Below are 143,662 nucleotides of genomic sequence, written 5' to 3' on the forward strand. Positions count from 1 at the left end.
AAGAAACTAGGGCTCAGGGAGTGAAGAAATCTACTCAAGATTTTACTTAATAGGAAGTGTCAGAGCCAGAACTCAGAACAGGAAATCTGGCTCTAAGACCCGGACTAGAAATGGCTGGGTGATACCAGGGTGATCCCCTGTGCTGGAGGTGGAGACAGAGTGTGCAGTCTGGTGGGCAGCTGCCTGTGGATTCTGGAGGAAGGTGGTGAATGGTCAGCACCCCAAGAGAACAATTTCTGGACCGAGCAGGCTAAGGGAAATCCTGCGGGGAGGAGTCTAATGAATGGAGGGGTGAGCAATTCTAGTGTTACACCTCAGCAAAAATCCATATGCCAGTGTCGAAGTCTGATTGTCTCAGGCAAGCTCAGGATGAAAACCAGAGACTTTTACCTGGTAGGTGTTGTTCGAACTGTACTCACGAGGCAATGAGAGACAAGCCTGGCAACATATCCAGTTGCCATAGTTTGGCCAGGGCCACACTCGTTTCTGACCCGGAGCCTAGATAGTTCAGTTCAGTTCAGTTCAGTCACTCAGTCGTGGCCGACTCTTTGTGACCCCGTGAATCACAGCACGGCAGGCCTCCCTGTCCATCACCAACTCCTGGAGTTCACCCAAACTCATGTCCATCAAGTCAGTGATGCCATCCAGCCATCTCATCCTCTGTCGTCCCCGTCTCCTCCTGCCCCCAATCCCTCCCAGCATCAAGGTCTTTTCCAATGAGTCAACTCTTTGCATGAGGTGGCCGAAGTATTGGCGTTTCAGCTTTAGCATCATTCCTTCCAAAGAACACCCAGGGCTGATCTCCTTTAGAATGGACTGATTGGATCTCCTTGCAGTCCAAGAGACTCTCAAGAGTCTTCTCCAATGCCACAGTTCAAAAGCATCAATTCTTTGGTGCTCAGCTTTCTTCACAGTCCAACTCTCACATCCATACATGACCACTGGAAAAAACATAGCCTTGACTAGACGGACCTTTGTTGGCAAAGTAATGTCTCTGCTTTTCAATATGCTATCTAGGTTGGTCATAACTTTCCTTCCAAGGAGTAAGCATCTTTTAATTTCATGGCTGCAGTCACCGTCTGCAGTGATTTTGGAGCCCCCCCAAAATAAAGTCTGCCACTGTTTACACTGTTTCCCCATCTATTTCCCATGAAGTGATGGGACCAGATGCCCTGATCTTCGTTTTCTGAATGTTGAGCTTTAAGCCAACTTTCTCACTCTCCTCTTTCACTTTCATCAAGAGGCTTTATAAACAGTCACCTGAAAGATCAGAGCGGGAACCAGAACCTGCGTACTCCTTCCAGCCCTGCTCACAGCCAGCACTGTGTGTTTCCCCTCACTGTTTCCAGCCATATCTTGATCCATTCCCTGCTAGACTAGAACCCTAAAAACCTGCTCAGCCCCTTCCTGCCTCCTTGTTTTTCCAGTGAGCTGAACCCTGTTCCTCAACCAACAGCCATTTGTCAGTAACACTGCTTCATCCTGATTATATCCCCCCTAGATTCAAAATACCAACCATTGATGTTGGTTACTATGGCTACTCAGAGATCTTATTGCTGTACCCTTTGCCTTCAAACTAGACCAGCTGGCTGCTTATTCCAGGCCTGATTAAACCCAATCTTACCTGATAGTTAAGGTGGCTAGATGCATTCCTTGGGCAGGATCTCCTAAATGGTCACTCCTACTTGATTCAGTCCCTACAGCTCTAGCCCAGTCTGAGTCTGCTTACCCACCTCCACAGGCCTGTGGAGGAATCCCTACATCCTTGGGGACCAAGTTGGAAAATGTCATCATAACACAGGCTGCAAAACAGAAGGCAGGTTTGATGGACCAGCCCTACGTGATGGGGGGCAGGCACTGCGCTCCTTAGCATAGGCCACCAGGACAAGGGCTGCTGTGAGCTGCCTGGCTCCACACAAGCAGGGCTGGGAGTCACGGGACCTGTTGTGACCTTGCTCCCTCTTGCATGCCCTCCCACTTCTTGGCATCTGTCCTGGATATTCTGTTATTGAGGGCCTGCCTCCTCTCATCTCTGCCCAGAATTCCCCTAGATATCCACTGGCTTTTCCCATTTTGAAACTGCATTTCTTCGTTATTAATTGTTTTTTTTTTTTGAAAAAAAAGTTATGAAAGTCCTTCCTGCACTGTCCTCTTGACCAGGCTCCTCGCAGGTGGTGCCCTGGTCTTGCAGGTATTGTGCTATTACTCACGCTTTACTCAGGTCAGGCAACACTGAGCCACTTGGGGCAACCCTCACAAAGAATAACATTGGCCCCGCAGTTGCTCAGTTGCTATCAGAAGTGGGGATGAAGAAAGTACTTTTTTTCCCAAAAGTCTGCAACTCTGCCCCTTGAGGCAGGACTGTTAAGCTCAGGAATGGGAGTGAGTTTCAGGAGTCCACAATAGGAGTCACTGTATTTATATAAAACATTGTGAATGTTCATTTTCCTGAAAATGGGATCCACAGCTTTGATGATGAGGCACTACCCTCCACCCACCCTTTCTCCATCCTATCACTATTCTCCCTATATCTGCACCTGTATTCTTCCTCCATCACCGTGGTCTGAGCCATCAGAGCTTCTGCGATTTCTTCCCAGGGGCCTCCTGACCTACGCTTGTGCTCACCCTTTACCAGCAGATTCAAACCAGGGCCAGAATGATCTTTTAAAATGCAGAGCTGATGGGGGCAGCCTGTTGACTTAGAGGGTTCCACCCTTCCACTCCCATTCATCCACTGAAATATTTTGCTTTTGCTTCTTCATTTCTTCCCTTTTGCTCTGCTCTCCATGGGTGTTCTGCTTTTGTCAGCACACTTATGATTCTTGTGATCCTAATTCAAGATGAATATTTGGAGAGATGGTACATAGAGAGATGGGAGGAAAAAGGTGAGGTTGGGGACTTGTCTGGCAGTCCAGTGGTTAAGACTCCACACTTCCAATCAGGGAATGCAGGTTCGATCCATTATCAGGGAACTAAGATCTCACCCACAAGCTGTGTGGTGCAGCCAAAATTTTTTTGAAAGGAGAGGTCATGGGAAAGCCATGGCCCTGCAGGCTTGGGCAGGTTGTATATTGCAGATTGATACGCCATAACAAAAAGCACTAGAGAGAAATGGCCTGTAACCCCTCACCTAGTTCCTACAAAGGTATCATCTTGCACAACTGTGTGTGTGTGTGTGTGTGTGTATGTGTGTGTTTAGTTGCTCAGTTATATCCAACTTTTTGCGACCCCATGGACTGTGCCTTGTCAGGCTCTTCTGTCCATGGAATTTTCCAGGAAAGAACAATAGAGTGGTTTGCGATTTCTTTCTCTGAGGGATCTTCCTGACCCAGGGATTGAACCTGGGTTTCCTGCATTGCAGACTCGGCATATTCTTTACCATCTGAGCTACTAGGGAAGCACAGCTTAGAGCACATAACTTTATTTCTTTTTTTCTCATAGAAGAAAGAAAGAAATTGTTATGGTCTGCAGGACCCATCCTGTGTCACCTGGAACCTGCAGACCTCTTCAGTCTGCGATGTACCACGTCCTCCCCCAGCCTCTCAGCCTCATCCTATAGATCTTCAGTCTCCTCCAGGGCATCATGCCGCTGCTTTGCATACACTGTGCCCCCTCCCTATACCTTCCTCCTCCTTTACCTGCTTTCAGACCTCTGTTCACACACGTCACTTGCTAAGTGAAGTCTTAACCCCATTCCTTTTCAGTCTAAATTATATCCTTCCAGTTTTCCCTCACATAGTTTCTCATACTTTCCTTTCTTACTGATTATCACAGTTTTTCATTTTATGTGTATGTGATTATTGATCAATCTCTTTTTTGCTGCCACTTCTCAGTAAATATTTATTTAAAATGAATGAATGAGTGAATGGGTGAATTCTGAAAAAGGATTTGGATTCTCCTAAAAGTTAGTTGCTTTAAAATATTCTAAAGTAGGTTGTATTCATGATGATGCTTTTGGCTGCAAGTAAAAGAAATAACGATTCAAAATTCCCAAGACAACATGGGCTATTTATTATCTTATATAACTTAGTGTTCCTAGGTAGGGCATCCCCTGAGTTGGCTAATTCAGCAGCTCAGTGATATCATCAAAGACTCAGAGTCTTTCTTTTGTCTCTTCCATCCTCAGCATGTAACTTAGTTCCTCCCATAGTCACAAGGTGATTGCTGTAGTTCTGGGCAACAAATAGAAGTGATCCCCTCTTTCAGTACAAACCACTTTTTATCATCAAGACAACTTTTTTCAGAAGCTTCCTGCCAACTTACTTCCCTACGGATAATTTCTACCTCTAAACCAAGCACTGGCAAAGAGAATAAAATTATCGCTGGCCAAGATTAAAGAGGATTTACTTCTAAGATAGGTATCAGAGACATTAATGGATAGATACATGAATGAAATTCTGATTCTGCTAGCAAGAAAGGGGATGGCATTCACAGACAAACCACTATTGCTACTCATTGGTTGGCAACTTTACAGACTTATTGCCAGATTTTGATCTGAGTACAAAATGTATTATGTGAATATACATCTTGATATATTAATGGGTGTCAGATAAAATTGCTATTGAGCTAATTGTCTTGCTGTAGGGTGGTACAGAGTGTATTTTCCCATGAATAAGAGTCAGAAACATTCAGTGTTACAAAGATATGTATTCTAGAACACATGAAAACCTTTTCTCATGAGTAAATCAAAGTAAACGTCCAGGATATAGGTTTAAAGAGGCACTGAGTGGGTTATTTCACATCTATGTCTTAGGATGTACTCCACAGGCCTGCAAGCCCTTATTTGTTCAGCCTCAAGACCGAAAAAAGAGTCCAGAATCAGTTACAGAGACATCAGTGGTTTAATGGATAGGGAGGAGCTTAGACTTTGGAAGCAAGGTCCTGAAGTGACAGTCCACTGTGTGTGGCAGACAATAGGCAGGGCATGGCAGCAGTCTTCACTGGTGGGGAGAGGAGAGGGGCTGGGAAGAGGGAGAGGGAGGTTACCATTTATACAGACAGTTGATGTTATGAAAACCGACAGAAGAAGATGGCCCTTTGATAAACTATCCTAGTAGAGATGGTTCTGATCTAAAGTTTAGAACAATCACCATCTGGGGCCGAGGGCAAGTATGTTAGCATTCAGTGATTGGGCTCTACGACTAAGAGGAAAGGTCAGTTAGGTAAACAAAGTGTAGGTGAAGCTGGTCAAGCAGGAGATGTACAGTGAGCAAGAGATGGGACACTCTCAGAGCCATTGGGTATCAAAATATATACGGATATAACTTATGCATTAAAACTTTAGCATAGCGACTCTGGCAATGCCCCATGCCTCAGCAGCAACAAACACACAGGGTGTCCAGATATTCGTTTCTAAATGCTGCTCCCCAATAAAAGGAATCAGGGGTCCTTGAAGAAATGACTGATTCTAGGACTCTGTAGAGAATATAAGATGAGCCTACACCATCATATAAATGCCCTAACAACTTGATAATATATTGCTCACTGTTTAGTGTTTAAGACAAGAAAAGAGCTTATTAAAATGCAAATATCATTTGAAAGGAAGTGAATCTTCCCAGGTGGCACTAGTGGTAAAAACCTGCCTGCCAACGCAGGAGACATAAGAGATGAGGGTTAGATCCCTGGGTCCAGAAGATCCCCTGGAGGAGGGCATGGCAACCCACTCCAGTATTCTTGCCTGGAGAATCCCATCAACAAAGAAGCCTGGCAGGCAATATTCCATAGGGTTGCAAAGAGTCGGACACAACTGAAGCAACTTAACATTAGCATGAAGCAAGCGTTACATTTGCTTTATCACTGGCCCAGACAAGGGCCATCCTCTGTTAAGAGGCAAAGAGAAGGTGACTTTTGATGTGTCGGGGTAAGACCCTAAGTTTATTGAGTGTTCCAGGAGATGGGAAGAGGAGGAGCCCCCTTTAGGAAGGCTGTAGGGAGTCTGGGTGAGAATGCTGGGGGTCAGAGGAGGGTGAAGAAAGGGAGAAGCCCCTGAAGGCAGTGGAAATGTGCAAACAAACACCTCACTCACCTGATCATTTCTCCATGGGGTGGTTGTCTCTGCTGGAAACAAAGGAAGGGCCAAGCTAGGAGGAGCTGGGAAGCAGGATCTGAGAAATCTTCAGCTGCATCATGTTGTATTTACTTTCCTTTTGAGGGCCCCCACCCTTGTCCTCATTCTTTCAACCCCCAGAATGTAAATTAGATAGAATACTCTCAAAAAGACCAAATTTATCAAAAGCACTATTTTTCCCATTTCTTGCAAGCAACATGGGATGCCCAGGAGGCAGCACAGAATCAGGAAATCCAAGTTAGAGTAATGATCATCAGAGCTGTTTACTGAGAATTTTTCAGGTGCTCTTTACATGCTTTTCATTTTACCTTTTCAATAGGCCTATGAAACCTCAATAACAATGAATAATGGCAAGTTTGGTGCTATGTTCGGGGGCTTACCTAAGATATTAGGCTAGAAAATAGGGGTGCCTGGATTTCAACAGGGGTCCACCTACTGCAAGCATAGGTTCCTATCCAATTACCCATATGACCCCATGGTTTACCCATGTGACCTTGGGCAAGTCAACTGGGTTCTTGGATCCCAGCTGCCTTGTATATAAGTGAGTTTGAGCAATCTTCTTAAATTTGAATGTTCATATGGCTCAAGTGAGGATCTTGCTCTGATTCAGTAGGTCTGAGATAAGGCCTGAGATTCTGGATCTCTAACAAGCTACTCAGTGATACTGATACCACCAGTCTAAGGACTATGTCTTCAGAAGTAAGGGTTTGAAAGAAAAATAACATATGATGTCACTTATGTGTGGAATCTAAAAAACAGTGAAGCAAATGAACTTATTTACAAAATAGAAATAGACCCTGTTAAATTAAAATTGAGAAAATCTTGTTCAGAATTCAGAAGCAGGAGAGCTGGCCTCTGACCTGCTTCTGACCTGCCTGGACGTTGCCAGGATTCTGCGACTGCCTGCAAGCACAGCAGATCAGGCAGCACTTTACATAAGAAAGAGAGTGGGCCCTATAATTTCTCAAACCCCTGAGGGTCTGGCCAGGACCCCTCTCCCCTAGCCCAGGGCCTAAGAAATTTTGTGACTTACAAGGTGAAACAAACAGCATTGCAAATGTAAAACCAGAGCTGCATTTTTGCATGCAAACTAATGATATCAGTTTGTGGCCTGAGATTATAAGGGGGAGCCCCCCAAACTGCAATTCAAATTCTCACCCATGGAGTGGATGCACCTCCCAGGACACGTTCTTGCTTGGGATTCCAGATTGCTGTTAATGAGGGACTTCCCAGCACTGTTCAGTTCCAGTGGTCAGCCCAGTTTTGTGATGTATATGCTGTCTTATATTCAGGTCAAGAAGCAACAGTTAGAACTGGACATGGAACAACAGAATGGTTCCAAATAGGAAAAGGAGTATGTCAAGGCTGTATATTGTCACCCTGCTTATTTAACTTATATGCAGAGTACATCATGAGAAACACTGGGCTGGAAGAAGCACAAGCTGGAATCAAGATTGCCAGGAGAAATATCAATACCCTCAGATATGTAGATGACACCACCCTTATGGGAGAAAGTGAAGAGGAACTAAAAAGCCTCTTGATGAAAGAGGGGAGTGAAAAAGTTGGCTTAAAGCTTAACACTCAGAAAACTAAGATCATGGCATCTGCTCCCATCACTTCATGGAAAGTAGATGTGGAAACAGTGTCAGACTTTATTTTTGGGGGGCTCCAAAATCACTGCAGATGGTGATTGCAGCCATGAAATTAAAAGATGCTTACTCCATGGAAGGAAAGTTATGACCAACCTAGATAGCATATTCAAAAGCAGAGACATTACTTTGGCAACAAAGGTCCGTCTAGTCAAGGCTATGGTTTTTCCAGTGGTCATGTATGGATGTGAGAGTGGGACTGTGAAGAAGGCTGAGCACTGAAGAATTGATGCTTGTGAACTGTGGTGTTGGAGAAGACTCTTGAGGGTCCCTTGGACTGCAAGGAGATCCAACCAGTCCATTCTAAAGGAGATCAACCCTGGGATTTCTTTGAAAGGACTGATGCTGAAGCTGAAACTCCAATACTTTGGTCACCTCATGCCAAGAGTTGACTCATTGGAAAAGACTCTGATGCTGGGAGGGATTGGGGGCAGGAGGAGAAGGGAACGACAGAGGATTTGATGGTTGGATGGCATCACCGACTCGATGGACATGAGTTTGGGTGATCTCTGGGAGTTGGTGATGGACAAGGACGCCTGGCATGCTGCAATTCATGGGGCTGCAAAGAGTCAGCCACGACTGAGCGACTGAACTGACTGAACTGAGTGATGCTGTTACTTCTCTCTGTTGTTTCTATTTCTTTCCTTTTAATGACTGTATATTGAGATTAAGTCAAATAATCTTCTATAAAAAATTGAAATTGTTTATTTGTGAGTAAAGAGTGGTTTATTTTGTTAATAAATCCTTCAAACCTAAAACTAAAGTAAAACTTTTGGTAAAACAGACCCACAGACACAGAAAACAAACTTATGGTTACCAAAGGATAAAGTGGTGAGGGGAGTTAGAAGTTTGGAACTCACACACACACACACACACACACACACAGGTATATGTAACACACATACTCATATATACGTAAACAACAAGAATCTTCTGTATAGCACAGGGAACTCTACTTAATATTTTGTAATAACCTATAAGGGAAAAGAATCTGAAAAAGAATAGATATAAACATGTATAACTGAATCATTGTGCTGTACATCTGAAACTAACACAACATGGTAAATCAACTATACTTCAATTAAAAATTTTTTTAAAGAAGTAAAGGCTTGGACTACATCAGTGTTTAGATGTATGTGTATAAATGATATATATGACAGGCTTGTTAAAAAAAATTCATATTGATATGGCTGCTGAATGAGTAGATCTCGAGATGGATTCCCAGGTGCAACTTTAATAAGAATCTCAAAGATGCTCTTGCAGCCATCTTTGGATTATACTTTTAAGAAATGCTGGCCTGTTGATCAGTAAGGTTCCTTCTTCACTCTAGATGTCTTTGAAGAAATGTTCAATGCTAGGATGACCCAGGCATCAGCAGCGTGTGCTGATAGATACAGTTAGTCAAAGATCACATTTACAGGGTCCCTTGAGGTTCAGTCATTGGTTCCTAGATCCTTCAGGGTAGAAATGCACAATGCATAGTTTGGAAAGACCACAGAGGCTTCTTTACTCGTCCCTTATGGAATTATTACTTTAAAAATGACAATGGATCTCTATGTCTGGTATGATTCAATAATTGACTTTTTCTTTAATAAGAACCAGTCTTTTCTCAAGGTCTTATAAGGATGGGGCATGGTTATCTGCATTAAATCTAAAATGGTGTGTAAGGAGAGGTGATAAGTGGGGAGCTGAAGAGGATAGAACACAGGGACCTTCTCCACAGCAGATTCTGGAAGCTTGGGACAGCAGGAGCTGCCCTACAGGGAGGCAAGAGGCCGTGCATTTCAGCTCCTGCCCTGTGACTAGCTACAGAGATTATTAAGCAAACTGTGATTAAAAAAAAAAAAATTCTTTTTCACTCAGAAGCAGTTCTTGAGATTTTAAACCCTCATTATTCCCACTCTGCAATCTGAGTCACCCTTGATAATTCAGGGGTCTTCCTGAACATTTGAAGACAGCTTTCTAACCTGGTGAAGTTGGGAACCTAGAAAAAGACGTTCTTTCTGTTTAGAACTGGAAATCTCAGAACACTTGCCTTCACTTTCCCCTTCCCAGACATATGTCCATAGGGACTGGAAAAACAATAATAAATTCTATTATCTATTGATTTCTATGATGTGCCAGGCACTATGGAAGGCACACCAGAAGAGTTGGTATAGGGCAGAATCAACAAAGAACCAAGACAGATCAGTGAAGATCAATTGCGTGACTTCCTCAGTGGCCCAGTAGCCTTTGTTCTCCCAGAGCAAGGTGTCCAGGTTCGATCCCTGCTCAGGGAACTAGATTTCACATGCTGCAATTAAAACCTGGAGCACCCAAATAAATAAACATTAAAAAAAAAAAACAAAAACAATCAATTGTGTGTTTCAGAATTAACAATAATAATGTTGTGGGCTGAATGTTTGTGTTCTCCCAGAAAAAAACAGTACGTGCATGCTAAGTTGCTTCAGTCATGGCTGACTCTTTGCAACCCTTTGGACTATAGCACCAGGCTCCTCTGTCCATGGGATTTCCCAGGCAAGGATACTGGAGTGGGTTGACATTTCCTCCTGCAGGGGATCTTCCTGACCCGGAGATCGAACTCACATCTCTTATGCCTCCTGCATTAGCAGGTGGGTTCTTTACTAAAGTGCCACCCAAGACACCCCAAACAACAGTAATGTTATGAATGAATGCTTGTCCCCTCAAAGTGTATCTGTTGTAGCCCTATTCTGCAGTGTGACAGAATTTAGAAACAGGGTCTTTATGGAAGAAACTAAGAGTAAATGAGGTCATGAGGGTGGGGCTCTGATCCAATAGGTTTAGTTTCCTTATAAGAGGGACATCAGAGTTCTCTTTTTCTCTCTCCCATTCATAGGCACGAAGAAGAGGTCGTGTGAGCACACATTGAGAAGAAGGCACCCAGAACCAAAGGGGGAGAGTCTCATCAGAAACTGACCATGCTGGCACCCTGGTTTGGAATTCCAGTCTCCAGAACTGAGAGAAAATAAATTTCTCTTCCTTAAACCACTCACTCTCTGTATTTTGTTATGGCAGCCCAACCAGAGTAATACAAGTAATCATATCTGTGAAGTTCTTTGGATTTCAAAAAACGCTTACAGCTAAGTATCATATTTCCTCTCACGACAAACCTAAAAAGGCATTGCTATTCTTCTTTCAAACTGAGGCTCAGAGAAATCAAATTACTTGCTCACAAACACAATCAAGAGGAAGCAAAATGGGCCAGTAACCTAGGTCTTCTGGTTCCCAGGGTCTGGTTGTCTAGTTCTACCCCCATGCAAATGGTATAGGGAGCTAGAAGAGAACACAGAAATGAAAACTTAAAGATATGAAAAAAGTTGTGATTGCCTTGAAGTTAGAGCCTAAACCAAAAGCTTATATCCAAGACAGGATGTGGTCATGAGACATAAACAACCCGTACTTAGAGCTGCAAGAGTGCTGAGTGAGGAGATCTCAACACCAGCTAGGCTGAGAAGGGGAAATTGTCAAGCATGAAAATTATTAATTCAGTGGCAGAGAAAGATGGTGAATTAAGTCCAAAATTGATCCCTCCCATTCTGCGGGTCCTTTGCAAAGTGACTTTTCCACTTCTCTTGTTTTATGCTAAATTGTGTCTCTCCAAAATTCATATGTTGAAGCCCCAACCAGTGTGGGTCTAATTTGAAGTTAAGCCTTTCAAGGAAGTAATTAGGATTGTTTTTCAGTTGCTAAGTCACATCTGACTCTTTGCAACCCTACTGCCTGCAGCATACCAGGCCTCCCTGTCCTTCACCATTTCCTGGAGTTTGCTCAAATTCATGTCCATTGAGTCAGTGATGCCATCTAACTATTCCATTCTATGTCATCCCTTTCTCTTCCTGCCCTCAGTCTTTCCCAGCATCAGGGTTTTTTTCCCAATGAATTGGCTCTTTGCATCAGATGGCCAAAGTATTGGAACTTCAGCATCAGTCCTTCCAATGAATATTCAGGCTTGATTTCCTTTAGGATTAACTGGTTTGATCTCCTTGCTGTCCAAGGGACTCTGAGTCTTCTCCAGCTCCACAGTTGAAAAGAATCAATTCTTCACTGCTCAGCATTCTTTATGGTCCAACTCTGACATCTGTACATTACTACTGGAAAAACCATAGCTTTGACTATGCAGACCTTTGTCAACAAAGTGATGTCTCTGCTTTTTAATATGCTATCTAGGTTTATCATAGCTTTTCTTCCAAGGAGCAAGCATCTTTTAATTTCATGGCTGCAGTCACTATTGCGGTGATTTTGGAGCCCAATAAAAAGAAAATCTGCCACTGCTTTCATTTTTTTTCCCATCTATTTGCCATGAAGTGATGGGACCTGTGAGTTTTAAGGCAGATTTTTCACTCTCCTCTTTCACCTTCATCAAGAGGCTCTTTAGTGCCTCTTTTCTTTCTGCCATTAGAGTGCTATTTTCTGCATATCTGTGAGGAAACAAGTGTGAGGCTCTTCTCCAATACAACTAGTGTCCTTATAAAAGGAAACAATAAAGATCTCTCTCTTTCTTTCTCTTCACACACACAAAAAGACTACATGAGGACACAGTGAGAAAGAGCCATTCACAAGACAGGAAGATAGGTCTCACCAGAAACCAACCCTAAGAGTACCTTGATCTTGGATTTCTAAGATCTCTGTGTGAGAATAAATGTCTGTTGTTTAAGTCTGTAATTTATTATTATGGCAGCCCTAGGTGACTATTGTCTCTCTCATCAAGAAGCAGAGCCTACTACTCCTCCTTCTTTGAGATAGTTCTACTTTGAATGTCACAGAAGTGACTGAATGCAACAGAAGTGTATGTATGTGAAAGTCACTCAGTCATGTCTGACTCTTTGCGACCCCATGGACTATACAGTCCATGGCATTCTCCAGGTCAGAATACTTGAGTGGGTAACCTATCACTTCTCCAGAGGATCTTCCCAACCCAGGAATCGAACTGGGGTCTCCTGCATTGCAGGCAGATTCTTTATCAGCTGAGCTACCAGGGAAGCCTTGCAACAGAAGTGACATTGTACTAAATCCAAGGCTAGTCCTTAAGAGGTCTTGCAAGTTCTGGTTTCACCCTCTCAGAGTCTTGCGCTATCATGTAAAGAAGTCTGCATATTGCTGGAAAATCAGCGTAGAAAGAAGCCTTTTAGTTTGAAATATGAAAGGAGGGGAAAGGCCCATAAAGATGAACAAAGTGGAGGAAAGAGAAGACGGAGTTCCAGCCAAGCCTGTTGAGGGTCCATATATGTGAGTGCTGCTGCTGCTGCTGCTAAGTCACTTCAGTAGTGTTCGACTCTGTGTGGTCCCATAGACAGCAGCCCACCAGGCTCCCCTGTCCCTGGGATTCTCCAGGCAAGAACACTGGAGTGGGTTGCCATTTCCTTCTCCAATGCAGGAAAGTGAAAATGAAAGTGAACTCGCTCAGTCGTGTCTGACTCTTTGCGAGCCCATGGACTGCAGCCTACCAGGCTCTTACGTCCATGGGATTTTCCAGGCAAGAGTGCTGGAGTGATGAGAGATGTCAGGAAGATGCTATTAATCCCATCCAGGAAATGGCTGGATATAGGATAAATAAAGGGAAGAGGTGTTGTCAGAATTCATTTCCATCTTCTCGTTTCTGTGACTGAGATGGTAGTCATCCCTTTAAAATCCTTATGGCAGAGGTCCCCAACCTCTTAGATCTAATGCCTGATGATCTGAGATAGAATTGATGTAATAAGAATAGAAATAAAGTGCACAATAAATGTAATGTGCTCGAAGCATTCTGAAACCAGCCCTCTTATCCCCTATCCATGGAAAAAAATGGTATTCCATGAAACTGTTTCCTGTTGCCCAAAAGGTTGGGGACTGCTGCCTTATGGAGTTCAGGAGGAAGAGATGCTTTGGCAAGGAGATAATAAATGGGCTTTAGAGATGTTAGGTGGGAGGCGATGGTGGGATATGAATTAGAAATATCTGCCAGGTATTTGGAGATAATGGGAATAGGAACTTGGACAGGGGTCAAGGCCATCTGTAGATATAGGCTTGGAAATCATCCAGAACTAAGCAAAGTTACATGCATCTAGAATGTCTCTGTTAAGAGTCCTTGGTTACAAGCAACAGAAACCAAATCTAACAAAGAAGAGTCCAGTGAGGACTTCTAATCAGAAGAGTCAGGGACCGAGGTGGTTCTGGAGATCCAGATGGGAAGAACTCATAAACAATCTTAGCAAGCTAGGATGAGTCAGTTCCAACTACTTTCCCCACTCCTTTCAGAATTCAGGGTCCTGGGAAGGGATCCAGTGAGTTTGGTCATATGTCCATCCCTTGGCTAGAAGAAATAAAGACACTATGTCTTCCACTGCCAACAAGGTGATGCATAAAGCAGGAGAGGTAATTCTTCAAAGGCAACCAGATTTGGCAATCAAAGGACAGGGAATAGATGGGGGTGGCCACAAACCAATCAATGGTCCTGCCACTGACAGAATATTTGAAGGAGAGGAGAACAGCTGAGGGCAGACAAGTGTATGGCACCCGCATGTGGAAGGAGGAAGATTTGATGAGCCAAAAATAAAGGCTGGCTGAGGAACTGGAGGAGAGAGAAAAGGCAAAGGAATTTCAAAAATGGACAAAACACCAGAGTTCCATGGTGCCAAGAGAACAAGGGTGATAATGAATGATGGAAAACCACTGGGGTTGGTATTGGAAGTTACTGGTAACTTTTGAGAGAGAAGGGTGGTGAGGGAGACACAGTGACGCAGGTATGAAGAGAGGGCAGAGAGAGTATGAAAGAAGAGACGTGGCATCCCTGTTCAGTGATAAAAGGAAGAAGCGTTAGGCTCTTGTCTTAATGGGTGAGCATCACAATGACCATCAGCGTCCAGGGCTTGCCATTTTCTTTGGTCAAATATAAGTAGCAAGTCATCCTCAACACAGCACCTAGCGATGTCTTTTCTCTGAAGCTCTTGGGGAAAAGTATTGATGACAATGGGAAAGTGTGAATTGTTTCAGAAGTTATAGCAAGAGGAAACTGGATTTATTTGAAAGCCAACGTGAAAGGGAAATAAAAAGACAATTGCCTATCATAAGCTAAAAAAAAGAAATCAGACCAAAGCAATAGCCCCAGAAACTAATTGTCTAAGTGAACTGTTGTAACCAATCTCCTTGCCTCTGGTTAATACCATCTTGTGAAACAGCATTTGCATCTGTGAAGTTGTGTAACAAGTCCACTTGTGATGAAATGTATTTTAAATTAGGGGTTAGATAGGAGAGGAACAACCATTATTATCTTATTATAGAAACATCAGTAGTTCTTCCAGACAAAACACCATCACCCATTGGGAGCTAAGGGTAGTTTTTATTTAAATACAAGGTCATACTGTTTGGGTGTTTGAGGGAACGGTGGGGGTGGGGTGGGGGGGTGGATTTTCATCTTCTTCCAAAGCACTCAAAGCTGGACCTCTTCCAAGAGAGGAAACGAGACTAAATAGATCATTTGTTTTATTCTGTTTGGGCATTTTCTTGCATTTCTCCCAACTGCAGCTTATGGACACAAAGCCAAACTCAGAGACTGGCTCGAGCTGGCTAAACTCCAGGTCACTTGAAAAAAAAATTTTTTTTTTAAGGAATAAACAATTTGAAGCTCTATCAGAGGATTAAGGCAAGCCACACAATTGAAGGACAAAACGAAATCCTGCTATGAATGTGAAGTCGTAGAAAAAGAAGTGGGTAGGAGCGTTAAACGATTTGGACTTTTCAAACAAAACAGAGGTAGAGACAGGAGGGAAATGCTGATTGAAAATGCACACCAGTGAAAAATCCATTTCAGTGAGGGTCAAACACCAGAGGAACTGCTGCTGCTCACGGGCACCAAGTGAGATAGGAACAACACAGCTTCTTTCGGGCAGCCCCTAATGATGGGTATCAACGTGACTGGTCACTTGAGTGACATGGAAAGCTTGAGAGATTGCACCTATGTCCTCTTGCTGGCATTGGGGAGACCGGCCAGCAGCCTCCATGCACATTCTGTAGCAAGCATAGTTGATATTCCCAGCATATCGCACTGGCAGAATGGGCCTTTGTCTTGAATCACTTCCCTCTGGGAGGCACTCATTGGCAGTCTCATCCAATGTCCAAGGAGAGAGAAAGGCCCATTAGTGGCTAGGCATAGTTCAGCATATTAGTTAACACTGCATCCTGTCTGATTTCAGAATTGACAAGTCATGTACAGTATTGCTCAAAACGTTCCTTCGACAGTCCTGGGTAGAGCGGGAAAGTGAATGGTCAGAGACAAGTTCCAAAGATTTCGGACTGTCTTTTATAGATGAAGAATCTGAACCCTCACTATGTTCTAACTGGGAAAATAAAACATTTTTCACCTTAAAAAAAAGTTGATTCCATTAAAACAAGAGACTGACACCTTTAAAATAATATTCATTTCTTTCAAAAATCAGAGTAATTTTACCAAAAATTTGAAATTGAAAGTAATTATCAAAGTGTTTGAGACATGAATCAATCTAGCCATGTTAATATCCTGATTGTGATGTTATACAGTAGTTTCATAAAATGCTACCCTTGGGGCAAACAGGACAAAGCATACAAGGAACCTTTGTTATTTCCTACAACTACAATGCGAACTCACAATTATCTCAATAAAAGTGTCCAGTTTAAAAAACGTGATGGAGGAAGCAGATAAGAATCCACCTGCCAATGCAGGGGACATGGGTTCGATCCCTGGTCCAGGAAGATTCCACATGCCACGGGAGCAACTAAGCCAGTGTGCCACAGATACTGAGCCCACGTGCTGCAACTACTGACGCCCGCGAGCCCTTGAGCCTGTGCTCTACAAGAGAAGTCACCGCAATGAGAAGCCGGCGCATCGAACCTAGAAAGTGGCCCCCACTCGCCACAAGTGGAGAAAGCCCACGCACAGCAACAAAGACCCAGTGCAGCCAAAAATAAATGTTTTCAAAAGTGATAGAGATAGAAATGGATGGGGGGGATCAGGCAGGCTTTCATAAGCTGGCTTCACCTACATCTTGGTTCTCATTTGTTTCTCCTCTAGTCCCCTGGGTGACTCCTATCTGGAAGACATGAATCCCAGTTTCTCAAACACATGAATCCCAGTTTCTCCACCTCTGGGCTTTCTCCTCTATCCTCTTCCACCTCCATTTCATTGTTCCCAGCTCCAGCTCACCCTGCCAGATGAGACCAAGCGATAACCCTGTCCCTGAAGCAATACCTAACCTTGCTAATAGTTACTTGGCACTTGTCCACCCATTAGTCAACAAAGATTTATTGAGCAACTACTTTGATGGAGTACTGGCTTCAGGCACTGAGAACTAGGTGAGTTAGAAACCACATTCAACTGGTTTCTCTTCCCTGCTTTCTGGTAGTATATATTCTAATGAGGAAGGATGGGGGAAAAACTAGCCAAGAAACAGGTGAGAAAAAAATCATGATGAGAGTTATGAAGAATGTAATGGGTTGGAGAAAGGAGGAAGTGGCTTTAGCTCAAGTGACCAGGAAAGGTTTTCTAGAGATGGTGACATTTGAGTTGTGACCCGACGTAAAAGTAGTCATTAGGAAGACTGTAGGGAGGAAAAAAAAAGCATTTCAGGCAGAGGGAACAACAAGGAAAAAGGATCTATATCTTGCATATACCTGAATATAAATACTAGACATGAGAGTAAAGCACTGAAAGGCATTTTCTCTTGGTGGACTGTTTCCTTTTTGTTTTAGGGCCAAACCTCCCACAGATAATTTCCCTATATGAGAGGCTGTGAAAACCCTTCTAAGAGTCCAAGATGCTCTCATCAGTACGTGCAAGCTTAGTTCAAGGACGTGTTTCAGATTTACATTTTTTTTTTTTTTCTCACAGTTGGGGCTGTGGGCCTGGTGATGAGGATTCCGCACTGTTTAAGGGCGACATAAATTATATGTCATTAAAGTTGGGTACCCACGAGCCTAAGTTGACGCAAAGGAGGGCTGAATACGGGAGATCTGGGTAACACAGATGGAAGTGGGACAGTGATTTGTCGCCAGCCTCTGGGGTCTGTGCCTCTCTGCCGCGCACAAGGTCCCATTGGCGGCAGTAACCGGTTGGGAAGGGCCGGATGCCCTGGGCTCTGCGGGTATCTTACGCTGTCACCACAAGCAGGAATTCAGTTTTCTGGATTCCCTCGTCTGCCTATTGCCTAGGGCGACCAGCGGGAGAAGTCGGCTCTGGGGCACCCGGCGATCTGTCCGTCCCCAGCAGCGACCTGGCACCGTTCACCCCATCACCCGGAACGGTAGGCACTCTCCCGGGGCGTCCCACCTCGTCTCTCCCGGAGCGGGCTGGGGGCTGGGGGTGGGGGTGGGGGAACAAGCCCAGACGACTAGCCCGGCGTCCCAGGGACGCACCGCGAGTCCTCGGGTCCCTCCCCACCTCCCACACCCCCTGCCGAGCCCGGCGACCCACGTGCAGCACGGCCCGGGCCGGCGCCGCACCTCGGGGTCGGCGTGTCTCCCGGCGCTGTTCGGGCGCAGCCCCGGGACGGGGACCCGCAGGGAGCCGGGGGCCTCGGCGGGGCGGCGGCGGGAGCGGGGGCGCCCGGGAGTGCGGGCGCAGGGACGCGGCAGCCGCCGGCACACAAAGAAGGCGGCGGGAAGGCGGGGCGGGGCGGGCCGGGGGCGGGGGCGGCAGGAAGGGGCGGGGGCCGCGCGGGCAGCCGATAAAGCCCCCGCCGCTGTGGCCGGCGGCTCGCGCTGTAGGGCTGCCGGGCTGCGCGGCTAGTGTAGGCGCCGCCGCCTCTCTCCTCGCCGCTCTTCCTCCTCAGACTTCCCCCGCCCCGCCAGTACCCGGCTCCGGCTCGGGCCGCGCCGCGCCCCGCGGCCGCCACCTGGGGATCCCGAGCGAGGGGCGGTGAGTACAGGGCTGCGCGCCCGCGGCCGATCCCCGGCGCCCGAGGGGTGGGAGGGGAGCGTCCGGGGCTGGTCCCGGGGCTCCGCGCGCCGCAGGCTCCGTGCCGCGACCTTGCGCCCGGCCGGGAGGCTGCGGGGCGAGCGGGGCCCGAGGGCGCCGGCGTCGGGCGGAGGAACTTTCTCAGTCTCGCCCGACCGGGTTGCCTCGGCCACGGCGGCGTGCGGGCCCGGCCCCGCGGGGAGCCGGGGTGGGACCAGGGCTGGGAGCCGAGGGGCGGCGCGTGCTGTGGCGTCCAGGTGTGCCCGCGACCGGGAGTTCTGGAGCCGCCGTGGCTGCTGCCGGTCCGTCCTAGCGGGCGCCCCTGACCCTGAACTTGGGGTACCCAGGTATCGCGGGCGTCCCCTACCCCGTACTTTACTGGTGCACCTCCTGTTAGGGAGGACTCCTACGGACTCCTACTTGTTACCGCTGCCTGAGCAGGGTGGGGGTAACCGGTGGTTGGGGGGAGAACCTTTAAATTGGTTTCCTGCCTCCGATTTAACCCTGTGGAGCAGATCTTTCCTTTTTTTGTTTTTGTTTTTAATCGCCTGTCGCAATGGGACTTGCAATACTGATTAGTGCCTACAGGTAAGGTCAAAGTACTCAGAAATTCTGGGGGAACTGGGTGTTTAATTTGCCTACAAACTGAGTGTTGAGGGAAGGCTTCTATTACATAAGACAGCACTCCACCTTCAGGTGTCATGGAAGATGCTGTCAAAGGTTTTACTGTTTTAATGAACGAAAAATAATCTTCGCCTATGTCTCTCTTGAGAAATCTCGAATGCTGCTGTGGCTTGCTTTGACTACTTCTCAGGGAGCGTTTTTATATTTATATTCTTCTATTTAGCATCAACATAAAAAGGTGTTTGAAGATTTGACTTCCTCTTTCAAGCCAGGAAGCAGTTTACTTCTCTGAACTGTTCAGGCGCAATCTACGTGATAATTTTATACTTTGGAGATTTTATATCGAAAGTTGAACACTAATAACTGGGAAAAATGTAAGCGTTGCTAATTTGTACATCTAAAGCACACTTCAAAAACTGAAGATACCTTCAATGCTGTCTGCATATCTAAATCAGTAATTATGTGCTGTTTGCAATATTTCAGTGAAAATTTTCTTCAGGCATGCAAATGAAGGTGTTAGCTGAAATCATGTAAGGTTTCTTTCAACTCTGAGGTTTGATTCTTTCTTGAAATGAGGTTCAACAATATTGTACAGTTTAGGGCAATTACTGAAGGTCAGCAAGGTGTCATCTTTCTTTTTTTTTATTCTTTAAAAAATGAATCTATGAAGAAAATTTCATCCCTCGTGAACTTCACTTATTAGTGTAATTTTAAAAGGACAGAAATGAGTCAGTCTTTAAAGGACAGTAATTTTCAGTTCCACATGTCAGTAACTAGATACTAGTCAGAAATTGTTTGAGGTGGCAGAGTTGGAAATGAGGTGGGGACCTAGTAAGGTCCCAGCTACCCGTCTCTGTGGCCATCCTCTGCCAACCAGTCCCTCTCCCACAGCATGGACAACTTTGACCCGTGGGCTTTCTCTCCTCCCCTAGTCCCACAGTTCATGTGGAAGATGCTCCCATGCCTGCTTCTTTGATCATCTCAACTCCAGGGACCTCCACCCACTCTCGCTACTGGGTCCTGTACATCCAGGTCTTGCCCTCACCCAGAGTTGCTCAGCTTCTGAAATCAGCATCTCAGTGTCTCTGCACCACAGGCTCCTTCCTTCTGGGTTGCAGACTGGTCCTCCCATCACAACTCTTCTTGACCATAGGAGATCTCTTCCCTACCCTCCTTCCCCTTTGGCAGGTGACTAATGACCCATTCAAATCCTGAAAGATGATGCTGTGAAAGTGCTGCACTCAATATGCCAGCAAATCTGGAAAACTCAGCAGCGGCCACAGGACTGGAAAAGGTCACTTTTCATTCCAGTCCCAAAGAAGGGCAATGCCAAAGAATGTTCAAACCACCAACCTAGATAGCATATTAAAAAGCAGAGATATTACTTTGCCAACAAAGGTCCATCTAGTCCAGGCTATGGTTTTTCCAGTGGTCATGAATGGATGTGAGAGTTGGACTGTCAAGGAAGCTGAGCACCGAAGAATTGATGCTTTTGAACTGTGGTGTTGGAGAAGACTCTTGAGAGTCCCTTGGACTGCAAGGAGATCCAACCAGTCCATCCTAAAGGAGATCGGTCCTGGGTGTTCATTGGAAGGACTGATGCTGAAGCTGAAACTCCTCATGCGAAGAGCTGACTCATTGGAAAAGACCCTGATGCTGGGAGGGATTGGGGGCAGGAGGAGAAGGGGACGACAGAGGATGAGATGGCTGGAGGGCATCACTGACTCGATGGATGAGTTTGAGTGAACTCCAGGAGTTGGTGATGGACAGGGAGGCCTGATGTGCTGTGATTCACGGGGTCGCAAAGAGTCGGACATGACTGAGCGACTGAACTGAACTGAATGACCCATTCTGCCGGGAAAACAGGAGTCACTGGATTGATGTCTCTCCATGTCCTACCCCATTTCCTTCCCGCAGACTTTTCCACAGTTACCCACATCCAGGAAATCTTAAGCAGCTGTTGTGTCCAGGCACTTTGTTAGGCCCTGATGTATGGTAAACAGCAGGTCCCTGCTCTCCTGGAACAGTCTTTCTTGTGGAAGCAGGCAGACACAAAGCAAACAACCATGCTCTGATAGAGTTGCAATAAGGTAGAATAATAGAAGAAAAATCGGGGGATGGGCAGGGACGTAGAGAAGACCAGAGAGACAGACACTTATATGACAGTGCCTCATGTCTCCCCATGAACTCTTTTTTTAAAAATTAATTTATTTTAATTGGAGGGTAATCACTTTACAATATAGTGTTGGTTTTTGCCATACATGGACATGAATCAGCCACGGGTGTACATGTTATCAGTATTTTTAAAACACCATAACCTCCTTGTCCCTGCATCCCCAACTCAGCTCTAGTGACCACCTGTGTGTCCAAGTCTTCTTAAGTGAGTTAACCCTTCCTCAGGCTCCCCTTTCTTCTCAACTCTCTGCAACCTGGCCAGTCTCTCCAAAGTAGGAGTTGTTGTTCAGTTGCTCAGTTGTGTCCAACTCTTTGCGACCCCATGGACTACAGCACACCAGGCTTCCCTGACCTTCACTATCTCCCAGAGCTTGCTCAAACTCATGTCCATTGAGTCGGTGATGCCATCCAACCATCTCATTCTCTGTCACCCCCTTCTCCTCCTGCCCTCAATCTTTCCCAGCATCAGGGTCTTTTCCACTGAGTCAGCTCTTCTGCATCAGGTGACCAAAGTATTGGAACTTAAGCTTCAGCATCAGTCCTTTCAATGAATATTCAGGGTTGATTTCCTTTAGGATTGATTGGTTTGATCTCCTTGATGTGCAAGGGACTCTTAAGAGTCTTCTCCAACACCACAGCTCAAACTCATCAGTTCTTTGGCACTCAGTCTACTTTATGGTCCAACCATACATGACTACTGGAAAAATCATAGCTTAGACTATATGGACCCTTGTCAGCAAAGTGATGTCTCTGCTTTTCAATATGCTGTCTAGGTTTGTCATAGCTTTTCTTCCAAGGAGCAGTGTCTTTTAATTTCATGGCTGCAGTCACCATCTGCAGTGATTTTTGGAGCCCAACCAAGTAAAGTCTGTCACTGTTTCCATTTTTTCCCTATCTAGACACCACAATTCCTGAAGGATCTGAGGATGTCCTGTAGACCTTTCTGCAGGACTGCGTATGGATCTTTCCTCTTTTTCTCATGGATACTTTTCTTCCTTAGTTGCCATCTCCTCCTGGTTTGCCTTCTGCCTCCCTGGAAACTCCACTACCTCCTGGGGTGTCCTGGGGCTCAGTTCTCATCCATATTGAGCTCTACGAGGAGTGTTAGAGTTCCCATTTCCCCATGGCTTCCACTTTCACCAGTTCAAAGTCCCAGATTGTATCTCCAGCTAGCTCCCTCCAGTCTAGTGGGCTGATCCATGCTCTTGAGGTAGAAAACCCACAATAAGTCCAAAAGCAATTTTAGTTTTTAATCATCCACCCCACACCTGTTTCATCCTTAGCAAAAACCTGTCCCGTTTTATGTGATGGCACCACCATTCACCAGGGTGCTAAAGCAGGGACCTCCCAGTGTCACCAGACTCCTCCAGCAACCACCAGCCCCCCCACCATCCGGACAGTCACCAAGTCCTAGTCCTAGTGCTGGTGCTGTGAAATCCGTTAAACTTCTGCTCCAGTCACTATGGCCCTGTTCTGCTTTGCAGTCCAGAAGTGGCACAGTGATGGCCAGTGTGCCATTTCTAGCTGGCAGACATGTCATTGGCCTGAACACAAGTCTACAGAAATTGAGTTAATCTTTAGAAAGGTTAAGTTATCACTTGGATTTACAGCTACTCTTAAAAACCAGGGGCCCTGGAACAGGAGGCCTGCATTGCCAGGTAGCAGCACGTGGCTGGCATGGAGCTCCCAGGGCCCGGGTAGGCTGGAGACTGCTTGCTTTCCACTCCCCCTGGACCCCCGGTCCCTCCTTACAGCAGCTTCCCAGTGCCCATGGTCTTCTGAGCTGGCAGCCACAGGCTGGGGGATGACCACGGGCAGCCCTGAGTGACTGACTGCCCTGTCTCCTGCCTGGTCTTTCACACCAGTGTTGTACCGCTTTCAAACCATCGTCCACGTTGCTGCTGGCCTACTCAGTGCCTCCCTCTTGGGGACAAAGCCCTATTCTGAAGGAGTAGCTGTGTTGTCATAAGGTAGGTATCTCAGATTGAAGACGTGATCTTTCTGTTCACGTTTAAAGGTGCTGTACCAGAGTTTTTCAAAATACTTTTGAGCCTCTTCAAGGAGAGTTGCTGATACATAATTCTGGTGTTGTCTCACCTGTACTGAGATGCAGTCTCTGCTGTTTATAAACCATTTCCACAGACCTCACCACCCTCCTCCTGCCCCATTACCACGGGAGGAGACAGGGCAGGCTGAATTCCGTGTCCCAAAGCCAGAAGACCTCAGCCCTTGGAACATGGCGGAGCTCATTTCACATGGTGCCCAGAGTCAGGCACTGTGTTCCCAAGATCGCTTAGCTCCCTTTGGGCAGTCCTATCCCAGAAGTCCTCAGCACTCAGCCAGGGAACTTTCCACAGTGCCCTTCTCTCCAGCACCTCCCCAGGCCACTGGCCATTTGTAATGACCTGACAAAGGCCAAGCTTTTCAGTCCCTTCCCACCTCCCTGCGTCATTGTTGTTCAGTCGCTAAGTTGTGTACAACTCTTTGCGACCCCATGGACTACAGCACACCAGGCTTCCCTGACTATCTCCCAGAGCTTGCTCAAATTCGTGTCCATTGAGTCGGTGATGCCGTCCAACCATCTCATCCTCTGTCACCCGCTTCTCCTCCTGCCCTCAATCCTTCCCAGCATCCAGGTCTTTTCCAGAGAGTCAGCTCTTGGCATCAGGTGGCCAAAGTATTGGAGCTTCAGCTTCAGTATCAGTCCTTGCAATGAATATTCAGAGTTGATGTCCTCTAGGATTGACTGGTTTGATCTCCTTGCTCTCCAAGGGACTCTCAAGAGTCTTCTCTAATACCACAACTTTATTTTCTTGCAAAACTGAACTCCCTGCAGATTCTCACACCATGATGCTGCCCTTGCCTCCTGACCTTGGCTCCTACTGGACCTCGGCCTGGAATTCTCTTTCTCCATCTTCTGCATTTGTTGTCTGGCCAACTTCCACTTTTTCAGGACTCATGTCTAGTGTCACCTGTTCCAAAAAGTCTTTCCTGAAGACCAGTAGTATCTGCCAGTCCTCCCTGATGCACATGTGGTGTGTTTACACACACATGTACACTACCCACTGGATGCCTTTCTGATGGTAGTTACTGTGTCATAGCAAAGTGCTCTCTCCACCAGATTCCCAAGTGGTGTGAAGTTGTGCCTGAGTTCTGGTTACATTGACACCAGCAATGGTGTATGACCCAAAGGCATTTAATGGATGTTGAACTAAACCATTTTCATATCTTTCACAAGTTTGTTGCACATTTTATGAAACAGTGCTTGTCTTCTGGGCTTAAAGGGGAGCTTTGCCTCTAGACTTCTACCCCTGGTGCTGGTACTTCTACACTTAATCTATATCCTAACATAAAAAGAATATTTGATCAACCATGTCTTCTAAGACAGAACATTACTGAGAAAAAAGTAGAAGTCTAACACAGAAGGGCTTCTGTGGCTGTGTTCACTTCAGTTATCCCCATTTGAACACTTTTTGGCTTCGTTCCGTCTTCCTTGAAGTCCACTGGCTACACTTTGTATTTCACAATTTGTAGAAGGTAGAATCATTGTTGTTCAGTTTGTGAGTTGTGTCTGACTCTTTGCGATCCCATGGACCATAGCCCACCAGGCTCCTCTATCCATGGGTTTCTCCAGGGAAGAATATTAGAGTGAGTTGCCATTTGCTTCTCCAGGGTATTAGAGTGAGTTGCCATTTGCTTCTCCAGGGGATCTTCCCAGACCAGGGATTGAACCCATGTCTTCTGCATTAGCAAGTGGATTTTTTCCACTGAGCCACCAGGGAAGCCCACAAGGTAGAACACCTTCTAGCTCCTTTTCAATGATGGTGATAGCATGTCTTCTTTCTGACCCATTTTTTGTTGTTGTTACGATTCTTTTTTTCCCCCCCAGTATTTGCCAGGGCAGTTTTTGGGCTAATGTCTTAAGCTAAGTTTAGTGGAAGGAGGCCTGGGTTGGGAGAGGGTCTGCACTGTGCCATAAAGGATTTTTATAGTTGACCATTTGGATCTTAATTTCCTTACCTATACAATAGGTGTGTTGAAATAGTGATCTCAAACATGTCTTATTAAAAAAAAAGAAAAACAGTTTAACTTCTTGGCTTATTTTCCTTTCTGATCCAGCTTTCTCATAAATATCAGGCCTAGATGAAATTTTTTCTTAAATGCAGTTTTATGTTTATCTTCATGAAATTAATTCTTTTCATTTTTTCTTTTCAACCAAACAAATCATTCATTTTGGCTCTTTAGGGCTCAGGAATAGCATTGAGGCCCAACAGGAAGATGTATTTGGTTTGTATTCCTACTTGGAGGCATTTATAAAAATGTGTGATACATTGAGTCCCATATATTGGGATCTTCTTTGTAAACCTCTGTCTCCATTCATAAATGTGTCCGCCTTCTCTTTGCAGAACCATCTTTCCTCATGAGTAGATTGCATGTCTAATCTAAAAATCAATATTGAGTTTAAAAAAATACCCTTAGGTATGGAATGGAGTCAAATGCAATAAACTACATCTTTAGGTTATTTCTTATCTCTAAGTTCACAATTTGTCTAAGAACACTGAAAGACCAGGACAATTTTATTTCTCTTTTGAGAAATGCTACCTTTCACCTAACAGGCCAAGTCAATTTACACAGTAAATGATTCTTCCTTTATTCTGCTGTTAGATTTCCAGGTCTGGATGTCAGCCCAGTCCAGAGAAGTTGGCGTTCCTTCTGTGCCTCTTTTTTGTGCATGGGGATGCCAATGAGCCTCAGCAGTCTTCTATTTGTAATTCCATTCATGCATTTTGACAAACATTTCATCCCCATTTCCTCCCTGAATTCCTTCAAAGGTTGGGGTGGATGCCCTAATTCAAGATGAGACCAGGAACACCCCATGCTCCTGCCTCAGTCTGACCTCAGACTTTGCCCTTTGCCTCAGAAGATAATTGGAAAATTGGAGCCCACTGTGCCTTTTAATTTTTATCAGTTCATTCTTGGGAGAATGATAATATGGAGACATTTTAATGTAAAACAGAAATAAATCCTATGAAAAAACAGAAAGGATTTCTTACAGTGATTGCAAACCTTGGTGAATATACTTTGTTTTGTTTTTGTAATGCCCTCCCCCACCTTACAGCAGTGAGAAGTCCAGTAACCTGGGGAATTTCTATGAGCAAGATAAAAATAGCATCAGTCCTTTGTCCCCGCCCTGTGTCCCACCCCCCGCATACCCTCTGCATTTAGTGTCAACTAATACAGCTTTAGAAAAAAAATAGCTATTTGTTTTCGGCCCCAGTTTTTATGGGCCAAATCTTGAAAGTGAATGTGGGCAGGTGAGAAAGTTTAACGCCGAATACGAACCCTACTGGAAAATGAACAAGGTGACTGAAAATGAAAATAGATGTTTCTTTCTTTCTTTTGAGAAAATTGAGTACAAATAATGGCTGTGTTTGCCTTTTCTACTTAAAAAAAATTTTTTTTTTTTTTTTGTCTTTTTAACCAATGAATCCACTTAGGAGAAAATTATTTTTATTGAGGATTTGGACACTGATTAGATTATATGCACTTTAATTACTGTCTGATCTTTTGGTTACAAGTGCAGAAGTATAATCAAGTGTATTCAAAATAGCTGACTCAAAAACATGGAGAGCCTGAGGGGAGCTACTGGCTTACATTGCTGACCCCGAGCCAGGGCAAGGGTGCTTTGGCCCTGGAGGTGACCGGAACTAGATACACTAGGTACTCACGCCCTTGAGCCTTTTTTCTCTCCCACCCTGTCTTGTCTCTGAATATGACTGCAGGCACCTTCAAGCTGACCTCCCTACAGCCTGAGGATCAAAGAGGAAAGCTGAGCTTCCTGGCTGTCCAGGTCAGAAAAAAAATCCGAGGGAGGCACTCTGATTGGCTCAGGTTGGGTCATGTGCCTTTCCCTGGACCAACAGCTGTGGGCAGGGGAATAAGTGACTGTGATTGGCCAGGTTCTGAGTCACGTGTCCAAAGCCTGCAGTCAGAGGAAGAAGGCTATTGAGAGAGGTGGGCTGGTTAGTATTGGTATGCAGTTGACAGAGGCTCAGCGTCATCTCCTCCAGCCTCATGGCTCCTTGTAGGACTGATACTAACATCATTCCCATTCAGACAGTTGTGCAGAAGCGTGTAGAGCAGCCCAGATATCCGTGGTTACTCATACAGCCTGTGTGTGTCGCCAGAGCCTGAACCCAGGTCTGTAAACGTGTGAGCTCTACACTACGAACCACCGAAGATTTATGACTCATCAATATTTATAACCTCTCAAAAAGAAACCTATGTCAAACTGCGGGCCTCCTTTCAAGAGACTCTCTTCTTTCCTTGCTGTATGATGTCCTTCAATAAGACAACCAAAACAGAAACGGAAAGAGGCTAATACTTTTGTGTTACCTTTGAAGTAATGTTTTCACGCCTTTGGGCCCCTGGGCCCAGTTGTTTCTTAGATGTTTTTTTTTTCCTGAGACTCACACTCTAAAATTAATACTGACTTTTGGATTGAAAAGGTAGAGTGCATATACCCAGAGTCCAAGGGAATAACATATGTTTAAGCTGAGCTAAAGAACAAAGGTGACATTATTTTTAAAGGATGTCTACTCCACAACTGTGTAGAGACTTAGGGTAAAACATTGAGATTTAACTTGTTTTTATGGTTTTCTTTATATTTAACTTTATTTCAGAGTTTGTCATATCTTGTGGTACGCGTTCTCCCCATCCTCCTCTTCCTTTGTATAGTGTAGTAATTAAGAGTGTGGAGGATGTAGAGATGAATGGGCTTTCATCTGTATCTAGATTATATCGAATACAAGCTGGAGGTCAGGAGGCTGTAGCCAATTTGCTAGACTTCTCCAAGCCTCAGTTTCTTCATCTGTGAACTGGGCATGAAGGTGTTTTGTGTGTTTTAGTCACTAAGTTGTGTCCAACTCTTGCAATCCCATGGACTGTAGCCACCAGGCTCCTCTGTCCATGGGATTCTCCAGGCAAGAAGACTGGAGTGGATTGCCATTTCCTTCTCCAGGGGATCTTCCCAACCCAGGAATCAAACCCAAGTCTCCTGCATTGCAGGCAGATGATTCACCAACTGAGCTATGAGGGAAGCCCGGGCATGAAGGTACTCACATCTTAAGTGTTGTGAGGATGCAGTGGAGAGTATGCTTTAGGTGCTGAGCACAGAGTTCTGAATGGAGTTGACTTGCAGGAGATGAGATGGAGGTGGGATTCTATTTGTCACAGTAGTCCATGTGAACGTTTCACTCCTCTGGGACCTGCGTTTTCATTGTGCCTTTGACCTCATGAATGAGTCACTTGCTGTCTGTGTTTGCATGCTTAGTTTCCAGACCCCTTTTCTATAAAACTCTCGTGAGCAGTATTCCCAGTGATCAGCTGGTCATCTGTCTTTCCCACAAGCTTCCAGCTCCTCCAGTATTGGCCACAGAGCAAAGGATAGCTGGTGCATGAAATAAACTCCTTTTTAGTCCACTTTTGAGAAAATGTAAGCAGCAGTGTTACCATTAGGTCTTTCTAGGGATGCATTGCAGGCTAGCCTTGTCAGACTGGGTGCTTTTTTTTTTTCTTTCTTATTGTAGTTATGAAGAATGAATAAATTACACAATAGGAAAAGTAATCTTAGGTAAAAGTAATCTTTAAGATTTAGGTTTCTGCAGATGCAGTATCCAAAGTCTTCCCCTTTTATTCTTGTTTGTCCGACTATGAAAAAGTCATTCTATTGTATCCAGTGATGTCCATATATCCAGAAATAGCTATTTTAAGCACATGGTGAACATATTTAAAACCCATGGTCATCTAATTATGATTTGATTCCTTCAGTATACAAAAGAGTTTTGTGAATGTTGGATTAACCATTGCCAACATTCCTGGATAGGAAATGTATTTTCTACTGCCATTAGTATGATTTAAGAATTTTACTGGCAAATATCCATGTGGAACTTTTTATAGCACCCAGTGTATGCCTGAACCTGAATTGTTGCTCGGACAATGAGTTGGGAAATGCCAAGGAGATTCTGGGTGATGACTTAATTATAGAGTTTTCTTTCTAAAAGTGTGAATTTTCTCTTTGAAGTTACTTTAGTGATAGACTCATATCGTGTCTTGCCAAACCTGTGTTCGTTTCTTAAAGACATGTTAATTAAAATAGCAACTTAGAAGATTGGCCAGAGATGCTGAACTATTCATAGTGAACCTCTTCTTGTGCAGCTAGGTCATTAATCATGACCAGTGCTAGTCATACTAATGTGAATTGATTCAGCAGTTACTGAAAACAGAGTTGTTTCATGCACGTATATCACTTATTAAAGTTTCTTTAAGAAGGATAAGTATATTATATATATATACATTGGCAAAAATGTGCTTCTCTCATACCCTCTAAAATGTGTTCTAGTTATTTGTGTGTGTCTTCTCTGCCCCACTAGGAAATCTTCAGGATTTTGTAGTCTCTTTTATTCCTCTGGTCTCCTTCCACAGTACTTGACACAGAGGAGCCCAAAGATGCTTGAGATGAAGAATGGGTCATCAGGGTGCCAGGTGCTGTGAGACACCTTTTATACATGATCTTATTGAATCTAAACAGACGGAAATTAAGTAAGGTGGAAATTAGTTGTATTTCACAGGTGAGAACATTGAGATTCAAGTGTGTGAAGCACCCTTCTGACATTCCTGCCCATGGGATGTTCACTCCAGGTCTGGGTGTCTCAGTAGAGATTTTTGATTCTGAAACAGTGTTTTCAGGGAACAACTAAGGCTAAACAATGGTGGTCGAACCCACAGACCATGACTGGATGGAGGGTGACTTGGGAAGTCAAATGAACCTAGATTTAAGTGTCTTGTTCTACGCTTAGTAGTTTTATGTCTGCAAAATACTCTCGCATCCTCCATCCCTCCGCCCCACCATCAGTCCTGAGCACCATTTCCAAAGCTAAAGAATGGAGATGATAAAGGGTGCAGCTTCATTGCATAGAGAGATTGAACTGTTCCTGTTTTACAGACAGGGAAATAGGAAGTATTACGAACTAGGTCACTTGACCAGCCCTAGGATGTTCTGTGAATGAGGAACTCGGAGGCTCCCTGAGGGTCAGGAAGCTGGGCAAGAAATGGACTGTGTCCAGGTCTCAGTTTCCTCCCCCTTGAATTGAGTGCTGTGATACCCACTTTCCAGGAGCCTGGGAGGCCCAGCCATGCTGATGCTAAAACCCTTTCCTCAAGAGGAGTTTCCCAAATGGCAGTTGCTACAACTCACGTATGTTTGTATGCGTGTGTCTGTCTGTGTAGAGGTAAGAGTGTGCGCAATGTGAAGCGTTGGCTTACACCTGACAAGCACAATCGTGCACATGGCCCTCTCGGGTAATGTGCCCTTTCTTTTTCTTTCAGGTTACTCTCCACAATATCCATTTTGCCCTAAATTGTGGAGAATTACTATTTACTTATTTGTATCTGTAATAAAAGTTGGCCATTTAGTCTCTCTTGTGCTGTCTATGGCTAAATACATGGAGATGACTTCTCCATGGCAGAGAGATCAGATCTCATAAAAAATATGGCAGTTTTAATGTATGACTTTGCAAAGTGTAAAACGTTACTTGTACGTAACTTTCAGTAAATACTCTAGACTTCAAGACACTGAAGTGTCCCAAATTGCAGCAAGGCCTGCTCTTTTCTGGGTCAAGTATTCCAAACTGGTACCTTGGAGATGCCTAATGAGTCACTAAAAAGCATTGCAGGCATGCTAAGTCAGTCACTTCAGTTGTATCCGACTCTTTGCAACCCTATGGACTATGGCCCTCCAGGCTCCTCTGTCCATGGGTTTCTCCAGGCAAGAATATCGGAGTGGGTTGCCTTGCCGTCTTTCAGGGGATCTTCCCAATCCAGGGATGGAACCCACGTCTCTTACATCTCCTACATTGACATCCGGGTTCTTTACCACCAGCATCATCTGGGAAGCCCCCAAAGGCACTAAAATGGGGGAATTTTGTCTGTGAAAAAGAGTGTCCTAGTTCAAAAACTGTGTGAATGTGAAGTGAAAATTTTTCTGAAATTGTCCCTCAGACAAAGAGAGGTTTGCTCTATATTGGGGTCCTTACAAAATCTTCCATTTTGCAAAGATCTTGATATGTTTATTGGTCAGAGCTTACCAAAAGCACCGGATGGATGAGAATCATAAGAACACAGACAGAAAGCACATAAGCCTGAAATCACCTTTATCAGTACTTAGTATGAGTGCTTAGAGAGATTGCATGATGAAAAGGCATTTTTTTAAAAAGGCAGAGAAATTGAATACAGGCTTAGTCATTATTCCTGAGGTCATGGTTTCACAGTCACCAAATATTGAATGTGTTGTGTTAGTTATGGTCAAGCTAGTTGCTGTAACAAGTAAACCCAAACATGTGCCATGGCGCAGACGTGATGGAACGTTATTCTCCGCTTGCATAGAGCCCCAGGTGGATGTGTTGTTTTCCAGCCTGGTGATTCAGTGATGCAGCCTCTTTCCATCATGTGGTTCCACTTCGTTTAACAGGTGGATTCTGAGGGCGTGATGCTGGTCGGCATCAAACTGGTGGAACCAGAAAGGTCACAGCAGGTTGCATATGGCAGATCTGGATGGGCCAGGCCTGCAGGCAGCATTTCTACTCCCATTTTGTTGACTGTATTTCAGTCTTATGGTCACTCTCACCTATAGCACAAGCTATCACCCTGTCTTCTGAAGAAGAGGAAATGGGTTTGCTGAGAAGGTTAACTACTTTGTCAGGTCAAATTTTATCTAAGCCACAAAGGGTCACTTTAAAATGTAACACAGCCAGTAATATGCTGTGGGGATCACGGATATAGTTTTGTCTGTGAGGGCCACTGTTCTGAAGATCTGTGGGGGGGGTGCTTCTTATGGCTTAGGATAGACTTTTTTCATGAAGTGTCACACACGGATTTGAAAAGTGCACTATCACAGGCAGCTCGGAAGGAAAGTAGATAATGTGCTGAAGGAAATGGTTAGACTCAAAAAGCGATGACAGGCATGGAGATGTCTGGGGAAAACTCTGAATTAAATTGCTTCATGGAAGGTGGAAATGGAAAGGTTATTTCTAGATCATAATATATGTGATTTCACATACAGTCATAAAGTTTATTTAGTCATGTTGACCGGAACTTGCAGGATGGGGGTGCTGGGATGGAGGTGTTGGGATTCTCTGCTGGACAAGGGAACTGTCTTGTTTGGGAGACACCATGTACTCAAGCACAGATGGTACTTAGGACATAAAAAAAACAGAGACTTTCATGCTGGAAGAAGGGGCACCTCTTGCAGCAGTGTGGCGGAGGTTTGGCAGATGTGCTCAGAACACTGTTCAGCATCCAAGAGCAGAAGGTGAGGCGAAGCTGGGGGAAGGGATCAGTGCCACTCCTGAGCTCTGACTTGGGGAGTGAAAGAGGACCCAGAGGGAGTGGACGGGGGGAGGCAAGTGGCAGGACTACCTCTGTCTTCTCTCTGGGACCACCTCTGCCTTCTCTCCGGGAGAAGCCTCTGGAAATGTCCGTCACATGGTGGTGGGCATGTCCATGTCGTCTGAGGCCTCTTTCTTGCCATGTGATGTGAGGCAGATGACTCAGCCTCTCTGCATACCTGTTACTTCAGCTCAAACCCAAAAGGCTCATATGAGATTCAGTAAGACCATGCATTCACAGGGCTGTGTACACAGGAAGAGCTTCATAAATTAGCCCTCCCCTCTCCTGTGCACAGTGACTCACTAGCTCCCCTGTTGGTGAACATAACCGGTCCTGAGAAACTGGAGAGACATTCTCCCCTACAAACTGTGTTGTTGTTCAGTCACTCACTCACGTCTAGTCTGAGACCCCAGGGACTGCAGCACGCCAGGCTTCCCTGTCTTTCACCATCTCCCTGAGTTTGCTCAAACTCATGTCTGTTGAGTCAGTGATGCCGTCCAACCATCTCATCCTCTGTTGTCCCCTTTTCCTCCTGCCTTCAATCTTTCCCAACATCAGGGTCTTTTCTAAAGAGTAGTTCTTCGTATCAGGTGATCAAAGTAATGGAGCTTCAGCTTCAGCATCAGTCCTTCCAATGAATATTCAGGGTTGATCAGTTTGATCGTCTTGCTGTCCAAGGGACTCTCAGGAGTCTTGTCCAGCACCACAGTTTGAAAGCATGAATTCTTTGGCACTCAGCCCTCTTTATGGTCCAACTCTCACATCTATACATGGCTGCTGGAAAAACCGTAGCTTTGACTGTATGGACCTATATGGCAAAGTTATGTCTCTGCTTTTTAATATACTGTCTAGCTTTGCCATAGCTTTTCTTCCAAGGAGCAAGCATCTTTTAATATCATGGCTGGAGTCACCATCCACAGTGAGTTTGGAGCCCCCCAAAAACCTGTGACTTCATGACAAAAAGAAGCCCAGCCTCCTCCTCCATCCCTAATGATCTCTCACTGCAGTATCTTATAGCAGAGGTTAGAGATGGGTGAGGAGAAGTTTCATTAAGTCACTGATTTTTTAGGCGGGGGGTATATCTGGTACTGATTCTCTTTTTTTTTATTTTCTTGGAGTATAATTGATTTACAGTGCTGTATACCTAAAAAACTGAAAACCAACACAGTATTGTAAGTCATTGATTTTTAATTCCAGAAATCCCTGTTCTCCCTCAGCTTTGTGTAAAGGCTTGTCCCATGAGGAAGAGTTCTGTGGGACCAGAGTTGTCAGGTCACCTCTCAGGATGGTGTCTCATGTGTGGATTCTGCAGGATGGGGGCGGGGGCGGGTATCACTGATTTGATGGGAGAGCGGAGTCACAGAGCAGGGATGCGATTTATCCCACACAGGCAGGCCTAGGGCTCAATAGTCTTATTCCACCACCATGTCCAAGTGGACACGGGTTAGAACACCTCCCCTCCCTTGCTCCCCCTCCCCTCGCCAGATTCCTTCAGAAAGCACCAGCAGGGACCTCAGCGAGGAAAACTGAGTCGGACTAAAGGAAGGACCTCAGTATTGGGTGATTGAAGCCAAATTTGGAATTATACTTCCCATCACTTCGGATGGTGTCTAAGCTTTGCATAACTTTGCTGGTTGGATGGTTCTTGCCAGGGTGTGGTAACAGACAACATATAAATATAGAGTGGTGTGTTAGTTGCTCAGTTGTGTCTGACTCTTTGTGACCCTGTGGACTGAAGCCCACCAGGATCCTCTGTCCATGGGATTCTCTAGGCAAGAATACTGGAGTGTGTTGCCATCTCCTTCTCCAGGGGATCTCCCCGAACCAGGGACTGAACTTAGATCTCATCCACTGTAGACGGTTTCTTTACCAACTGAGCCACCAGGGAAGATGGCATAAATATAGATAGAGTGGTCATCTTCTTAAATATTCCGTTGGGATTTTGTTTAAATACTCGTTGCTGCCTCCTGGGGGATTTTCTCTGGGCCTCGTGTGTGCTAAGTCACTTCATTCATGTCTGCCTGTTTGTGACCCAATGGGCTGTAGCCTGGCAGGCTCTGTCCATGGGATGCTGCAGGCAGAAATACTGGAGTGGGTTGCCATGCCTTCTTGCAGGAGATCTTCCCGACCCAGGGATCAAACCAGCATCTCTTGTGTCTCCTGCATTGGCAGGTGGGTACTTTACCACTAGTACCACCTGGGAAGCCCTCTCTGGGCCACAGAGGTCTGAATCCATCAAGTCCAGGAATGTTTGTATTCTTAGAAAACACAGCCCTCTTAAAGCCATTGTTTAAAAAGTCACTTGGAGCATTAAAAACCTCAGGTCATCAATTCCTGGTGTGAAAATTTAGGAGTGTTGGGGCTTCAGGCAAGCAGTATTGACTCAAATGTGCAGAACACTTTAAGACAGCATTTGATTGTACATTTTAAAACAGGGAACGCAAATTGAAATTCCTCCTGGGGGCTTTCACTCATGCATTCTACGTGCAGTATTTTCAATTAGCTACAGAAAAAAGTACATTCAGTGTGGGTCTATTTTTACAGCTGGGAATTGCTCTGAGAACACAATTGGCTATTTCATACATGTGAGATTTATTTAAATGACTCGTGGGAGTATTTGCAGTTTAACCAATAATTGAAAATATTATTGCAGTGTGGCAGGTAAAAGTAGGAAGTCATTTTGAATTCTTCCAAGCTCAATAGCCTTATGTTAGTCTAAGGGGCAGGTGGTCGACAGGGTGAGAGTAGTGTTGAGATTCCATCCTTCCCATTTCATTCCTGGGCTCTGCCACAGCATGGAAAGAAAGAGAACTTGAGGCTGCCTGCGGGAGGGCACTCAGCAAGGACCCAAAGCATTAAGGTGTCCTCTTGGCGCTCTCTCCTGTTTTTACGCACCAGGCACAGCCAGAAGGTTAGATCAAACGTAAGGAGCCTCATCCTTCCCCCAGTTCTTCTCGGACTACCTGCTCCATCCCCCCACCACTGCCATACTTTTCTTCCTGTTTCACTTCAGCCCGTAGCCTAGCGCACTGGTGCAGAAAGCTAGCTTGAGTCTCTCAGGATGGACCCACCAGCCCCTCCGTGCTTGTTCATAAATGTTACAAGAGGCTTGAAATGCATATTCCCGTGGAACTGAAAAGATGTAAATGCCGGTTAGGTAACATTGTATTAAAATGCATTCTTGAACTTCACTGACAGACCAGTTGTTAGGACTCTGAGCTTCTGCTGCAGGGATGTTTGGGTTTGATCCCTGGTCAGGGAACTAAGATCCCCTATGCCACATGGCAAGCCCCCTCAAAAATGCATCCCTTGGATACATGTTTATGTATAGCTGAATCCCTTCACTGTTCACCTGAAACTGTCACAACACTATTAATTGGCTATGAAAGTGAAAAGTTAAAGTCGCTCAGTCGTGTCCAACTCTTTGTGACTCCGTGGACTATACAGTCTATGGAATTCTCCTGGCCAAAACACTGGAGTGGGTAGCTTTACCTTTCTCCAGGGGATCTTCCCAACCCAGGGAACAAACCCAGGTCTCCCACGTTGCAGGTGGATTCTTTACCAGCTGAGCCACAAGGGAAGTCTAAGAATACTGGCGTGGGTAGCCTATCCCTTCTCCAGCAGATCTTCCCGACCCAGGAACCAATCCTGCATTGCAAATGGATTCTTTACCAACTGAGCTATCAGGGATATACCCCAATACAAAATTAAAAGTTTTTTAAAAAATTTAGATATTAGGAAAACATGCATTCTTGCTCCTGCAATTCAATCAAAGCATGGGTTAATTAGGCATTCTGTAGGCAGAATTGAAGTCTTAACCACTAGTATTTAACTTTTCTCAGGATCAACAGTTCTTAGCCAGGGGTGAGCCCCCTTTCTCCCAGGAACGCGTGTCAGTGTCTGCAGACATTTGGTTGTCACAGCCACATCAGTGGTGCTACAGGCATCTGATAGGAGAGGCAAGGGAGACAACTAAACACCCTATAATACACAGAGCATGTCTTGCAACACAGAGCTATCCGACGCAGAACGTCAGTAGTGCCAAAGTTGTGAAGCCCTGGTCTAGAAAGTTTTTGTTTTTGTTTTTAGAAAAAAAGAAATGACTCCCCAAATAGTGGGTTGGTCAAAAGATTCGTTTGGATTTTTCCATAACATCTGATGAAAAAATCTGAATGAACCTTTCGGTGCTTGCAAGATGGTGGCTTCTGTAATCGATGTTAGCTGTGGTTTAGTTGCTAAATTATAGCTAACTCCTCCAAGGGATCTTCCCCATCCAGGGATCTAACTCATGTCTCCTGCATTACAGGGTGGATTCTTTACCTCTTAGCCACCAGGCAAGCCCCAAATCAGTATTATTACATGAGGTGAATTCAGGTGATTACCAAAGGCCTGGCTTCTTCATTGATGGCCTGGTTACCAAGAGAGCACTGTGGTGTCCCATGTGCAGCACTGGATGCTGGGGAAGTGTGGACAGGACAGAAAAAGTACACTCCTCCCCACCCCCGGAAAAAGAGAAGAGGCAACAAGTGTGGTAGTCAGAGCAGGATTATAGAAACCTGAAGCTGGAAAGAGCCTGGCAGGTTTTGCATACTGCCAGGGGGAGAGTGTAGCTGCAGAGGAAGCCAGATCAGACCAGACTAGCCGGATTGGAGGCTGTGGGAGGGTAAGAGCTCAGGGAAGACCTGTTTGATGCAGGTCTTGGTGCCAAGGGTCAAGGTCAGCCTTCCCTATCAGCAAGATCACTGGACAGTGCAGACTCTGGGTTGGATGTGAGAGACTGATGTCCTCTTCCAGGAATGTCAGTGGCTGGGTGAGTACAAAGGAGGTGGAGAACGTAGACCATTCAAGAAGCATCTTAAAGGTAGAAGGATAGAGCTTGCTGATCGTTAAATGAGGTCAGGGAGAGGATGCAGGTTGACTCCCAGACTTTCTGCTTAGACTCTTGGGTGGATGGGGAGCTGCCCTTACTGGGATATAGGTAGTACAGGGAGGAACAGCAAGTTTAGAGGAGGGCTCTTTTTCCTTCCCATCGTAGAATTTCTGTGAAAACGGGTAAGGGGACTTCTCTGTATCTTTTGAAAAGAAACGTTGGGTTTTAGAGTATGGGAAATAGATAGGGAAATAGTAGAAACAGTGTCAGACTTTGTTTTGGGGGCTCCAAAATCACTGCAGATGGTGATTGCAGCCATGAAATTAAAAGATGCTTACTCCTTGGAAGGAAAGTTATGACCAACCTAGATAGCATATTGAAAAGCAGAGGTATTACTTTGCCAGCAAAGGTCCCTCTAGTCAAGGCTATGGTTTTTCCAGTGGTCATGCATGGATGTGAGAGTTGGACTGTCAAGGAAGCTGAGTGCCGAAGAATTGATGCTTTTGAACTGTGGTGTTGGAGAAGACTCTTGAGAGTCCCTTGGACTGCAAGGAGGTCCAACCAGTCCATCCTAAAGGAGATCAGTCCTGAGTGTTCATTGGAAGGACTGATGGTAAAGCTGAAACGCCAATACTTCGGCCATCTCATACAAAGAGTTGACTCATTGGAAAATACCCTGATGCTGGGAGGGATTGGGGGCAGGAGGAGAAGAGGAGGTCAGAGGATGAGATGGCTGGATAGCATCACCGACTCAATGGACATGAGTTTGAGTAAACTCCGGGAGTTGGTGATGGACAGGGAGGCCTGGCGTGCTGCGATTCATGGGGTCGCAGAGTCAGACACAACTGAGCAACTGAACTGAATTGAACTGTGAGCTAAAATCTAACATATTTCTCTTGGGTTGCTTCTTCTCTCCAGTTACCATCATAATAGGCTTTCCAGTGCAGCTCAGAGTGATTTCTAAATGGCTTCCTTGGGCAATCATCGAGCATTTTCTGTAGTAGACTTCCCCTCCACCTAAGTAAATAAAGCAGTAATGAGACTCCGCTCACCATTCACACTTCCGAGACAGGGCTCATCTGGCTTTGCCACGCTGAAACTCTTTTCTGAATTTTATCGGTCTGGTCCTGCCCTATTTCATTTTCAGCTGGTAGGAAACATGTCTCCTTATGCCCGAGCCTGGCAGTCTCAGAAGGAACACCAGGAAGTCACTGGAGACTGACACCCATATCAGGTCACCCAGTGACATCAGATACATTTTTGTAAAAAAAAACAAACAAAACATATCTAGAGCAGCCCTGACACCATCACCAGGGCTTTCGAGGAGGCTTCATGGGGCCCAGCTGCTGCCCTGGGAGGGCAGGGCTGCTCTCAGATCCCTTCCCTAAGGACCTGTGCCCACACGTGAAACCATGATAAAGTCATACAGTAGATCCTTGAAGCCCAGAGAAATGAAGGAAATGGTCCACAGTTTCAAAGAGACCATGAATAAAACAGAAAAGGCAGCTTTAAAAATTCCCTTTGATTTTCAGAGATCGGAATTTGGGGAAGTTTTGCAGTTGAGGAAGAACTGTTAGGATGGGTTGAAGAGTCGCTGTTCGGAGACTGAGGACAGAGACCCAAGGACTCCTTGGTGTTCAGTAACTGTCTGAAGAACCTGAGCTGTGCCGCCCTTTTTTATTCCTCACATCAGCGCATCAGCAGGGACCACTGTTACATGCCCTGTGCAGTAGGCAAGTGAAGTATAGCGCTTGTCAGAAATCAGGCAGTGAATTGGTGGGGGACCCGGTTTGAATTTGAGTGGTTTGTCTCCGGAGCTTACAGTGGCCAAGACAGCTAAGAATTGGTGCACTCTCAAAGAATTATAAAAAAGCAGAATTATTCAGACACATATTTTTTTCATCTTTTTTTTTTTTTTTTAGAATATTGACATTTTTAGTGTGCTTGCAGTATTGGGAAAAGAAAGTAAATAATGAAAAGGTCTGTCTTAAGGTGCATTTGCTGACTAAAATTTTAAAATAATGCTTTTTATTTTTAATTTTTCATTTTAAGATAGTTGCAGATTGATATGCCATAACAAAAAACAGTAGAGGGAAATCGCCTGTAACCCTTCACCTAGTTCCTACAAAGGTATCATCTTGCACAACTATGTGTGTATGTGTGTGTGTGTTTAGTCGCTCAGTTATATCCAACTTCTTGCGACCCGATGGACTGTAGCTTGCCAGGCTCCTCTGTCCATGAAACCTTCCAGGCAAGAATACTGGAGTGTGTTGTCATTTCCCATGCCAGGGGATCTTCCTAACCCAGGGATCAAACCTACGTGTCTTGCGTCTCCTGCATTAGCAGGCAGATTCTTCGCCACTGTACCACCTGGAAAGCCCTTGCCCAACTGTAGTACCCAGCAATATATACTATAACTACGGTACTGCAACTAAGACGTTAGCACTGAATTGTATAATCCTCCACCTTGTTCAGATTTCATCCGGTTTTACATGACTCCTATGCAGTTTTATCATATTGTAGATTCATGTTACTAGATTAGTGTGTCTCATAGTCGAGACACAGAACAGTTTCATTATCAGGACCTCTCATGTCAGCCTCTTAACAGTCACATCCACCCACCTCCCTCTCAGACCACTGATTCCTGGTTACCACTAGTATGTTCTCTATCTCTATAATTTTGTTATTTTAAAACTATTTTATCAATGGAATCATACAGCATATGTGAGTTTTGGGCTTTGGGTCTGTTGTTGTTGTTTTGGCTGTGCCGTGTGATTTGTAGAGGATCTTAGTTTCCCAACCAGGCAATGAACCTGGGCCCCAGCAGTGAAAGCATTGAGTCCTAACCACCGGACTGCCAGAGAATTCCCCAGTGGGTAACCCTTTGAATTGACTTTTTTTCACTCAGCACAATTCCCTTGAGACCCATCCCAGTTGCAATGTGTATCCATGGCTTGTCCCTTCTTTGTGCTGTGTTCCATGTAGGATGTCCCACAGTTTATTTAACCAGTTACTTGTTGAAGGATGTCTTGGTTGTTTCCAGTTTGAAGCTATTACAGATAAAGCTGCTACAACATTGGTGCAGGTTTTTGTGTGATGATGAGTTTCCATTTCTCTTAGATAATGTTTAAGATAGCTGGATCGTATGGTTCAACACGTACAAGAAACTGCCAAACTGTTGCCCCGAATGGCTGTACCCCTTTACCTTCCCACTAGCAATGTGTAAGCGATCTAGATTTTCTGCATCTTCTCCAGCATTTGGTATTAGCACTAGTTTTTACTTTAGCCGTTCTGATAGGTGCGTAGTACCAGCCTGTGGTGGTGGTTTAATTTGTGTTTCCCTAAGAGAGTTCCAGAAAAAGATCTATTTCTGCTTTATTGACTATGCCAAAGCCCTTGACTGTGTGGATCACAATAAACTGTGGAAAATTATGAAAGAAGTGGGAATACCAGACCACCTACCTGACCTGCCTCTTGAGAAACCTATATGCAGCTCAGGAAGCAACAGTTAGAACTGGACATGGAACAACAGACTGGTTCCAAATAGGAAAAGGAGTACGTCAAGGCTGTATATTGTCACCCTGCTTATTTAACTTCTATGCAGAGTACATCATGAGAAACCCTGGGCTGGAAGAAGCACAAGCTGGAATCAAGATTGCCGGGAGAAATATCAATAACCTCAGATAGGCAGATGACACCACCCTTATGGCAGAAAGTGAAGAGGAGCTAAAGAGCCTCTTGATGAAAGTGAAAGAGGAGAGTGAAAAGGTTGGCTTAAAGCTCAACATTCAGAAAACAAAGATCATGGCATCTGGTCCCATCACTTCATGGGAAGTAGACGGGGAAACAGGGGACACAGTGTCAGACTTTATTTTCTGGGGCTCCAAAATCACTGCAGATGGTGACTGCAGCCATGAAGTTAAAAGACACTTGTTCCTTGGAAGAAAAGTTATGACCAACCTAGATAGCATATTGAAAAGCAGAGACATTCCTTTGCCAACAAAGGTCTGTCTAGTCAAGGCTATGGTTTTTCCTGTGGTCATGTATGGATGTAAGAGTTTGACTGTGAAGAAAGCTGAGCGCTGAAGAATTGATGCTTTTGAACTGTGGCATTGGAGAAGACTCTTGAGAGTCCCTTGGACTGCAAGGAGATCCAACTAGTCCATCCTAAAGGAGATCAGTCCTGGGTGTTCATTGGAAGGACTGATGCTGAAGCTGAAACTCCAGTACTTTGGCCACCTCATGCAAAGAGTTGACTCATTGGAAAAGACCCTGATTCTGGGAGGGGTTGGGGGCAGGAGGAGAAGGGGACGACAGAGGATGAGATGGCTGGATGGCATCACCGACTCGATGGACATGAGTTTGAGTAAACTCTGGGAGTTGGTGATGGACAGGGAGGCCTGGCGTGCTGTGATTCATGGGGTCTCAAAGAGTTGGACACAAAGAGTGACTGAACTGAACTGAATGGCTCATGATGTTGAATATCTTTTCATGGGCTTATTTGCCTTTTGTATGTTCTCTTTAAGGAAATATCAGTTTGTTTCTTTGGCCCATTTTCAGATTGAATTGTTTGGTGTGTTGTTTTTTTTTTACTTTTATGTTATGAGAGTTGTTTGTGTGTTCTAGATACCATATTAGACTTTGGTTAGATAGGATGTTTGCGAATATTTTCTCCTAATCTGTAGCTTGTCTTTTCATCATCCTTGCAGAGTCCTTGGTAGAACAAATATTTTTTTAGCTTTTATTTTGTATTGGGACATAGCCAATTAACAATGCTGTGATAGTTTCAGGTGAATACCAGCGGGACTCAGCCATACAGAATCCATGTATCCATTCTCCATCAAACTCCCCTCCCATCCAGGCTGTCACATACAATTGAGCTGAGTTCTCTGTGCTGTACAGTAGGTCCTTGTTGGTTATCCATTTTAAATATAGCAGCGTGTATATGTTCATTGCCAGCTCCCCAAGTATCCCTTCCCCCATCCTTCCCCCTGGCAACCATAAGTTTGTTTAGAGCAAATGTTTTTATTTTTGATGAAAATGAAAAGTGAAAGTGTTAGTTGCTCAGTAGTGTCCTACTCTCTGCTAGGATCCTCTGTCTGTAGAATTCTCCAGCTCCAGGCAAGAATACTGGGATGGGTAGCCATTCCCTGCTCCAGGGGATCTTCCCGACCCAGGGATCAAACCTGGCAAATTGGCAGGCAAGTTCTTTACCAGTGAGACACCAGGTCCAGTTCATCAGGTTTTCATTTTGGGTGTCATACTTTTAATTTCAAATCTAAGACAAGATAGATTCCTGCCTCTTTTAACGTGCAGCCTCTGATCGTGGGTCCCGAAGGCAGGGGTGAGGGGACCGGATGGATATTGGAGTGTGAAGCGTTGTTCTTCCAGCCTCCGTCTAGTTTAGACTCAGGAGTTGTGTGTCATGATGAGTTATTCCTTAAGATTATGGCCCCAGGGTAGACCTGGTCCTACAAGGACTGTAGGATGATGATGGTGTTAAAAAAAAAAAAAAAAAAAATCAAAATCTCTGTTTCCAGAACCATCCACAGTACCTCTTAACACAAAACTTTTTTGCACATGAGATCCTCTGTTGGAGCACTCTCCCCTGCCCCCAGCCCCCTCCCCCTTTGTCCTTTTGAATTTATCCTGCAAGGCTGGCCCTTCCTCAGAGCACCTCCCCAACCCCTGCCTGTCTCTCCTTCTCCTCAGGTGTGTCTCGGCTCCTCTCTTGTCCATTGTACTTGCTGTCAGAGCACTTGCAAAGCAGATATGTCAGTATGAATGTAAACATCCACCCAGGATTCATGATGGTCTCATTGAAATCTGTTTCCCTCTAGACCAAGGTTTCTCAGCCTCTACCCTCTTGACGTTTTGGAGTGGACAGGTCCTTGTGCAGGGCTGTCCTGAGCCTTGGAGGGTGTTGAGCACCAACCCTGGCCTCTGCCCACTAGATGCCCATAGCACCCTACCCGCTACGCCCAGTTATCATGACCAAAGACCTCCAGCTGTTACCAGATGTTCCCTGGGGGACAGACCGTCCCGGTGGAGAACCGTGTCACTAGACTGTTCCAGAGGGCAGGCGCCGAGCCCGTTCTGTCCAGCTTCTCCCCCTAGTCTTCTTCCTGGCACACCAGTGCTTCATAAGTATTTGTGAAATTGATAAATGGATGAATGGTACCTCCTCATTAAACAGTTCTTTATGTGGCATCCTCAGAAAGACCACCTGATTTCAAAAGAACCAAGCAGGTTTCATTGTGAATTTGAGCCTTCGAAATCTAGAGTTCCTCTCTTCTTAGCTGAGTACAGTTTCCTTACCCTCTTCCCCTGCTGCCTGGAGTAAGGATGCAGGAGTCTTCGACTTCCTGCCTGATTAAAGCCCACATCCTCTGTTAACACTGCCAGGGCAGGGGCCCTCAGAGCCTAGACAAAGCACCTCCATCATTCCCAGAGCTGGGAGGCCTCCCACTACCCCTGAATGCTCCTTCCGAGGAGCATCTCTACGGGCAGAACGGGAACCTCCTGCAGGTGGCATTTTGTGGGTAATTTGGCGCAGGGCTTGCCCGGAGATGCAATTCAGCATTCATCTGAGTCTCCTTCCCTTTCTCGCTGGCCTCTGCTCCCTTTACATGAGGAAAGGGAGGAAAATAGAGGTTTGGGCTCAGTTTTGCTTAGCTAAGCATGTAACTGAATATGATTAGTTCAAAAACACGACAAGGAGTAAGCACAGTCAGCCGTAAGTATAAATGTAGGGTATGTGTGAGCGGTTTAGGCTTTTCTCTGTACCTGGCAGTTTTGGTGCCATGAGCCTGAATGATAGAGTGGGCTTTGCTTTGCGTGCGTGCTCAGTCACATCCAACCCTTTGTGACCCCATGGACTGTAGCCTGCCAGGCTCCTCTGTCTATGAAATTTTCCAAGCAAGAATACCGGAGTGGGTTGCCATTTCCTTCTCCAGGGATCAAACCCACGTCTCTTGCATCGGCAGAGGGATTCTTTACCATTGAGCCATTGAAGGGGGTGGGGGGGGTGGAGAAAGAAAGGACTACTGGGTGTGGAGGAGTAGGCAGTGGGGAGGGGCAGGCTGATGGGGGTAATGACTGGTTACTCCTGCTTTATGGGAGGGACATCGGGGTGAGCTGCAGCAGAGAGAGGCTCAAGCTGGTCCTCCCACGGTGCAGGAACAGCCTGGCCTGCAGTTAACGCCGCCCATGCTGCACCTTGCAGGGGGCTCGGGGTGACATGGGCACCACACCCACTCCAGCCGCAGAACTTCACAGGCTTATAGAAGAGCCCGCTTTGATAAGGTGGCTGACAGGCCACAGCTTTCTCTAACGGTAACACAAAGCTTCCCGTCTGGGATTCCCAGAAGGGACGGGCAGGATGCCTTCCTCCCCTGGGTAGAGAAGCCTTGGGTCCAAAGTTCCAGGGAGAATCACTGTGACATTTGTCGCTTTGACAAGAAACAAGTCTGTGATCAGACTGAGGCCTCGATTCTAAGTTAAGGAAAGTCAGTCGTGACACACGGGGGAAGAGTGCACGTGTGTGCTCTTTTGTGCTTTGGAACAGCCTTCTTATCCTTGGCACAACTAACATTTGGGGCTGGATGACTCTTTGCAGCGGGGAGCCGTCTCAGGCAGCGTCCCTGGCCTCAACTGTGAAAAGCCAGTAGCACCCCCTCCCACGTACGGCAAACCCAAACATCTCCGGACGTTGCCAAATGTCCCTTGGGCTTGGGGTGGGGGGTGTCACTCTCCCTCCCAGCTGGAACCATGGCCCTGGAGGAACAAGCATTCTGTTCAGTTCCTGTGCTCTGTAGAGCTGTGGTCACTTGTTTACTCTGAGTATTTGATGATTTAAGCACAGGACAGAGAGGTAGAAAGAAGGCAGTGTTTCTTTACTTTTCCCTCAGCTGACCCTTTAAACTGCATCCCAAGAGTCAGCATGATAGACTGGCTAATTGTGTCAGTTTTCAGACATCACTTCACCTTGTATGATCTGTATGAGCTGGGAGGTTTATTTAATTTTTCTGGGCAGAATGGTGTATGTAACCTCCCAGCCACTTACAACCGACTAAGATTGTGGGTTCCAACTCGCAGTGGCAAGCCTCTGAAAATAACGGGTATATACAGTTAGCATCAAAGCACACAGAAGCTGGAGGAAAAGGGCACAGAGCTGCTAAGAGGTCACCCACGGTGTCCCTCCCTTGGAAATTTAGGTTGCAGTGATCATTGCTGTTGCATTTATCTATTGCAAAGAGTATTGAGGTGATTTTGCTACGAGAAACAACTCCACAGTGAACCTTTTAAGGCTCAAATCTTTTATAATTATTATTGTTACCTTAAGATTGAAGAGCTCTTACTGTTCCAGTAGGTATACACACTTTTAAGAATTTTCATACCAAGAATTGTTTTTCAGAGAGAATTTTATCAATTTACACTTTCAGCACTTACTGTTCACTCTTTTTTTTTTTTTTTTTAAGCAACAAGTCTAGAGAGCATTGATTTCTCACCTATGAATTGAAGACCTGTAGACGACAACAGAGTTATTCGAAAGGGTCAGAAAAGTCATGTTCCTGGTCTAACTGTCAGTATAGACTGAATAAATAGTATCTCAAAACATGATTGTCTTAAAATGTATCAAGACGCTACTATGTATAGATATAAATAATTTGCATTTTAATGGTGTTTATGGATTCATAGTAGTATTTTATTGTGTCTTTTCACCAGTACTAAAAATATAATTCGTCATGAAGCATCTGTAATACTTTTCTTAGGTCTCAAAAATGTGCTGCCTTGTTCTAAAGATTGAGAACCACCAGTCTGTATCATTCTAATCTTTTAGGCTATTGATTAGAAAGTCATCCATATAAACGGTTGTGTCTTGAAGATTTGTCAATAAGGAAGTCTATAGGACTTGACATCACATGTAAAACATTTAATGGCCCAAGTCAGCAGCCTAAAAAAAACATATATCACACAACCATTAAAGGTTTTTTGGAACATACTTACCTGCCTCCTATGCTCAGTTGCTCAGTCTTGTGAAAGTCTTTGTGGCCCCGTGGATGTAGCCTGCCAGGTTCCCCTGTCCATGGGATTTCCCAGGCAAGAATACTGGAGTGGGTTGCCATTTCCTCTTGCAGGAGATCTTTCTGACACAGGGATCAAACCTGCGTCTCCTGCATCAGCAGGTGGATTCTTTACCACTGGCGCCACTCGGGAAGCCCTACCTATCTCCACTCCCACCATATAAAACCTCTTTTTTCTCTTATAAAGAAGTGGGAACACACCAGCACTGTATTGCTCTGTGTAAATAGTCTGGTGATGGTTTAGTCACTCAGTCGTGTCTGACTCTTGCAACCCCATGAACTGTAGCCCCCCAGGCTCCTCTCTCTGTCCATGGGATCCTCCAGGCAAGAATACTGGAGTGAGTTGCTGTCTCCTTTTCCGTAAATAGTCTAAAGAAATTGTACAGATACAGACAGGGCTCTATTAAGATGGAAGTATTGTTTGACCTGTTTTCTGAGCTCAATCCTTGAGACTTTCTTAATAGCTATTGAAATGAAAATCAGAGACTGTTTGAGCATCGAGGGAGACGAGACAACATTTACTGAGCCCCCTCCTCTGAGCCAGGCACTGTGCTCGGTCCTGTCTGCCTTTCTGTTCTGCAGATGGAATTCCCATGACCACCCTTGAAATTCGATTTCTGATACGGTAAACGAGAAAGCTGAAGTTGATAAAGATTGTGACTTGCCTTGGATTTTTCAGGCAAGAGTACTGGAGTAGGTTGCCATTTCCTTCTCCAGGATCTCTTTGTTAGTGGATGGTAAAACTAAGATTTGAACCTTAGATAAAATTCCCCTGACACTTAGAGGAAAAGAAAATAAACGTCCCATTATCTTGTATTTTAAAAGTTGGACAATTCTCAATTTTTAAAAAAAGAACCATAAAAAAAGAGATGGACAACTAACAAAACCCCAATTACCTTCTTTCTCCTAGCCTTTCCCTTTCACCCCAAAAGAGATTTCAGAATGAATGGTGTGTGGATGAAAGGCACTTGGATGTCAGTTAGAGCGTACTTACAATATGTGTCTCTTGGTTGAAGGAACCTTTTAGACGCTGTTGCCATACATTTCCGTAGCTGAGCATTTCTTTTCTGGGTATTTTTAGGTTCCTTTTTGGCAAAAGGAATTAGTGTCACAGATCAAGCATCTGCTTTGAAGTCTTAAAAAATTTAAGAAAAAATCCAAAGAGGTCTCTCTAAGCCTCTCTCTAGTAACCTGAAAGGAGACATTTTAAAACCACCAAGCTGCTGTCACTTTGATCAGCTGGCATTTCCTGTTTGCTCTCTTAAGTCTTAAGAATGCTAACTCATTCAGATAACACTCCATACCTTCCCAAGAAGGATATCAAGATGCCCTTTCCTTTTGCTTGTTTATCTAATTTTCTGTCTTAAGAGAACATGGTAGATATTTGGAAACGAGGACAGACTCTGGTGGACATATGTCAGTAATGTTTGTAGAGGTTTGAGGGACTGGGGTCCCCCTCTCTCCATCATGGGACCAGACTTAACCACAGAGACTTGTGCATTAACACCTACGGTCACTTTACAGACATGGACTTCACCTCCAGAGGGCAACTCTTGAAGTTCTCCAGGCTGCCTCTTGCCAAGTACCCTTGCTAGTTAGGCCACTGCCTGTTGGCAAAGTGTTGGTGAGAAGCATTGGCCTGATGGCTAGGCAGCACAGTCCTACTTCAAGCCTCTTAGAGATCTCAATCTGGCAGCCCAATGCCTTTCCTTCACATTTACTTCTTTGGGAAGCTCTATCAAGAAATCTGTTGGGAGATGTCATGATTCTAATATAATCTGATGTGCTGTTCTTTTTCTCTACCTCCTGTAGCCCCCGCTAGAAGAATTGGTTAATACAGAGGCAAATTAATGAAGGGTCTTAGTTTCCGAGAACCAGGATCCTAGAAGCACTGAAATCAGAAGGATATTAACCATTTCCAGTTTCCTAATACTTGAGAATGTGTCAGCGTTTATCAAGGGGAGGGAGCTGATTGTCATGCCTCCCCTCTCCCCCTGGTAAACTGGGGGACTCTCCTTGTCATGCTGTGGGCCAGTTGTTCATTCTAGGAGCTTGCATTGTTAGGGTCTCACTCAGGATGGGGTTGATCCAGGAGACTTACCACCTCCACGTGAGGGTGATCTGTTTTAATTATCCTAGCCCAACTTTTCATGCCCAGCTCATACCCTCATCTTCTCAGCATCCAGGACTATAAGGGCTGTATAGCCCTGGGAAGCAAACCAGTTCACATGTAAGCAATCTGTCTTCCATAATTTGAATTTTAATATTTGGCTGTAGTCCAGAGAGGGATGTAAATGGATTTTGTATTTTTCCACATTGTTGTTGCCCAGTATCCCCACAGTTAATTTAGGGTTTATTTGATCAAGATACTCAGATTGTGGTCTCTAAATACTGTCTCCCACTAAAAGGAACCAGAGTTCCCTAGAGAAGTATCTGGTTCCAACTGGGACAGGAAGTATGTCAAACAAGCCTAGAACATCTTGCCAAACCAGAAACAAGAAAGCTATTGAGACTGCAGGGTCATATAAAAGGTTCAGGGTCCAGCCTGAAGAGGCTTGTTCTGAGCATCAATAAAAGTAATAGCATCTCAGTCAATCAAAAGCCTTAAAATATGTTGGAAAACATGCGTTTATAATTATACTAAGCAAACAAACAAGGAAACCCCCTCCGGTTAACATTAAGAATTCTGAGTAACCAAGTCATTATTTGGAGAATGATATAAGGAATGGATTATTGCCTTTGCTATACAAACTGAACCTCAAGACAACCAAATAGTTGGTTATGGGAAATTTCTTTTTATAGAAATATTCCAACTAATAAAGAAAGAAAGAATTACAACAGCACCATTTGGCAAGCCATAATAAAACAATGCACTTAGGCAATGATCACGAGTAAGTGCTAACATCACAAAAAAAGACACAGACAGCCTCTGTCTCCTGATTCCAGCCCCTTGTACAAAACCTCTGTGAAATACTCTTTCAAAAAAAGAGATTTAAATCTGATCAGCCTCTGGAGCAGAAGTTGGCAAACTTCCTATGAAGGGCCAGGTAGTAAATGTTTCTTGGCTTTGCGGTCCAACTGGGCAGCTGTCTATTCAACTTGCTGTAGGAGCTCAAATGCAGCCGGAGACAAAGCAACAAAGTGTGGCCAGATCTGACCCAGGAGTTTGCAGACCAATGTTCTAGGTCTAAGTATGGGTTTACAGAAAGTAAGGAAGACAGAGGAGCTTGTTAAACAGCATCACATGAATGCAGTCAGCAAAGTCTAGACTGGGAAATGATGGAACAAACAAATTGGTCTCTTCAAAGAAAGACTTCCCAGGAAAAAGTTATAAAAATAAAGTAACCAGGGAAAGATTTTTAAAAAGACAAGAGACATGTCAACCAGTTGCCAGGTATGGAGCTTATTTAGATCCTGATTTAAATAAACTGCAAAAATGGAAGATAATTGGGGAAATTTGAACACTGATTGGATATTTAACATAAAAATTGTTATTAATTTTTGAGGGGGATAATATGTGTATGTATTCCTTAGGTTTAGAGTGTATATTGAAAATACTTTGAATTATATACTGTCTAGCATTTGCTTCCAAAATACTTGATTTTAAAAGAAAATAAGCCACCAGTTAACAGTTATTTTATCTGGATGATAGGTATTGAGGATTTATTTTTGCATATACTTGAAATCTTTTATGACAGAGAGATTTTTAAAATATATACATTTTACCAAATACATCACTTTAAACATATTTTGGAGAATAAGAAGGGATGGAGCATTTTTTATTAGACACTCCTGTGTCCTCTTAAAACAGATGGGAATCATCTGGCTAAGAGTTGGCACCAGAAGAGTCTTTCCAGTGTTTTCCCCCAAAAACTGTTTATAGACATCTTATTTGTTATTTTAAATAGACTTGGCAGATATCACATTATTTATCATTTGAGCTGACAAGTATATTACTTATCATTTGCTCATGTGTTATATGTAAAAGATGTTTTGTTTTGTTAAAAAAAAAAGAGAGAGAGAGAATTTATAAGATTGAAAATAAGCTTCATCTTTTGTGACCAGCTCTACTGGTCCCCCGTTGTTTAAACTGATGAGCGATTGCAGGAATCTGGCCACAAGGCCTTTCTACAAGGGAGGTAATGTGAGTGACGGCAACTGGCAGGGATGAGGCAGTGCGGTGCAGAGGGAACCAGGAATGCAGAAAAGCAGGCGTCAGCACCAGGGGCGGTTGCTGTGCAGGAGGTCTGCCGTGGGAATAAGGGCCCTGTGTTACCAGATACCTATCAATTTTCCTTTTTCCTGAGAATTCTACATCTAGATTGTATGTGACATCTTCTAACTTTTAGTTGCTTAAAACAGGGGTCCCAGTACTGCCCGATGGCCTTTTAGGAACCAGGCTGCACAGCAGGAGGTGAGCAAAACATCTGTATTTACAGCTGCCCCCCATCACTCGCATCACATCCCAAGCTCCACCTCTGGTCAGAGCAGCCGTGGCAATAGATTCTCACGGGAGTACTAACCCTACTGTGAACTGTGCATGCGAGAGAGCGAGGTCGTGTGTTCCTTGTGCAGGTCACCCTAAAACCATCCCCCCCCCCGACTCCCATCTTCGGTGCATGGAAAAACTGTCTTCCATGAAACTGGTCCCTGGTGCCAGAAAGCTTGGGGACTGCTGGCCTGAAATATTCCTAGAGCACCTTGTATTCCAGACCAAACCCTCACATAGCGGGATTAGACCTCAAATTTAGTTTTCCTCCCCATTGGCAGGGCCCTAAATGAGAGCCTGAGGGCATGGGGGTTGTAAAGTGCTCTGGCCCTGCTTTCTGTGAACTTCCAGTCTAGTTGGGAGGGAAAAAAATACTTGAAAAACAAAATGAGAGGTGTAGATAGAAAATGCTGTGGGAATTCAGAGAAGGGAGGGGCTAGTCCCATCAGAGGCCATGCAAGGAGTTGGGGGAAGCCCTGGTGTGCTAGGTGGAGGGCCAGGGAGAGAAGCAATGCCACAGACCCAGTCACGGGAAACCAGCCCTTGAAGAGAAGAGTTGGGGACTTTCCCGGTGGTCCAGTGGCTAAGGTTCCATGCTCCCAATGCAGGGGCCCCGGGTTCGATGCTAGGTCAGGCAACTAGATCCCACGTGCCACAACTAAGAGTTTGTATGCTGCAACTAAAAAGGATCCCACAATGAAGATCAAATATCACATGTGCCACAGCGAAGACCCAGGGCGGCAAAATAAATATGAGAGATTTCAGGCCAGTGGCCCTCCACGACCCACCAGTGAAGGGTTTTCAGGCCGAGATACTATCCTGCACAATCAGATGAAAATAGTCAGCAAACAGTGGGAAGCGTGGCACTGAAATTTGGCTGAGCATTTGAGCTGCACATTGGAGCCATCGTCTTTCTAGAAGTGATGGTTGCGTCACAGGGCCTGTAAAGCGTGTGTTTCTCTAATGGCTGCCCTTGATAGGTGGTACATTTATATAGGTGGTCAGAGTGCTCTCTGAGTCTGGCATTTGCAACACTGATGGTGGTTTAGTTGCTAAGTTGTGTTCAACTCTTGCGACCCCATAGACTGTGGCCTGCTAGGCTCCTCTGTCCATGGGATTCTCCAGGCAAGAATACTGGAGTAGGTTACCATCTCCTCCAGGGGATCTTCCCGACCTAGGGATCAAACCTGCTTCCCGGATTGCAGGCGGATTCTTTCCTGACTGAGCCACAGGGAAGCCCTGTTTGCAAAGCTGCCAACGCATTATTTACAACACTGTGTGTGCACATGCACGCCGGGCCGCGTTAGTCATGTCCAACTCTTTGCAACCCTACAGACTAGCCCACCAGGCTCCTCTGTCCATGGGATTCTCCAGGCAAGAATACTGTAGTGTGTTGCCATTTCCTTCTCCAGGGGATCTTCATGACCTAGGGATCAAACCCACGTCTCTCGTGTTTCCTGCATCGGCAGGTGGGTTCTTTACCATTAGTGCCATTTGGGAAGCCAAATTTACAACACGAAATCTCACTTAAAGCTCAAAAATATTCCTCACTCTGGAAAGGAAAGATTTGAAGTAAGAGAAACTAGAAGTTCATGGGGAAACAGAAGCCCACATTTGGAAAAATATACCTATAATAATGGGCTTCCCTTGTGGCTCAGCTGGTAAAAAATCTGCCTGCAATGTGGGAGACCTGGGTTCAATCCCTGGGCTGGGAAGATCCCTTGGAGAATGGAAAGGCTACCCACTCCAGTATTCTGGCCTGGAGAATTCCATGGACTATTGCAAAGAGTTGGACATGACTGAGCAACTTTCATTTTCACCTGTAATAATGACTTTATTTATAGGTTTGTGATCTCCCTACAAGAATGGCTTAAAGTGGAGACTTTTCACTACTATGAAAAGATTATTCAAGAAATTGAACCATTTAAATAGATTTAGGATCGTCCATATTGATGCTGTGTAATACATTTGGGTGACATCTTTATTCCTTCTTTTACCTGAATGTTTAAAGTGTAATTTCTCTTAAAAAAATAAAATAGGATGTTATTATGTTCCTCCCATAATGAGAATCTCTTCCTTCTAGAGAGTAAGCATTTCAAAGCCTGATAACTCTACCAGTTATTTCATGTAAAAGACTGTTTGAACATGAATATGTATTCATATCAGGAATGTTATCGGCCGATAGTAATGTTTGGATTAATACTCACTGTCCTGGCTATGGAACTTTGGGAAGAAGTAGAAGCTTAATCTTAGACATTCACACAAGCCAGGTAAGTTTAGACAGCTGAGCATTTAGCCTATGAAACTGAAGCCAAGAAGAAGTTATGCCCAGAACATCAATCACAAACAGCTCTGATTCCAAGTTCTGCACAGCCTCAGACCCTGTCCCAGTGTACTGTTATGAAACTACACACAGACATCTCTCAAAAACTTCCCAATCCAAGGAACCAAGAAAAACACCCCTGGCAGACTTCCCCCACTTTATAATGAAACTGTTCTTTTAGCTAAAATTCACAACCAAGCAAAATTCTGCTAAATAAGGTGGCTATTTATTTGGGAGACAGTCTTTGCTGATTGCAAGACCTTGGAACATAGCTTTTTCTGGTTACTGATCCTTTCTACCCGTTTTACAATCTTCTACATAAATCTATAGTGTTTGGATAAATCAACTTTAAGCTAGCAGAGGCTAAACCAATTTGGTGTCCTTTCTGAGTATGCAGATTCAAATATTTGCTAATCCGGGAGAATTTTGTTGGGAGGTTTGAGGAGTATGGATTATGGCACACTGAAGGCAGCTGCCAGAGTCCACCAAAATGCAAGAGTCAACAGTTCAGATTGATGAAGTTGGTACCAGTCACCGTATTTGTAACAAAGATGGTACCAACTGTTTTATATTTATGCTGGCTTTGTAGTATCTCAAAGGTTAAAGCGGGCATTTATTTCCAGAAAAAAAAAAAAAGAAGAAGAAGGGAGGGAGAGGGGATGGACACAGTGTCTAATGTTTAATTTTTAGATGCATTGAGTAAAGCTTCCATTATTGGAAGGATTGGGGAGCTCTGCATTGTCAACCAGGCCAAAAGAAACTCAGAGGATTGTTGTGGTATTAGAGCCGGTCCAAGGTGCCAAAGTCAGACTAGGCCACTCTGGCCATAGGAAAGCCCTGAGTGGGAGTGTATGTAGGTCACTTACATGTTTTGAATTTAGACAGGCTGTATTTACACTCTCATTCTACAGTTAAGCTCTAAATGTTCTGAATTTTTTGTAACGTGCTTGTTTCCCAATATAAAGAATATTGCACCATCACCTTTGAACAATGCCCTTAGTGGTTCACCTTGGGGCCCTGCATGTTCAGTGGGGAGCAGGTGGGGAAGTAGTGGGTGCCTCTTCCTACTCTAGTGCATTTTACTCTGTTGGAAAATGTTTGAAGCTAAAAGCGAGTGAGGCTCAGGACTAAACAGAATCATTTTCTTAGACTTTCCTGGTGGTCCAGTGGTTAAGAATCCACCTGCCAATGCAGTGGACAGGGGTTCAATCCCTGGTCCAGGAAGATTCCACATGCTGTCGGGCAACTAACCCTGTGCATAACAGCTGCTTAAGCTTGCAAGCCTAGAGCCCATGCTCCACAACCAGAGAAAGCCTGTGTGCAGCCAGAAATACAGAAATAAGATAAATTTTTTAAAAGGAACCTTTTTCTAGTCATGCTCAATAACATTATTTTGCTGCAATGAAAAATAATTAACAAAAATAGAACTTATATAAGGCATCAAGTTTAATCCCACATGCATTTCTTGAACATCTATGGAGTGGGGAGCAGGAAAAGTAAGAGAGGAAGGCAAGAGACCCAGAGCTTCCCACGTGGCTCAGTGGTAAAGAATCCACCCGCCAATGCAGGAGATGTGGATTCAATCCCTGGGTCGGGAGGATCCCCTGGATAAAGAAATGGCAACCCCCTCCAGTATTCTTGCCTGAAAAATGCCATGGACAGAGGAGCCTGGTGGTTGCAGAGAGTCAGACACAACTTAGTGACTAAACAAGAACTAAGGGAACACACATTCCCGTGTTTGCCTGATGCTGTCCTGGTTCCCTTTCCTTCCCTGGAGCACATGGACACGCTTTTCCCCTCCAGGTTAGCTCTGCTAAAAGGCTCCCCTCTGTCTTATTCTCTGAAGACACACCCTCTACCTTCCCCATGCAAATACACATAGTGTCCATGGTATTCTCCAGGCACGAATACTGGAATGGGTTGCCATTTCCTTCCCCAGGGGATCTTCCTTCCCGACCCAGGGATCAAACCCTGGTCTCCTGCACTGCAGGCAGATTCTTTACCATCTGAGCCACCAGGGAAGCATATAACAGGAGGACCAGTTGTTTCCTGGAGAAACTTGTGCCTATCAGGAGCTCAGATCTAGGGAGGAGCCAAGTTAGCCACATCTTGAGTTCTGTGTTGGTTTTACCAGCTGCCGCTTCCAAATTCTTATTTAATGAGAGTATTTGCTTTTCCATAAACACATGTAAATTTCCCACCTCTTACTTGTCACAGCCAAAGAAAGCTCAGCAGTAATCAAGGAAGAAAGCGTATTTCAAAGGAATCACCACAACTGACAATATCTGTAAACAATGCAATTTCCGATTGCTCTGCCCTCTTGCAGGTTTACATTTATTTTCACTTAAATTTAGTTTCATTAAGCATTCTTTAGTTAAGAAAATCATGCTTATGGTAAAAATCGTGTACGTGTAGTTAATAAGATAATCGCAGCAACCTGAGAGATTCACTCCCTGTTTGAAACCCTCCAGTGGTTTCTCACGACCCATAGAATGAAATGCAAGGACCGGATGGGGCTTGACAAGCCCTTCAGAATCCAGCCCCTTTTTCTTCTTCACCCCCTCCCCCTCCCCTCCTCCCCACGTCCCTTATATTGCAGCCACATTGACCTCTGATAACCCATCTCTGCTTCTCCTCTGCCCCTCTGCATGGCGCATCCTTTCCCCCGATCCGCACTTCTTCTGGTTACTCTGGCCTTGGCACATGTGTCCCTCTGCAGAAGTGACTTCCCTGCCCATCCAGGCCCGTGCTGCCCACCTCTACTGCTTCCTTCACTTACATCACCATTCATACTGCTGTGCCCCTGATCCCTCTCTGAAAGGACTCTATTGCCTCCTGGTTTTCTGTCTCCCCTCTGGAATATAAGCTCCAGGAGGGCTGGGCTCATGGCCATTTTCTTTACAGTCTGTGCTCAGCACTTAGACAAGGGCCTGGCACACTGCGGGTGCTCAGTAAATATTGGTATGATGGGATGAAGGGTGGTTACGAAAAAGAAATAATGATTAGAGTCGTGTTTGCCGTGGTCTTGGGAACCAGCAAGTGGAAGTTTCCTTCCTCTAGCTCCCCATCCTCCTCACAAAATATAAAGGAAAACAGTTTCATCTATGCTGTTCTATCTTGACTATAGTAAAGATCTGCGGTTACAGTGAATTCAGTAAATCATAGCCACCTGGGTACAGAGTTGTTTTGTTGTTGTTAAGTCTCTGAGCCGTGTCCGACTCTTTTTGTGACCCCTTGACTGTTGCCTGCCAGGCTCCTCTGTTCATGGGGTTTTCCAGGCAAGAATATTGGAGAAGGTTGCCATTTCCTTCTCCAGGGGATCTTGCCCACCCAGGGATCCAACTTGTGTCTCCTGCATTGGCAGGCGGATTCTTTACCACTGAGCCACCAGGGAAGCCTGAGTACAAAGTAGTTCCTCCGTAAATGTTTGTTCAGTATAGAACATAAATATTTTCTCTGTCTCCTCTTTCAGGTTGTCCTTGCTGGAAGGAACAATGAATTGGCATTTCCCCTTCTTCCTGGTGGCCTCCGTGACGTTGCCCTCTGTGTGCTCCCAGTTCAACCCTCTGTCTCTGGAGGAACTCGGCTCCGACACGGGCATCCAGGTTTTCAATCAGATCGTCAAGTCCCAGCCTCATGACAACATCATCATTTCTCCGCACGGGATCGCGTCTGTCCTGGGGATGCTACAGCTGGGAGCCGACGGCAGGACCAAGAAGCAGCTCACCACGGTGATGAGATACGGCGTGAACGGTGCGTGTGTCTGGGCCTGGCTGTGCAGGTGTCCCGGGCAGTAGGGCCCCTTGCTCAGCCGGGAGGGGTCTCGCTAGTGCCCCCTGCGCCTGAGGACCAGCCTCCTCTAAGGACCAGTGGCAATGCTGGGGCTCCAGAGAGTTGGGCTCTGGGCTTTGCTCTGCAGCTGTGGGGTTACAGGCAGGCACTTGGTCTCTGGATGCTCCTGTTTTCTCATCTCAAACAAAACTTCCCATCTGCCCCACCCCCATGGTGTACAGGGCTCAGAATGCAATGTGGCTGTGAATATGCTTTTAAATCCATAAGCTTGGGGAGGTGGGTGGCTGTGACCATGGAGGGCAGCAGCAGGGAGCCTTGTGCTAGGGAATCCATCTGCGTCTTCACTGGTGGTGGACACATGCGTCTCCATGGGGGGTGAAATTGCCAAGAGCTGCACACACACACGCACACCCCACATGCATGCATGTAAAGCAAGTGCATGGGAGACTGGCCCAGTGGCAGTTTTCTGGTTGTGGATCTGTATCCTGCCATCATGCAAGATACTATCACTGGGAAATTCAAGTGAAAGGTAGAAATATACAGGGGAAAATATATGGTTTTGCAACTTCCTGTGACGCTATCACTATTGCAAAATAAAAAGCTTGATTTCTTTTTCAAGTAAGGCCCAATAGGAATGGTTTCATTTTCTTGAAAGAAAACCCTGTTTGAATTACCTGTAAACTTAGGAGCTTACATCTCCAAGCGTTGTCACTCAGCCTTAGCTCAGGTTTTCTTACCCGAGTCTCCATCCACCATCTCCTCCAGGGCATGGGGTATAAGGGGCAGCGCTGGTCTTTGGCATCAGCGGATACTGTGACCTTGAACAATTCTTTTCTCACGTCTGGTTCTTGGTTGCTTTATTGGGAAGTGAAGGTGCTTTCCCACCCACATTCTTCTGCTCCTACTTGCCATCAGGTTCTAGGAATCTTGACCCTGTTGACAGTCAGAGCAGAGGAGAGAGATGGGGGTTTGGGAGCTTGAGCGCCTCCCTCTGCACCTCAGCTTGATTCTTGTCTAAGCAGCCTCCTCTGGGGCCACCAGCCCCAGAGGCCTACCCACGCCCGCCCTCCCACGCTGGCCCTCACTCTTGTTTACACAGCGTGAAACCTCCTCTTGAGTTTGCAGTTCGTTCACCTGTTGGAAGCACAGGAGGACTAAATGCTTGGAACACACTGTGCTGCCCTTGTTGGAAGCCCACAGAAGTCTTGGTGATTTATAACTTCAGAGCAAACCACCCATAGGGTTCCTGGCCTCTCCCAGGGCCGGCCAGGCCCTGCCAGCCAACACCATTTTAAAAGAGCAACTAGATTCTTGTTTGTTTTCCCGGCAAGCCACATCCATGTCAGGTAGTATTTCTAAAGTTGACATATCGGTCTGTGGGCAACCTCCCCTGACCCAAAGTCGCTCGCTGTCAGTTCACAGGACAGACTCATCCGGGGGAGCCCGGGTGGGCTGTCAGGCCCTGGTTTGGGCTCAGCCTCTGGGAACTCAGGATGGCGGTACGTGGGTTGTGAAGGGAGGTGAAGCAATCCAGGGCAGGGGAGGAGGACCTGCCCTGACCTTTTCTGAGGAGGGGGCCGGGGCCGGTGGAGGAGGCCATGCAGCTGGAAGGAACGAGTGCCAGGATTGGGCCCTGACGGCGGCTGGTCCCTTCATCATACAGGGGGCCTGCCCGCTCCTGCTGGGCCCACCTCTCAGAACCCACGAGGGGTGGGGTCCCCAGAGGCCTTACAAAGGGCCAGATCGTGGGGCTCTCACCTGCCCTCTTCCAGAGTGACCGTCAAGGTGACCCTGCTGGTTGTTTTAGAACAGTGTCATTTTGAAAGGACCCCAAGTGAGTTAGACTGTGAGTCAAGCTCTCTTGTAGGCATGCATTTCATCCTCTATGACTTCTTTCCCTCTTTTCCATGCCCTGAAACCAAATGGAGCGCATACAAGTCGCTTGTGTACAATAAAGCTTAGAGAAAAGTGAAAAGTGAAGTCGCTCAGTCGTGTCCAACTCTTTGTGACCCCCATGGACTGTAGCCTACCAGGCTCTTCCGTCCATGGGATTTTCCAGGCAAGAGTACTGGAGTGGGTTTCCATTTCCTCCTCCAGGAGATCTTCCCAGCCCAGGGATTGAACCCGGGTCTCCCGGATTGTAGGCAGATGCTTTACCGTCTGAGCCACCAGGAAGGCAAAAATAAAGCTTATGTCACCATAAAATGAATCCCCTTTGTGAGCTTGGTATCAAGTAAAAATCACATTGTTCTTGGATGGTGGCGCATGGCAGTTTTTCATACTCTTTCTGATGTTTCTTGATACCTTTTTTTTTTTTTTTAAATGGAGACAAGAAATTGAACTATTAAATTTTTGTCAGGGAAGGAAATAGCGCTTCAGAAGAGAGACAGATTAGGAGAGTCCTTGGGCTGATTCCCCCATGGGCGCATAACTGACCAGGGGGTCCAGTCTCCCTGTTGGCCTGGTGCCAGGAACCTCTGCCAGGAGAGTGAGGTCTACACGGGGGAGGTGCGGAGCAGCCCAGGGAGATGCCTGCTTTCAGGCAAGACGTACAGTTGATCTCGTGTGTCTGTGTGCTCAGTCATGTCTGATACTTTGCGATCCATGGACTGACTGTAGCCCGCCAGACTCCTCTGTCCATGGGATTTCCCAGGCAAGAATACTGGAGTGGCTTGCCATTTCCTTCTCCAGGAGATCTTCCCAACTCAGGGATTGAACTTGCATCTCCTGCATTGGCAGGCAGATTCTTTACCACTGAGCCATCTGGGAAGCCCGCAGTTGATCTTGAGGGGTTGTTAACAGTTACATATCATTTTCCACCCTCCTCTCTTTTCTTAACAGGAGGCCACTGAAAAATCAGATGATTTAGTCTCTTGCTCCTCATACTCATCTTTTTTATTATACTGTTCTTATTTTCCATATTCTAGATGATATTTAAAAAAAAAAGGAAAGCCTTGAATTCTTATGGAAATATCTCTGCATTTTCTCCTTTCTGCTTCAGGAGTCGGTAAGATGTTAAAGAAGATCAACAAGGCCATTGTCTCCAAGAAGAATAAAGACATCGTGACGGTGGCCAATGCCGTCTTTGTGAAGAACGACTCTAAGATGGAAGTGCCCTTTGTCACGAGGAACAAGGACGTGTTCCAGTGTGAAGTCCGGAATGCGAACTTCGAGGACCCGGCCTCCGCCTGTGCGTCCATCAACGCGTGGGTCAGGAATGAGACGCAGGGTGAGTGGCCACGGGTCCCGGGGCGAGTGGGGGTGGCTTTCTGCTTTGTGGACAAAGGCGTGAGTTAGGCTCTGAGACCCTACCTGCGGTCAGTGAGTCCAGCGGCCTCTCCGTGCTGAAAGCCCTGGACCCCACTGACTGCACCGTCCTCTCCCTCTTAGCAGCCCCACGGCTCAGTCTTCTTCCTTCCCTTTTCCTGCTGTGGGCACAGCTCGTCCCCCCCCCCCCCCCCACCCCCGGGACTTGTCTCCCTGTGGCTCAGGGACCAGGGCAGAATACAGCTCCAAGGATTCTCTTTCTTCCTCGATGCATCTCATCTCCAGGTCCCTGCCCCCAGGCTCTTGTCTGTTCTGCAGATTTTTTTTTGCTCATTTCTTCCTGCTTGTATATTTGCATCCCCCTTGCCCAGAATGTGCTTCTCGGCCTGTAAGGTTCAGGATTGAGCCCTCCCAACACCCTCTTGCCTCTCTTTATTGAAGTATAGTTGATGTACAGTATTATATAAGGTACGGGTGTACAGTGTAGCGATTCACGGGTTTTAGAGGTTGCACTCCGTGTACGGTTATTACAGAATATTAGCTATATGCCCGTGCTGCACAATACATCCTTGTAGTGTATTTTCTACATAATAGTTTGGACCTCTCAGCCGCCTGCCCCTGTGTTGCCTCTCTCCTCCCCTTCCTCCCCTCTCGCCTCTGTCATCGCAGGAAGTAGGTGTGTTGGTGGGTTGTGGTTGGCATGTGCTTACACAACCGTGCCCTTCATTAGACAGAGCACGTCCACCATGATGGTCATTTGTGCATGTGTATCCCTTCCCCTGTGAAACTGAAGAAATGTCTAACATCAGTGCTTTTAGCCTGTTCATTGTGAAGTGCAGTTTCAGGGGAAACATTCAGGAGATGGGATAGGTACAGAACAGAGAAAAGTTAAGGCTAGAAACAGAGATTTGGAAACCGTCTTTCACAAAGAGGGGGGTTAAGGTCATGAGAGTGGAAGCAAAAGAGAGTCAAGAAGGAGAATAAGCCCAAAGAGGAACCCCGGTCACACCTCTCAAAGCATGGTTCCAGCCCCAGAATGGCCCAGGGCATGTGTTTAGAATTCTGATCGCTGGACCCCTAGTCTGCTGAGGCGGAGGCTTTGAGGCAGGGGCCTAGCCTTCTTCACTAAAAGTTCTCCCCTAGTCTCCCTCTAAACTTGTCAAGGCAAACATTTGCAAACCACATGAGGGGCTAGAAAAGATGCTCTGGAGGGTGGAGGAAAGCCAGGGTGGTGTTGGTAAACCCATGCCACCCCTTCTTAACAGGACCCTGCATGGTGCAACCTAGGCTCCCTTCCTGAAACCACGAAATGATCAGGAGACCAGCGAGTGGGTGGGGATTAGTGTGATTTCTGAGCCTGTAGGACTGAGAACAGAGGCAGGAAGCTGATGGCACTCAGATGTGGAGTGGCTGTGTGATGTGACATGTCAGATCCCACCTAGTCTTCTCCTCTGCTGTGTCCTGGGAGCAGTAAGTCCCTCAGGATGCCGCCCGACAGTTTCAGACCACTTTGAACACACACTGACTCGATGCATTGCTCATAGCATCTGGGGAAAGGAAAGCAGTAAGGCTAAACAAGTGCTCTTCAATCCTGCAGACCTAACTCCTGCTGTCAAAAAAAAAAAGATTTTCATACTCTTTTGAAGTGAAATGCCTGGCTCCTGTAACCTATGCACACATACATAAATTTTAAAAAATTAATATAATGCCAAAAATACTAGGAAAAACAAAAGTAGTTTATGGATGTAGTTCAAAAGGTAAACCCTTGGGTATAGCCACCCCTGAATATGCAACAGAATCTTAGAATAAGAATTGACATGGGAATTGACATTCACACTGACTGTGAATTGACAGCCACAAAAGCAGACTGCGTCAGGCCCGCTCTGCTGGTGACACAGAAACCACAGGCTGTGTTACCATCACTGATGCAGTTTTTTTCTAAAACCCTGCAAAACTCTTTGTAAATTTCCGACCAAAACAAGTACAGGCTCCTCTTGGTTTGCATGGTCATCACTTTCCCGGCAAATTCAGTGTCCATCAACAGTATGCAAAATATATGGCAGAAACCAACACCCTACTGTAAAGCGGTTATCCTCCAGGTAAAAATCAATTATTCAAAAAAATACTTTGTGTTTACAAGCAAGAAAAGTGAGGTTCTGGGCTCAGATGACCTTGAGCAGGTTTCTCAGCAACATGACTCTGCAGTGGAGTGTTGGAAAGTTATGCAGGAAGCAGGACTGTTCATTGCATGGGACTGTTTTGAACATTACAAGACAGGAAGCATCTCTGGTCACTGTCCACTCAGCCAGAAACACTCCTACAGATTTTCAGACGGCCCCACTCAGAGGCACTTGGCTACATGCGAGGTCTCAGCGAGACACTGGAGGTGAATCAGTCTGCCTGTGGAAGACTACCATGTGGAGATGACCGATCCTGCCCTGCAGAGGGTGGGGGAAACTTTCCAGTGTGCCAGGGATATGGTGACGGCTTGCCTGGGACACCCTCTCTATGGCCTCGGACCCAACCAGGCGGGCCCCCTCCCAGTCTCTCGGCCATCCTGTCTCCAATCACAGACACCCCCTTGCATCCTGCTTCCTGGAATGCTTTCTCTCCCGATAGCCCCTGGCCTGTTCATTTCACACTGTCTCACGAATGGCATAGGCCTTACAAGCAGTAAGTAGTTTGAATATCAGTTCTGCCACCTACTGGCCGTGTAACATCAGCCTGGTTACTTAAACTCCCTGTGCCTCAGCATCCTCCTCTGTAAAATGGGGAGATGATATAATAGCAGAACCGGAACTTTCCCGATGTCCAGTGATTGGGACTTACTGCTTTCCCTGCCAAGGATATGGGTTTGATCCCTGGTGGGGGAACTAAGATCTTTCCAGCCTTACGGTGCAGCCAAAAAAGGAAAAACTGAAGGAAAAAAAAAAAAAAAAAGACAGTGGTACCTATTAGAATTCTTATAATGACATTAAGGCTGTTATGGGAATGTGAATAATGCTCATAAGGCAATTTAACTTTGGAAATGATGTTTGGTGAATGTGAACTATTTTTATAGTTGTGGACTCAAGTAATGCTTCCTCAAGGAGCCCACCCATCCCTGATCTCACTGACCAGATTGGAGCCCCCTCTTACTTGCCTTTACATCCTTAAGTATTCATACTTTCACTGCAGGCTATTTATTACAATTGTATTTCCAAGTCACTTATGTCAGCCTCCACCTCCCTCTAATCTATAGCTTTTTGAGGGGCAGGGTTTATTTTTATTTTGTTTTCTTACCTAAAAGAATTCCTGGCACATGGTAAGCAGGCATCAAAGAATGAATGCATGGATAGGTGGATAGATGATGGATGCATGTTCATGACAATTATTGATGACAGGTCCCTCCTTGCCTCTAAACCATGCATTTTTTTTCTTATTTCTTTGTGCTCCCTTATTATATCTTAGTTCTACCAGTAGCAGTGTTCTTGTTTAGTTGCTAGGTTGTATCTGACCCTTTTGTGACCCCCACGGACTGTAGCCCACTAGGCTCCTCTGTCCCTGGGATTTGCTAGGTGAGAATACTGGAGTGGGTTGCCATTTCCTTCTCCAGGGGAACTTCCTGACCCAGGGATTGAACCTGTGTCTCCTGCATTGGCAGGCGGATTCTGTACCACTGAGCCAGCCTAAACCTAGTGGCAGTAAGAGGCTTTATCTGTCTCAGGACAAAGGGCAGAAGCGGTTGCTTCAGACTCTTGGTGTGCACCGACAGAAGAGTGAACGTAGAGTCTTAGGTGTAATTTTTCAATAATCAATGACGGGGTGCTTGCTCTTGTGCAGCTCACAGTTTCGTTGAGGGAGACAGATGTTACATTTGGCTAGAATAAAGTGCTGCAGTGTAACGATAGTGCTGAGCATTGGGTTTTATGAAAACTCCTGGGAGATGGGAGGAGGGTCAGACAAGAGTTATAAGAAGAGGGGACCATTGAGCTGTATCTCAAAGGTATGTAGGAGTTGTACTGGATGGATAATGGTCCCAGCGAAGGCAACACACAGCTATTTAGAAACCAACTCGCTGGAGCACAGAATTCTCACTTCCTTCCCACAGGATCCAGTGTTCACAGAGGCCCCTTGCACTGAAAGATGGCTATTTATAGCGCTTGTGCTCTCCTTGCAGATCCTGCTATAAGGGGGCGTTGGCGCCCCCTGGTGTAAGTAAAGAGCAGTGATGACACTGACTTACTGAGAACCCTGCGGGTCAAGGTATATCCATCCTGGTGTGCTTCTTTACCATGACTCACACGAACATCTGTTTATTGTCCATCTGAGTCTTCTTGAGCTTCATTTAAAAGGACTTAAAGCTCTCTCTGCTGAATTAGATTGTCTTGCTTCTTCAGAAGCTGTTGGTTTTATTCCCCCCGTTTAATGTATTGTAACAGGCATTTATATTAGGTACTTTTTGGATTAAAAGCTACAGTGAACTCCTTTTTAATAGTTTTGGTATTAGTGATCTCTCTTAAACCTGTACACACTCACAGAGACAGATGTACACACACACACAGGTGCACACACACACCAACACACAGTTGAATCTTTAAAATCCAAGCAAAAGGAACCTAAATGAAAATCCAAAGCTTCAGGCAGAGATAGCACTTGAGGGAGATCTTCATGCATTCACAAGAGCATCCTGAAACCACTCCGGCACAAACAAGCTGGACCATCCCAATGTCTTGCGAAGAGCTCTTCCTTAACAAATAGTTCTTCCGTACAGACAGACCCTGGTTCTTTTTAATCTCTGTAATATGAGCCTAGACGGATCCCTGGCCCATCAATATAGATAACGATTTTAGTCATACCTCTTCTTTAAGTAGCTTTGTAATAACCAGGGATTCCAAACTAATGCTCCACATTCCTAAAATCTTAAGAGAAATTAAGTGTTTAGCTTTGATAACATTGGATGGGCTGAAATGTTCCTTTATTTTTAACTGGGATTAAATCAACCCAAGAGTTAAAATAAATCAGCATGATACCAGTTTATCTTGTACCAACCAAAAGCCCTCAATGGCAGCCATATGTGTCAGTTATTATCAACCACAGAAATGAATTAATGAGTATAGCTTATGCGGATAAGTAAAATGTCTTAAAACAGAGGGCTTGCCTGGGAAATCCCATGGATGGAGGAGCCTGGTAGGCTACAATCCATGGGGTCACAAAGAGTCGGACACGACTGAGCGACTTCACTTTCTTTCACTTTCATAGGGAATTAGTTATAAAATAATTTTTTTCAGTGTTCTTGTCTTGTGCTTTTATCAGACATATTCCTTTGATTATTTTTGATATTATAAGTGGGTTTGTTCTCATTTTATTTTTTAATTGGTCATTGTGAGTATACAGAAACAGATACAGATTTTTAGTATGTTGCTCTTATATCCTACAACTTTAAAAGAATTTCTTGATGAAAAGTTTGGTGACTCTAAATAGAGGGTCTCTGAATTCTTTTCTAGTTCACTGATTTTTAATTTTTTTTCAGCTTTTAATTTTTAGTGAGGAAAACAATTAGAAGGACAAGAGGATATTGTGAAAGGTCTTTTAAAAATCGTTGAATCTTAAAACGTGTTAGATTTTTTCATTCCCCCTGCTCCCTCAGCTGCCTTTGCCCGCTAATGGATGGCCTAAGTATCCTCCATGTCTGTTCTCTGCCTGCACAGGAATGATCGACAATCTGCTGTCCCCAGATCTTCTCAACAGCGCCCTCACCAGACTGGTCCTGGTCAACGCAGTATATTTTAAGGGTTTGTGGCGATCACGGTTTCTGCCTGAGAACACCAAGAAGCGCACGTTTGTGGCAGCTGACGGGAAGTCCTACCAAGTGCCCATGCTGGCCCAGCTCTCTGTGTTCCGCTGCGGTAAGTTCACGCCGGGTGAGGCTGTGTTCTAGAATGTGCCAGCCGTGGAAAGGCCCTCAAGCGCTGTCACTAACTTCAGGAGCAGTCTGCCTTTTTATTTTTTAAAAAGCACAGGGGAGGGGAGGGCAGGATTTTTTTAAAAGCTCATGGTACGTCTTGGCATTATTTACAAAGGTTATGTGCTATGGGCTTTCCTGGTGGCTCAGTGGTAAAGAATCCGCCTGCCACTGCAGGAGACATGGGTTTGATCCCAGGGTCGTGGATATCCCCTGGAGAAGGAAATGGCAACCCCCTCCAGTATTCTTGCCTGGAAATCCCATGGACAGAGGAGCCTGGTGGGCTACAGTCCGTGGGGTCCTGAAAGTGTGGGACACCACTTGGTGACTAAACAGCAACATGTATTAGTATGTAACACATGCACCCCTTTTAGGTTGAAATTTAAAGATAAAAGGGCAATTTAGGACATAAGAAGTATAAATGGACAGTAAACATATGAATGCATTGTCAACTCATCATTAGCAATCTTACATTACCAAATTAAAAATGAAAGTAAAAATTAGATTCCTTTTCCACTGATCAGATTAGCAGAAATTGCAAAGGTTGACAAGGCCAGCCCAGTCATGACTCTGGTGTGGAGGCACATGGGTGAGTGCTGTGGGGGTGGGGTGGGGGGCTGTGGTCTGAATTTTCTAGAAGCTGTGCCCCAACAGTTTCACACCAAGGAATTTATAATCTGAAGATAACCACACACTGGCAAACAAATAGAAACTATACACGTACAGGTAGTGGAACACACAGGACAATTAGATTTATGTAAGTAGAAAGTTATATAATATGTGGTTGATTTCAGAAAACAAGTTACAGAACAGCAGATGCTGTTTCATCTCGTTTATGTAAAATACTTGCTATATATTCATACAGTCATGTCTATCTGAAGAAAAGCTATTTTGTTTCAGATCAGTATTTGTACATTCTAATAAACCAAATTGGAGAGGGCCTCACTGTATATTTCTATTGCTGAAAAATAACGAATAAGTCAGTAACGATTCAAATGCAAGGCTTCTGTAGACGTTCCCATGAAGATGAAAATGTTTGTATTCGTAGGAATTTCTTGAACATATAGGATGTTTCCTGGGAGGGAGTTATATCTCCAGGTGGCTTCTCAATTAAGAACTAATTTATCTAAGAATATGTGTGTGCTTTACAGAAAGTGAGACAAATGCATTCTGATGGTCCACAGTGTGGGGGATCTATTCCCCGCCTTCTCTGATTCATGTTCTCGCTCTTCCCCTCACTTCTGAGCCCCCAGGAGGCCGCATCAGTGGGTTTCCTTGCCCCTGGGTTTCCTGTTGGTTGGCTGATGGGGTGAACCAGCAGGCGGTGGAGTAAAGGGGGAGAGAGGGGTCAGGCATTGGCACCCCAGCGCTCTCCCTGCATCACCAGGGCACCTCATCCCTCCAGGCAAGGTCTCCCGCTGTCAGGACCTGCCCAAGGGCCCTTTGTCTCTGGGCCACCAACCCCTCCCCTTGGCCCTCCCCACCTAGGGCTGGTAGTGGCGCTGAGGTTTGTGGCCCAGGGTACCATCCTATGACTCCTCTGTGTTCTCCCCTTGCTTTATAAATGGTCCCTCCATGAAACTTAATTGCCCCTGTTTGGTGTCCTGCCTGTTAGCTGTTGGACCCTGACTCACCTGTGCTGAATTCAGAGCAGACCATGAAGGTCCCGCTGGTCCCGTTTTCTCCCAAGTCAACACTGCAAGTGGCCCGGGGCCGTCTTTCCTGCTCCACTTTCTGCACTTGGGGTTGGAACCCAAGGCCTTCCATGGACCATGCAGCAGAGTCCAGTAGCATTGTCTGTTCCTAGGCTCCCCTCTTTGGCTGGCAAGGCAGCTTTTCGTGGAAAGAGGGGGCCAGTTTGTCTTGTGAAGAAAGCCCAGTAGTCCATGGTGGCCGCAGGCAGGGCTTTGTTTTCATGACAGTAGACCGCCCAGCGGGTCACCCATTTTCTGCCTGTCTCATCACTGTCTGACCCACATGACCAGCCAGGGTTAGGAGGCAGGCTGTCCTGGCAGCTGGTCACTCACATGGCCTCTGGTGCCTGCTGCCCAGCTTCTTGTGGGCCTCAGCCAAGCTGAGCCATCCTTGATCACTTTGCTGGAACATTGCTGTTCCATTTACCCATTTATCAGCCTTCCTGACTTTTCACCCGAGATCTCAAGGTCTCTGAGAGGATTTACTTAGTAAAACAGTAAGGGAGAGGATGGAAATAAGAGGGGAAAACCCTTCTGACTTAAGTTCCATAAACTGTAAGTACTTTGAGGGCAGAAGTTTTTCCATTAAAAAAAAAGCCTTAAAATTAGTGGAAGTATATTTCACACTCATTGCAAAATCTTCAAACATAACAGTATATAAGGTAGAAAAAAAATATTCCCCGATAATCCCCTTTCCAGTATAAAAACTCCTATTAAGTGCTTGGTGTATCATTTGAGACCTTTTCTGTGGGTATATAAAATGTCTGCAACTTTTTGCATACATGGGATTACACTATAATTTCTATTCGGTAATCTGTTTTATTAGACAATCTCCCTTGGAAAACTTTATGTCACGTCTTTGGATCTGCTTGATCCTTTTATCAGCTACATAGCATTCCGCATATCATAGTATCCTCTGGATGGCCATTTACTTTTCTCCTGTAACAACACTAGAATGAGCATTCTTGTACATGAATCTTTAGATGTTTGTGTTGGAACTGCTGGAGATAATTTCCTTGAGAATTCCCTGGTGGTTCAGTGGTTAGGACGCTGCACTTCCACTGCCAGGGCCCTGGGTGTGATTCCTGGTCAGGGAACTAAGATTCCGCAAACCATGCAGCATGGCCAAATGAATAAATGAATAAAGGTAATTTCCTTGGATAGGAATTGCTGAGTCAACGTTGTTAACAACTTTTTTATTTTTATTGCTATGAATTCAGACCTAAGAGACTCACTTGTTTTGAAAAAGACCACACAAGAATCCAGACATCCATGTATATGAATATGTGAGCGTGTTCTGTGAATACACAGTATGTTTCCAGCTTCCACTCTCCTCTGAGCTTACAGCTCATGCCCGTGTCCGTATTACATGTCCGCTTAGTTGTCTACCAAGTTCTAGTCCCGCAGGTAGACACACTATTGCCCTCACCGTCTGCTTCTCCCCGAAGTGTTCCTTCACCCAACAAATGGTGCCCATACTCAACCCAGTTGCTCAAACCACATCTCCTTCTCCATCAACCCTCCCCAGACTCCCTTTCCGTTGCAGCCTGATTGTAGACTACCATGTACAGTGGATCAACGTGTCCTTCTTTTTCTCAAATATGTATTTCCATTTCTACTTAAGAATCGCCTGAACAGTTCCTTAAGAACCCCGAAATCCACAAAGCTGCTTGTAGTTGAAGTAATTAGAGGGACTTTCATCTACAAGGCTTTCCTGATACTGAATATTTAAAATATTCTCTCTCCTTTTTTACAGGCTGAGAAGGGTTCTTAACACTAAGAACCGTGGTTATCTCCTCCATTATAGGACTTAAAGTAGGAATCAGAGTACTTTACAGGGCTTTCCAGAAAAACCAGACCATCCGCAAAGCACCACCTACAGAAAGTTCTAAATCTTCTCTGTATTTTCAATGTTTGATTCTTTGCCTGTTCGTTAAAAGATTTTGTGGATCGCCATTCATCTAAGAGGGCTTCTCTAGTGGCTCAGCAGTAAAGAATCCACCTGCAATGTAGGGAATACAGGAGATGCGGGTTTGATCCCTGGGTTGGAAAGATGCCCTAGAGAAGGAATTGGCAACCTGCTCCAGTATTCTTGCCTGGAGAATCCCATGGATAGAGGAGCCTGGCAGCCTGTAGTCCTTGGGGTCACAAAGAGTCAGACACAACCGAGCAACTAACATTTTCACTTTCATTCATCTAAGAGAAAAAACTGATTTTTCCCTCTTTCACCCTTTCCCTTCTCTTTAGAATGAATGGGGCTGCTCCATTCACATCTCTATATACTCCAGGAATTCTCCTCACTAGAGAACACTCAGTCTGCTTCCCAGATGATAAAGGATGGAGGGCCTGGGGCAGAAAGAGGTCTGGGATGGCAACAGGATCTCTGCTTTGACACAAAATCCCTAGATGGCGCTTCCTCACCTGGTTCATTCCACCCAGGAGCTATGCCCCTCTGAAGCAGGTGTGGTTTCTCCTGATGGATCGATTCTGACACTCAGGAAGTAAAGTATCTTACAAAGCTGCTCACACCAATAGATGAAGGTTTTTTTCTGTGTGTAGCGACTGTAGGCTGAGCTCCAGGCATGACTTATCTCATTTAATTTTCACAACAGCTCTGTAAGGTGGGTACTATCATCCCATTTTACAGATAGAGAAACTGAGACTTGGAGTTCAGGAACTTGCCCAAGTCCCAGAGCTAGTGTGTTGGAGCCAGGGTTTGAATCCAGGTCCTCTGACTCCAGATAATTGTGTCTTTAACCTGTGCCCTCTGTACAACCATGCTATGAAAGCAGTACTTCCATGATTGGGTGGACGGAGAGGAAAAGTGTTTTTTTACCCTGGTGGCTCAGACGATAAAGAATCTGCCTGCAGTGCAGGAGACCTGGGTTTGATACCTGGGTCAGGAAGATCCAAGAAGGGAATGGCTACCAGGATTATTTCCTGGAGAATTCTGTGGACAAAGGAGCCTGGTGGGCTATAGTCCCTGGGGTTGCAAAGAGTTGGACACGACTGAGCAACTAACACTTTGACTTTCACTTTCCACAAGCAAAGATAAGCGTGGAAGGGGGCTGTGTATGGAGTCATCCTAGCTGACGTTTGTCATCTGCTCCTGTGATGAGAAGTGGGGCTGGGGAGAAATGGAACATCAGGCAGATTTGAGCGACTAGATGCAGATTGATTAGCCGTTATTCACCTTACCGATCAGTTACCGACGTGTCCCCTCGAGGCTGGATTCCCTGGTAGAAGTGGCAGCTCTCGCCCCACCTGGAACACACCCCAGCTCATAACTTCATTTTTCCTGACCCTGATTCTCACCAGAACAGAAAACACTTCTAGAAATGGTTAATGAACACCTCTGGGTCCTTATTTCATGCCACGGAGCCGTCCTTTATTAGCAACTTCCCAGATTTCAGAGTTTCCAAAAATGAGCTCTACCAGCATAGGAACCTAATGTTTTCTTTGAGAATTAAAAAGGTTTATTAGGAAGTGGTTTGTTGTTTTTTTTCTCTTTCCCATCATTTTCAGTTTCTGCTGAGACCATTTTATGATGCAGGGGAAAGACACAGAATCTCATCTCGGATTCTCAGGCAGCCCTGAGACAGAACGTGGGTGAGAGTGAGGTCCACGTGTGTCCTGAGCTGAGACCAGCACCCCAGGTGCCTGGGCAGTTCCACAGGCAGAGGCATATGATGGGAACAGGGGACACCAAGTGACCCACGAATTGCTCGCGTGTTTTTTCCTCAGGGAGAGCCTGCTGTGTCCTCCTGCAGTGTTGTGTATTCTAAGAGCTTCACCATTTTGTCATATTCCTGGTGGCTCATATGGTAAGGAATTTGCCCGCAATGCGGGAGACCCAGGTTCAATCCCTGCATTGGGAAGATCTCCTGGAGAAGGGAATGACTACCCACTCCAGTATTCTTTCCTGGAGAATTCCATGGACTGAGGATCCTGGCAAACTACAGTCTATAGAGTCACAAAGAGTCAGATACAACCGAGCGAGTCACACACACACACACACACAGCTAAAAGTGTTTCTTACATCCCCAGTAGCTCAGTTGATAAAGAATCTGCCTGAAATGCAGGAGACCCTGGTTTGATTCCTGGGTCAGGAAGATCCGCCAGAGAAGGGATAGGCTACCCACTCCAGTATTCTTGGGCTTCCCTTGTGGCTCAGCTGGTAAAGCATCCGCCTGCAATGCGGGAGACCTGGGTTCAATCCCTGGGTTGGGAAGATCTCCTGGAGAAGGGAAAGGCTACCCTCTCTAATGTTCTGGCCTGGAGAATTCCGTGGACTATAGTTCATGGGGTCACAAAGAGTCGGACACGACTGAGCGACTTTCACTTCACTTCACTATGTATCAAAGTTCACAACCTATCCTTTCATCAGGACCTCCCTCCTAACCCCTATCTGGAGAAAGGGCTTACTGAAGTTCCTTGTTTCAGATGCAGTGATTACCAAAGGTCATCCCCAAAGAACAGTCAAGTGAAGATCATGAGAGAAACTCACTTTCTCTTTTCTCTCATTCTTAAGTGTTTTGTCCTTCCTGGTCATTCAGAGGAGGAGGTAGAGGGGGCCAGCGTTCACTGGGCACCCACCATGGCCGGGCCCTGCCGGGAACCTTGTCGTTTAATTGCTAAGTTGTGTCCAACTCTGCGGCCCCATGGACTGTATAGCCTGCCAGGCTCTCCTGTCCATGGGATTTTTCCCAGGCAAGAATACTGGAGTGAGTTGCCATTTCCTCCTCCAGGGGATCTTCCCAAGCCAGAGATCAAACCCACGTCTGCTGCATTGGCAGGTGAGTTCTTTACCACTAAGCCACCAGGGAAACCCTGCCGCGTACCTTGTATATGGCTTCTAAATTCATCCTCACAATGATTTTGTGAGCTACACACTTTTTAACTTTTTATTTTATATTAGAGTATAGCTGATTAACAATGTTGGGATAGTTTCAGGTGGACAGCAAAGGGACTCAACCATACATATACATGTATCCGCTCTCCCCCAAGTCCCCCCTCCAGGCTGCCACTTAACACTGAGCAGAGTTCCCTGTGCTATTAGAGTAGGACCTTGTTGATTATGTTTTTTCACACTTTTTATATTCCTGATCTCTCTGTTCTCCAAACCAGGAGGCACACAGAGGTTAAGGAACCTCACCAGGATCACTGAGGTCTTCTTCTAAAGTTGGAAGTGTTCAAGAAAACATTTCAGAATTCCACATAATCTAGAAATGCTGGTTTTCCATTCACGTAGTTAATTCTTACAGGTCTCCCATTGCATGGCTAATGTAAAGGTTTCTTGGGATGCTCAGGCATGCTGTGTGGAAGGCTCTTTTCCTGGGATGCTCATGGCCCCTCTGGGCCCCCACCGGCGTCCTGGGCTTCTCCCCAACACCCGCCATGACTGCACTTGTGCTCACTCTGATGGGCGATCCTCGGTTGTACTGCTTAGTTGCTAAATGTTTTGAATGTTTCACATGGGATTGTTGTTGTTATGTAGTCACTAAGTTATGTCCAGCTCTTTGTGACCCCATGGACTATAGTCCACCAGGCTTCTACGTCCATAGGATTCTCCAGCCAAGGATACTGGAGTGGGCAGCCATTTCATTCTCCAGAGTCTTCCAGACCCAGGAATTGAACCCAGGAATTGTCTCCTTCATTGGCAGGCAGAATCTTTACCACTGAGCCACTAGGGAAGCCCCTTCACGTGGGATAAAAGGATTCTAAGATCAAATAAATTTGGGAAACCTGAGAATGACTAGAGTTAAACAGTTTTCTTCGGGACCTGTCAGAGCCTTTCTCGGACTGTTGTGTATTATGAATGTGCAAGAAGAATCAAGTATCCAGAGCTTCCTGGGATGTGGAATTCGTTTTGTCTACCAGGTGTCTTGCAGGCTGTGTGTTCTCTAGATGACTTTGTGAGAAGTGCTGGTTTAAATCATTGTTGGGTCTTTATTAGTAAGCACGGGTACCATAAACTATCAGAAAGCCCTCATGGTAGTTACCGGAATGGATGAAGAATGAGTAGGGAGTCTGGGAGTGAAGGAGGAGCACCTTTGGGTTTAGAAATACTGAGTCATTATGGAGCTCTGCTCCACTTCTCAGCCACGTGTCCCTTCTTGACAAATTAGTTAGTGTCTCTAATTGTAGCCTCAGTTCAGTTCAGTCGCTCAGTCGTGTCCGACTCTTTGCGACCCCATGAACCGCAGCACGCCAGGCCTCCCTGTTCATCACCATCTCCTGGAGTTCACCCAGACTCACATCCATCGAGTCCGTGATGCCATCCAGCCATCTCATCCTCGGTCGTCCCCTTCTCCTCCTGCCCCCAATCCCTCCCAGCATCAGAGTCTTTTCCAACGAGTCAACTCTTCCCATGAGGTGGCCAAAGTACTGGAGTTTCAGCTTTAGCATCATTCCTTCCAAAGAAATCCCAGGGTTGATCTCCTTCAGATTGTAGCCTCCCCAGCTATAAACTTCTTCCCTGGTGGCTCAGACAGTAAAGAATCCACCTGTGATGCAGAAGACTTGGGTTAGATCCCTTAGTTGGGAAGACCCCCTGGAGAAGGGAATGGCAGCCCACTCCAGTATTCTTACCTGGAGAACCCCATGGGCAGAGGAGCCTGGCTGGCTACAGTCCATGGGGTTGCAGAGTCGGACATGACTGGGTGACTAAGACCTCACTTTCACAGCTATAAATAGGACTGCTTAAGTCTACTTTGTGGGGTGCTGTGGATTCTAAGTGCGTTGGCATAGTAGATGTGGGCCTGGCACAGAGTGGACTCTGGGAAGCTGCTTACTACACCCCGCTACCCCGACAGCTCCTCTTCACACGCTCCACCAAAAGAACCATACTGAGGCAGCTCACATTCACCCCTTCATCCATCTGATAAAGGTCAACTTCTTACAAAGCACTGTATTCTGCATGCCTTGTGATCTGGTTTAATTCTACTTAGATTTAGTGTGGCCAAGGCATTCTAGACATGTCTAGACTAAAGAATTCTTTACCAGGGAAGGAAGAAATAATTGCCCTTGTCTTTGACTTTCTAAGAAAGCTGTTTTTGGAAGCTTTCATAAAAACAGAAAATGAAGGGGGAAAGCAGTGAGTGCTGTGTAGATGAACGTGCCTGGGCATTTATTTGTCTTCTAGAGATCTTATAATACAAAAAATGAAATCAAAGGTGAAGCAGTTAGGACCAGCCAACCTGACACACTCACCTGAATGTTATCATGATTTTGAAAATGAGCTGTTTCTCATCTTTTAAAAATATACATATGGGGCCTGAATATCAGTTGTCTTCTTACTATTAAAAGCAGAATGGATGCATGAATGGCCATCCTTTGAAAATGAAATGTTTGTTGATGCCTGCTATGTGGTATATGGTGGGGGCTTCCCTGGTGGCTCAGACAGTAAAGAACCTGCCTGCCAGTGCAGGAGACGCAAGAGACGCAGATTTGTGGGTGAGGAAGATCCCCTGGAGACGGAAATGGCAACCCACTCCAGTATCCTTGCCTAGGATAATCCCATGGACAGAGGAGCCTGGTGGGCTACAGTCCATGGCACCCAAAGAGTTGGATGCGACTGGGTGACTAACACACACACTATGTGGTAGGCCCTGAAGATTTGAAAGATTCTAAAGGTGAATAAACATGTTTGGGAAATGGGCATATAAAAAATGGAGAACGATAAAAGTATGTGCCCCAAAGTCAACACAAATAAATAGAAAAGTACCCTGGCCATCAGCAACCGCTCATGCTCCTTCTGGAAGTCACCAAGGGTGCCCTGAACCTGCCTCTGATTTCTTTAGGGTCTACAAGCACCCCCAGTGGCTTATGGTATAACTTCATCGAGCTGCCCTACCACGGCGAAAGCATCAGCATGCTGATCGCGCTGCCAACAGAGAGCTCCGTCCCACTCTCGGCCATTGTCCCTCACATCAGCACCAAGACCATCGACAGCTGGGTGAGCACCATGGTGCCCAAGCGGGTGCAGGTCATCCTGCCCAAGTAAGTAGCCCCTGTCCCTAAAAGAGAAAACCGCGGGAGCCCTTGAGCCCTGGGAGTGACTGTGTCACATACCGCACAACCGAAGGTTGACGCATCATGAAACCCCACTTTATTTTGCAGAAGTTGCATGGTGGGAATACAAAGCTATGCTTTTGTAGAAGTTGGTTTTCAATCCCTGTGCCTCTTCTGTGGCAGGATAATGACGATGGGGAGGGAGAAAAAACAGCCTGGTCACTAAGCCCTCTACCAGACCACAAGCTGCTGTGCCACTACAAGGGTTTTTAGTATATCTCACTGTTCAAAGGGGGCTTCTCTAGTGGCTCAGTGGTCAAGAATTCACCTGCCAGTGCAGGAGATGAGGGTTTGATCTCTGGGTTGGGAAAAGCCCCTGGCGTAGGAAATGGCAACCCACTCCAGTATTCTTGCCTGAGAAATCCCATGGACAGAGGAACCTGGCGGGCTACATCCATGGGGTCGCAAAGAGTTGGATACGATCGAACACACATGCACGCCTACCTTCCAGTTCTGATAGCTTTTAATTCTCCAGTCACTGAGATAAGCAATCAGAGGCATATATTCATAATAAGTATTATAATAATCCTCCCAAGAGTTTTTTGTTGTAAAATAAGCCTTCACATAAGGCAATGCTTGCCATAAATGAATAGGCTGGTGAGGTACATAAATTATAATTGTAAGTAAATTACCACTACAGCCCATCTGTGATGGGTCTGCTCACTTACCCTTGCTGCTCTCCCACAGGATGTGATAATGGTAAACACATCTTCTGTTGACAGATTTAATAACTGACATTTACATATGTATAGCTATAATGCCAGATAGTCCAAGTATCCCACAAATCCATATCATATGCAAAGGAATATCATTCCTAATGTTTACCCCTGATTTAATGGTAAAATGCTTCCAGAATGCAAACACTTAACTATCAGGAATGTATCTCCTCTCTTTGAGCATCCACAATCCCAATGACCATGGTGGTTCCGTGGTTGGATACGGGGGAAGACTGTAGAATACTAAACACTTTTCAGTACCCTGTTACTGAGTCTACTGCTCATCGAGCAATAGACCAATAAAGAGATGAGTTGCTGGGGCTTCCCTGGTGGTCCAATAGCTAAGACTTCCTCCTCCCAATGCAAGGGGCCTGAGTTCAATCCCTGGTCAGGGAACTAGGCCCCACATTCCACAACTAAATATCCCACATCCGCAATGAAGGTCAAAGATCCCAAGTGCCACGGCTAAGACCTGGGGCAGCCAAATGAAAAAATATTCTAAAAGAAAGGGAAGAGAGAGAGGGATGAGTTGCTGGAGCAAGGAATAGCGACTTTATTCAGAGAGCCAGCAGACTGTGAAGATGGTGGACCAGTGTTCCAAAGAACCATCTTGCCTGAGTTAGAATTCAGGCTTCTTTTATACTAAAAGGGGAGGGAATAAAGTTGAACATTTCCTGGTTTCCATCAGTCTCCAGAGAGGATGTGTCAATTTCTTCCTCCCTGCAATCTTTCACAGGTGGGCCTGGCCTATTTCCTATGAGCTAAACAAAAGTGTGTTAGCTTAATGTTGATTACCTGGGAGGCAGGGTTCCCAGAGATGGGCCAGTAGGTATAATTTAAGCTTACAGGCAACATCCCTTTAGCAATTAACTTGTAAGAGAATACAGAGATTCTTTCCTATTGCAACCCTGTATCTCCCCATTCAGCATAAGAGAAAGTACTTCCATAGCTCTTCCTCAGGCTAGAATGAGGAGCCTGTTGCCCACGAGGGTGAGGACCCCCTTACTTGCTGTTACTGTTCCGTTTTGCCATATATATGTTTGAGAGATGGATTGTTCTCTACTCACCTGGTACTTATATCTTGGGGTTAAAATTTAAGATAGGATTGTTCAGAGTATACATTTAAAAAACACGTTTGTAAACGTTCTTTCCCACTGGCATTGATTATATCATTCTGTATCATTTATAATGGTTTTCCCCCTGTTTTCTGCTTTTGTGCTAGGTTCACAGCTGTGGCACAAACAGATTTGAAGGAGCCGCTGAAAGTCCTTGGCATCACTGATATGTTTGATCCATCAAAGGCGAATTTTGCAAAAATAACAAGTATGTTCAATTTAAAACTTGCTCTTAAACTTGAACAGTATGTTATAAACCAAGTTTCTGATTTGTTCAGAAGGAAAAGGTCAACATTAGAAATGTGTTGCTGTAAAACTCTTCAGGGTTTCATTGGATGCCTCACCAAATGATGCTACCAAGCCTTCATCACTTATGTCAGCACAAGTCATCCATCCCTTACCTTTCCCATGTACATTTCATGGGAAACCTACGTGACTGCATGCATTTAAAGAAACATTTCATGTATTGTTTCCATTACCTAAAAATTTAGCTCTTAATTAGATATTAGTCTCTTCTTTTCCCAAATGCACAATTTTCTCCTGTATTTTCAAATTTTCAAGATCAAGAATGTTTGAGCTCTCAAATGGCTTAACTTCCACCAAACAACTGCAGGTGCCAGTATGTGCAAATAGGATTTTGGCATCTCAATCCCATTAATGTGAAATATAAATTCAAAGGAGGCTCATTAATTGCCTTTGCCAAACCATCTAGGACACAGCTGGTATGATATCCCTTCATTTGACAGTTACATATAATTTTTTTCCCTGGAGTCATATCTCAGTGGTTGGTCTTTGTCTTTTTAATTGATAGCATAGCCAGCTCCTTCCACAGACAAGGCTTAAACATTATTTGTGCTCCATTTCGTACTTTTCCCCTTGAGTGATAAGAGAATAGTTCAGTACCAACCTCAGTTGCCTGTTCGTGAACACCTGGGTACCTGTCGTGGGGATTAACGTGACTCCCTTGGTAAAACTGCAGCTCCATGGATGTTCTGAGACTCTCATCCCGTGTTAACCAGACTCTCTTCCCTCATCCAGCTGCATTAGCATCACCTTGTCTGAAACTGACAATCGTGGGTCTGACTCAGACCTACTGAGTCAGCATCTTTGCTTGAACAAGCTCATCCCAGTGCAGCCTGGGAAGTGCTGTTTTACCCTGCACTTTCCCCTTCAGGATTACGCATTGTAGCTTAAATACTAGATACCTGTGACAGGGCGTTCACAGGTGTTCCGAAGGAGGAACAGGTGCCAGAAATTCTCCTGAGACGTTCTGTTTAACCGTGCAGGTGACGAGGGCCCTGGAAACGCGTCTCTCATTCATGATCAGTCACATTAGAGCCGAGCACCAGTGCAGACGATTTAAAAGCAGACAACACAAAAAGCACTTTTCTCCCTTTGCACCAGACCTGTGTCCCATCAGGGTCAACATTAACTTCTGTCTGCATTCTCCTCAAATGCTGACCCCAGTGGGTGTTGCTGGAATGGTGAGGTTTGCTGAGAAGGAAAGGGTGTTCAGTAGAAGGTCCCAGAGGCCTAGCTGCACTTCTGAGCCTGGCTTCTCCTCTTCTGTCCTCCTCCTACTCTGCCCTTAAGTGAGGGACTTTTGTTAGGAAAAGACCGCTCTTACTCTGCCACTAATGAGCCATGTGACCGGGGGACAGTTTCTTAACACTCTGGGCCACAGGTTCCCCGTGTGTAAGTGCTATATTTTTTCTGGATTTGAGATTCTGTAATTGAAAAGTAATATTGTTGGCTTGCTCTTCCAGAAAACTAGATTACCTTTTTAAAGCTCCGCCCCTTTAAAAATTCTTAAGTGATAGGAGTTGAACCGACAGAGGCAATAACACACTTGGGGGTCCCGGACTCCCTGCTGTGGAATGATGTCACAGTTCACTTAGCAGAGACTGAAAGTCACCACAGTGACAGTCACGCTACACCCTTCCATCATGGGGACTGTCAGAAGTCACTTCCTCTGACACTTTTTTGCTTTGATTTTTGGATTTTTTTTTTCAATTTATTTTTAATTGAAGGATAATTGCTTTACAATATTGTCTTGGTTTCTGCCATCCATCAACATGCATCAGCCATAGGTATACATATGTCCCTCCCTCTGGAACCCCCTCCCACCCCGTGCCATCCCTCTAGCTTGTCGTTGTTTGAGCTCCCCGCGCATCATGCAACGAATTCCCACTGGCTATCAGTTTTACATATGGTAATGTATATGTTTCCGTGCTACTCTCTGGATTCGTCCCACCCTCTCCTAACACCTTTTAAGGACTGAAACTTGCCATGGCTTCAGGATTACTTCTCTCACCCAACCCCGTGGCCTGCATATCAAGCAAATGCTGTTTCTGTTTATTTTCTGGAAACAGGGTCAGAAAACCTTCATGTTTCTCACATCTTGCAAAAAGCAAAAATCGAAGTCAGTGAAGATGGAACCAAAGCTTCAGCAGCAACAAGTAAGTAAGCCCTGGGTCTCGGGGCCGGGAGCAAGTACACCCAGTTCCTTCATCGACTCAGCTGCTGTGTCCTGAGCCACATTTCTAGCCAGGCCTTGTGGGCTGACCCTCGGGAGACAGTGGTGAACTGGGGAAAACCCGTGTCCATGAAGCTCAGGGTCTGTTACATTACGGAAAGTACTTCAGTAGAAATTCCTCCAGGACAGGAGTCAGCAGACCTTTTCCGTCAAGAGCTGGATGGGACCTAGTTTATGATTTTGTGGATTGTACAGGCTCCCTTGCCACTTCTCAGCTCCGCCTTTGCAGTGTGAAAGCAGCATAGACTGACTATACAAGCAAATAGGCACGGCTGTGTTCTAATCCAGCTTCCCTGGTGGCTCAGATGGTAAAGCGTCTGCCTACAATGCGGGAGACCCGGGTTTGATTCCTGGGTCGGGAAGATCCCCTGGAGAAGGAAATGGCAATCCTCTCCAGCCCTCTTGCCTGGAAAATCCCACGGACGGAGGAGCCTGATAGGCTACAGTCTATGGGGTCGCCCCTCAGACTTGACCTAAGGATGGTGGTTAACTGACACCCCCCGCCCCCACTCTCAGATGGATCAAGCATATTGTGGCTTCTTATTGGCAGAAAAGCCTCATCTTCATATTGAAACACAAAATACTAGCAACTACTAATAGGAAAATAGCCAATCGAGTCTGTCCAGGACCAAGTGAAGAATTAGCAAGCAACTGTTGAATTCTGGCAGGGTTGCTCCGCAGCCTTCCTCGATAATTAGAACTTTCACATTTGCTTTCTCCTCAATGGCTCATATAATGGAGGAGAAAAACAGAACAGTCTTAGGTTGGTTTTTGTACCCCCTAATTATCCATACAAAATTGGATGAATAGATCTGGACAAACTCTGTGAACTCATAAACTGACTGTCTTAGCTTTACTTGTAACTGGGTCAAATATTTCATTAAAATGTACCACTTGTACTCAAAATAGACCCTTTATTGCCTTTCTGGAATAAACATTTAATTTTTATTTCCTTAAAATAACATTTAAAACAAAGAGCTAGAAAGTGACATCTAAATTTTGCCAAAGTTATTGAGAAGTGTTGCCATTGGTACTGTCAGGACTGCCTATGTAAGTTGCAGGGCCCCATGCTAAATGAAAACATGGAGCCTTTTGTTCAAAACTTACTAAGAATTTCAAGGACTTCCCTGGTGGTCCAGTAGCTAAGACTGTGCTCCCAATGCAGGGGGCCTGGGTTCAACCCCTCATCAGGGATTGATACACACATGCCACAGCTAAAGATCCTGCATGCCACAACTATGACCCAGTACAGTCAAATAAGTAAATAATATTTAACAGAAACAACAGCAACAATTTCAAGTCAGCATCCACAAAGCACTAGACCAAGTATAGGGCCACTGTGAGTGTGGGGTCTTGTGCCTGCCCAGGTCACATGCCCTCGAAGCCAGCCCTGCTGTATTAGTCCGCTAGGACTGCCATGGCAAGCTACCACAGAGCAGGCGGCTTAAGCAAAAGAAATTGACTCCTCATTTCTGGAGGCAGAAGTCCAGTATCAAGGTGTTGTCAGGGTTGGTGTCTCCTGAGGCCTCTCTCCTTGGCTTGCAGACGGCCACCTGGTCCCTGTGTTCCCCCCATGGCCTCTTCTGTGTGTTCACATCCCTGGCCTCTCACTCTCTTCCTATAAGGGCACCAGTCTTGTTAGATTCAAGCCCTACCTTCATGGCCTCATTTAAACTTAAAGCCTTCCTGGGGCTTCCCTCATGGCTCAGTGGTAAAGAATCCGCCTGCTGGTACAGGAGACACAGGTTTGATCCCTGATCCGGGAAGATCCCACATGCCATGGAGCAACTAAGCCTGTGCGCCACAACTACTGAGCCTGTGCCCTGGAGCCCAGGGAGCCAAACCCACTGAAGCCTTTGTGCCCTGGAGCCCGTGCTCCCCCGAAATAGAAGTCATCACAATAAGAACCCTGCGTACCGCAACTAGAGAAAAACCCACACGGCAACGAAGACCCAGCACAGCCAAAATCAAATTTTAAAAATTTGAAAATAAACTTAAAGACTTCCCTAAAGACCCTGTATGCAAATAGAGTCACACTTGGGGCTAGAGATTCAGCAGACAGATTTTGAGGGATACAGTTCAGTCCATATCTCTTGCTGACTCCTGATTTGATTGTAATAACCCTAGGTTGAACAGTTTGTCCAAGCATAGCTATAGCTGTTTCCCTTACAACATCAAGCCTAAGTCATTAAAGCTTCCCAGGGGTTTGAGGAAGAAGACTGGGCCATTGCAGCAAGCATGGGGCAGTTATGCCAGATATCCGCCCTTCTGCAAGGGCTTATCACTGGCTTATTAGATCAAAGCTACCATTGCAAAACAGGGCAGAAGAAACGTGTCTAAGACCATAAGCGTAGACACGTTTGCTTCCAGTGTCCGCACCAGGTGAGCTGAACAGCGGTGTCTGGTAGTAGGCCCCGGATGAGCAGTCTATACTGCCAATGCAAAGAAAGTCTAGATGATGAGCCCAAGAGAGAAGGCACAGACAAAATGGATGAGAAGTGAGCTGGTCCTTGGTACTGAGAAAGGATTTGGATAGGCCAGAAGGACCAGGGGCCAGGCCTTAGCTAGGTAGATTGTATGAATGAAGCACAGTTAATAGTAACAGTGAATATGCGTTGGGTGCTTCTTAAGTGGCATACACTGGTAAAGAACCCACCTGCCTATGCAGCAGGTGCAAGAGACACGGATTCAATCTCTGGGTCTGGAAGATCTCCTGGAGGAGGAAATGGCAACCCACTCCAGTATTCTTGCCTGGGAAATCCCATGCACAGAGGAGCCTGGTGGGCTACAGTCCATGGGGTTGCAAAGAGTCAGACCCAACTGAGTGACTGAGCACATACATACACATTGTTCTGAGAGCTGTCATATGTTTCAGTTCATCCTCGTAAGAGCGCTACCTGGAGTAAGCATGTTTTTTAAAGGAGATGGGCTTGTGTGAACTAAATGAGGCAGATTGGAAAGGGCCTGGCCCATGGTGGCTGTGCTGTCAGTGGTGACCACAGGGCCTGTTGTTTCATGGCCGGCCTCTGGGACAGGAATGATGTCCTGCCTTGAAATACGTGCTGCCTTTGCTGGCCTCATGCTGGGTGTACAATGGGCTTTCCTTTTCTTCCTGCAGCTGCGATTCTGATTGCAAGGTCATCGCCTCCCTGGTTTATAGTAGACAGACCTTTTCTGTTTTTCATCCGACATAATCCTACAGGTGAGTGATTGTCTTCTCCCATTGTTCACTAGCTGTGAGTTAACTCCAGCAGTGCAAACATCTGAAGAGCTCTGCAGTCCTTTGGGGCTTTTGACGTCTGCTGACTTTTTTTTTAAATAAATGCAGTTAGGTAAATTTTTCAGGAAGCTACATGTCTTCAACCTTTGTAAGGGCACCCTGCTGTTATGACCTGAGAATTGTTAGTTCAGTCAGTCTTAGCTCCGTGAGTCATGGGTTCAAAGTTGGCTCTGTCTTTTAGCTTCATCTTTAAAATTAGAATAACAGTAATTCCTACCTCTTAGTACAGTTATGAAGAATAATTAAGACTGTCTTTGTGAAGAGGTTGTCTTCATGTTGGTGCAGAGTAGAAACTAACATATTCTAGCTTTTACTCTGCTTTTGATCAATAACCTAAGCTGCTTCCTATCCTTTTATCTCATTGCATCTTAATCATTATAATTAGTATGCTCCTGAGCCAAACAGTCCAAACGGGAGCCTCTAGCCACACGTGAGACTTAGCTTTTTGACTTTAATTAAAATGAAGGGCTTCCCAGGTGGCTCAGTGGTAAAGAATCCACCTGCCAATGCAGGAGACTTGGGTTCAATCCCTGGGTTGGGAAGATCCCCTGGAGAAGGAAGTGGCAACCCACTCTAGTATTCTTGCCTAGGAAATCCCATGGACAAAGGAGCCTGGCAGGCTACAGTCCATGGGGTTGCAAAAGAGTTGGGCATGACTTAGTGACTAAACAACAACAATTGAAATGTAATTTAAAATTCAGTTTCTTAAACCACATTTCAAAGGCTCAATAGCCACGCGTGACCAGCGCTACCATATTGGACAGTGAAGATGCAGACCACTCCCATCACTGCAAAAAGTTCCATTGGATAGCATTGCTTAAGAGCAGTGGGGTTAAAGACAGCCCAGAAACCTCCCCTTAGATATATCTTCCATCTTGTCTGAAGGACTAGAGTTATGCTTTGTTTCCTTTTAATTCTCTAGGTGCTGTCTTATTCATGGGGCAGATAAACAAACCCTGAAGAGTACACGGAAGGAACCATGCAGAGCAAAAACTACTTTGCTATGAAGAAAAGACTCCTTTCCTACATCTTGCCTAGTTCTGTTAAATATTTTTGTACATGACTTTCTTTTTCAAAACTAGTTCTTAGGTTCAGAGACTCAGTGAGGCAGCATTTCTGTTCTGGGAAGTCTTAAGGGGGGTTAAGGGCAGGATGGTGGAACACTGTACTGAGACATGAATAGAAAGGCTTCAAAATGTCTAAAAGATTCTTTAAACTACTGAGCGGTTACCTAGGTTAACAACCCTCTTGAGTATTTACTATCCAGTTCAGGATTTTTGTTTTGTTTTGTTTTGTTTATATGTGTGGCTTTTCAGAAAAATTTAATCAGTGTGATGGGGGAGGGAGAAAAAGGACATTTTATGGTAGCTTTTACTTTTATATGAAAAAAATATTATTGGTCTTTTAAAAATTTTTTTGGGTCTCATCCAATGTCTTGAAAGTAATCTTGCATTACTTTGGGGGTAGAAATAGTGAAATCTTTAGCCTCTTTGTGTGTTTTTGTTGTTGTTATTTTATATGATGCATGTATCCACTAAAATAAAGTTTAAAAAACTAATGTCTTGCTAGACAAGGTTTGCTCTTGTGCAGTGTGCCTGTCAACTACTGGTCTGTACTCTTTGGATTTGCATTTTTGTATTTTGTACAAAGTAAAAATAAAGTGTTATGAGTAGTAAAAAAAAAAAAAAGAAGAAGAAGAAAAAGCCATTTCTCTGCTATTTGAAAATACAACAAAAGAAACAGCCTTTTAAAAATACCTCAGTCTCTTCTAATAAACCTTTGCACTTAGGCAAACAGCAAAGAAAACCCTGGCCTTCTCATCCCTCACCTAAATCTGGCAGTCACTGTTCCTGCCCCAGCACCTCCCAAAATCTCCCTTCCAGTGCAGGAGAAACAAGAGACCTGGGTTCAGTCCCTGGGTCGAGAAGATCCCCTGGAGGAGGGCATAGCAACCCACTCCAGTATTCTTGACTGAAGAATTCTGTGGATAGAAGAGCCTGGCAGGCTACAGTCCACGGGGTTGCAAAGAGTTGGATGCAACTGAGTGACTTAGCACAGTACACACAGTTCAGTCGCTCAGTCATGTCCCACTCTTCTCGACCCCATGGACTGCAGCACGCCAGGCCTCCCTGTCCATCAACAACTCCCAGAGTTCACCCAAACTCATGTCCATTGAGTCGGTGATGCCATCCAACCATCTCATCCTCTGTCATTCCCTTCTCCCGCCTTCCATCTTTCCCAGCATCAGGGTCTTTTCTAAGGAGTCAGTTCTTTGCATCAGATGGCCAAAGTATTGGAACTTTAGCTTCAGCATCAGTCCTTCCAATGAATATTCAGGACTGATTTCCTTTAGGATTGACTGGTTTAATCTTTCCGTTCAAGGGACTCTCAAGAGTCTTCTCCAACATCACAGTTCAAAAGCATCAATTCAGGGGAACCACTATCACAGAGAAATCCTCTCTCTAATTTTAGATAGGGTTCCTCAGGCCAGGGCTGAGGCTTCCCAGCAAAGGTAGGGAGGGGTTTGGTAGCAAGAGCAGAAATAAATTACCTGGTGAACAGTGGCTGTTTCATTTTTGATGATAGGCTAGAATGCTTGTTTTTCAAAGCAAGTTTTTGTGGATTTTTTTCTTTGTCTTTTGTGTTTTTGGAGAACTCATCACAATTCTAAGTTTACCATTTTTTGTCTTTTATTAATTTTCTAGAGAGTTGGGTACCCTTATCTAAATAAGAATAGTTTGTAAGAACAGTAGTTATCAAAAACTACTTTTTAAAAAACCTATTAGCTCTATTCCTCTCCTTGTACATTAAAACCTCACATTCAACTCTTCACCAGTTTGTCGTTTACAATTATTTGTCAGATGGACTGAGTGTGGCTGTTTGCAACTATTTAAATGTGGATACCTTGATTTTTAGGGCTTCCAGGTGGTTCAGAGGTAAAGAATCCACCTGCCAAGGAGGAGACTTGGGTTTGATCCCTTGGTTTGGGTAGATCCCCTGGAGAAGGAAATGGCAACCTTCCCTAGTATTCTCCATGGGGTCATAAAGAATCAGATGTGACTCAGCAACTGAACAATAACAACCTTGATTATTAACCAAGAGAGAAGGGAGCAAGGGGACAATTATTTTCCTGATTTAAGTGTAAATGCCAAAGAATTATTTTGAATGGTTACCAAAGACCACTTGTATTCTAACAAACGTGCTAGTATAGTTACTAAAGCCTTTTAAAGTAGTTTTACTGGTGTTCAATTTTCTGATCCCATCCAGCTATTTTGAATAGTTTTAAAAAGGTATAATGTTAGTAGTAATTTGAGAATTATACACTTCATTCATTCATTTGTATTCCTGCTGGGTACCAAGTACCAGGCAGTACAAAGATAAATATGACCATTCCCTAAGTGGCTTGATTTTGGAAGGGTAAGAGAATGTTAGCCTAGAAAAGTCTTTAACTATTGCAAGTGTATATATGAAATAATGAAGTAGGACCAAGTGCTCATTAGTCCAGGAAGATATAAAAGTGCTTGCAGTGCTAACACTTGACTCTACACTTCTCATTCCAGAAAGGACCAAAAGAGTTTGTCTTGTCAATGTAGTGGCCCTGTTATGTGACACAGGCAGTCTGCTCCCTAGTAAGTTAGTCCGATTTTACTGGGCATGTTAAATTTGGCAGTATCTGGTCTCGTTTCTGAATGCCTCTTCAAAACATAATGTTTCAAATTTATCATATATAAAACTTGGAAACAACGTATGGAAGGTTCATGATGTCAAGGTTTTCAGGCTGTATGTATCTGAGCATGTGCTTGGTTTTTCACTTGTCTCCAGCTCTGCGACCCTGGGAACTGTAGCCCACCAGGCTCCTCTGTCCATGGGGTTTTCTTCAGGCAAGAATATCAGAATGGGTTGCCATTTTCCTCCTCCAGGGGATCTTCCTGACCCAGGGATCGAATCCATGTTTCCTGCACTGTGGGCACATTCTTTACCCTCTGACCCACGGGAGAAGCCCATATATATCTGTTCAGTTCAGTTCAGTCGCTCAGTCGTGTCCGACTCTGTGACTCCATGAATCGCAGCACGCCAGGCCTCCCTGTCCATCACCAACTCCCGGAGTTCACTCAGACTCATGTCCATCGAGTCAGTGATGCCATCCAGCCATCTCATCCTGGGTCGTCCCCTTCTCCTCCTGCCCCCAATCCCTCCCAGTATCAGAGTCTTTTCCAATGAGTCAACTCTTCGCATGAAGTGGCCAAAGTATTGCACTTTCAGCTTCAGCATCAGTCCTTCCAGAGAACACCCAGGACTGGTCTCCTTTAGGATGGACTGATTGGATCTCCTTGCAGTCCAAGGATCTCTCAAGAGTCTTCTCCAACACCACAGTTCAAAAGCATCAATTCTTCGGCGCTCAGCTTTCTTCACAGTCCAACTCTCACATCCATACATGACCACTGGAAAAACCATACCCTTGACTAGACAGACTTTTGTTGGCAAGATAATATCTATGCTTTTCAATATGCTATCTAGGTTGGTCATAACTTTGCTTCCAAGGGGTAAGCGTCTTTTAGTTTCATGGCTGCCGTCACCATCTGCAGTGATTTTGGAGCCCCCCAAAATAAAGTCTGACAGTGTTTCCACTGTTTCCCCATCTATTTCCCATGAAGTGATGGGACCAGATGCCATGATCTTAGTTTTCTGAATATTGAGCTTTAATATATCTGTATATCCTTTGTTTTTCATTTGATTCTCTCAACTTACTCATCTTTAGCCCTTCCTCCTGTTGACCTAAAACATGTAGAATGCCAGGCATTTCTTCAGCAAAGATGGGTTTATTCAGGATAGGCAGAGAATTACAATTTGGAATATGCAACAATGGTGAGAGGAGTACTATCTACCCCCATGGCAAGAGAAGGAAATGCTTTTATAGAGAACAGGAAGTTGAGAAGCTGTGATAAAAAAGGGTTCATGTCTTCCCACTGGCTGAGTCCTTGCCAGGAAAGAAAATTATTTTTCCTTGTTGGGCTCATGTCTTCACAGGTATGAGAGCTCCCTCTTCTGGTCTCCAGTTTCTATTAATTTTTTTTTTTTTTTTTTAGATTTTATTCTTTATTATTATTTTTACTTTACAATATTGTATTGGTTTTGCCATACATTGACATGAATCCGCCACGGGTGTACATGTGTTCCCCATCCTGAACCCCCCTCCCACCTCCCTCCCCATCCCATCCCTCTGGGTCATCCCAGTGCACCAGCCCCAAGCATCCTGTATCATGCATTGAACCTGGACTGGCGATTTGTTTCACATATGATAATATACGTGTTTCAATGCCATTCTCCCAAATCATCCCACCCTCGCCCTCTCCCACAGAGTCCAAAAGACTGTTCTATACATCTGTGTCTCTTTTGCTGTCTCGCATACAGGGTTATCATTACCATCTTTCTAAATTCCATGTATATGCGTTAGTATACTGTGTTGGTGTTTTTCTTTCTGGCTTACTTCACTCTGTGTAATAGGCTCCAGTTTAACTTTTTTATACTCATCAGTCAATACGCAGTTTTGATCCTGGCTGACCCTTGTGCTTGTGCTTAGTTGCTCAGTCATGTCTGACTGTTGTGACCCCATGGACTATAGGCCCTCCAGGCACCTCTGTCCATGGAGATTCTTCAGGCAAGAATACTGGAGTGGGTTGCCATGCCCTTCTCCAGGGGATCTTCCCAGCCCAGGGAGCTGATGTGTAAACCTTGTTTATAATTCCTGGATTTAGGGGGAAAGTTGATCGAATTATTTTTCTAAAATTCAACTTTTATCTTTGGATACACTTAGTGGGTCTGAAGGCCCTGCCTTCAAAATGATAACATTTATGAAAACTTTGAAGGAAACTGGAATAAATTTAAAATATGGAGATTGTCACAAATATGACAGACCTGAGGTAAAAGATTATATTTGCTGTGCTGCTGTGATTTATAATAAAAAATATATATACAGTATTTGTTCCTCATCCCAGCTTCTGGCACAGAACTCCCCAAACCCTTGGAATGTCTTAAATGAGGAGCACAATAAAGGTGTCTTTTGTTATGTTAATATGTTAAGGTAACTACAGCTCCCAAGGGTGGGGAATACCAACCACGTAATTCGGGGCCCCCATCCTCCAACCTCTGGGGCTAGGGGGCTGGCTAGAGGTTCTATCAGTCTGATGGCCAATGATTTCACCAGTCATGCTTATGAAACCAGGTAGCTCAGTGGTAAAGACTCTGTCTGCCAGTGCAGGAGATGCGAGTTCAATCCCTGGGTCAGGAAGATGCCCTGGAGAAGGAAATGGCAGCCCACTCCAGCATTCTTGCCTGGGAAATCCCCTGGACAGAGGAGCCTGGTGGGCTACAGTCTATGGGGTTGCCAAAAGTCAGACCTGAGTTAGCAACTAAACAGCAGCAGGTTATGACATGAAGTCTCTGTGAAAACCCAAGATGACGGCTTGCAGAGCTCCTGGATTGGTGAACTCAACAGTTGAGATACAGGGAAGGGCACCGTGCTCCTTGAAAACTCCTTGCCCTTGCCCTTCCCTCAGCCCTTGCCCAGTTGGTCTCTTCCATCCAGCTGTCCCCGAGTTATGTCCTCTTATAAGAAACCAGTAATCTAGTAAATGAAATATTCCTCTGCATTCCAGGAGCTGCTCTGGCAAATTTATTGAACCCAAGGAGGGGTCATGGAAACCTCTCATTTATAGCCAGTGGGTCAAAGGCACAGATAACCACCAGGGCTTGCAATTGACATGTCAAGTGGAGCAGTCTTATGAGCCCTTAATCTGTGGAATCTGATGCTCTCTTCAGGTGGGCAGTGTTGGAATTGAGTTGAATTGTAGGACCCGCAGCTGGTGTGCAGAAAACCCCCGCACAAGCTGGAATTAGGTATCAGAATCTTTATTTGCTATGTGGATATCTCAGCAAACAATTCTTATGTGGATTAGATGTCACCTTGAAGTTGGACAGGAGATTGGCTGCGATTTCCCTAAGGTCACAAAATGGTAAACTTACAGAAAAGCGGAGATCAGCAACCAGGAAACTCACTCCTTGGACACTTAAAAGATGGGGATTTCAGTTCACCCGACACACGAGGGGAAAGAGTGGGCACTGCCCCAAGCAAGTTGAAAGCGCTGTCTTGTCGGCCTTTGAGTCTTTGTCCTGAAAAGGAAATGATGACAGATGACCTGAAAAAAATGCCAATCATCAGAGAACTTTACAAAAAGACACAAAGGAGTGGCTTTTGTCCCTGTAGCTCTTTGTTTTTCCGAAAATTAAAAGCTGAAGGACACCTGAGCTCCACACTAAAGGACCTAAAAAACTGAAGGAGGAAGGGTGGAGTTTGCTGGGAACAGGATGAGTAGATGTGACTGGTGGTGACTCCCTGGGAGAGGTGAGGTTTTTTGTAAGCTGATGGCGAACTGCTATATCCTTGATGTCCTGTGATGCAGAAAGACACTGTGTCCTACCAAGAGTCCACTTTGGACGGCCAAAGAGTGGACAATACCACTGGCTAAATTCCATTTCTTTCAAGATTCCTCAAACTGCACCTCTGACACTCACTGAAATCTTGAAGAAAAAAGGAGGCAGTTGTGATTTAAAGGAGGAATTTGCTAAATGAGAAACCACTACTCTACACAATACCAGGTACAACGTTGCTTGCAGATTAAATTACTGTATATGAGGTTGTACCTCTTTCATCTAAAGTTTGTAATCCTGGGTCTTCCCTGGTGGTCCATTGGTTAAGACTTTGTCTTCTAACGCAGGGGGTACATTCCCTGATTAAGGAACTAAGACCCCATATGCCGTGTGGTGAAAAAACCAAAACATAATTATTGTAACAAGTTTAATAAAGACTTTAAAATGGTCCACATTAGAAAAAAAGTTTAATAAAAAAATAACAAAAAACTTTAAATAAAGTTTATAATCTCAGCTGCAGAAGGTAAAGAGAAGACTGGAGGCCTTCGTGCTTGTCCCTCTTAGACAAAAAGCAATACCAGGATCAAAACCTGAGTGGTAGGTTGTCAGGAGCCCCACCTAATGGTGATCGTTGTTGTTAGTCTGAGGGTTGTGCTGTTTTCACTGGATTTGCCTCATTAACTGTATCGTCTGCTGATAAATATCTCTTACTGACATGTTGTCTTGCTGTAGAAACGCTGATACCAATAGTTTATGTAAAGGAAGTGTCATCAGAAAGTCAGGTAGACCTTCCTCATCTGACTAGAAATGTCCTTCTCCAGCTGACAAGGTCCTCATTTCTCTTCTCTCCTGCAAAACTCATTAAAATAAAGTCACAGGTTCACTGTGCAATTTTACCGCACAACAGATAGGTTAAAAAGGTGTTCTATGAATAACCAAATAATGGGTTCCTCCTCAATTGAAGGGGAATAGACTAACGTATTCCATTTTCTCCATCTCAGAAAATTTTCTTGGAGAAGGAAATGGCAACCCACTCCAGTACCATTGCCTGGAAAATCCCATGGACAGAGGAGCCTGGTGGGCTACATGTGGTCCACGGGGTCACAGAGAGTCGGACACGACTGAGCAACTTCACTTCACTTCACTTAGACAATAGGGACCAATCAAGAACCAACACACAACGCTTCGAAAGAAACTGACCAATCAGACGTTCCCCTACCTAGAAATCCTTTTTTCCATGTATACCCCTATATAAGCAATGTAATCCAAGACCCAGGGCTCCTCCCTATAGCCACTGCGTCGGTATCGGTGGGAGCCCCAGCTCGAGCTTGGTAATAAAAACTCTCTTGCTTTTGCATCGGAAAAAAAAAAAAAAAAAGAAAATTTTCTTAAAACCCTTCCTCTTTGGTCGTTAGTGAGAACTAACAGGCAGCCAGGTAATTGAACAACAGCCAATGAAGGCTGAGTGGGGCACACAGCTACCACTACCGCCAAGAAAGCTTGCTTCTTTCAGGAGCCTGTGTGCTTGTGGTTAGGATTTTTGACTGCATGCATTTTTTTCTTGGAAAAATTGTCCTCAGTCTGCAAGATTCAATTCAGTCCAGCAATCAGTCTTGGTATCCCAGAAAGAACTGCGGCTTTCAAATGCTCTGAGAAGCAACAGAAGTTGTGAACCATGGCTCTAGGGTCTAGCGACTATGCTGGAGGGCTTCACCAACAGAGACGACTCAGGGATCTGCTGAAGGGAAGAGAAAAGATGGGCTTAAAGATGCAGAGGTGTGCAGCATGCTGCCTGCTGGGCATCCTCAAGGGGCTGCTGCAGCTGGGGAAAGCTGTGAGCTGGACCCCACCTTCCCCCACCCCCATGAGGATGGCCACATCTGGTTTTATTAAGTATCAAGATGGACAGTGTCCCTTGCCTCTGCAGTGCATTTTCTTCCATTATAAAAAAGAGGAGGAAAGAATAACAAGAAGGGCCCCCCCCAAAAAGGTCTTTTCAACATATTAACTATGACAACCCTTAAATTTTCACTCTTTTCTAGTAAAGATAAAAAGAGCTCCAAACATTGGCTCTTTCATCAGAAGTGAATTGCTCATACATGAAATTCTTAACCTTACATCCCTGAGGGGAGAAAAGGCGAGCTCGCAGAAGAGAGCTGTAAGAGGTCTAGAAAAGTCACTATAATTCTACATAATCAATCTTTCCTGTTTGGGGAGAAAAGACTGTTCCCCCTAATGTTACTTTGCATGCTACTATTACTTTGCCAACAAAGGTCCGTCTAGTCAAGGGTATGGTTTTTCCAGTGGTCATGTATGGATGTGAGAGTTGGATTGTGAAGAAAGCTAAGCGCCAAAGAATTGATGCTTTTGAACTGTGGTGTTGGAGAAGACTCTTGAGAGTCCCTTGGACTGCAAAGAGATCCAACCAGTCCATTCTGAAGGAGATCAGCCCTGGGATTTCTTTGGAAGGAATGATGCTGAAGCTGAAACTCCAGTACTTTGGACACCTCATACGAAGAGTTGACTCATTGGAAAAGACTCTGATGCTAGGAGGGATTGGGGGCAGGAGGAGAAGGGGATGACAGAGGATGATATCTGGATGGCATCACTGACTCGATGGACGTGAGTCTGAGTGAACTTCAGGAGTTGGTGATGGACAGGGAGGCCTGGCGTGCTGTGATTCATGAGGTCGCAGTTGGACGCGACTGAGCGACTGAACTGAATACTTCACTGAGAAGTAGGGTTAGAGCACCATCTTGTGGCCAGAATCCCTAAAATGCTGAACAGTAAAAAGAAAATAGTCTCGTTTGTTTCATTCCTAACTAGGATAATAGTCTGGGGGGAGGTTTTTTTGCTTTTAAAAATTAAAGTGTAGTTGATTTACAATGTTGTGTTAATTTCTGTTGTATAGCAAAGTGACTCAGTTATACATATATATACATTCCTTTAATATTCTTTTCCATTTTGGTTTATCCCAGAATATTGAGTATAGTTCCCAACAGTAGGACCTTGTTTATCGATTCGATGTGTAATATAGAAGTTCCAGTCCATTCCTCTCCCATCCCCACTGGCAACCACAGGTTTGTTCTCTTTATCTATGAATTTGTTTCTGTTTCATAATTACGTTCATTTGTGCCATATTTTGGATTCCACATATACGTGATACCATATGGTATTTTTTTCTGACTTACTTCACTTACTATAATGTATAGTTGCAAGGATAGCTTTTACTAATATTTCACTTCCTTCAAACCACATGATACTTTTGAGGCTAATATGCCCTATTTTATATATGCATATAATATAATATGAACTACAGTAAAAAAGAGTTAAGGCTTAGATAATTGAGTCTACAGACATCAATATTACACTTTTGGATAAGGAACTCTTTTGGGGCTGTGCAAACTGGAGGATGGGAGTGTCAGAATTTCAAAGTAAATGACTTCAGCATCTTTCTTCTCTGGTACCAAGGTTGAGTCAGTGCTTTCATATGCCACCAACTTCCCACGGTTATGATGACTGTCTTCTCAACATGGACTAAACATCAGTCAAAAAGGGGTCCTGGAATGGCCACTGAGTGCTCTTGGGTACAGTCCTTTGGCAACACCCTCACACCCACGTGGTCCCCTTGCCTACACATCAAACTTCTAATACTTACTCTCAAAGAGCAAATTAAGTAGTCGTTCACGTTGGTCGCAAGTTTCAAGTTATTTCACATGGAAGTGCGAGATTGCATAAATTGTCTTCTAGTTCTAGTTCATGGTATTTTAATTGGTGCTTTTTAAAGGTACCGGCTTCTCTGGTGTTTCAGATGGTAAAGAATCTGCCTACAATGAAGGAGACCCAGGTTCAATCCCTGGGTTGGATGATCCCCTGGAGAAGCGATTGGCTACCCACTCCCAGTATTCTTGCCTGGAGAATTCCATAGACAGAGGGGCCTGGCAGGCTACAGTCCATGGGGTCACAGAGTCGGACACGACTGAGCAACTAACACTACATTACAAAGTAGTTTTTATGAACTAGAGAGCTAGACTTGTTCCATGTGTAACCCTAAAGCATTAAAGGATCAGAAGCGTGAAAAACCTAGGTGGGGGGGGAAGATAATTCCCCTCCAAACTTGTAGACTACAGTCCTGCAAACTTCCCTGAGCAGGAGAAATATATCCGTAGAACTTACAGAGAAGGGAAGGATTACTCAGTTTGCAACTGAGTTCTCCAAAGACTTTTGGAAAAAAAATATTTAACTAAAATAAAATTAGAACATTACTCTAGCACATGCTGGATGAGAAGTGGCTGGAAGACACTTACCATCTTTTGCTTCCCAGAAACTTTTTATATAGTATCTCTTTCCTCCTATGTTATCAATGAGATGCTTGATGTGTTTACTTGTGGATGATACGTTTAAGGGTAGCATTTCACTATTGGGTGTGGTCCTCTATCCCTGTGATCAATTACTAGGAGTTGGAGTTACTCTCAAAAGAAAGGTGAAAGAGTTTACACATAACCTAACCAATCCAGCCAACTAGGTAATTCGCAAACTCCCCTTCAAAAGCAGTCTCTGCATTAGCTGTCATAGCTATAAGTCATCTTTTTTTACCTTGTTTAGTTGCCAAGTTGCATCCAACTCTTTGCGACCCCTAAAGTCCACTGGGCTCCTCCATCCCTGGGATTTCCCAGGCAAGAATACTGCAGTGGGTTGCTGTTTCCTTCTCCAGTAAGACCTAGATGATATTAATTCGGCTTTGAAACTGCTTGCTTGAGACTGGTTAGGAGTTTCAAAGATTCTTCATCTTTTCATGGCAAAAAGTGTTACCAGTTTAAACATTTTACCTCTTTTCTATTCTCAACTCCCACTTTTCTTGTTAACTTCTGAGGAGTGACTGTTGGCAGACTGAAACTGAAAATTATTACTGTTGCCAAAAAGTTGAAAAAAAATAAAGGGAATTTGCAGTAGGAGGACTACTGAATTGAACACAAAGGATTAAAGAATCAGAAAGACACACTCTTAACATGTGTCTTCTACTGAATTAAATGTGTTACAATATTTAAGAGCTGTGCTTGGGACATGGTTGCTATGATTATGGAATATTAAATTGATAAATACATACTTTATTTTTCCATTAACGTTTTAATCTGCTTTTGACTCTCATGTTTTATTTTAAAAGCATAAAATGTACACCCCTGCCATTAATTTTATAGAAATTAAATAGCTATGAAATTAACTTGTATACAGAATTTTAAACCGAGGCTTCTCTCACCATGGACCACAGGCTCTAAGAACACAGGCTCGGTAGTCGCCACCTAAGTTATCGTAAATGCCTGATTGTTATAATCAGCACCTTACATTTCTAAAGGTTAAGAGTTATAACTATTTTAGCTAAAACTATACTAGAGAGGCAGGGTTCACTAATCTGGGTATATCAAATTAAGCTACAATGAAATACATGAAGAATAACTTTTTTAAATTGGCATTACAGAAACTTCATGTAAAATATACATTCAAATTATGATACCTCAAAGTCAGAAGGGAATAAAATACACCTAACTGTACAAGTTAAATACAATAATAAGATCAAGAATTTGAGTTAAAATTTCTCAGGAAAATACTAAAAGATCAAAAGATTTTTGACAGAACAAAAATGAATAAAAAGAAAATAAAAGAAGTGACCTGATAAACACTTGTTCAATTTTAGGAACTCAGTATGAGGAACAAGACATATTTCTTTACAATTTAAAAAATGTCCAGCTTGGATCATCTTTTGACATTCGTTCGTCTCGCTGTTTTGCTCATGTTTCAGGCTGCACGTCTCTGGCTGGCTAACTGGCGGTGATGGTCTTTTCTGCTCTCACAGGCTCTTTGGGCCTAGAGTAGTCCCAAGGCTGGCGATTCTCAGTGAACCCGTAGAGTTTCCTAAGTGCCACTCGAGCAGCTTCTTCTTCTGCAACCAGTACTGTCTCCCCAGGGCCTTCTGCAATCAGCTTTTTATCACTAGGAAAAAAACCCCAACAATAGCCTGAAATTACATGGTGCATCATGAAACAAAGCACACAGATCAGTTTCCCCGGTCTAATTTTGGCAGAAATATTCACCAAAACTATCGGAAATATTGTGCCTTTTCTTTTCTTTCTACCAGCAGCGTATGAACTGCTGATGGAGGATGTGTTTAAGGCTTGCCAATCTGATAAGCAAGAGCATCTCATTTTGCTTTGCACTTCAATTAAAACTAAAGATGAAACATCTTACAACACCATCAATTTTCTCCTTTGCAATGTCTTCCACTGCTTGTATACCTACGAAGTCCTACATCATATAAAATTAGAAAAATATTTACCTAAACTTTAAAAGTCATAGTAAATATTCACAGTTTACACTTAACACTTCTATCCACCTGAAATCAACCCGGGGTAGATCGACTGTTACTAAAAAACCTAAAAGTTCTCAGCATGGACTGACTTATTTTGATGGACAACGTTCAGTTTCTTTTCAGTTCTAGGCTCAATTGAAGCTGTTACAAGTGTGGGCTGGGGTTAAATCTCTATTATAAGTCAAATTTTTTAAAAAGAAATATTTAGATTAGCAGGATACTTTATGAGATTTCTATAGTAAAAGGCTGGTTAACAAAAGCTACTATTAGCAGACCACAGATTATCTACTTTCCCCTAAGGATGACCAGCAGGAAAGGAAGTAGTTAGTGACTAGATCACCAAGGGAGTGAGGTTTTCAAAAAATCCTTTAATGCAATTCAAGGTTTATTAAAGAATTGTGAAAAATCAGTTTTTAAGACTTCTGACCAATATTATGAAGATTAAAATTTTACTAACCAGTATAAGCCAACAAAATACACAGGCAAAGCTGTGGTGCTTCCAGATTGCCTAGTGAGTCTAGATTCAGGAACTGAAATATTCCTTTTCTTCAGTTCTTGTACCAGTAGCCCCATGGGATTTATTATCTTCCAAATCTCAAAGAGTTCTTTTCCCGTCATTTGAGTAATTAAGAAGTCCTGCATATAAAAACATAATTTATACATTTAAGTTAGTATAAGGAAAATAAGGACCATAATTCAAAGTTCACTTTTAACAGAAATTTTAAAATTTAATGCGATTAAGAGGTATGAGGTAGTATGTATTGGGTTGACCAAAAAAGTTCATTTGGGTTTTTCCATCAGATGTGATAAAATAACCTAAAGAAACTTTTCGGGCAACTCAATATAAAATAAATAAAGTACCAAGGTATGTTGTACAGCAAAGGGAATATGCTCCTCAAGGTTTCTTCCTGGAATGACCTTCTTGGGGCAAATGTCACTTCTGTAAAACTTCCCTAACCCTGCTGGAATTAGTAGTCGCCTCCCCTGAGCTCCCTCTACACCTTACAATACCTGAGGGCACTGTCCACATTCCACTCTCTCTGCCTATGAGCTGTGAGCAAAGATTGAATCCCATTAAACTCTGGTTCCAGTGCTTGGCACAGTGCCTGGCACACAGGAAACAATAAATATTAGGTGAGCAAATGAATGAAGTAAGACCATTCAAACCAGTCAGTTCCACTATGGAGAGTGGCCGTGCTCACACTATACCACCAACACAGTTCTACTATGGGAGATGTCACAGCTCTTGACTGAGAAGTAAGATATTTGAATTATCTGTCTCTATGAGGGTCTATAATTGGAACTGTCAGCAGAGGCACTAAAATATTGTAAACAAGCATTTCCAAAATGGTCTCATGACTACCCTGTCTAGATTCAGGACTTTGAAATTAGGTATTTTAAACCAGTTTCCCTTACTGTTGGAATCTATGTATTTAGTTTCGACTCTTAAGTTAATCTCATCATTTTGATCAAGAAGGATACTTGCATTAACCAGCACTCAGACTTCATTCAGAGTTAAGGTCTCCCTTCCAACTTCCCAGCCAGGACTTATCTGTCTGTCTGTCTTATGGAAGCAGGTTTTTAACTGACACCTCTGGAGATGGAGCTGAGGGAAATAGAAGGAAAGGAAAGTAGAAGGTGTTTACTTGACTTGATGGCTAAAACCTAGTTTAGTGCTTTCTGAGTCTGCTCACTGTTTAAAACAGACACTAGTGAGCATTTTGTTCCCAGCTGGAGCCTTACAACTATGTACCTTCATGTGGGTGTTGGCTGTCAGCTTCTAGTTTTCTGGATAGGGTTCCTTTCAAAATGACATCCCTGCTGTGAATCCCACCTCAGGTCTTAAGGATTTTTAAACCCCTGACATCAGGTGCAGACTTTGGCCCCATTACTGCAGGTAATTTCTGCCAGACTGTTGCCTTAAGCGGGAGTGTCTGTTGACTGCCAGTTGACTGAATGTCCACTGCCTCATTCAGAGGCCAGGGGACCCTTTGAAGCCCTCTAGGAGAAGGCAGCGGCACCCCACTCCAGTACTCTGGCCTCTACTGTGCAGGCACAGTACTGGTTTTTCCAGTAGTCATGTATGGATGTCAGAGTTGGACTATAAAGAAAGCTGAGCACCAAAGAATTGATGCTTTTGAACTGTGGTGTTGGAAGAGACTCTTGAGAGTCCCTTGGACTGCAAGAAGATCCAACCAGTCCATCCTAAAGGAGATCAGTCCTGGGTGTTCATTGAAAGGAATTTTTTTGTGACTTGAAGTGACTGCCTGGACTATCCATTTGTAAGAAAGACCAAAACTCATGTTTTCATCCAAAAGCAAAGAATAAAATTTCTCCCAATTGACAACTTGTAAAAGGACAGTGGAGTTAAATCATACCAATTACTTAAGTATTTTAATTAGGCAAGCTACTGGCTAACAATGAATTTGGTGTACATAATGAGAGTGTTACTCGCTCAGTTGTGTCTGACTCTTTGCAACCCATGGACTGTATCCCACCAGGCTCCTCTGTCCATGGGATGTTCCAACCAAGAATACTGGAGTGGGTAGCCATGCTGATCCAGGGATTGAACCTGGGTCTCCTGCATTGCAGGGGGATTCTTTACCGTCTGTGCCACCAGCAAAGCCCATAATAGGGACTCAGAAATCCAAGACTGTATCACCTGGAAGAGCAGAACAGCAGCTGGTACTTTAGCAAGGAGCTGCCAAGCCACACTAGGCCCTCCAGCGTTGTCCTTTGGACTCATTCACTCACTAAACACCTGAGCCTCTACTGTGCAGGCACTACCCTTGTCCCTTAGGATGTAAAGCTAAAAACATGGCCTGCAGTCCTGCCATGAGGTAAACACTAAATTTAATATTTAATTCACCTCTAATTATTCAAGAATATTTAAGATACTACCATAAAAATAATTAAGATACTATCATAAAAAGCTTTTTTTAAGAAAAGGCAGAGGAACCAGAGATCAAATTGCCAACACCTGTTGGATCATTGAAAAAGCAAGAGAGTTCCAGAAAAACATCTACTTCTGCTTTATTGACTATGCCAAAGCCTTTGATTGTGTGGATCACAACAAACTCTGGAAAATTCTTAAGGAGATGGGAATACTAGACCACCTGACCTGTCTCCTGAGAAATCTGTATGCAGGTCAGGAAGCAATAATTAGAACTGGACATAGAACAACAGACTAGTTCCAAATAGGAAAAGGAGTATGTCAAGGCTGTATATTGTCACCCTGCTAATTTAATTTACATGCAGAGTACATCATGTGAAATGCTGGGCTGGATGAAGCACAAGCTAGAATCAAGACTGCAGGGAGAAATATCAATAACCTCAGATATGCAGATGACACTACCCTAATGCCAGAAAGCAAAGAGGACTAAAGAGCCTCTTGATGAAAGTGAAAGAGGAGAGTGAAAAAGTTGGCTTAAAGCTCAACATTCAGAAAACGAAGATCATGGCATCTGGTCCCATCACTTCATAGCAAATAGATAGGGAGACAGTGGAAACAGTGACAGACTATTTTGGGGGGCTCCAAAATCACTGCAGATGGTGACTGCACCCATGAAATTAAAAGATGCTTACTCCTTGGAAGAAAAGTTATGACCAGCCTAGACAGAATATTAAAAAGCAGAGACATTACTTTGCCAACAAAGGTCCATCTAGTCAAGGCTATCGTTTTTCCAGTGGTCATGTACGGATGTTAGAGTTGGACTATAAACAAAGCTGAGCACCAAAGAAAGATGCTTTTGAACTGTGGTGTTGGAGAAGACTCTTGAGAGTCCCTTGGACTGCAAGGAGACCCAACCAGTCCATTCTGAAGGAGATCAGTCCTGGGTGCTCATTGGAAGGACTGATGATGAAACGTGATGCGAAGAATTGACTCCTTGGAAAAGACCCTGATGCTGGGAAAGATTGAAGGCGGGAGAAGGGGACGACAGAGGAGGAGATGGCTGGATAGCATCACCATTTCAATGGACGTGAGTTTGAGTAAACTCCAGGAGTTGGTGATGGATAGGGAGGCCTGGCGTGCTGCAGTCCATGGAGTCGCAAAGAGTCGGACACAACTGAGTGACTGAACTGAACTGATAAAACCCTTTAGGTCTTTCTCAGTTTGGATCAGGAGAAAAATTCACATGTAACCTGCCAAAGTCACAGCGCAAAGAAGTAAAGTACAAAAAGAAATTTTTCTTTCTACCTCAAGCATATTGCAGCATGTGCAACTAACAATCACCTACCCTGATGAAGAGTGCAGTCCTCTCGGGTCCGCTGCTCTGTAGCAGGGCTCCAATCACTGCAAAGAAAGTCTGCCGTAACACAGCTGGGGGGACAGGGAAGTCCGCACTCAACGTCAACTGCTCCACTGCCAAATTTCTAGCCACGTGACACACAACTTCCTCACCGGTGAGATAGTCAACCAGACTTTTAACGCCTTCAGTGGGCAAGTCTGGGAACGCGTCCTCAAAAAATTGCGTGAGGCATGTCTGTGAAAAAGATGTCCCTTGCTCAGATAGTTCTTGATTATCTTTGAGGTTCAGAAGAACAGCTTCTTTCTCTATTCCAAGTTTTTGGCGTTTGGCCTCCTCACTTTTAATATAGCAACTATTAACAAATGCAGTTTTGAGAAGATCTAATGAAAAAGTTTCCTGTAACCGAGGGCCAAATGCTTGTATTTCAGCATGGTAATCCCAGTTGGGCTTCTCCGAACTGAAAATGTAAAACACAAGACAGTAAGAGATAATAAAGAGAACAAGATGTTGCTGTGATGCAAACATTTCTCATTGTGATGCCATTTTATTTAATTATATAAAGAAAATTTTAAAAGAGTGAGCTTCATTTTAATTCCAGAATCTGATTTTCTAAAAATTAAAACTTACTTCAGATGATTACTTGTGGTTCTTTGCTGGATTAACTGTCCCTCTGAGTCAACTGCCACATCAAAGCAGTTCACCAACAGAGACTAAGACCTTATCCTCACTTTTAGGTTCTATTGTTATAACCATGGAACTATGCTTTATACTCACACATGAAACACAAATTATAATTTCATATGTTCAAGTCATAAACACTAAGTACATTATATTTATCTTGTATTTTATTGTTTTAAGATTTGGAAGCATTCATTGAAAATTAGCAATAAAATCTAGTATCAATATTGTAAGTAGGTTAAAACTTCACAATCATTCTCAAGAACGACTAAAAGGTCTTTTAAAAACTAAAGACAATAAACCAAAAATAAAACTCTCAAGTAAAAAAGGGCTGCAAAGCATAAAGATCTGGGTTGTAAGTCATTAAGATATATATAATCTATATAATACATAAAGTTTCTAACAACTATAAAAGCCTAAAATGACTAACCTCACTATAACCAAATGTAGATTAAGAAGGAACACTATTTTACTATTGTTTTTAGGAAAAAACTTAATATTCTGTGTTGAAAAAATATAGAACTATGAACATATATATTCTTACCAGGTGTATAAACTAGATCGGCTTTTGGTGGGGGGGGGAAGGGCAATATTAAAATAGCTATCAATTTTCATACTAAATTTCCAAAGGGGCAATAACTTCAAAGCTATTCCGTGTTACATCGGTTTTAACAGCAACAGTAACTCAAACACCCGTCAAATGAGGCCATCAAAGAGTGAGGTGCGTCTAGTTGTACGACCACGACACAGGTCAAAGAAACATTATTTTTAAAAATGCAAAACCTCACGTATAAGGGGATATTTTCTGGAGTTATATAAAGACCTGAGGGTCTTCCTACCAGACTTTCCTCTAGGAGAACAAGATTAATTATGGCAAAAACCTAAAGCCAAGCTGTTTTCCCTTTCCTCTGGACAGTGGACTTGTCATTGTGTACTTTTATCCTTGCCCTATATCGCAATACTGTTTTGTGTTTTCCTCCTTCTTGTCCACACCCAAGGAATTCTGAAGCAGCAATACAAAGCAGGGGCTAAAACACGCAAGCCCGGGTATAGGTTACCCTCCAGCTGGCCTTATTTCTCACAAGTCTCAGTGTACAGGATTCCAAATGGGAGTTCCAAGAGCGTCGGGGGCAGCCATGCGCCCAGCTCCTCAGCAGAAATGCATTCCCTTTGGCTCCACCACGCGTCCACGACCCGTGGGTGTCTCTATCGCACAACTAGGGTCAAGCCAGGAGCAAACGAGCAATGAGCATCCCTACCCGCCACCCGGCCGAAGCCGCAGGGGAGCGCGCCCCGGCTCCAGGACCGCCACCCCTAACCTCTTCCCCCGGTGGCTCCTACCGGCGCACCGGCGGCGGCGGGCACCGGAGCAGGCGCCACCGCTCTAACTCCTTCTGGAACCGGAAAGCGGCGCGGAATCCCTTCTTCACTCCCCGAACCGGCGGAGCGAGAGTGGGGCCGGCCGTTGCCAGGAGGCAATTGGGACCTCGCAGCAGCAGCTTTATCAGGCCGGATGCCATTGCACCGGAGAAAGCAATGGAGGGCGGAAAAAGGAGAGCCGGAGCAGTGTCTCAGTAACACAGTTCCCCCGGAAACCGGGAGAGGCGGGGGCTGCCAGAGCCCGGTGGGTGGCGGCCAGTGGGGGTGTTTTAGTGGGCATGCGCAAACGTTGGTTTTTGGTTTTGTTTTGTTTTTTTTCTTTTTTCCCCTCAGTTCAGTCCAGTAGCTCTGCCTCATCCTCAGTCGTCACCTTCTCCTCCTGCCTTCAATCTTTCCCAGCATCAGGGTCTTTTCCAATGAGTCAGTTCTTTGCATCAGGTGACCAAAGTATTGGAGCTTCAATTTCAGCATCAGTCGTTCCAGTGAATATTCAGGGTTGATTTTTTTGTAAGATTGACTAGTTGAATCTCCTTGCTGTCCAAGGGACTCTCAAGACTTTTTTCCAACACCACAGTTCAAAAGCATCAATTCTTCAACGTCCAGTCTTCTTTCTGGTCCAACTCTCACATCCATACATGACTACTGGAAAAACTATAGCTTTAGCTAGACGGACGTTTGTCGGCAGATTAACGTCTCTGCTTTTTAATATGCTGTCTAGTTGGTCATAGCTTTTCTTCCAAGGAGCAAGCGTCTTTTCATTTAATGGGTGTGTAGTCACTATCCACAGTGATTTTGGAGCCCAAGAAAAAGAAAATCTGCCACTGTTTTCATTTTTTCCCCATTTGTTTGCCATGAAGTGATGGGACAGGATGCCATGATCTGTTTTTTTAATGTTGAGGTTTTTTTCTTTTAATATGGAATGCTTCACGAATTTGTGTATCATCCTTGCGCAGGGGCCATGCTAACCTCTGTATCGTCCCAGTTTTAGCATATGTGCTGACGCGAGCTAGAATGTTGAGTTTTAAGCGGTTTTTTTGCTCTCCTCTTTCAGTTTCATCAAGAGGCTCTTTAGTTCCTCTTCGCTTCCTGGCATTAGGGTGGTGTCATCTGCATATCTGAGGTTATTGATATTTCTTCCTGCAATCTTGATTCTAGCTTGTGCTTCATCCAGCCTGGCATTTTAAATGATGTGCTCTCCGTGTAAGTTGAATAAGCAGGGTGACAATATCCAGCCTTGACGTACTTCTTTCCCAATTTGGAACCAGACCATTGTTCCATGTCCAGTTCTAACTGTTGCTTGTTGACGTGCGTACAGATTTCTCAGGAGGCAAGTCAGGTGGTCTGGTATTCCCATCTCTCTAAGAATTTTCCAAAGTTTTTTGTGATCCACACAGTCAAAGGCTTTAGCGTTATCAGTGAAGCAGAAGTAGATGTTTTTCCAGAATTCTCTTGCTTTTTCGATGATCCAACAGATGTTGGCACTTTGATCTCTGGTAATTTGACTTTTTTTTCCCTACTTGGGCATTAATTACTCTTGGGTGTACAGAGCTTCATGGGCTTTGGGATCCAGAAATTTCTGGAAGAAGTTGCTACATCTTGTCAGTTGCTTTTGTTCCTTCTGTCCTAATTAAAGTAAGACAAGTGTTTAAAGAAAACACTTAAATTCTTAAAAAGAAAATTCTTATCAAGGTGTAGTCTTAAAGAGTTCAAGACCATGAATCTAGCAGCTGTTTATAGACAAATATTTACCTGGCATGTCTCCAGAATACTTCCTTTTAGGAGCCCTAGACTAAGAGATTATTGAATCCAAAATAAACATTTTTATTTAAAAACAATCTAAGTACAAACTGTTTTACAGCAAAAGGGGGAGGAGGGTGGGAAAAATAGGTCAAAATGGGAACAGTGGATTTATGTCATTTTTTTTCTTTATCTTTCACTCTTTAGCAATATCATCATATCGCTTTCTTTGTTGTTCAGTCACTCAGTCGGATCCAACTCTTTGCCCACTTATGGACTGCAGCACATCAGGCTTCCCAGGCCTTCACCATCTCTTGGAGTTTGCTAAAATCATGTCCATCGAGTAGGAAATGCCATCCAACCATCTCATCCTCTGTCGTCCCCTTCTCCTCCTGCCTTCGATCTTTCCCAGCATCAGGGTCTTTTTCAATGAGTCGGTTCTTCACATAAGGTGGCCAAAGTATTGAAGCTTCAGTTTCAGCATCAGTCCTTCCAATGAATATTGCTTTCTTACCAAACTGTTAATTTATTTTTTAAACTTAATATTAAGTCACGAAAGAAGACTGTCTGAATCCTCAAGTTTTGAACTGCCCACAAAACATGTAGATATTGAAAGAGCACGTCTTTCTGTGATCTCTCTACTTATTAATGGCATCCCCCATAGTCACCCAGGGTGGACTGCTATGTCTTCAGTTGTTCCTGTTTCCACAAATACCCTCTTTTGTCCAGGTGGCAAGTCTTTTTTCAGTTTATTTCCATAGGAGCTACCTGATGGCTAGCCTACCCCTCTCCCAGGTTATTTTAGTCAGCCTCTACTGTAATCAGTCTTCTTCCTTCCTTTCTTCCTGGACACATCTCATCTACATTCACCTCCCTGAAAACTGGTTCATAACAATGTACAGGAGTTGGTGACCAAAACCATCCCAAAGCATGCTATGACTTATCTCAAGAATCTCTAGTGTTAGGGTCTGGCAAAGATTCTCCTTGACCAAACTTCAGTCTGGCTTCTCTAAGCCCTCTTCTCAACAAGGCTTCCACCTCAGACTCCAGTCTGCCCCGTTGACAGGCCTGCATCACAGTTTCAGCAATAAAGTTAAATCAGTTTAGAGAGGCTCCCCCAACCTAATGTCTGAAAATCCTTGATATCTTATCAAATTCATAAACCTTACTATCCTCGTTATGTCTGATCACCCTTGCCTGCCTTTTGTAAGAATTTTGTCAGTTTAGTTTAGGCAGAATCGCTTAGTACCCCTAATGTTTCCTCCTAGTACTTTTCTAGCCACTGACCTCTACCTTCTCCTTGGTTTTAAATCCCCACTTCAGTTCAGTTCAGTCTCTCAGTTATATCCAACTCTTTGCGACCCCATGGACTGCAGCAGGGCAGGTTTCCCTGTCCATCACCAATGCCTGGAGCTTGCTCAAAGTCATGTCCATTGCGTCGGTGATGCCATCCAAGTATCTCAGCCTCTGTTCTCTTCTCTTCCTGCCTTCAACGTTTCCCAGCATCAGGGTCTTTTCCAAAGAGTCAGTTCTTCGCATCAGGTGGCCAAAGTATTGGAGCTTCAGCAGCAGTCCTTCCAATGTATATTCAGGACTGATTTCCTTTAGGATTGACTGGTTTGATCTCTTTGCAGTCCAAGGGACCCTCAAGAGTCTTATCCAACACCATAGTTCAAAAATTGCCACTTGTCCATGATGTATTGGAAACAGCCCAGTTCTATGCTGGTGTCTCTTTCCCCTTATCTTTAGGGGAATAGTTCCTAAATAGTTCCTAAATAGAATGTATTAACTACTGTCCAGCTCTCATTTTTCTTTCACAGGTCATACAACTCAGTTCAGATCTCTTAGCTTAACCTATCAAGAAGAATAATCTGAATGGTTCATTCCCGTTTGTAAAAGGGTCATGTATGGATGTGAGAGTTGGACGGTGAAGAAAGCTGAGCGCCGAAGAATTGATGCTTTTGAACTGTGGTGTTGGAAAATACTCTTGAGAGTCCCTTGGACTGCAAGGAGATCCAACCAGTCCATTCTGAAGGAAATCAGCCCTAGGATTTCTTTGGAGGGAATGATGCTGAAGCTGGAACTCCAGTACTTTGGCCACCTCATGCGAAGAGTTGACTCATTGGAAAAGACTCTGATGCTGGGAGGGATTGGGGGCAGGAGGAGAAGGAGACGACCCAGGATGAGATGGCTGGATGGCATCACTGACTCGATGGACGTGAGTCTGAGTGAACTCCGGGAGTTGGTGATGGACAGGGAGGCCTGGCGTGCTGCGATTCATGGGGTTGCAAAGGCTCGGAACACAACTGAGCAAATGAACTGAACTGATGGGGAGGGAGAAAAGGAAAGAGGGATATGACACATATGGCAAAACAAGCTGGTGTATTTCTGGGTGAAGCAAGTTCTCTCAGAAGAGGTGAGAGGGGATGATGGTTGGGCTTTGTGTTACACTGCATGTGAAATACTGAAAATTCATGGACTATCATTCAAATAAATTCAAAGCACAAGGAACTGTTATTTTTGCAGTATTTCATTAATTTAGAGAAATAGTCTAACAAATGATCTACTAATATAGTTGGAGAGAGGAGTATTAAAGAAAACGGGGGGATCACAGTTTTTTGTTTATAGAAAAAGGCTCAAGTCACTGACCTTTCCTGAGTTCCAAAGAGTAGTTACTAATTAGGGGAGTGAGGGAACACAGAAACAAAGGAAAAGCAGTCAGCAAGAAAAGTAACAATAGCTTAAAGGATAATTCAGTGATAACAGTCCTTGTTCCTCCTCAAGGGAGAGTCTAGCAATCTGATGTGTATCTTTGAGTTGTTTTGCAGAAACTAAGACCCCCGCCACCCAGGTGGAGAATGGTGACTACAGGCTGACCAAAAGTACATGTACCCTAAACAAGTGGGAACCAGAAGGTTGATGATTAAGATTTCTAAACATAGCCAATCACCACCAAGCAACCAGAAGAGTCATGAGTCGCAACCCTTACCTCAAATGTTGCCTTTAAAACCTTCCCTGAAAGCCACTCTGGGAATTGGCTCTTTTGAGCATGAGCTGCCTGTTCTCCTTGCTTCTCTTAGGCAGCTGCTTAGTCATGTTTTTTGTTTTTGTTTTTTGACCCCCACATACTATAGCCTACCAGGCTCCTCTGTCCATGGAATTCTCCAGGCAAGAATACTGGAGTGAGTAGCCATTCCCTTTTCCAGGGGAATCTTCCCTACCCAGAGATCAAACCTGGGTCTCCTGTGTTGCAGGTAGATTCTTCACTGTTTGGGCCATCAGGGAAGCCACCCTGCAAATAAACACTGACTTTCCTTCACTACAGTGTGGTGTCAGTAGCTTTGCTGTGCATGGGGCTAACGGATCCAAATTTGGTTCAGCAATATTTATGCTCCACAGATACTAGCTGTGAGCACCCAGCCAGCTCCTAGCAACACCCAAGTCTGGCTGACAGTACCAGGCCAACTCCTAGAAGTCAAGGGCTGGTTTTCTCTTTTTCATAGCTTTGTGACCTTAAATAAGTGATTCAACTTCCCAATGGTTCAGTTTTCTCATTTCCAAAGTGAGACTGCGAGAGCACTTACCTCTTCACCTCTTAAATTGTTATCTGGATGAAGATAACCCATGTAAAAAAGCTATGGTTTTTCCAGTAGTCATGTATGGATGTGAGAGTTGGACTATAAAGAAAGCTGAGGCCAAAGAATTAATGCTTTTAAACTGTGGTGTTGGAGGAGACTCTTGAGAGTCCCTTGAACTGCAAGATCAAACCAGTAAATCCTAAGGGAAATCAATCATGAATATTCATTGGAAAGACTGACGCTGAAGCTGAAGCTCCAATACTTTGGCCACCTGATGCGAAGAGCTGCCGCGTTGGAAAACACCCTGATGTTGAGAAAGATTGAAGGCAGGAGGAGAAGGGGACGACAGAGGATGAGATGGTTGGATGGCATCACCGACTGGATACATGAGTTTGAGTAATCTCCGGGAGTTGGTGATGGACCGGGAAGGCTTGCGTGTTGCAGTCCATGGGGTCGCAAAGAGTCATTACACGACTGAGCGACTGAACTGACTGAACCCAATAAAGATTTTAGGATCGTGCTTGGTATATAGTCGCCACTCAATGAGTGCCTTTCAAAGATTCTAAATTGCATTCTTATTTTTCGCACTTTAACATGTCTGGAATGGAGATGTGGCCCAAACAAAGGCTTCTTAGAATGGATACAGTATAGTATTGTTATTTTCGATAGGTTCTAGTTTGAGGGACAATTCCTCTTCACCGCCAACTGCTCAATCCATTCCTGGATCCATGAGTTTCCTTTTCGAACTTTGTAACCTCTCCCACTTCTCAGGCGAGCCATTTACAGGCCTCTCCTGGCTACGTAATTTTTTAGCTGCGCGGCTTCCTCAGCCAATACGGTAGGCGGCGGAAGCACTCGAGAGCTTACGGCGGCGCGGCACCCACGCGGCCGAAGGAGCCGGAGCGAAACCCAACTGGTCCCCGCCCGCCCGCAGTCAGCTGATGGGCCGACTGTCGCGGAGACCGCAACCGCCGCTCGAACATGGCGGCCGAGATTCACTCCAGGCCGCAGAGCAGCCGCCCGGTGCTGCTAAGCAAGATCGAGGGGCACCAGGACGCCGTCACGGCCGCACTGCTTATCCCCAAGGAGGACGGAGTGATCACGGCCAGCGAGGATAGGTAGGGCCGGCGGCTGGTGCGCGGCAGGGCCGAGGCGCGACGAGGGCGGCCCGGATTCCACCGGCGCCCGGGTGTGGGGGCCGTGGGGGTCGCCAGCCTTGGCCCTCTCCGCGTGGGGGCGTCCACGGTCCCCGGGTCCCGCGGCCCGTCGCCCCCCACCAGCCCGTCTTGGTCGCCGGGACCCCCTCCCTCGAGTTCCCGCCTGTGGGGTCCTCCAGTCTCGACCCGCCGCCGCGCCTCTCTGGTTCCAGACGCCAGTACGTGGTTCGCACCTCCCGGTCCGGGACACCTGTCCCAGCCCCCGGCCACTGCGCTCCCCCAGCCCGAGACCCTCATCCCCGCCGCGCCCCTCCGGTCCGAGACCCCCCACGGTATGCTCTTCGAGCCCGGGACCCCCGCCCCCCTCAACTCTCCTTTGCCCAGAGCTGGAAGCGTCCTCTCCGCGGTCCGTTCCAAGCCGCCTTCTTTGGGAGCCAGGACTGGCCTCCGGTTCCCGCGGGACCGGGTGCCAGGGAACCCTTTCTTTCAACAAACCTCCATGGGCTTCAGCACTCTTCTGCCCTACGCTGGGGTTTACACCTCTCTTTGGCGCTCACCACGTCTCCAGATCAGTTACTTTTCCAAAGCTGTTAGAACCACCTGAATTGTTATTTACAAAACAATGTTTGTTTTTTTTCCCCCCAAAAGTGACTCACTTAAGAAAAGACTCTAAGAATAATAAAAATGCTTTTATTTTTAAAGAAATTTGATATTTCCACTGTTAATGGAAAACCAGTTATCCCTTGCCATAAAAAATTGATGTCTAAAACGTTCATCTCTGTGCACCTAAAGTCAGCTCTTGTTAACAGGGCGTCTTGCCCATCATACTTTGGGAAACACTGATCAGATGCGATTTTCTCATTCTCCCCAAGAGGAAACTGAGGTTCGTGGAAAGAAAGGCACAGAGATACTGGTGACGCCAGAAATGCACCCCAAGATTCCCCAGTCCAGCTCTCTGGTCTTTCCAGGGTTTTGTGATTGGTTGGGAGAGAGATTATTTGTGTTGTAACTTTAGCATTTTGTAAGCCCTTAAAAGTTTCAAAGGTTAGTGGCTTTACTGTGGGAATTTGGAGGAAATGACTGATGTTTTTGAGAGAAACTGTGTTTCCTTGCTGCAGTGAGTGTTCTTAAACGGTGGTATTGCAAAAGTGGAAAGTCTTTCTGGAAGAAGGAAGGTTCAGCTGTTTTGTTAAAGTGGGAAGCACAGTACAGCCTTTTGTCGTCTAGTTTTTGAAGTCTGTAGTTTTGAGGGCCTGTTCCCATTGAGAAGAGGAAACCCGAAACCCCCAGCGCCTATTTGACCTTTGTGTTTTGCTTTTGAGTGAGTTTGTTGTGAGCAGGCAATTTACGAGTAACTGACCGCCAGCGAGGTGGAGAGTGATTGGTTAAACGTGGATGTGGGTGTGTCACCAGGAAGGAGTGGGAGACTGCGGGGTGCCTGAGCCACGGGGAGAAATTGTTCTTGTTCAGTTGCTAAGTCTCATGTCCTTCTCAAGGAGAAGAAGAAACTGTTTTAAAAAAAAGACAAAGGACAGAATAATGATATTTGCATGATATGAACATAGATGGAGACATCACTTTATACAAGTTAGCTGTCTTTGTTCAGTAAAATATTTTAGTCATGACTCATGTGTGTTGGGTAAGTTGCTGAGTATTTGCGATTACTGGCCAGGAGCAGTGTTGATCAATGTTTTATGGAAAGTGATTACTTAGCTGCTCTGGGACTGAAGTGTTCTGGGAGACACTTTCATGGGGGCACAGCAGGGTCCTGGCAGAGGACTGGACCAGGTGAGGGGTTGGGGCCTTGGGTTTCTAATTTGTGTTTCAGGCCCATGGAACTTTATGGGAGGCACAACACTCGTTGAAGCAGGTTCTGCACTTTATGAGATTTATGAAAGCACATGGCTATGAGTTTTTTTTGTTGTTGGATATGGTGGTTTGTTTTCACATTGTCATAAGTGTGTGTCATATTCTTCAATTGTTTGTTTATTCACTCATTTATAGATTAGAAATAATCTCCTTATTGAGTGCCAGGCCCTAGACAGAACAAGGAGCAAAAGTCACAGAACTTGCCCTTATATAACTTCTGATTCATGATTTTATGGCCCCCGACCTGATAGAACCAGCCAGGAAATAGAACACTGACCACCATTTATCATCAAACAAGCATTTATTGGGCACTTACTGTGTGCCAGGCCTGTCTTAGATCTGTGGGTAGAAAACACGAGCGCTGAAATTAATGTTCCCAAAGGGCTGGATGGTGTGGTGAAGAGATGGCCCTGTGCTCTCCACTCCCTGGGTGCTGGGGAGACACAGGGGAAGGAGGGTCCTTGGGTGAGTGCTGGGTTTCAAGAAAAGCCTCCTGGAAGAGATAACACTAGTGGAAGGAGTGGTCTCTGTGACCCTGGTCCAGGCAGAGGGAAATCGCAGGAGGGAGTCGCAGGCGGTACAGAACCATGGTTATTTCTAGATGCCCAGAGCAGAAAGTGTACTGAGAGCTGGAAGGCCCAGTGTCCAGTTATAGAAGGATCTTCCTTGTGTGCCACTGTTAAAATTTGGACTTCAGTTTGCGAGCAGTGGGAGACCATCAAAGAGTTTAAAGCAAGCAAATGATACCGTCAGAATGTGTACTTGAAATCCTTCTTTATTTCAAAATATTTATGCATTTACTTGGCATGAAGGGGTCTTAGTTGCATCATGTGTGTGCTTGGTCAGTCTGCCATGTCCGACTCTTTGTGACCCCATGCACTGTAGCCGCCTGGCCCCTTTGTCCCTGGGATTGTCCACGTAAGAACATTGGAGTGGGCTGCCATTTCCTCCTCCAAGGAATTTTCCCGTCCTAGGGATCTAACCTGCATCTCTTGCTTCTCCTGCATTGGCAGGCGGATTCTTTACCACTGCACCGCCCGGAAAGCCCCTGTAGCATGTGAGTTCTTTTTAGTTGCGGCATGTGGGATCTAGCTCCCTGACCGGGGATCCAACCCAGGCCCACTGTATTGGGAGTGTGGCGTCTTAGCCACTGGACCACCAGGGAAGTCCCCCAGAATTTGAACTTTAAAAATTGCCTTGTCTGACTTTAAAAATAGCAATAGTTAACCTTTTAAAAGTCCCCTCCCTCTTTCAGTAGAGAATTGGACCAGTGTATGTGAGTGCATCCAGTCCTCACATCTCCCCATGAGATGGTTTCAATCACTTTCTCTTATCGACAGTTCCAAATTTCAAGGTATTGTAAAAGTCAGAGGTGTTTTTGTTTGTTTTTGTGAGTTAGGCCTGAAAACTCATTGGTGCTAAAACTTGACCTCCATAGATGAGAGTGTTTGTAATCTTTATCCCATGTGGCATGAATATTCATTTGTTTTACTGCAGAGAGATCAGTGCATTTTATTGTGGGTCCTACTGGGAGTCTTATGGACCCTGTAGTGTAGGTGTCTTATTGCAATGGGCATTTGGCCATTTAGAAAACTGGGGTGTGAGGGGCACTGAAGTAACTGTTAATTCCCAAGGTCACATTGCCAGTAAATGATGGGAATGAGATTTGAACCCAGGTCTGACTCTGAGGCCCTAGTTCTTTCTGCTGTGCACCTAGTCCTACACGTTTGGAGAACCTGAGTTGAGGCAGTGTCAGTGGTGGACGACTCCAGCAACAAGTGTGAAATGCTAGGATTCTGCCTTTTGCCCTCCCCCCCGCCCCCTGGGGGAGGGACGTTTGGCAATATCTGGAGATATTTTGGTTGTCATAACTGGGGGAGGTTACTCCTGGAATCTAGCGGGTAGAGGATGTTGAACATCCTGTAACACGCAGGACAGTCCCTCATGAAAAGGATTGTCCAGCTCCAAATGTCATTAATGCCGAGTTGGAGAAACCCTCGTCTAGGCTTAATGTACTTGTTTGTCTGATTTGCCTAGATAGTGGTTCTCAGAGCTTGCATGTGCATCAGGGTCACGTGGAGAGGGATCTTGTTAAAGCACAAAGATCCTGGTTCAGTAAGTCTGGGGCTGGGCCCCAGAGTTTGCCTTTCTGTCACTTTCCCAGTGATGTCCATGCTGATGCTGCTGGTCACACTTGGAGGGCCATTGCTTTACGCAGAAGAGAATTATTCATCGTGCTTGTCTGTGGAGAGGCACTGGGAAAGAATACTGTTTATACTTTGTCCTCTTTTTTTTTTTGGTCAGTTTATGGGATCTATTTGCCTGGAGCCATTTACATATACCCATCTTTTTCCTAGTAAATCTGAACTATATCTGGCCGTGCTAAGTACAGAGAATTCCCCCAAGGAGTAATAAACTAATATGGAGGATTCAGCTTAATTCCATGGGACCTGGAGTCACTGCTAATGGTTTGGGGAGCAAGTTTAGGGGTCTGATCAGAAACCTTCAGGGATTACTGTGCCCTGAAGGGTTAACAGAGAATGGTGCTGCTCTTTAACGTACATTCACTTGTATTTTGTTGGGGCTTCCCAGGTGGCTCAGTGATAAAAGAATCTGCCTGCCAATGCAGGAGATGCGGGTTCAACCCCTGGGTCAGGAAGATCCCCTGAGGAGGAAATGGCAACCCACTCCAGTATTATTGCCTGGGAAATCCCATGGACAGAGGAGCTTGGTGAGCTACAGTCCATGGGGTGGAACGAGTTGGACACATCTGATGACTAAGCACACACACACACACAAATTCCTTTGTTTAAGCTTCGTTCTTCATGAAACCTTAGTATTTTTAAATTTTAGTTTTCAGTTGCACGTTGGAACTAGAATATCTGAGCATGCAGCGCAGAAAAACGATACACTGGTAAAGTAAAAAAAAGATATTCTTGAGTCAGTGGAGTATGACTGTCTTTCTAGTCAGGAAACTGTAAAAATAAAAGTAATAACCTCAGTGTTACGTTTCAGAATTTAACTGCAGCAGTCATTTTCCTGGTCGGAGAAACAGAAAATGAGACTGTACTTTCAGGACAGAACTGAAATGTTGTGAGGCAATAGGAAATGATTCCCTGGACACGTTTGCTTTCTGAACTTCTTTGAGTTGCACCAAAAAATTTAGACAGTTGGTTAGAAAAGGATAGATAGCATTTTTTTAAAAGTAAAATCTTACTAAAAGTCTTACCGGTAAGTTAAGGCTATGGGCTAGCTATCTTCAATTTTGAAAAATAGAGTTTGGAGAGATGCCTGCTGATACTACTGTTTCAGGGGCCTAAAGATCAAGGTTGATTTCTGCAAGAAATTGTTTTGTCTGGCCTAAGTCAAACAGAGAGAGATTGCGTATATTTTAAGATATTTTAGGATGTTGCACTTAGGCTGGTAAGCAATAGAGATCACAGAAGACTAACTTTTAAAATATTTTTGGTAGCATCTTCCTTTTTTCCTCCCCCCCAAAAAAAACATTTCCCCCTAATAAACATTAGCTGTTTATTTTTTTGTTTTCTTTTAGACATTTCTAAGCATATTAAGATGGTTTGAAGGAAAGCTGTATATTTAGTAGCTGTTTCACAGAAACAATGCTAAATAAACAAGCAACTTGATTTTTAAGTGTTATCCTTGGGAGGAAACCTGGTATAGCTGGAAGTTTTCAGTTTATACAGAAAACCAGAATGTTAACTGCTGTGTTTTTGTTGTCTTACAGTGCCTAAAAATAGACTTTCATTTGTGTTACAAAATAAAGTGAAGAAGTGAGATGTCGGAAGCCTGCGTAGGAAAGCATCTATTGCTGTGTCGTTAGGAGTGGATTTTCATTGTTAAGATCATTTTCTTTTATAGTATAGTTTAGAACAGATTCTGAATCTTGAATGCCTGAGTTTGAATCCTAGCCATGTGACCTTGGGCAGGTTACTTTTGTCTCCCAGTGTTGTAGTTTTGTCATCAGTAAAATGGAGATAATAAAGGCTCCAGCCTCCTAAGTGTGGGAATTAGATGAATTCACATGTAAAGCACTTTGAACGGTACCTGGCACAGAGAAGGCACTTCATGTGTGTTGGCTATTATTATTTTCATTCCCATTTATTTTGCACTTAATTGCTGTAATCTCATCAGAAGCTAAGCATGTCTTTGCTTACTGTGACTTTTGAGTGCGCATGTGCATGCGTGCTCAGTTGTGTCTGACTCTCTGCTGCCCTGTGAACTGTAGCCCGCCGTGCTCCTCTGTCCATGGGGTTCTCTGGGCAAGAATCCTCCAGTGGGTTGCCGTTTCCTCCTCCAGGGGATCTTCCTGACCCAAGGACCAAAGCCGCATCTCTGGCGTCTCCTGCATTGCAGGTGTATTCTTTACCACTGAGCCACATAGGAAGCCCCTGGTATATGTGTGTGTGTGTAAATAAAGTGAAATTTTTCCTGCCTGAATAGAATAGTTTCAGAGCAATAGATGCTTTCCTGCCCAGGCTTCCGACTTCTCACTTCTTCACTTTATTTTGTAACACAAATGAAAGAGTCTATTTTTAGGCCCTGCGAGACAACAAAAATACAGCAGTTAACATTCTGGTTTTGTGTATAAACTGAGAACTTCCACTTTGGGGGTCCCTTACAGACCTTATAACTGTCTTTGAGTCATGCCTTTTCAGCATTTCCATATTTGGTCGCTTACAAGTCATTTCAGTCACATGTTTTCACTTATAAAAGTCCTTGCCCTGCTCGCTGTGTAAGGGGCCCCCTAACCACCGCCAGGTTCCTTGATTCACGAGGAGGACTGCCATCGTGTGGTCATCCTCACGGCCACAATGTATTTCAGGGGCAGGACAGGAAGCAAAAGTGATGAAGGGAAAGGTATGGGCTGAAGTCCAGAGGAAACCAGGCGTGAGCTTCCAGGAGTCCTGGCCCTGTAGAGACTCTCAGGAGATGTTCCATTCCCCCAGCCAGGAGTTATCCCACACGTGTGAAATACTCACACTGGCTACCTCCAAGCTGGTTAGAGGCTCAAGCTACCCAGGCTGTCACTGGGGGATGTTCCTGAAGGCAGCCTCTGCCTCACACGTGCCGGAATCCCAGACTCCCAGAAGGAAAGCAGGAGGTCAGTGGTCTCTCAAATGGTAGTTTTTTTTTTTTTAATTTTTTCCCATATTTATTTATTTGGCTGTGCCGGCCTTAGTTGTGGCATGCAAACTCTTGGTTGTGGGATGTGGCATCTAGTTCCCTGACCAGGGATCAAACCCAGGCCCTCTGCATCGGGAGCTCAGAATCTTAACTCCTGGACCCCCAGGGAAGTCGCTCAAACCTTAGTTTGAGAAAATCCTCAGTAAATAAATCTGGAAGAAGCATGGACCAGAATTGCAAAACAGCTTCATTATCTCCAACTGTTTTTCTTTTAAGTTCGTTTGCCCTTGTATTTCAAGATTTCAAGGCTGTGAGGAGTTTGGAACATTTTTTTTTTTAATTTGGAAGTTAATGTTGCATGGACCCTACCTGGACTGACTCCATCCTCTCCTCCTGCTCCTCAGAGGTTGTAATAGCTTTTACCCTCACACTGGCTCACAGGGTAAAATAGCTTTTACCCTCCTGGGTGGCACAGAGGTCACAAAAGATAATTTTGAGGCTGACAGTGGAAACATAGCAACAGGCATGGTTCCTCAAGTCAGAAAGAAAACGTCTTCTCAGGTGGAAGACCCAGCCACCCGGCTTGTGGAGCCATTATTCTAATTTAGGGGCTGGTGAAGGTGCGCCTGTCCTTTGCCCCTGGGTAAAAGTCTGCCGGTGACAGAGTCAGCAATCTGAGGGTCCCCATCATCATGGACAGGATTCCTTCCCTAGACTGTAGAAGGGGATGGAAATTTAAATTTTCTAAGCCAATCTGATTTTCCTTTATTCAAAAAAGGCTAGTTTCCCTGCCTTTCAGTTTAGTTAATTCAGTAAAAATCTAGTGTTTTCCCCCTTTGTTATTCAAAGAGGAAGGCTGCTTTCTGCCAGAGTAATGAATAGGGCAGAGTTCAAGAGACGTGGCCGGAAGGAAACTGCTGTTTATTTGATAAAAGCAGACAGTACCATTAGGGCTTCCCTGGTGGCTGATTGTTAAGGAACCCAGCTGACAATACTGGAGAGTTGCATCCCTGGGTAGGGAAGATCCCTTGGAGGAGGAAATGGCAACCCGTTCCAGTATTCTTGCCTGGGAAATCCTGTGGACAGAGGAGCCTAGTGGGCTACAATCTATAGGGTCACAAAAGAGTGAGACACAACTGAAGCCACTGAAACAACATTGTACCATATCCTTTCCTCCTTTCCCTTTTAGGCCAACATCTTAGTGTTGTATCAGTAGAAATTGCTCGGGCTATCAGAATTATGCATTTTTATCCGTAGCCCTGGAGATACTGTCAGACTAGGAAAACACATCCTTTGACGTAGGTAACACAAATGTTTGGTCATTTACCAAGGTATAAAATAGCATCAGCAATCCTAGGAGCGACTGGAAAATCAGATTGATTTCCCCAAACTTACTATTTTTTTCCAAGTTTAAAAGAAATCAGGCTTGGGGCTTAATTTGTAACACATGCTATATTCTGTATTTTTTTACGCCAATTCAATGAATAAGCCCTGTATATCAGTTTACAATTTAAAGATGATTAAATTGTTTTAATTTAGCTATTTGGGGATGATTAAGGTGTTTTTTGGAGAGCTTTTTGAAAGAGCTGGTTTTAGAAATGCTGATGTATCAGGCAAGGTAGAATTTGACCTTGGGATTTTATAGAAACACCTGTGTGCTATTTGAATCTCACGGCCATGATTTTCAAAGCAATCAGAAAATAACATGTACTGAACCCAAATGTATGTTCTTATTGGGCGATAGGTTTGAAAACGGTATTAATCGTGACTTGCACAAGGTGCCTCTGGGTTTGAGAGCCAGTGCTTTTCAGGAGGAAAATTATGCTTTAATCTGTCTTTTCTCTGTGTTGTAGCATACGTAAATGAGATTTTATAAACTTGGTGATTTCCAAAAGTATGTTTTTAACGTGCTTTTGATCAGTTCTTTGACAGAGTGAAATCAAGGGGCTAGAAAAGATCAAAGGAACCTTTGTTCCTCATCAGGAGTATCTGTGAGCAGGTGAGATTTATCTGTATCAGATAAATCTGTGAGCAGGTCACAGATTTATCTCCCTGGAATAGGTGCTTCTTTCTTAAACCTGTTGGTTTTAGTCTGCTTTTTATGTATTTACTCTAGTAAAGGAACATACAGAATTATTATTCTTGATAGGATGAAAAATACTGAGTAATATTTAAGAGTAATATGTTCATTTGTGCTTTTGCATAACTTCAATTTCTTGGAAATAAAATTAGCATCTGAGCAAAGTGAGGATCCTAGATCTCAGTTAAAAGTAAAAGTGGACTTAATGTGTTTACTGCTGCTGCTAAGTCACTTCAGTCGTGTCCGACTTTGTGCAGCCCCATAGACGGCAGCCCACCAGGCTCTGCTGTCCCTGAGATTCTCCAGGCAAGAACACTGGAGTGAATTGCCATTTCCATACTCTGAAATTCTTGGCACTTGGTCAATGCCAAATGCTGTTTTTATTTCCATTTTTAAGGTCAGAGTCCTAATTATTCTTAAAGATGTACTACTTGGAACAGGCGGCATTGTATCAGTTAGCTATTGCTGTGTTGTCGGCCATCGTGAAATTCAGAGGCTTAAAACAAGAACTGTCATCATTGCTCGTGAGCCTGTGATTCCCCTGGACAGTCCACCTGCTCACAGCCAGACTTGCTGATACACGTGTTGGCCCTGCTCATTTCAGCCAGTCTCTTTCACGGGGCTTGCTGGCCACAGACTGGTAGAGGATGGTGTCACCTGACACTTGGAGCTCTCTTCCTTGTGGTCCATCCTCTAGCGGGCTAACCCCTCTTCTTCAGGTAGCCTTTACTCAGGCCCAGTACAGAGTCGGCACTGCATTGCTGCAGCCACGTTCTTTGGGCTGAAGCAAGTCACAGGGCAGCCCATCTCCAAGGTTGGAGAAAGAGTTTCCACCTCTTGTTGGGAAGAATTGCGAAGTCACATTGTAAAGCGTACACAAGCAGGGAGGGATAAGAATTGGGCTCCTTCTTGTAGTTTACCACCCCAAGCACGTAAATATCATATTGGATACTATAGTTGATCTTAAGGTACTGAGAAATTTTGTTAGAATCACTGTTCCTGTTTAGCGCAGAAGTTGGGTGTTTTTTTTTTTTTTTTAACCAAGTGAGAGTTTTGAGGTTGGACCTAGACTTTTCCACATTCTGCATTTATTTGGAGAAAAAAGGAGTTTAATGCTTCCTGTTTTCTTGCTGTTGAGGAGTCACTGCTTTGGAGGATAAAATGTAGAGGTTTCTGAATGCCCTTTAGAAAATTGTTCTGCGTATTAATTGCCATATGAAGAGTCTTTACTTTGGTATTGTCCTGAAATGTGAATTTTCATCACCTTCTGGCAGAATAAGTAGACAGGAGTCAGAAAATCTGATCCAGTGCTGCTGTTGGCTTGTTTGATTTGTAGGGCTTTCTCCCTCCTGGCTTCTGCTTCCCTAAGTATAAAACAGATGTCTTGAAAAAAAAAGAAAAAAAAACAGATGTCTTGGCTGGCATCTTTGTCAGGAGGATGTGGCCAGCATGTACTCAACAGACCACAACTTTTCTAGACTCCCAATGCAGTAGCAGGCAGAAGGTGTTGTCTGTGCCACTGGAGTTCTTCACTGTGAACTTTAAGAGTTGAGCACGTTTCTGCAGTTGTTCTTATTGTTGTTCAGTTGTCCAGTGGTGTCCGACTCTGTGTGACCCATGGACTGCAGCATGCCAGGCTTCCCTGTCCTTCAGCATATCCCAGACTTGGCTCAAACTCATGTCCATTGAGTCAGTGATGCCATCCAACCATCTCATCCTCTCTGGTCCCCTTCTCCTCCTTTCGGTCTTTGCCAGCATCAGAATCTTTTCCAGTGAGTTAGCTCTTCGCATCAGGTGACCAAAGAATTGGAGCTTCAGCTTCAGCATCAGTCCTTCCAATGAATATTCAGGGCTAATCTCCTTTAGGATGGGCTGGTTGGATCTCCTTGCAGTCCACGGGACTCTCAAGAGTCTTCTCCAACACCACAGTTCAAAAGCATCAATTCTTCAGCGCTCAGCTTTCTTTATAGTCCAACTCTCACATCCATATGTGACTACTGGAAAAACCATAGCTTTGACTAGATGGACCTTTGTTGGCAAAGTCATGTCTCTGCTTTTTAATATACCGTCTAGGTTTGTCATAGCTTTTCTTCCAAGGAGCAAGCATCTTTTAATTTCATGGCTGCAGTCACCATCTGCCGTGATTTTGGAGCCCAAGAAAATAAAGTCTGTCACTGTTTCCACTGTGTCCCCATCTATTTGCCACGAAGTGATGGGATTGGATGCCATGATCTTTTAGTTTTTTGAATGTTGAATTTTAAGCCAGCTTTTTCACTCTTCTCTTTTGCTTTCATCAAGAGGCTCTTGAGTTCTTCACTTTCTGCCATAAGAGTGGTGTCATCTGCATATCTGAAGATATTAATATTTTTCCTGGCAATCTTGATTCCAGCTTGTGCTTCATCCAGCCCCGCATTTCACATGATGTACTCTGCATATAAGTTAAACAAACAGGGTGACAATATACAGCCTTGACATACTCCTTCCCAGTTTAGAACCAGTCCAGTGTTCCATGTCCGGTTCTAACTGTGGCTTCTTGACCTGCATACAGATTTCTCAGGAGGCGGTTAAGGTGGTCTGGTATTTCCACCTCTTTGAGAGTTTTCCACAGTTTGTTGTGATCCACACAGTCAAAAGCTTTAGCATTGTCAGTGAAGCAAAAGTAGATGTTTTTCTGTAATTCTCTGCTTTTGCTATGATCCAGCAGAAGTTGGAAATTTGTTCTCTGGTTTTTCTGCCTTTTCTAAATCCAGGTTGAACATCTGGAGGTTCTTGGTTCATGTACTATTGAAGCCTAGCTTGGAGAATTTTGAGCATTACTTTGCTGGCGTGTGAGATGAGTACAATTGTGCAGTAGTTTGAACATTGTTTGGCGTTGTTTTTCTTTGGGATTGGAATGAAAACTGACCTTTTACAGTCCTGTGACCACTGCTGAGTTTCCCAAATTTGCTGGCATATTGAGTGCAACAGCGTCATCTTTTAGGACTTGAAATAGCTCAGCTGGAATTCCATCACCTTCACTAGCTTTGTTTGTAGTAATGCTTCGTAAGATCCCCTTGACTTCAGATTCCAGGATGTCTAGTTCCAGGTGAGTGATCACACCATCGTGGCTATCTGGTTCATTAAGATCGTTTTTTGTATAGTTCTTCTGTGTATTCTTGTCACCTTTTCTTAATATCTTCTACCTCTGTTAGGCCCATACTGTTTCTGTCCTTTATTGTGCCCATCTTTGCATGGAATGTTCCCTTGTTATCTATAATTTTCTTGAAGAGATAGATCTCTAGTCTTTCCCATTCTATTGTTTTCCTCTGTTTCTTTGCATTGATCACTGAGGAAGGCTTTCTTACCTCTCTTTGCTATTCTTTGGAACTCTGCATTCAGATAGGTGTATCTTTCCTCTTCTCCTTTGCCTTTAGGTTTTCTTCTTTTCTCATTTATTTGTAAGGCCTCCTCATACAACCATTTTGCCTTTTTCTATTTTTTTTTTTTCTTGGGGATGGTCTTGATCACTGCCTCCTGTACAATGTCATGAACCTCCATCCATAGTTCTTCAGGCTCTCTATGGGATCTCAACCCTTGAATCTATTTGTCACTTCTACTGTATAATCCTAAGGAATTTGATTTATGTCATTCCTGAATGGTTTAGTGGTTTTCCCTAGTTCCTTCAATTTAAGTCTGAATTTGGCAATAAGGAGTTCATGATCTGAGCCACAGTCAGCTCCCGGTCTTGTTTTTGCTGACTGTATGGAGCTTCTCCATCTTTGACTGCAAAGAATATAATCAGTCTGATTTCGGTATTGACCATCTGGTGATGTCCATGTGTAAAGTTGTCTCTTGTGTTGTTGGAGGAGAGTGTTTGCTATGACCAGTGCGTTCTCTTGGCAAAACTGGATTAGCCTTTGTCCTGCTTAATTTTGTACTCCAAGGCCAAACTTGCCTGTTACTCTAGATATCTCTTGACTTTCTACTTTTACATTCCAATCCCCTATGATGAAAGGGACATCTTTTTTTTTTTTGATGTTTGTTCTAGAAGGTCTTGTAGGTCATTGTAGAATAGTTCAACTTCAGGTTCTTCGGCATTAGTGGTTGGGGCATAGACTTGGATTACTGTGATATTGAATGCACAGAGGCACGGTTTACTGTCTTGTATTTTTCAGGCCAGTGAGTCCCTGCCTTTGGTGCCTTCTCTTTGCTGCCTTTCTGCCCCAGACTTCTGTGCTCAGCTCTGCCCCTGTTCACAGATCCCAGGGAGTAACTGTTGCTCTCAAGGCCCCATCCACCCAACACCTCTTGCCCTTGTGTCCAAGCCCTCCTCACCCCTCTGTGCCGACCTCCATGGATACATCAGCTGGACTCCGAGGGGCCACAGAGCCTCTTAGAGTCTGCCACACTGAAAAGAAGGTGGTTGTGTCCTGTTTGAAACTGCTTCTGATTCCCAGGCGGCTCAGTGGTGATCATCCTGCCGGTGTAAGAGCTGCAGAAGATGCAGATGTGGTCCCTGGGCTGGGAAGATGCCCTGGAGGAGGAAATGGCAGCCCACTCCAGTACTGTTGCCTGGAGAATCCCATGGACAGAGCCTGGCGGGCTACAGTCCATGGGTTCACAGACAGTGACCACAAACACAGCTGAGCGAGTGAGCACGCGTGCACTGATTGTAGTGCCTGCAGCTGCCCAGAGCTTCAGGCTGATCTGTTTCACTCCTCACCCTCTCTTGCTCTCAGTGGTGACAATTTGTTAAGCACACTTCAGGGAGTGGACGGTTTTTACATTTAGAATTTGAGATAGCCACAGTTGAAAAATCAGACAAAATAAGTCCTGTGTATCTCAAGGGCTTATGAAAGTGTTGCTCAGCTGTTTCTGACTGTGCAACCCCATGGACTGTAGCCCACCAGGCTCCTCTGTCCATGGGATTCTCCAGGCAAAAATACTGGAGTGGGTTGCCATTTCCTCCTCCAGGGGATCGTCCTGACCCAGGGATCGAACCCAGGCATCCTCCAGGTAGATTCTTTACTGTCTGAGCCACCAGGGAGGCCCCAAGGCTTATGACGAAGTGTTTAATAGTTGGCGGCCCTGCTGGCCCTCCTGCTTCTCAGCTGCTCCACATCTTTTCTCTGGGGACCACCCCCGATCCTGCCCTCCTCAGAAGCCAAAATCCTAGTATACCTCAAAGGTGTGTTCACTTCTCTCTTTCTGCCCCTCATCAGCCTTCTTGCCCTCCCTGCTCAGCCTGACTCAGCGTGGCTGTGGAATTTGGTCCCATCATCTTTTATTATGCTTAAAAAAATCATAAACATTTCTTCATGCTTCCATGGTCATCATAACTCATTTTAGTGACTATATAGGCTATTGAATTAATATGTCATTAACCCGTTTGATTATATGGCATTTTCCTTTAAGTTTTACTCCTTTGAATAAGGCTCATATGAACGTTTAAAAATACATAGTTCTTTTCTTTTCATCTGTTAAAAAATTTCTGCAGAATCAGTTGCCAAGCCTGGAATTCCTAAATCAGTTTATTGTTTTTATCATCATCATCATTACTGTTATTATTATTAGGTAGGTAATATGTTTCTCACTAAATGGAACAGGATTCTTAGCACAGAAGTAGTTCTAATGTACAGTGCTGACAAAAAATCATGAGAACCCTGGAAATGGTACGTTATTGTTGTTCTCAGTTATTCCTTGCTTAGCCCTGCTCAGCAGTTTCAGTCTGAATTATTTAAAATAAAGAAATATAATCCAGCTTTGGCATTTTCATTTTCCGAGAAATTAAATGAATGAAGATCCACTGGGATGAACAGCAAGACAAATAAGATGATGATTTGATGTGGATACAGTGGGGCTATAGTCTTACAAAGAGACCTCTCTTTGTTTTCTCTCCATGAAAAACTCTGCAGCCCTATGTGAGTTCATGCTTCTCGGACTAGGAGGGCAAAGGAGACTGATGGTAGAGCCCTCCACGGGATCAGCAGGAGTGTAAGGAAGTTTAAAAAGCACTTATGTAGTCTCTGGAAAAAATGACACATTTCCTTTCTAAGTACCTTTTGGAAAAGTTTCAGGCTATTGTTTTTAAAATAACCTAAACATAGAGCTTGGCAAAATGAACACGTTTCTAAAAATTTTTCTTTTCTACATTGACACAGTCTTAGACTATCAGAGAAAATCCCTCTACTAGAAAAATGGGTAGAAGAAGCAGCAAGCAAAACATACAATGAATTTAGGTGCGTGGGTGTAAGTTGTCAAAACAGTGAAGGAAAAGGAAGCTGTTTTATCTTAGTACAGAGCATGGCTTCCCTAGTGGCTCAGAGGATAAAGAATCTGCCCACAATGCGGGAGGCCCAGGTTTGATCCCTGGAGAAGGAAATGGCAGCCCATTCCAGTATTCTTGCCTGGAAAATCCCATAGACAGTGGAGCCTGGCGGGCTACAGCCTGTGGGGTTGCAAAGAGCTGGACACGACTGATCGAGTAACACAGAGAGCATGGCTTAGACATTCATGAAGGTAGTTTTTGTAAAAATAAAGCCACCTGGTCTTGATACTTTGATACGGTTTATTAATATTCAGGAATTTTTAATAGTTTGTGCCTTTAAATGTCGCTAAACTGTGTTGTTGTGAATAGTAGATTTTGTTTCCAATTTCCTGCTAAGTCACTTCAGTCGTGTCCAACTCTGTGCGACCCCAGAGATGGCAGCCCGCCAGGCTCCTCCGTCCCTGGGATTCTCCAGGCAAGAACACTGGAGTGGGTTGCCATTTTCTTCTCCAACGCAGGAAAGTGAAAGTGAAGCCGCTCAGTCGGGTCCGACTCTTAGTGGACAATTGTTTCCAATTTGCTTAATAGTAAATTTTTTTTAGTCTGTGGAATTTGTTGATTTTTAAAAATAAAACAGCCCAACTTAAGCCTATTTTAATAACCATTTTTTAAACCAATGAGACATATCCTAAATACAAAACAAATTTCTGTATTACTTAATAGAAGTTATACAACTTTGTTTAATACATAGTTTCTTGAGAGTGCTGGAGGAGTTGAACTTAATATTGTTTTGATTTTATCTCAGAAGTGGGAGATTTTAATTTGTTGCCCGAGGAAGTAAAGGAGTATGCCTGGAAAAAGAGAAAGAAGGAATTCTAGATAGAACGTGTGAATACAGAAGTAGAGCCAGCTATCAAGGTCAGCTGCCTGATTTGAAACCTGATTCGCAAGCAAGGATGGTCTTCTCGCAGCCTGAATGTGATAAACAATTTTTTCAGGTGAAACACCCCCAACAAATAGTATAAGTCTTGCCAGTTTTCTAGCGTGTCCGCTTGAGCTGGGTGCAGACCACATTGTAGTACTGATGTTGGTCCTCCAAAGGAAATACTACTGTGTTTCAAACTTCCTGGGCTCTAGGTAGGTCCCATTTTGACCTCGGGCCAGTTTGTCATTCTGAAGCTTCATGAAGTTAAAGCTTGATTTTTTCAGGTTAGATGATTGAATGGAAGAGGTAGGTGACTTTAAGGTTTTCTGCTCACAGCAGCTTCTCTGCTGTTTGAAATCATTCTTCTTTCAAGAAGACACAGGGAAGAGCATGTCCCCTGAGGTCTCCATAGAACTACTGACGCATTTGTAACTACAATTTTTGGGGTTGATTTTGGGGGTTTTAGAATATGTCCGCATTCTGATCCTTAGACCCTTAAAACCACACAGATAGGGAGCTTGTTAATCGCTTTGAGTGAAGGAAGGTGCTGCCCGACACCCTCATCTTCAAGTGCCTTGGCCTTTACTGTCCTGTTTGCAAGTGGAGTAGAATTCTTGAACAGGCCTTAATATAATTTTTAGAAATATTTATTTATTTATTTGGCCACACTGGATCTTAGTTGTGGCACACAGGATCTTTAGTTGAGGCCTGTGAACTCTTAGCTGAGGCGTGTGAATTCTTCAGTTATGGCACATGGGATCTAGTTCCCCAACCAGAGATCGAACCCCAGGCCCCTTGCATTGGGAGCTTGGAGTCATAGCCACCAGATCAGCAGGGAAGTCCCTCCTTGAGCAGATTTAATGCTTAGAGGAGAGCTGGCCTTTAACTTCTTATAATTCCTCTGTTTCATCCCCTGTGTTGAACATACATAATGGAATGTATCCATAAGCATTCTGTACTAAGTAACAAAATACTGTCAACAAAATGTGATATTGTGTTAGTAGTTCGTGTTAGTATTTCAGGCCTAAGGATCATCATTATAAGTTTCTACTGATGATTTTAGGTGAGGGAGAGTGAAAGTCGCTCAGTTGTGTCTGACTCTTTGCGACCACGTGCACTATATAGTCCATGGAATTCTCCAGGCAAGAATACTGGAGTGGGTAGCCTTTCCCTTCTCCAGGGAATCTTCGCAACCCAGATATCCAACCCAAGTATCCCGCATTGCGGGCAGATTCCTTACCAGCTGAGCCGCCAGGGAAGCCCTTAGGTGTGGAAGGCCATGGCAGTGCTACTCATCCTGCGGTGTGCTGCCCAGGGGGACGACCGCCTGGAGAGAAAAGTCCTTGGTAGGGAGGTGTGGGATGAGGGCTTTGGATGCAACCTGAGCTCGGTATTTTGGGCACCTGAGGATGACAGCTTGCTAGGATGCGGGGTCTGGGTGTGGGAATCACAAGCATGTCAGTTGAACCCTGGATTTGAAACCACCACTGGTGGTCTCTGAGCCCAGGGGCAATGGGTTGCGTGGCTCCTTGGGAGTTGTTGCTAGTAGTCGACATACCTGAGGTGTTCTGGAGGGTGGAGCCCTCCAGGTAACGTGGGAGGAGGCTGCACTGAGGCATGAGTGGTGAGGGTTGGATGTTGGTGGATGTGCCAGGAACAGAGGCAAGGTCCAGGGTCTTAGGCTGGAATTACTTCTTCTTAAAAAACAAGCAGAAACCTGCAACACTATCACATCTAAAGAACAGGGTCTTTTAATATCAGATATCTAGTCAGTGTTCCTGTTTGCAGCTGTTTCATGATAACATTGGAGAAGGCAATGGCACCCCACTCCAGGACTCTTGCCTGGAAAATCCCATGGACCGGGGAGCCTGCTGGGCTGCAGTCCATGGGGTCGCGAAGAGTCAGACACATCTGAGCGACTTCACTTTCACTTTTCACTTTAATGCCTTGGAGAAGGAAACGGTAACCCACTCCAGTGTTCTTGCCTGGAGAATCCCAGGAACAGGGGAGCCTGGTGGGCTGCCGTCTGTGGGGTTGCACAGAGTCAGACACGACTGAAGCGACTTAGTAGCAGCAGAAGCATGATAATATAGGCATGTATATTTAACAGTTTGACCGAATGAGGATCTAATAAGTCTCCACATGGTGACTACTTGATGTGTCTGTTAAACCTCTGCAGTGGTAGGCTGGTCCTCCATCTCTGTGTTTCCCCCCTTTCAAATTATGTGTTGAAGAAACTAGGTCATTTGTCTGCAGAGTTTCCTGCAGTCTTGCTTTTTTGCTGAGTAAACCCCAGTGGCGGCGGTTATTGTGTTCCTCTGCATTTCCTATAGACTGATACTTGGATCTAGAGGTTTGACCAGATGTATTGTAAAATAAAGTTGGTATCATACTGCATTTATCAATTTTATATAGGGCCTGTTACTTTATATTATATCATGAACACTTTCCCATGCCATAAGTATTTTTTCTATTTCATAACTTCATTTAAATGGTTTCCAACTAGAAAGATCTATTCCATCAGTTCAGTTCAGTTGCTCAGTCCTGTCCGACTCTTTGCAACCTCACGGACTGCAGCACGCCAGGCTTCCCTGTCCATCACCAACTCCCGGAGTTTGCTCAAACTCATGTCCATCGAGTCAGTAATGCCATCCAACCTTCACATCCTCTGTCATCCCCTTCTCTTCCTGTTCTGTTCCTTCTGTTCATGGAAATGTCTTAACTTGTGAGATTTGTGGAAGAAGAAAACTAAATAACCATGAACAGTAACCAGGAACCCACAAATAGTAACAGAGCGGTTTAAACATTACCTCAAAGAGTGTCAAATTTTGATTTAAGATGTTGAACTACAAACAGTAAAAAATGCAGGTCTGTTTATACATGCTTTAGTCTGATCTGTGTCTCACTTTCCCTTTTAATTTTGGATGTGAACTTGAACTTCCTAGAACTTCTGTCATGGTATAGGTACTCATGGAGGAGTCTGCCTGATTCTCGCTTTGTGAACCGTGTGATGTAGGAGCTAGTTTGATGGCGCTTGACCAAAGAGACTGCGTGTCACCGAGTCTTCATGGTTCCCGTGCAGACATGGTATATTAGGATCTGCTTGATTGCAAACAACGAAAGTCACTTGGGTTCGCTGAAGCTGCTGAGGGTGATTGTGGTGAGGATGCTGGGGCGTCTGCCTCACAGAACCCTCAGAACCCAGGAGGGGCCTCAAGAGCAGCTGGCGTGAGGCCCCTCCACCTGAACTGTCTCCAGCTTCTCTTCAGAGGTCAGCTTTATTAACGTATAGAATTCTCCAGTCCCAGCTGCAAAACGTGTGGCCAGAAACAGTCATTTCAACTCCTGGAGAGGTGCGAGTCTGTTTCTCTCTCCTGGTTTCTGATTTCCCAGGGAAGGAACTGACTAATCTCTTCTCTGGTCTGACCAGTGGTGATCAGAGGTGGGATAATGTAGAGGAAAATCCCGGATTCAACTTGGCAAAGATTCTGTTGTGACCAGTCCGCCGTGGCTGGAAGATGGGACGTGTTGTACAAATGGCAGTACATACACTAGGGCCTGTCTCCAGGTCACATAAAATAGCATGCTGCCCGCTGTGCTGCTCAGTCATCTTATTTATTTGGATAAATGAGGGTCAACATCTAGTCTGTCTTTATTACGGTCTAATCATTTACAGTAATCTTAAATAAGCTGGGCAGATTCTGACACATGCATACACCCACGTCACCACCTCTCCACAGCCTGACACGGCCCCAGAAAGTTCTCTCGTGTCCCTTTGCTGTGTTCTGTCCTTTCTCAGCGCCAGAAGCAGCCACTGTTCCAATTTTATCCTCAGAGACCAGTCTTCCTTGTCTCGAACTTCAAACAGAATGGAAACAGAGAGTGTCAGCACTTAGCCTTAATGTATGCTAGCTCAAGGTTGTAAACAGTAATTCAGTGCTGGCCGTGAGCCAGAATCTCGATGCTGCTGGAAATACCAGAGTGGCTGTGACAGAGCTGACAGTGAGGGACAAGAGAGAGCTAGGACTCCAGGCGAAGGCAGAGCACGGCTGTGCTGGGCCAGGCGGCCGGTGTCCTGCTCTGAGAGGAGAGGCCCGGAGCTTCCAGGAGGCTGGGTGGAGTGCAGGAGAGGCATTCCTTACTGTTCTTCTGAGGGCATGAGCCAGAATAGTAAACCTGGGCTCTTTTGGTCCTGTGTCCTCTGCCCGCCTCTGGGCAGGACCTCCTCATCTCCCGCGTGTGCTCTGGTGAAAGGAGAGGCCCAGCGACTGGTGTGGAAGGGTTTCCTCCCAAGGCCGAGGTGGCTGGGAACTCTTGGTGAGTGAGCAGTGGTAACGGGCTCCACTCTGTATGCAGGTCTCTCCCAGTTCTCCAGAAACGTTTTTCCATTTACCTCAGCTACCCTCCTCATTTGGGTGGGATGGCCAAGACACCAAGTTTGCAGTTGGTTGCCAAGAGTCAGTAGTCCTCAGCGTTGTTTGTATGTTGCTGTACAATGAGCACTTTCCATGTTATTGATATTGTTTAGAATCCTGACTCCTGGTTCTTGCATAACTTACCATGTATAGACATAACTGTAGGTAGCTGTTGGGTTGGCCAAAAAGTTTATTTGTTTGTAAGTAAAAATAAAAGACATATTTTTCATTTTCACCAGGAACTTTATTGAACAGTGTAGTCAGTTAACCAAATGAACTTTTTGGCCAGGCTGCAAGGAAGTCTGGGTTTGCTCTAGTCCATGGGGTCACAAAGAGTCAGACATGACTGAGCGACTGAATAGCAGCAATAATTATATAGAGCGTGTGTGTGTGTGTGTGTGTGTGTGTGTGTGTGTGTAGACATGTACATGCTAGTATAATACACCATGTACTCTGTATGTGTATGTGTGTATACATGTACATGCTAGTATAGTACACCATGTACTCTGTGTGTGTGTGTAGACATGTACATGCTAGTATAGTACACCGTGTACTCTATATGTGTGTGTGTGTGTAGTTGTCTAATTTGTCCAATTGATACATGTTATAAAGTCAATGGGAAATAGTATTGAAAATAAGAAGTTTACTTGGGTGGCAAAGAGGATAAATTTACTAAAGACTACTCATTCTTTTCTTTTCTCTACAGGACCATCCGAGTATGGCTGAAAAGAGACAGCGGTCAGTACTGGCCCAGCATTTATCACACAATGGCCTGTGAGTAGTCGCACTGTTCCACCCAAGAAAAATGGCTTTGATGACTTAAATTTCAAAATGAGCTTGTTGGTTACCTAATACCTACAGCATTGTGTGTTAAAATGCAGGAAAACTCCCCTTCTCTTGCAAAAAGGAAGCTGAGTCAACTGGTTTAACTGAATCAACTTGAATAAAACTTGGAAAAAAAAATAGGAAGAGGAAAGCTGCCCACCTCCCCCTTTTTCCTTTGTCTTCATTTTGCCAACTTACATTAGTAGTAATTTTCTACTTAGTAATAGCTGATACTGACACTAAAACAGGATTCTGAACACTCCTTTGCCTCATACCTGGCCTTTTATGCTACTTTTTCTTAAACTCTGGGTACTGTTGAGAAATTTGGTCCAAGGCACGACACATCCTAAATGGAGATTTTTTTTTCCCAGTAGTCAAACATGTTCTAAAAATAAACCCAAAATATAAAGCTTTTGTATTGAGATTTTAGAAGAGCCCTGAGATGTAGTGACATAAAATTGCAATTAAATCCTGCCCTTCCTGCCAATCTAAGCTTTGCCTCCTTCTCTCCCACTTCTCCATCCTTTCTTGAAAAAAAGATGTGGCACCACCCAGGTCCAAGCTGATGCCACATGGAAGGCATCATAGCTACTTATTTCTGGGTGGTTTCGGTCCTTAATGAGGAGATTTTCCTCAGTTAAAGTTTCAATGTTCAGAAGCCCTCCCCTGGGAAAAGATGCACGGTTCTGGGGCAGGCTGGGTGGTCTGTTACTGAAGACCATTACGAAGTTCTCCAAAGAAGAGCGCTTGCCAGGGCCGAACTCCGTGGACACTGCAGCTCCGTGAAGAGTTACTGCAGGGGCTGTGGGGTGTGTTACAAACACAGTTATTCAGCAGACTCTATTCCGTCAGCTTGAGTCACCTTTCCAAGCACCGCCTGTCGTGATAGCACTTTCTCATTTATTGCAGGGTAGCTGCAGGATTTCGATCCTATAAACATTTCCACAAAGGATTAGTAGTTTATCAGGATTTTCCTTTGTCCTACCTTCCACTAACAGCTTGAGCAGGCCGGTCACCTTCTCTGTCTTGATAACCATTCAATGAGAACCGAAGTAGACTTTTTGGAATACTGGTGTAAAGCTAACTGTTATAAAAGGACCCTTTTATATAATTATAAAATAGTTATAAAAAACTATTATAAAAAGTAAAAAAAAAACTGTTATAAAAAGTAAAACTTCATTGTATGTATGTAGCGTGTTAAGACTACCTGAAACCCTAATTGTGGTCTATTGTGCAGGCAGTAGTATCTTCTGTCCTGCATCCGCATTTATTTGTGGATGGGTCACCTTGGTTACTCAGTGTGGAACATGAAGTGGCCATTGTCTCAGTAAATGTCCTTACAGGCCCATTTAATAAATTTACTTTGGGATTTTTGGAAAATGGGGCAAAGGTAGATGGAGCACCCTCATCTTCTGAGCCTACCTTTGACTCAACTGGAAAAAAAGAAAAGTCTTCTCTTAGATGAGTAACTCCTTACTTCCAATGGTGCAGTGATGGGTCCGTAGCTGGAAATAGCCACAGCAACCCGGGGACCTCTACCAGTGCTGGGAGATGGTTTGCCATCCTTGTGGATGGTCTTATTAATGCTGTTGGCTATGATTCCTTCCTCCTCCCCCTTCCCTTACACTTCAGATTTTGCCCACAGCTCAGTCTTCCTTGAGACCTCAGCTGTGGAGTTCATGCTCTTTAGAACAAGGAGAGTCTAAGGTGGATTTTTGTACTAATGTCCAGTATTTAGTACAGTGACCCCTTGGCTTGCATTTCCCCCAAATACTTAGTTCACTTTGTAACTGATTTCTCTCCTGGGACACCAGAACCTAGCAGCAGCAGCACACTCTCTTCCTTGGCTTTTGAGTCTTGAGCACATGGCTTTGCTTTCTCCATTGCCATCCCTTGCTATCTTGGCTTAACTGTATCCTCCAGAAGTAGCTCCCAGAACTCTGTGGCTGGAAGGATCAGGAGAAAACAGGACAGAGCAGGCACGGCATCTGTGCCGTGGGCGACTGACACCTGCGTGTTTGTATACATGCATGCAGCCTTTTGCTTCCAGATGGCTGGTTATTACCTCCAGCTAGAGCAGTGTCTGCTGATGAAACTGCAGGTACACTGCCAGAAGAAAACAGAATGAATGAATGTTGAGAAATTTGCTTGTCTGTTTTAGGGTGACTTTTAAAATTAAATTCAAAACACAAGAAGAAAAGTGCTTTTAAAAACTACTGCACATTCACCAGTTGACATTTTAGTGGTCATCCATGGAATTAAACTGTTCCCCATGATGAAACAGAGGTGATCAGTAAGCGAAACCTTAGAATATTGCTGTACATGGACCAATTATGAATCATAACAATACCTCACGTAACAAAAATAACTTTCAGAATCCGCTTTAGCTGAAGAAAAATGTAACTGTCAGTTTCTGTTTCTACCATGAGCTGCTGCTCAGATGCTCAGTCATGTCCAAGTCTTTGCAACCCCATGGACCATGGACTGTATGTAGCCTGCCCGGTTCCTCTGTCCGTGGGATTCTCCAGGCAAGAATACTGGAGTGGGTTGCTGTTTCCTCCTCCAGTAGGTCTTCCCGACCCAGAGATCAAGCCTGTGTCTCTTATGTCTCCTACTTTGGCAGGTGGGTTCTTTACCACTAGCACCACTTGGAAAGCCCGTCTACTATGTGTCTCTGCATTTTTCTTGGTACTATTTTACCAAATCATCACAATAGCTGTTATAAGAAAGATTATATTTTCATCATTCAATAGACAAGGAAACAGGCCAGAGGTTGGAATTCTAGTCCATGTGCATCCAACTCCAGAACTGGGCTGCTCACCACAGTATGGGGTGAGTCCACAGACTTCTCCTACGAAGGACCAGACATAAATATTAGACTTTGTGGGCCAGACAGTCTCTGTGGCTTCTCAGCTCTGCCATTGCAGAATCAAAAGCAGTCATAAAGAATACATAGATGAATGAGTCTGGCTGTATTCCAGAAAACCCTTTGTTTATAAAACTAGAGTTTAAAGCAAACGATTTTGTACTGCAGTGACCTTTTTAAAAGGTCTCTGATTTGAAAGATGATTTGTGTTTTCCTTGTTTATAAAACTATGTTAACATTCACATTAAAAAAAGATTATCTTTAAAAAAAAACAGTTTATCTCACTAGAAGCTTCCCTTCTAGGAAAAAAGTCAGAGCATTTTTATATACTAAACAAATAAACCAGGAAGCCTTGCCTTTTTTTTTTTTTTAAATGTGAGATGTCTCTAACCTCATAAAATTACTCAGCACATTGTAACTTTTACACAAAGGAGAGGTTTTACATATTCATGGGCAGTTTTTTATAGGATTGAGCATAAAAAGAATTGAAAAGAAGCTTAAAACTAGAACATTAAGATTTAGTAACAACTGAAAAGCCAGCAAAGATGATGACAGTTAATCTTTAAAGTCGTCAAAGGGATTTGATTTGTTGAAGATAATTTTGTGTGTGATTATTAAAGAGCATTTTGTGTGACAATAGCATCTGTCTTTGGGCTTCCCCAGTGGCTCAGTGTTAAAAAACCTGCCTGCCAATGCGGGAGACGCGGGTTTGATCCCTGGGTAGGGAGAAGGAAATGGCAACTCATTCCAGTATTCTTGCCTGGGAAATCCCGTGGACAAAGGAGCCTGGTGGGCTACAATCCAGGGGGCTTGCAAGAATTGGACACGACTTAGTGACTAAAACAAACAAACATGTATCTTTGTGGTTATAATCCTTAAACATGATCATTCTTTGTAGTTTCAAACATCAATATGGTGGATAAGGGTGTACAAACTTGTAGTCTATTCTAATTGTTAGGTGTGTAGACAATTTTAGTATCTACATTTCAATGAGATAGTTCTTGGAATGACTGAAATAGTCTTTTTCTATAGTTTGATCATGCCTTCTGTTTCTGCCTTTGAGTACAATCCAGCATTTCTTCCAGTTTTCTTCCTTTGGTGGAGAATATCTGCCATGGTAGTTCAGTTCAGTTCAGTTCAGTTCAGTGGCTCAGTCGTGTCTGACTCTTTGCAGCCCCATCAATCGCAGCACGCCAGCCCTCCCTGTCCATCACCAACTCCCAGACTCACGTCCATCGAGTCAGTGATGTCATCCAGCCATCTCATCCTCTGTCGTCCCCTTCTCCTCTTGCCCCCAATCCCTCCCAGCATCAAAGTCTTTTCCAATGAATCACCTCTTCGCATGAGGTGGCCAAAGTACTGGAGTTTCAGCTTTAGCATAGTTCCTTCCAAAGAAATCCCAGGGCTGATCTCCTTCAGAATGGACTGGTTGGATCTCCTTGCAGTCCAAGGGACTCTCAAGAGTCTTCTCCAACACCACAGTTCAAAAGCATCAATTCTTCGGTGCTCAGCCTTCTTCACAGTCCAACTCTCACATCCATACATGACCACAGGAAAAACCATAGCCTTGACTAGATGGACCTTAGTCGGCAAAGTAATATCTCTGCTTTTGAATGTGCTATCTAGGTTGCTCATAACTTTTCTTCCAAGGAGTAAGTGTCTTTTAATTTCATGGCTGCAGTCACCATCTGCAGTGATTTTGGAGCCCCCAAAAATAAAGTCTGACACTGTTTCCACTGTTTCCCCATCTATTTCCCATGAAGTGATGGGACCGGATGCCATGATCTTCGTTTTCTGAATGTTGAAATTTAAGTCAACTTTTTCACTCTCCACTTTCACTTTCATCAAGAGGCTTTTTAGTTCTTCACTTTCTGCCATAAGGGTGGTGTCATCTGCATATCTGAGGTTATTGATATTTCTTCTGGCAATCTTGATTCCAGCTTGTGTTTCTTCCAGTCCAGCGTTTCTCGTGATATACTCTGTATAGAAGTTAAATAAGCAGGGTGACAATATATAGCCTTGACGTACTTCTTTTCCTATTTGGAACCAGTCTGGTGTTCCATGTCCAGTTCTAACTCTTGCTTCCTGACCTGCATACAGATTTCTCAAGAGGTGGGTTAGGTGGTCTGGTGTTCCCATGTCTCTCAGAATTTTCCACAGTTTGTTGTGATCCACACAGTCAAAGGCTTTGGCATAGTCAATAAAGCAGAAATAGATGTTTTTCTGGAACTCTCTTTGCTTTTTCCATGATCCAGCGGATGTTGGCAATTTGATCTCTGGTTCCTCTGCCTTTTCTAAAACCAGCTTGAACATCAGGAAGTTCACGGTTCACGTATTGCTGAAGGCTGGCTTGGAGAATTTTGAGCATTGCTTTACTAGCATGTGCGATGAATGCAATTGTACAGTAGTTTGAGCATTCTTTGGCATTGCCTTTGTTTGGTAGTTAGAGAACTTTAAACTGTTTTCAAGTGGTAACTTCATTTATAGGATTTTTCTCTTTCACTTGTTTATAAGACGTTTTATTTCAAAGTAAGCTCAAGTTTGTTTGTTTGTTTCCTGGCATTCATTTCTTGCCGTGGTCAAGTAAAATTCTTAAGGCTGAAGTGAACCCAAATATTTCTTTTTCCAAGTGTTCCATTTTCTAAATCACTTTTAATTTTGATTTTTAGCAGAAGGAGGTGATTTATTAGAGTTTCTCCTTTCTGAAACTCATTCTCTGGCCCACACTTCCGGAAGTTTAGGTGGAACCTGGAAGGTCGTGTCTATGGGAAGAGTCAGGCTGTCTCAGTCACATGACATTGCTTTGGACAAAGAAACAAACTGGGATTGTATGAGTCACTGCAAAACAGAACTTTTTTTGACCATTGGGGAAAAACAACAGCAACAAATAATCCCAAAGCAGCCTCCCCAATTTGCTCACATGCCTTGGAACGGGAATTGTGGTACTGGACACCTCTCTTTCTGCAGATGCCCGCTACTGTTTTGCCTGTGATGGGGAAGGGAGGAGGGGCAGGATGACCCACAGAGTTTGGGTGGCAGACAGCTTCTCTAAACACTGGTCCCCACACCTTTCCAGAAACAGGGAGGAATTTCAATGAGATGAAACTTCATGCTGACTCCCTTCACCCAAAGTCATAGAAGTAACTTGGAAGATTATTAAAGTTAAAATTCGAAACTAAAACAGCAGAAAGAAATTTAATAACATTTTTTAAAGTAAAACATCTTTGCCCTCTTTTTTTTTTTTTTAACCTAAGTTGTATAGCTCTTTTTAATAACGTACCTTGAACAATGACTTAATGTGCTTAACTCTGCTCATAACATGGTCTTTGTCTTTCTGGCAGCTCCCTGCTCTGCTATGGCTTACCATCATGATAGTAGACGGATATTTGTGGGCCAGGATAATGGAGCTGTGATGGTAGGTAGCTTCCAGAATGTATTCATTGTATTGACCTCCCCATGTTCACCGTTGGACAGTTTAAATAAAGTTAACAAAGAATGCCCAGTTGTTTGGCATTAGGAAATGTTTCATTCAGTACAGATGGTAGACCCAAAAATGGATTAATTCTAGAATTAACTAGCATTAATTAATAAATTAATAAACTCCAGATTTTCCTTGACTTATGATGAGGCTTTGTCCTGATAAACCCATTGTAAGTTGAAAAATATTGTAAGTTTAAAATATACTTAATCTACTGAATTAATTACTTAATCTACTGAATTAATTAATCTACACCTAATCTACTGAATATCATAACTTAGCCTCACCCACCTTAAACATGCTCAGAACACTACCGTTGGATGAAGTCATCTAACACAATGCCTATTTTATACTAAAGTATTGAATATCTCATGTAATTTATTGAATACTGTACTGAAAGTGAAAAACAGAATGATTGTATGAGTCCAGAATGGTTGTAAGTGTGTTGATTGTTCACTGTCAGGACGCTAAGTAGGGGCTGTGGCTGCCCTTGTCCAGCATCATGAGAGAGGATCATACGGCTTATCACCCGTCTGGGGAAAGATCAACATTCAAAAGTCAAAGTACAGTTTCTACTGAATGTGTATTGCTTTTACACCAGTGTAAAACTGAAAAACCATAAGTTGAGCCATCCTAAGTCAGGGACCAGCTGTATCTCCACGGAGCTCTGGTGATTGATGGCTCATTCTCAGGCTAACCCACAACGCACAGCTTTTGTACAGGAAACGAGTCCCGTGGCAGCCCCTGTCCCTGAGCCCATGAAGGAGGAGACTGGGGCAAGGAGGACATGGGGGAGATCACACACATGCGTGTGTGTGTGTGTGTGTGTGTGTGTGTGTGTGTGTGTATGACAGAGGAGGGAGAAGAACAAGATCAGGGACTAGTCATTCAGCCAACAACTCGTGTAACTCTTTGAGGCAGTGCTTCTGAAACGATCTTTGGTGAAGGACCAGATATTTAAATTTTCAGTTTATTAGAGATTGGTGTTTTTGTAAGTCTAATTGTATGTGTGTGTATGTATATATTTCATTAAGATGTTATTCATATACCATAAAATTCACCAAAGTGTGCAGTTGTGGTTTTATAGTATAGTTACAAGATTGAAAGTGAAAGTGTAGTCACCTAGTCATGTCTGACTTTGCGACCCCGTGGACTGTAGCCTGCCGGGCTCCTCTGTTCACGGGATAACCCAGGCAAGAATACTGGAGTGGACTGCAGTATTCTTCTCCAGGGGATCTTCCCGACCCAGGGACTGAACTTGGGTCTCTCTCATTACAGTCACATTCTTTACTGTCAGAGCCAAGGTGTGTATGCATATATTATATTACATTGAGATATACTTCATATACCATAAAATTCACCAGTTTAGCGTGTGCAGTTCAGTGGTTTTATAGTATAGTTTCAAGATTATACAACCGTTAATAGTCTAGATTATTTTTATCAGTGCCTCCCACCCCCCAAAATAAATCCCATATCCTTTAGGAGTCACTCTGCATTGTCCCTTCAGTTCCTAGCAGTCAGTAATGTAGTTTCTGAGTTCATTCTAAACATTTTATGTAAATAGAATCATAAAATGTATAACTTTATATTTGGCTTCTTTCACTCAGCAACATATTTTCAAGGTTCATCTATGTTGTAGCTTGAATTAATACTTCAGTCCTTTTTGTGGTGGAATAATATTCTGTTGTATGCCACACTTTGTTTATCCATTTATTAGTTGATAGATGGATTATTTCTACCTTTTGGCTACTATGAATAATGTTGTGAACAGTCACATAAAAGTTTGTGTGTGAACCTGAGTTTTCCATTTTATTGGGTATACACATCTAGGAATGGAATTGTGGGTCATATGGTAACTCTGTATTTAATTTTTTACAGAACTGCCAAACTGTTTTCCAAAGTTACTATACCATTTTATATTCCCACCAGCAATCTATGAAGGTTCTAACTTTTTACATATTTACCAACACTTATTATTTTCTGATTTTGTTGATTTCCTAGTCAGTGTGAAATGGTATCTAGTTTATCTAGTTTGTTGGCATATCATTGTTGATAGCAGCCTTTTTTAGTCCTTTTTGTTTCTGTAAGATTAATAGTCCCCTTTTCATTCCTGAGTTTAGTAGTTTGAGTCATTTCTCTCTTTTTTTTCCACCAGTCTAGCTACATGTTTGTCAAGTTTTGTTAGTTTTTTCAAAGAACCAGTTTTCACTGATTCTCTGTTGATTTGTTTTCTCTATTATTTTTCTAGTCTCTGATAATGTGTATCAGCTCTTATTTTTTCTTCGGTTTGCTTTGAGTTTAGTTTCCTTGATTGCTATTTTGGATATCACATTACTGAGTGAGAAAATTTAGAAGGATCCCTGGTGGCTCAGATGGTAATCTGCCTGCAATACAGGAGACCCACGTTTGATCCCTGGATCGGGAAGATCCCCTGAAGAAGGGAATGACAACCCCCCCCAGTATTTTGGCCTGGAGAATTCTGTGGACAGAGGCTGCAGTCCATGGGGTCGCAAAGAGTCTAGCACGACTGGATGACTTTCACTTTTAAGTTTATCCGCTTGAATGTCATGACGATATTAAATTGCTGGAAAGTTTTCTGAACACTTATTCCCTAATTTTCTGGTACTTTAATCAGGACCAGTGGTCCACAGACCTCATTTTGAGTAGCACTGCTTTACAGAACTGGGAATGGTAACAGCAAAGTAAGATTTAGCTCGTGGGGCTCCATCACGTGTGAAGTGAAGGAGGCCCACAGAGCGGTGAGAGTGCAGGCCGGTGCCTGCACCCGCCTGGCCCGAGAGCCTGTAGCTGCTAAGCCCTGGCGGGTGGCGGGGAGTTAACCAGGAGAGGAGGAGGAGGACTTGCAGACACAGAGGGCTGTGCCAGCAAAGACAGAGGTTTTCGAGGTCCGAGTGTGTGCAGAGAACCAAAATGAAGCGGCTTGGCAGCATGAACCACGTAAGACTGAAGAGGTGGCTGGAGCAGGTCAGAGAGCCGTGCGTTCAGGTTTTACTCAGCACTGGGTGTCCTGCAGAATGCTAACTAAGAAGGAAGTAGACATGGTCCCTGCTCCCAGGGGTCTTTTGGACTAGTAAGAAGGACAGGTAATACAAAAGTAAGCGTCGCATTACAGGTTGCATTGAGCGCTGTGGAGAAAAGAACGGGAGTGGGAAGGAGAGGGTCCAGAGAGGTGTGTGGCCCTGCACCCAGCAGACAGGATCTGCAGGAAGGAGGGCTTCTCCAGGGCTGTGACGTCCAGCCGAGGCCCGAGGGGCAGGCAGGAGACAGCCAGGCAGAGCAGGTTTTCCAGGAGCGAAGGTATGTGTGGAGGCGCAAGGCAGGAGGTCTCTGTGTGTCTGAGGACTTGGAGGACATCCTCTTGGCTGGTTGGTGCTGAGTGACAGGGCAGCACTAGGGCTGATGGGACCCGGTGGGCTGAGGGCAGGTCATTGAAGGCCTTATGGGTCCGGGTGAGGTTTTCAAGTTTGTAAACCCTTGGGAAGCTCTTCCAGGGTTTTCAGCAGAAGAATGGTGTCATTTAATTTACAAAGATCCCCCTGGCTGCTCAGTGGAGCACGGAATGGAGGGCAACAAGAGTGGAGGTGGGAGGGAATTCCCTGGTGGTCCAGTGGTTAGTGCCTTTTCATTGCTGAGGGCCCAGGTTCTTCCTTCTCTGGTTAGGGAGTTAAGATCCGGCAAAGCTATGCAGTGCAGCTGAAAAAACACACACACGCTCTAACACCATATATAAAAATAAACTCAAAATGGACCAAAGACCTAAATACAAGTATAAGGCCAGACACTATAAAACTCTTAGAGGAAAACATAGGCAGAACATTCTTTGACACAAATTGCATTCAATATCTTCTGTGATCCACCTCCTAAAGAAAATAAAAACAAAAACAAACACATGGGACCTAATTAAACTTAAAAGATTTTCAAGGCAAAGGAAACCATAAAACAAAAAGACAGCCCACAGAATGGGAGAAAATATTTGTAAATGAAGCGACTGACAAGGGATTAATCTCCAAAATATACAAACACCTCATGCAACTCTAAGTTAAAAAAACCCAAAAACCCAATCAGAAAATGGCCAGAAGATCTAAATAGATATTACTGCAAAGAAGACATACAGATGGCCAAGAGGCACATGAAAAGATGATCAACATCAAGAGAAATACGTATCAAAACTACAATGAGATACCACCTCACAATGGCCATCATCAAAAACATCTATAAACAATAAATGCTGAAAAGGGTGTGAAGAAAAGGAAACCCTTCTGCAGTGATAATGGGAATATAAATTTGTACAACCATTAATGGAAAACAATACGGCAGTTCCTTAAAAAACTAAAAATAGAACTACCAGGTGATCTAGCAATCCCACTCCAGGCATATATCCAGAGAAAACTCTAATCCGAAAAGATCGATACACCCCAGTGTTCATTGCAGCACTGTTTACAATAGAAGCAACCTGTCCATTGAAAGATGAATGGGTAAAGAAGATGGAACATTACTCAGCCACAAAAAGAATGAAATAATGCCATTTGCAGCAACATGGATGGACCTAGAGATTATCATACTAAGTAAAGTAAACAGATGGAGAAAGACAGATATATGATGTCGCTTACCTGTGCATGGTAAAACATGGTACAGATGAATCTATTTACAAGATAGAAATAGAGTCACAGATGTGGAAAACAGTGTTGTTAGCAGAGGGGGAAGTAGAGGGGAGAAATAAATTGAGACATTGGGATTGATAATATACACACTTTTATATATAAAATAGGTAAATAATAATAGACAGTATAGCACAGGGAACTCTACTCGATACTCTGTAATGCCCTATAATGGAAAGGAATCTAAAAAGAGTGGATTGTGTATGTGTGCCTGTTCGGGTCCATTGTACAGCGCGGACTCACACACATTGTAAATCAATTATACAGCCACAAGAATTTTAAAAATGGAGGCGGAAATATCAATTGTTGTCGCCGTCTGGGTGAGAAGGTTGTGGCAGTGATGATGGACAGAAGCAGATGTCTTGAGCTGCAGCTGTGACAGGTTGGGTGCAGGGTGGGGAGAGGAGCAAGTCAGGTGAGGGCTGGGATTTTGGCTTGAGTGTCTGGTGGATGGTGCTATCATTTATTGAGAAGAGATGGCTTAGGGGTGTG

At 44.4% G+C, this 143,662-nt stretch overlaps 3 protein-coding genes and 1 pseudogene across 3 annotated transcripts in view; 2 read left to right on the forward strand and 2 right to left on the reverse strand.

Annotated features, from left to right (window-relative positions):
* The first annotated feature begins 18,412 nt into the window (after nucleotides 1-18,412).
* Nucleotides 18,413-86,901, forward strand: SERPINE2 (serpin family E member 2). Its single transcript, XM_040228478.1, has 9 exons — nucleotides 18,413-18,601; nucleotides 57,125-57,405; nucleotides 60,446-60,673; nucleotides 66,402-66,599; nucleotides 76,152-76,350; nucleotides 78,361-78,461; nucleotides 80,626-80,712; nucleotides 83,908-83,991; nucleotides 84,992-86,901. Exons 2-9 carry the CDS (start codon nucleotides 57,147-57,149, stop codon nucleotides 85,027-85,029), a joined length of 1,194 nt encoding a protein of 397 aa, XP_040084412.1. The 5' UTR covers nucleotides 18,413-18,601; nucleotides 57,125-57,146; the 3' UTR covers nucleotides 85,030-86,901.
* Nucleotides 86,902-96,937: 10,036 nt separating this feature from the next.
* MRPL44 (mitochondrial ribosomal protein L44) lies at nucleotides 96,938-104,355 on the reverse strand. Its single transcript, XM_040228479.1, has 4 exons — nucleotides 104,131-104,355; nucleotides 102,100-102,568; nucleotides 98,319-98,497; nucleotides 96,938-97,485 (listed from the first exon to the last, which is right to left on the reverse strand). The coding sequence occupies exons 1-4, from the start codon at nucleotides 104,307-104,309 to the stop codon at nucleotides 97,314-97,316; spliced, it is 999 nt and encodes a 332-aa protein (XP_040084413.1). The 5' UTR covers nucleotides 104,310-104,355; the 3' UTR covers nucleotides 96,938-97,313.
* A 722-nt stretch (nucleotides 104,356-105,077) lies between these two features.
* LOC120855284 lies at nucleotides 105,078-105,172 on the reverse strand (annotated as a pseudogene).
* A 5,196-nt stretch (nucleotides 105,173-110,368) lies between these two features.
* The window catches only part of WDFY1 (WD repeat and FYVE domain containing 1), a 53,988-nt gene continuing 20,694 nt past the window's right edge, over nucleotides 110,369-143,662 (forward strand). The window contains exons 1-3 of the mRNA XM_040228480.1: nucleotides 110,369-110,602; nucleotides 132,029-132,096; nucleotides 138,355-138,428. Of these exons, the coding sequence (XP_040084414.1) occupies nucleotides 110,466-110,602; nucleotides 132,029-132,096; nucleotides 138,355-138,428 (279 nt within the window). The 5' untranslated portion in view covers nucleotides 110,369-110,465. The remainder of the gene's footprint in view (nucleotides 110,603-132,028; nucleotides 132,097-138,354; nucleotides 138,429-143,662) is intronic.

This window comes from Oryx dammah, unplaced genomic scaffold (genome assembly GCF_014754425.2).
Source record: "Oryx dammah isolate SB20612 unplaced genomic scaffold, SCBI_Odam_1.1 HiC_scaffold_27, whole genome shotgun sequence".
Taxonomy (NCBI): domain Eukaryota; kingdom Metazoa; phylum Chordata; class Mammalia; order Artiodactyla; family Bovidae; genus Oryx; species Oryx dammah.

Excerpts from the sequence above, each read along its gene's own strand:
- MRPL44 (XM_040228479.1), bottom strand. The coding sequence starts at position 104,309 with ATGGCATCCGGCCTGATAAAGCTGCTGCTGCGAGGTCCCAATTGCCTC. Across the intron at positions 98,498-102,099 it reads GGACTGCACTCTTCATCAGG|GACTTCTTAATTACTCAAAT; the intron begins GTAGGTGATTGT and ends TTTTATATGCAG. Across the intron at positions 97,486-98,318 it reads TATTTTGTTGGCTTATACTG|TGATAAAAAGCTGATTGCAG; the intron begins GTTAGTAAAATT and ends TTTTTTTCCTAG.
- SERPINE2 (XM_040228478.1), top strand. The coding sequence starts at position 57,147 with ATGAATTGGCATTTCCCCTTCTTCCTGGTGGCCTCCGTGACGTTGCCC. Across the intron at positions 76,351-78,360 it reads GTGCAGGTCATCCTGCCCAA|GTTCACAGCTGTGGCACAAA; the intron begins GTAAGTAGCCCC and ends CTTTTGTGCTAG. Across the intron at positions 78,462-80,625 it reads GAATTTTGCAAAAATAACAA|GGTCAGAAAACCTTCATGTT; the intron begins GTATGTTCAATT and ends TTCTGGAAACAG.